Raw genomic sequence first — 144,179 nt, 5'->3', positions numbered from 1 at the left:
CAAACAAAAAAAAAAAAACCAACACCCAAAAACAAAAAAACACACAAACAACACACACAAGCACCACTCAAACAACACACACAAGCACCACTCCAAAAACACACACAAGCACCACTCAAACAACACACACAAGCACCACTCAAACAACACACACAAGCACACTCCAAAAACACACACAAGCACCACTCAAACAACACACACAAGCACCACTCAAACACACACAAGCACCACTCAAACAACACACACAAGCACCACTCCAAAAACACACACAAGCACCACTCAAACAACTCCAAACACTATAACCACTTGCAATCCCTTCCTGCACCACAAATCACTCCAACTACAACCCACAAGGGAACATTTGGCTTTGCCTTAAATAAGGCCCCAAAAAACACAATGATTGAATAATGCAGGCAAGGTGTGCATTGTACATATGCAAATAGGGATGCACGGGTAACCAATCCAGGGATGCGCCCACATCTAGCCCAATCCACGCAGTGATTACGGAATGCAGGCAAGGTGTGCATTGTACGTAGGCAAATAGGGATGCACGGGTAACCAATCCAGGGATGCGCTCACATCTAGCCCAATCCACGCAGTGATTACGGAATGCAGGCAAGGTGTGCATTGTACGTAGGCAAATATGGATGCACGGGTAACCAATCCAGGGATGCACTCACATCTAGCCCAACCCACGCAGTGATTACGGAATGCAGGCAAGGTGTGCATTGTATGCAGGCAAATATGGATGCACAGGTAACCAATCCAGGGATGCGCTCACATCTAGCCCAACCCACGCAGTGATTACGGAATGCAGGCAAGGTGTGCATTGTACGTAGGCAAATAGGGATGCACGGGTAACCAATCCAGGGATGCGCTCACATCTATAAAATAGTCTTCACAAGCACTATTCTTCATGCTCTCTCAAGTTTTGAAAATGGCAAGCGAGGAGCATGGTGGGCAGAGGCCAAATGAGGCAGGTATGTGTTAAACACATTTTGATAAAAACACAAGAACAGTTCATATTTTCCAAAATAGCATTTTTTATTTAATCTAAATTTAAAACTATTGTAGGTGCTGGGAATCCAATACCACCACTAGAGGAGGAGGAGGTGGGGCCAAGCAGGCCAAGGCCAAGAAATCTTCCATTTTCAAGGATAGAGCTTGAGACATTGGTGACCATGACAATGGATAACCTTGTCCATGCCCCAAGAAATGTGGGGGCTGGAGCCAAAGACAGGATTTGGGAGGAGATATCCAGGGCTGTTAATGCTGTGGGGACAACTCTGGTGAGGGTGGCGGTGGCCCTGGAGACCATTGCTGGGGCCATAGATCGTTGGGCCAATACCCAGGAGCAGGCAAACCCACCTGCCATGATGGAGCGAGACTCCCTTCCTCCCAGGACCACCACCTCTGGCAGCCCAACAGCCACCCCCACAAGTATGGAGAGCCCTATGCCTAGGCCTGAGGAAATCCCATCTACCTCTGGCCAGGCCAGTCAGCGTGTTACACGCCAGTCGGCTGTCCGTAGCTTACCTCTTCCTCCAAGCCGACCCAAACGACGCAAGAAGCCCTGGATATCTCCTCCCTCACCTCTTGTCCAGTCCCCATATTTCTTGTCACCAATGTCTCAAGCTCTTTTTTTTTAAAATAATTTATTTTTAGAATTGTGTTTTTTATTTTATATTTTTATTTATATGCAAATGTTGCCCTAACAATTGTAAGTAAAATTGTGATTAAAGGCTAATTTCCTAAATATAAAAATTTTTTATTACAAAATGTCTAAATTTAACTATATCAATGTATACATGGTTTAAAAAGTATGGTATCTGAAAAAGCAAAAACAATGCTAGATGTTTTAAAAAATGTTAGAACAAAATAAGTTTAAAAAGTACAAATAAACATTTGTGTTACGAATTCTCTAATGCACACGCAAGTGAAATCATTTACAAGGTAATTAGCAGTGTTAATAGTTACAATGCACCAATCTTAGCTGCTTGGTTTGTGTGGTTCCAATTAGAAACATCACAAGTAACATCGGATTAACGATTGTACTGTGGCTTACGGACGCTTCTTGCCTACCTTAGCCTGGACGATCATCCTGTTCGTAGAGTGACGTTGTCATGCATCCGCAATTCATGGTCGTACGAAGCCGATAATTTATGCACTCCCCTAAAATGCCTGGAAACGCTGAAAAACGCCTCCGTTTGCAGACCACCACCCCCGTATACACCCACAAACGGACTTTCCTGTCAATCAACTTTCGCAATCCACTTCCGTTTCGGAAGCCTTACGACCGACAGTATTTTGCATCGGTACAGCTCGTACGCACATGCGCACAGCTAGCCGTGCGCAGGTGCAGAAAGAAAAACATCAGATGCATACGACCGTGCGGCCGCTACGACCGACTGAATGAGGTCCTCATTCTTGTGGAGGTAAAGGCAGTATGTGACATTGTAGCCAGCCTTTTATCCAACTACAGGCATTTTGTATAGACGTAGATAAAAAGTTCCCCAAACAGCTTGGGACTGAGGACCTGATTCAGAGCCGGACGCTATTTGCGCTCGCTCATTCAGAAAAAGGGGCCAGCTATTTAAATTGAGCGCTCGCTCTTTGCGGTCTGTTGATGCCTCTATGTCTGAGAGAGCGAACGAAACATGCGCTCGCTATTTTGTAAAGACACCCCCTGGCTGCTCGCATCATACGTCATCTCCGCTATTTATGCTCGCATCATACGTCATCTCCGCTATTTATTAGATTAATCGAGTACATCGAAAGGCGTCTGAACTGCTCGCAGTGCTTGTGGTTGGATTTTCCTACCGCAATCATGCGAACAGTTCAGGCTAAGAAACAACCAAGTGACGTGGTCGATGACGATGCTTTGTTAATTATGCACACCCTTAAAACGCCCGGTTTGACTGTTTGGCACGCCTGCGTTCGGATCTCCACTCCCCGTTTTCAAGCACCTTCCCCTGTTACCACCCACAAATGCCTCATCCTGTCACTCAAATTAGCAGGCACTCGCTATTTTGCGAGCACACGATTTCCGACCGCACTGACTGGTTGACGCCTCCATCTGGGCAGCCACGCCCACAGCACACCCACTAAAGGGGGCGTGCTGTCAATCACCATTGACAGCACGCCCCCTTTGGTGCGAGACCCATAACGACGGCTTGGCCGTCGTTATTCGGGTCTCGCGCATCCGCACGATGGAGCCGGCTCCCTCGTGCGCATGCGCACTTGGGCAACATCGACCCGCTTGCGAGCGCTCGCAAGCGGGTCTGAATCAGGCGCAGTGTCTCAAACTCGGTCCTCAGGACCCTAAACAGTGCATGTTTTCCAGGTCTCCTAACAGAATCGCAAGTGAAATCATTAGCTCCACCTGTGGATCTTTTAAAATGTGTCAGTGAGTAATGAATGCACCTGTGCAACTGCTAGGTGACCTGCAAAATGTGACTTGTGGTGGGGTCCTGAGGACCGAGTTTGAGAACCACTGGTATATCATATACCATCTTTATTTGAGTTTAAAATAAATGATTATTCCCTCGTACTGTGCATAAACCATCTATGCACAGTACAAGGGAATTATCATTTCTTTTTAACAAGTAATTATAGTCAAAATAGTGAGTGTAGATCTAATATAAGAAGGAGACTAGAGTATACGTAAATAAAGTTGTTGCGTGGGCATGCATAAATTAGCCCCTGCAATTGCATACACAGCCTGAGTACTCACTGCGTGCGACGAGACTTGCAATTTCTGCGACAGGTCAGACCTGCTGTAAATGTGCATGACGGGGCAATGTGCTTTGATGGTACCGATGTATACGCAGGACTGCATGGTATTCTGGATGTGAAAAAGCAGCAGTGGGTGTCTCTATGCTGGCTGAGTGGTGGCAGGCATTAGCATATGTTCACAGCTGCATTGCATGCGATTATGCAGCTGCGATCGCAATTGCGATCCATGCTGAATCAGGCCCAAAAATTGCAGGTGTGATGTGAAATGAAAACACCAGGTGGCAGTATTGCAGCATACAAGAATGAAGTATAACTAATAAATCCGTGCAGAGGCCCTGATTCAGAGCCGGACGCTCTGACAGAGCGCTCGCTCTGTTCAGGGCCATCCTTCCTGATTTTAGAGCGGCCTCCTGGCCGCTCGCATAGCTGTGGGTGACCACCCACAGCTATAGCGAGCGGCCAATAAGATGGTCGCGATGGTCAAGACCATCGCGACCATCGGGCTTGCGACAAGACCCTTGTGGTAGGGTCTCGTTGCCGCAAGCCCTGGAGTGCTTTTGGCTCTATCAGAGCCAAAAGCACTCCCACTGACATCACTAGTGATATCAGTGGGGCCGGCCCCAGACAGTAGGCGTTCCCATGGGAACGCCTCCGTCTGGCCAGCCACGCCCCCAGCACGCCCAGCAAAGGGGGCATGCTGTCACTCACCATCGACAGCACGCCCCCTTTGTAGCGAGACCCATAGCGAAGGCTTGCCCGTCACTATCCGGGTCTCGCGCATGCGCACGACGGAGGCGGGTCCGTCGTGCGCATGCACACTGGCCCAACATCGACCCGTTTGCGAGTGCTCAGCACTTGCGAGCAGGTCTGAATCAGGCCCAGAATTCACAGAGCTCCGTACATACTGAGGGGTCTATTCATTATCACTACAGTTCATGGCAGAGCTACAGTAAGTACACATTGCTCTGAAAAGAGCAGTGAAAAGATTCAGAGAGACAGCTGATTTTTGGATCAGCTGTCTCTGTGCAAGAGCAATGTTTTTAACCCACTGCACCACCAATGTTACCCACTATAATAACACCAATGTTATTAACCCACTGCACCACCAATGTTATTAACCTACTGTACCACCAATGTTACCCACTATACCACCAATGTTATTAACCCACTGTACCACCAATGTTACCCACTATACCACCAATGTTATTAACCCACTGTACCACCAATGGTACTCACTCTACCACCAATGTTATTAAGCCACTGCACCACCAATGTTACCAACAATGTTATTAACCCACAATGTTACCTACTATACCACCAATGTTACCCACTGCACCACCAATGTTACTCACTATACCACAAATTTTATTAACCCACTGCACCACCAATGTTACCCACTATACCACCAATGTTATTAACCCACTGCACCACTAATGTTACCCACTATACCACCAATGTTATTAACCCACAATGTTACCTACTATACCACCAATGTTACCCACTATACCACCAATGTTATTAACCCACTGCACCACCAATGTTACTCACTATACCACAAATTGTATTAACCCACTGCACCACCAATGTTACTCACTATAATACCAATGTTACTAACCCACTGCACCACCAATGTTACCTACAATACCACCAATGTTATTAACCCCCTGTACCACCAGTGTTACCTACCCACCATACCACCAATGTTATTAACTGCACCACCAATGGTATTTTTCCCCATAGCTACTCTATGCTATACGGTGGTGATGACGCTGATTGGACATGGTCACTAAACACATGGCATAAGGACAGATTGTTGGAAGCCGGGGCCACAATCTCTATTTGCGCCATGTGTTGCTTGGCTTATTCAATCTGGCATCTGACCCACCTTATACCATAGTAACAATTTAAGCCATGTTGATAGCCACATTTCAAATATGCAGCCACAAAGGTTGCCATGTTGAAAATATACAGCCATGTTGGTTGGGTTTTTTTACATTTTGGTAAAAAAAAAAACATTTTGTTTCAAAAGATAAACATGTGTAGTGTTTTTATTCACCTTAAAGTATCAGGATAACCAATCAGCTTCTAACTAATTTACAGACTGTGCTAGAAAAATGACAGGAGCTGATTGGTTGGTACTTTGGTGTCTATTTACTAAGCCTTGAATGGAGATAAAGTGAACGGAGGTAAAGTACCAACCAGGGGTGTACTAAGAGAGCAGGGGGCCCGCGTGCATTTCCCGGTCGTTTGTACAATGACCTGGTGGCTGGCAGCAGACTGTCGCCGCACCATTTTCCAGGCAATTCCTTCACTGCGCATGTGCAAAACGCTGGGAAAATGGCCACTGCGGCCATTTTCAGGCATTTTGTGCAGGGCTGAGACACCCGACACAAGACCTTGGAGAGGTAAGTATTAGATAAAATGGGTGCAGGGCAGTGGCGTAACGTGGGGGGGCTGAGCAGGGCACGTGCGGTCCAGGGCGCTACATATTAAAACAAACACGGCGGCAGCAGTGGTGTGTTTGTTTTAGCATTGCAGCCAATAAGAGTCAGACTGACTCTTACTGACTGCTGCACCCAGGGCCAGATTCGGGCTGGAGCTCACTCACAAGCGCCGCCTTCCGGCTCCTGCACTTGGTGAAGGGAGAGACTTCATGACATCACTCCCATAGTGCCGAGTGGGACGGGAGCAGCGGACAGCGGCGGGCACAGGAGCGGGGCTTCCGGTAAGAATAATATTGTGTGTGTGTTTGTGTCTGCGTGTTTTATGTCAAAGGCACTGCTACTGGGAGCGCTGTATAAGGGGCACTACTGGGGACACTGCAAAATGGGCATTACTGGAGGCACTATATTTTGGGCACTGCATAGGGGGCACTATATAAGGGGCACTTCTGGGGGCACGCTATAAAGGGCACTACTGGGGGCATTATATAAGGGGCACTATATAGGGGGCACTGCATAAGGGGCACTACTGGGGGCACTAAATAAAGGGCACTACTGGGGGTACTCTATATTGGGCACTTCATGGGGGCACTACTGGGTGCACTGCATAAGGGGTATTACTGGGGGCACCAAATAAGTGGAACTACTGGGGGCACTGTATATTGGACACTGCATAAGGGGCACTACTTGGTGCACTATATATTGGGCACTGCTTTAGGGACACTTTATATTTGGCACTATTGGGGGCACTATATATTGGGTACTACTAGGGGCACTACGTAAGGGGCACTACTGGAGGATTGCTGCTCAATCAATCTAGCAGCACTAATCAGGTGCATGAAAGGGAGGGGTCATACTAAGTAGAAAAAGGAGGGGGGTTTAACCCCCTATTGTTCCTCAGCACACTGAATAGTACCTGCAACAATATATGAAAACTATATGGTCATAGAAAGCAGAGATATTAGTTGCATGCATTTGCAAATACATGGTAAGCTGCTAGGCCACGTCACGGCTTCTCTGTCACTAGCAGTCCCTAACACTAAGGGGTTCACATCTGGGGCGCAGTGCACCCCAAAAAACGTCCAGCCCAGGACCCCCCCAGGGCATCACACGAAAAATGGAAAAAGAGTGACAGTGCAGTGTAAAGTATAGATGTGTAAGACTAATTAATGAGTGTTGGAAAAAGGGTTTAAAATATATGTGAATTATTACATGAAAAAAATACAAACATAATATGTGATGTAAAAAGCAACTATGTGTATTAAGTGGTGATGCCATGAGGGGGCCCAGCCAGACCAGCCCCGGGGGCCTTACGCCCAAACGCTCACCCCAAATATAAAATATACCACTGTACTGTCACTTTTTCCATTTTTCGTGTGATGCCCTGGGGGGTCCTGGGCTGCACGTTTTTCGGGGTGCACTGCGCCCCGGATGTGAACCCCTTAGTGTTAGGGACTGCTAGTGACAGAGAAGCCGTGACGTGGCCTAGCAGCTTCCCATGTATTTGCAAATGCATGCAACTAATATCTCTGATTTCTATGACCATATAGTTTTCATATATTGTTGCAGGTACTATTCAGTGTGCTGAGGAACAATAGGGGGTTAAACCCCCTTCCTTTTTCTACTTAGTATGACCCCTCCCTTTCATGCACCTGATTAGTGCTGCTAGATTGATTGAGCAGCTGCCATTTTTTGTTTGTTTGGTATGAGTGGCATGAAGGAGCCAGCATTAGTAGGGCATGCTGGTTCTAATAGTGCTAGTTGGAGTTCCCAGGGGTGACTCCCAGGTAAGCTGGCTCTCAATGTGGATGCATATATGTATGTGCCTTTATCAGGAGGCCTTACATTTGACAAAATGTATATGTGCCTTTATTATGAGGCCTTATAATTGGCATATTTTACATTTGGGGTGAGCATATGGGCGTAAGGCCCCCGTGGCTGGTCTGGCTGGGCCCCCTCATGGCATCACCACTTAATACACATAGTTGCTTTTTACATCACATATTATGTTTGTATTTTTTTCATGTAATAATTCACATATATTTTAACCCCTTTTTCCAACACTCATTAATTAATCTTACACATCTATACACTGCACTGTCACTCTTTTTCCATTTTTCGTGTGATGCCCTGGGGGGTCCTGGCCTGCATGTTTTTCAGGGTGCACTGCGCCCCGGATGTGAACCCCTTAGTGTTAGGGACTGCTAGTGACAGAGAAGCCGTGACGTGGTCTAGCAGCTTCCCATGTATTTGCAAATGCATGCAACTAATATCTCTGATTTCTATGACCATATAGTTTTCATATATTGTTGCAGGTACTATTCAGTGTGCTGAGGAACAATAGGGGGTTAACCCCCCTCCTTTTTCTACTTAGTATGACCCCTCCCTTTCATGCACCTGATTAGTGCTGCTAGATTGATTGAGCAGCTGCCATTTTTTGTTAAAAGTCAATTATAACAAATAGGTTGTAGAGAGCAGATAGGCTCAAAGCAATGATTTTGCAATAAAAGTTCTGATACCATAATCTTATAGTACAAAACAGTCTGCAGTGTGACAAGCGCCGAATCCTACAGGCATCTGTGTTTATTATACAATCTGAAATTAAGTAGTATAATGATTATCAATAAAATGAAATGCCAGTGTGTTTCTTTTTTATTAAACCTTCTATCGGATGAGGTATGTCATGCATGCAAAGGTGATGATACTGTCCCCCATTAGGTTGGTACAGCCAACTACCAGTCAACGAAGGGAGCGCACCTCAACTAAATAATTGCACCCAGTCCGGTGACCTGCCGTTCTTTCCCGCCACAGCAAGGTTCTGCTTATAGAACTACCGCACCGCCACCATACAAAGGACTACCCCAGTAACACCAACTCCCTAAATAGACCCTCAACAAACAATGACAAACCCTCCTATGTTAAATGGACCCCATCAGCTCTATATAGATAACTGAAAAGAAATTGAATACCCATATGGGGAATGACATGGCCATCATTGGCCACCACAAATTTAGCTACTGCAATATTACGTTTTTTCCGAGCCTCATCTGTAGCAGGAAAATTCCTAAGCCCACGCCAAACTTGGCAAGGTACAATGAAAGACCAAATGAGTTTACACGAGGGTCAGGCCGACAGCACCCTCGCCAAATCATTGATTATATTTACTCGCAATTCTAAAGTAGACCTCTGCCCCAAGTCGTTGCCTCCTAAATGGGCCACCAAAATATGTGGTACACCAAAATGTTTTGGATACTGCAACAGTCTAGGACAAAAGGAATGCCACCTCATACCTCTGAAACCTATCCAACGGACCCTAGCTGAATGCTCCAAGACCGGTGCTCGATCTGAAGCCATAAACCTAAAAGCCCAGAAAATATATGAGTGGCCTATTACCCAAATGTCCTGTACATCAAAGAGCAACCCTAAAAGTGGAGGAAAAGCAATAAAGAAAAACATTAGTAAATGTCATAAAAACAATAAAATTTATGGTGAATTAGCGAGGATCTGATATTAAATAAGTGAGTATCTGCCAAAAAAGAAAAATTTACTATTGGTTGCCAACTTTACTAATTAAAGTGGCTAAGACAAACAAACAGACATGAAAGGAAAGAATGGGTGGGGTGGGAATTGGGAAAAAACAGGTGAACTCGGCAAGAGGTACAATAAAAACCTGCTGAGGGATAGACTAGCACCTAATTAATTGATTGAAGATAGCCGAATTAGTCCGTCAGTTCAGGCAAAAATGGTAAAATCCCTCAAGACTCCCATTGCCAGCAATGGCGAGTAGCTAATCCGAAGTAGGATGGACAAGGGTGACAGACAAGACAAGACATGAGACATGACAGGACAAGACATGACATAAGACAAAAATTGCACAGGGGACCACGAACATGACCATAAACATAACGATGTCATACTGCAACATAACCTTTAAACAAGTGCCCTTTAATGACTGGGCCTAATGTAACTTTTGTAGCTATCCGATTTTCATCATCCCAGGGACTTAATTTCCGATGCCGAGAAGCCTGCAGCTGTTGCTGAAGTTGCAGCGCCGTTCCTAAAAGAGTGCGTTCCATAGTCCTGAGGCAAGAGCCCTAAACCTGCCACACACCGCTTCAAAAACCAACCAAACTGGTACTTTGTACAGTAAGCGGAGTCCTGTCCATATGCATGAGCCATGAACCAGAAACATCCGGCTGCAATAAAGCGTAACGCGTAGCTAGCGCCACAAGGCAGATCCGTTCATCCCTAGACGGACCCAATGAGATCCACCTACCCTTACCAGCTTGGTCGGTCTTCGACCGCCGTATCCTACAGAGAACAGACCTCTCACCCACAAGGATATCCGAGCGGAGCATGGTGGCATCAACACGTTTGGAAGATGCCACCAGCTCTGAAACCCACAAGGCGCCGAAAAATGCCACTGCAAACGCCACTTGGATCAGAAGCAACTCGTACGCAGTAAAAGCCACCCCTTGAACTGCCTCTAATACTGCTGGAAGCAGATGTGCATCCACAGGTCTCATACGGTCACCTACTGGCTGGGAGACCCGTGCCCAACCCTTTAAAGCCTTCATAATCAGAAAACTTTTAGTAAAGTCAGGGAGGCTCTTCAATTTACAATAAAATGCAATGCCTGCCAAAGAGCGTGCAACAGAAGCCCTGGATCTGCCAGCCAAACGGAGACTCCAAATAAAAGAAAGCATCGCACAATGCCGACTCTTACCTGCCTGGCTGTTGCTATGGGAATAATCTTCCCATTCATTCCATGCCTGATGGTATGCTCGCAGCGTGATGGGGACTAGAGACTGTTCTGCTAAGCCCTCCATGCCGGCTCGATCACCTGCCAAACATAAGAGGGGCAAAGCACAGCGTCAGCACCAGGAGCCAAAGATCGAAATCTAGCCCACTGGAAACGTGATAACGCATCGCTATCTCGGCACGTGTCTTGCCTTAAACATGATGTTAAAGCGCAAACATGTCAACACCAGCTGCGCTAGCATGCGCAAAACCAGCAGGGAAGCAGCACGTTGTCGATTGATCGCATGCACCATGCCCAGGTTGTCATACCTGATCACAATGCTGCGATTGCGCAACAGTTCCCCCCAGATTTCTAGGGAAACCATTATGGGAAAAAGTTTGAGAAGGAGCAAATCCTTAGTCAAACCCCTCCCCATCCATTCCTCCGGCCAACGCCCAACACACCAGGTGCCATTGAGGTAGCACCCAAACCCCGTGGCGCCTAATGCATCACTAAACGGCTGTGGTTGAAAATTGTCAGCGGCTGGAGACATCCACAACCGAACGCCATTACAATCCTGTAGAAATGAGACCCAAACAGACAGGTCCCGCTTAATCTCTGAGTATAAATGTAGCAAATGTCTCGGCTTAGTGACTCCAGCCGTGGCCCTTTCCAACTTACGCGAAAAAACTCTGCCCATTGGTCTGACCTTACAGGCAAAGTTTAAAAGACCCAAGAGGGATTGAGCCTGCCGCAGGGTAATTTTACTAGAAGCCGTGCATTCCGCTATGGCATTGTGCAACTTGTCCACCTTATCGAGCAAAAGGTGACAAGAACCCGCAGAGGTATCAATCTCAATACCAAGGAATGACAAGCAAGAGGAAGGGCCCTTGGTTTTATCCGCAGCAACAAGAACTCCAAAATGAAAAAACAGCGCTTGCAATGAAAACAAAAGATAACTGCATCTGTCTGAACCGGAAGGGCCACCACACAGAAAGTCATTGAGACAGTGACCACCGCAAGAAAATTCCATGCACCAGTGTCGGAAGGTGCTAAATCGCTCAAAAAATGCACAGGATCCAGAACACCCCATAGGCAAACATTTATCTATGTAATATCCATTGTCCAGGCGAAAACCCATAAACCGGAATGATTCCGGGTGCAATGGGAGTAGACGAAATGCTGACTCAACATCTATCTTAGCCATCAGAGCGCCTGGACCATAAAACCTAATCACGTCCAAAGCATCGTCTAAAGATTGGTACACCACTGAGGCATCCTCAACTGGAATGGTATCATTTACTGACAAGCCTGACGGATAAGACAGATGCTGAATGAGCCTGTATTTTCTGGGAATTTTCTTGGGAATCACTCCCACCGGGGAAATAACAAGATCCTTAATGGGGGGTTCAGCAAAAGGCCCAGCAATGCGCCCGACACCAACCTCACCATCCACTTTATCCCTCACAATGTGAGGCAACTCAAACGCAGACAAGGTGAACCTGTGTCGACTGGTAAACGAAAGCCAAAACTGAAACCATCCAACAAAAATTTAGCATCCTGCAAATTCGGGTACCAACTCAACCATTTTGCCATTGCCTCAACACGGACAGGGGATGGAGCTTTACTTAGCACTTGTGCCTTTTGCTGGTTGTGCAGGCTGCACCCAGCTTGAAACACTTGGCAACTGGGTGGTTGCCACTACATCGCAAGCAGACGTGACGAAAATGAAATTTTTGTCCCTGCGTACAGGAAGCATTATTGGATGCGAAACATTTGCCCCCCGACACCTGCTGCGGGCCCTGGCGAACCGTACTAGGTGCTTTGCTCGCGTTGAGCACGTCATAGCCCGGACGCGAAGGCTGCGTAACCTCCAGCCACACCTCCACGTCCTTCCACCCTAGGTCCATTACCTGCCATATTGCTTGCGACTAAATTCTTTGTCGTAAGCTCACCAAGCCATGCCCCTGGAGGATAGCTGCATGCTGTGAATTAAATGCAGATACCTGATGATGTTCAGGTGCTCCTCTGGATACATCTCCAAGTAACAAGCGGAGAAAATGCAAAAACCAGCTAACTAGTTATTGTATGATTTGAACGCTTCCAAACCAATACCTCCTTTCGCCCTAGCCGCTTTAAAAGCCTTCTTTGCTTTCTCCGTCAGGGTAAAAATATCAACATAATCCCCTTTTTGGATCTTAGTGTGACAAGTCACCCTTAAGCCGTGCAATACAGCCGTATTGTCACAATGCATACCCGCCGAACCTTCCTTCCCTTTCTGAACTGATTTGCGCCTGTGATCGCTATGCCTCCTTCTAGAGCGCCTCAAGTTTAGCATATTTTGCAGCTCGCTTGCGCGCTCTGCCAGCACTATCTGCATTGGACACAGAGGAAGAAAAAGAAGATGTCAATGAACTAGAGTCAGAGCTAGACCCACCTGATGCACCCGATGTATCATTGCCAGAAGCGACCCTGGATGGCCCTTCCCCAGCGTCCTCATCGTCCAGTGCACTGTCCTCGGCATCATGATCTGAAAAAGACGGAAAGACATCTGGCGCCGCATCCGCAGCATTAGCTAGCGTTCGCAGAAATGGCTGAGGCACCATCAATGCCCCGCTGTATCAGGCTAGGAGCTAAGATTCTCAATGCCTGCCCCAACTGAGCCTTCCTGCCCCCCCTATTCCTCCACCGGCAGAAGGCACCAGAAAAACAGGGACCGCAGGAGCTGCTAGGGCTTGTGACTGTATTATTAGACCCCCAGCTTAAGAAGGGGACCCTGTCCCTGCTGACCTCCTATCAGAAACCATTGCAGGTGCAGGAAAAGGGCCCCCCTGCCCAACATTATCAAATTGCAGGGTGCACCCTGCAAGATGGCGGCTAAGCCCCGCCCCCTCCCCTTAACATGGCGGGCGGCCGGCTGGGATGGGGGTATAGCCTGCTCATTGTTTCCTGAAGCTCCATGCGCCCAGGAAGGTGCTCTATGTCCCCGGTGGGACCTCCGTCATTGGGCCCGGATTCACCACAGCTGGGCGCCGTCGCAGACACTCCACCCTGTGGCCTGCTGACTCCGTTGCTGAAGCCCCGCTGTTAAGGAAGCGGGCGGGTGGTCCGACAGAGCGGCGGGGACGAGGCATGGCCGGCAATGTACAAGGCCAGTGACCTCTCCCAAGTAAGACTTAGGAAAGGTTAAAGATGTGAGGGGGGAAAAGAGTGACAGGGGAACAGTAAGAGGAAAGAGGGATTCAGTTAGAGGAAGGAGGGGCAGGAAGAGTAAAGGGTTACATTTAGAAGGAAGATGACCAACAATAAAAGAAAAGCTAGTAAATGCAGTGATAGGAAAGGAAAGTACAGTATACAGGGAAAGCACAAAATCACAATTCAATATAGACAACTTAGCTCAGTAGCTCCGTTTCTGGAAAAATCTGGAAACAAAGAGGCTTTGGCCCACACTTCTAGCCCCTTATATAATATCCCTATTAAAAACCCGCCCCTGCTTGCCATAGGCTATTACAACCAGTGATTTGCATACATGCCACCCCCATCCTGGAGATTTAAAACACCTCTTTTCTTATGCAATCGTTCAGTTTCTCTTATTTTTATATTCATAGGCATTACTTATGTTAAGAGAGTCATAAGGATGTTGGATGTTGGGCTGCATGGCGGTACAGTGATTAGCAATGTTGCCTCAGAGACTGATATGAATGACAATTAATGAGTTTATTTGAGATTTTTGCAAATTTAATTAAAAAAAAACTAAGAAATCACATGTACATAAGTATTCACAGCCTTTGCTCAATACTTTGTTGATGCAGCTTTGGCAGCAATTACAGCCTCAAGTCTTTTGAATATGATGCCACAAGCTTGGCACACCTATCTTTAGGCTCCATCAGGTTGGATGGGAAGCGTCAGTGCACAACCATTTTCAGATCTCTCCAGAGATGTTCAATCGGATTCAAGTCTGGGCTCTGGCTGGGCCACTCAAGGCCCTTCACAGAGTTGTCCTGAAGCCACTCCTTTGATATCTTGGCTGTGTGCTTAGGGTCATTGTCCTGCTGAAAGATGAACCGTCACCCCAGTCTGTGGTCAAGAGAGCTCTGGAGCAGGTTTTCATCCAGGATGTCTCTGTACATTGCTGCATTCATCTTTCCCTCTACCCCGACTAGTCTCCCAGTTCCTGTCGCTGAAAAACATCCCTACAGCATGATGCTGCCACCACCGTGCTTCACTGTAGGAATGGTATTGGACTAGTGATGAGTGGTGCCCGGTTTCCTACAAACATAACGCATGGCATTCACGCCAAAGAGTTCAATCTTTGTCTCATCAGAATTTTGTTTCTCATGGTCTGAGAGTCCTTAAGGTGCATTTTGGCAAATTCCAGGTGGGCTGCCATGTGCTTTTTATTAAGGAGTGGCTTCCATCTGGCCACTCTACCATACATGCCTGATTTGTGGATTGCTGCAGAGATGTTGTCCTTCTGGAAGGTTCTCCTCCACAGAGGAATGCTGTATCTCTGACAGAGTGACCATCAGGTTCTTGGTCACCTCCCTGACTAGAGACCTTCTCCCATGATCGCTCAGTTTAGATGGCCTGTCAACTATAGGAAGAGTCCTGGTGGTTTCCGAAATTCTTCCATTTACGGATGATGGAGGCCACTGTGCTCATTGGGACCTTCAAAGCAGCAGATATTTTTCTGTACCCTTCCCCAGATTTGTGCCTTGAGACAATCCTGTCTCGGAGGTCTACAGTCAATTCCTTGGATGTCATGCTTGGTTTGTGCTCTGACATGCACTGTCAAGTGTGGGACCTTATATAGACAGGTGTGTGCTTTTCAAAATCATGTCCAAACAACTGAATTTACCACAGGTAGACTCCAATTAAGCTGTAGGAACATCTCAAGGATGATCAGTGGAAACAGGATGCACCTGTGCTCAATTTTGAGCTTCATGGCAAAGGTTGTGAATACTTATGTATATGTGATTTCTTAGTGTTTTTGTTTTTTTTTAATTAAATTTGCAAAAATCTAAAAAAAAAAGCTTTTTACACACTGTCATTATGGGGTATTGTGTGTAGAATTTCGAGGACAAAAATGAATTTATTCCATTTTGGAATAAGACTATAACATAACAAAATGTGGAAAAAGTGAAGCGTTGTGAATACTTTCCGGATGCACTGTAATTGCTTATGGCTTTGTTAAACAGTCTACCCAATGAGATGTTTAGCTATAATACTAGTTTGGGATTGGCAGGGTTTTACCAGTAATGGGTCTGAAAGTGGGTACCATGAATTAAAGAGTTGCAGGTGGCGCAAATACAACACCTAAATATATACGTTTCTGTATCACACACACACACTGCACTGCAGTCCCCTAGGCAAGTGGCCGGACAGATCTACACCATGTAGTTGTCAGTGATGTGGGGTGAGGTAAATGGCTGGGGAGGCTCTGGCTTCTATCAGAGCCAGATTTACAGATATATATATATGAAAGTGAGGGTACATGTGGGCATTATACAAAGGTGAAGCAGTATAAAGTGCAGGAAATTTGGTGTGATTTGATCAGGGATGTGCGGAAAAGGTAGACAGGGGAGGCACTGCCTCACCTGCCATACTCTTCTTACTTTAGAGTTTTCACTATAAAAATGATTAGAATAATACAAAGAAGATATATTATTTATAATATTTTCTTTATATTTTTCTTATAATTTTTAGCGTCAAAACTCCTGAGTATACCTAAGTATGACAGGAAAGGCTCTGCCTCACCTGTCTCACCTCACTGGCAGTCGTGAATAAAAATTTAATTCCCTATTCTGCTAAGAAGACTGACTGCAGCCATCTGATATAGATAGTGTCACCTCTTTCCTGAAATTTATATTATTTATGTATTATAATTGAGGCCTCTTTACCTGATATACATGGGATTATCCACTTCATATTCATCTGTTATTACAGGCATCAGCTGCAGCTACACTTCATGCAGTTTGTAACTTGAAGATAGAGTCCTGGGACAGAAGCATCCTCTGTAGCTGCCTGAATAATTCACACAGGGTGTCAGTTGCTGTCAGTCATCTCTTATTAGTAATAGACCGGTTTGCCGTCATGCTGACTCCGGCCGGTCTCTGCGCAGGCAGAATATTTTTGCTGTACAATTAATCCAAGTTTTGGGGTTTTTTTGTCTTCTTTTAAAACATGTAGGAACCTCAGTATCTGCCGACCCGCAATGTTTATTTTTGCAAATAAAAGCAACACAAAGCACAGTCCTGTGCCCAGCCGGTATTCGGCAAGAAATACCCTGAACAATCTGTATGGTGTCATTATGCCGACACCAGAATGTCATCAATCAGAATGCTAACAGTGAAAATGCCGACATTGACATCATAATGTTGACATGGCCATTTTGTTGACAGTCACAATGGCAACAGTACATGTCAGGGTTAGGGTTCTAGCACTGTAAAAACCCTATGTTGACATGCCGACTACTGACATGCACATGACATCCTGAATGTAATAATACAGGCCATGCCGACACTCTGGCATCGACATTCTGAATGACATTATATACCACACCCGAACGACCAGTTTCTCCGATCACAAGAAGCAAACTTGTGCATTGCGTTCAGTCATTGCGTCTTCATGCACTCATCCGGGGTAGGCCATGTGCGGCATTTCTGCTACTGCGGAACTATAAATTCCAGCATGCTCTGCCACAGTTTTGCTATTATGGCATACTAAAACTGTGGCAGGTAGCAACCTACCCTAGCGCTAATCTATGCACTTACATTCACATAATATTAAGTGCAAGAGATGAAAAATTAGCATTTGTGCTACAATGCCACTACATACTGTATACAGTAGATGGTTTATCCACATGGTATATCCATCTGCACAATACTTACTGGCATGTCCCAGCAAAGAGAGGTCACCATGCTTCCTGCTAATAACCCTATCCGTTCGCTTCCCTGTCCTTTTTTTTTTGGCACCTCTGCAAAGACCTTTTCGAAGGTCCAAATGCTTCTCTTACAAAACTCAAATAACATGAAGTCCAAACATATAGGGGCATATTCAATTGTGTACGAGAATAGCAAAAAACCCGCACCTGAGAGGTTTTTCCTGCAGGTGCGGGTTTTTTGCTATTCTATTAGGTGCATGGTTTTTTCAAAAACACGCACCGGCAGTTTTGTTTTTCACTCACCTCCTGAGCAAGCGTGATTTTTCCTAAAATCGATGATTTAAGGGAAAATCAACGGGACTTGCTCGGACACCCCCGTGGCAGCCCCCCGAGGACTAATTAAGCAATTTGAAGTATCCAATTAGCTTAATTAGTCCTTAATTACTGATATTCCGAAGCGCTGTCTTCTGTATCTTCTTCTGCATCTAGCGTCGGGAGCCGGCTCTTCTGCAGCAGGGTGAGTATGTCAATGTGTGTGGTGTATGTAAGTGTGTATGAGTGAGTGAGTGTGTGCGTGTATGGCCCCCCCCAGAATGGGCGCTGGGAGAACTACATCTCCCAGCAGCCCTTGCTCCTCCCATCAGCCCCCGGGACTCCCAGCAGCCCCCTCTCCAGTAAGAAGAGAGAGGGAAAGCCACTGGTAGCTGCGGAGACCCCTTGCCAGGTAGGTGTTTTTTTTTCTTTTTACGAGCTGAAAACCCCGCGACCACTATTTTTTAAAATTGAATACCGTGGGTAGCGGGAGCGTGCATACCCGCGGTATTCTGGAATTGGGCGCGAGGTGCGCAAGGTTTTTAACTCGCTAAACCTAGCGCCAAATTGTATATGCCCCATAGGCTGCTTCAGCAACAATGCTTAGTTCAAAGTGTTATTAGAATTTTTAAATGGAAGTCGGAGTTAAGTAAAAGGACAACAATCCTTTGCTGGCAAAAAAAATTCCTTCACTGCGTCTTACCTTAGCTTGTTGGTATGTCCATGGCCCACTTGCTGGTAGTCGGTGGATCACTGCTCTGCATACTTGCCGACATCCAACTACAGGATTCCGGGAGGGGACAGCCAGTCTTCTTCGGGAGGGAGTAGGGGGGGGGTGCGATAAAAGGTGGCGTGATGGGGAGATGTTGCAAAGGGGGTGGGGCAGGGGTGTATCCACGCACTTGCATCATTGTGGCCCCATCCCCTTTTCACAATGCCAAGATTAAGCAGGGGGCGGGTCCACGATGATGTGATTCAACACAAATTGCATCATCGTCCCCTCCCACTGTGGGATGCGTGTGGGGCGGGGCGATGCGGGGGTATACAAGGGGGTGGCGGCCGACCAGGAGATCTACCTACTTTTCCAGGGCGGTCGGGAGTCTTCCGCCTGTCCCAGGAGAGTAGGCATGTATGCTGTGGCCTGATCGTCAGACTCTTCTGTATTACCACACATAAGTGTAACTTGCAGAGGTGAGTTACCAGGAAAGGTGTCCCAGAGATGGATCTGCTGCTTTTCTTTCGCAAAGTGTCATCATATATCATATTTTGGGGATAAACGTCCTCCACCAATATCCGCCATTCCCTCTGTCCTCAATGATGTCCCACATTGTAAACAGCCCAAATATGCCTCCTCAACTTCTGCCTACTTATCATAATACACAATCTTCTCACCCTCACCTACTCACCCCAGGCACTTTCTCTTCCCATCTAGGGATTGTGATGCTGTTCTTGCAGCTTCCTCTCTATGTGCAAGTGCCTCAGTATCTGCACTGGTGGTCAGAGCTTTTTCTGCTTGGCATAGCATTGCCCTTAGAAGGTATCAGCCAGGGTATGATAAATAACCTGTATGTGTTCAGTGTCCCTCCACTCACTGCCCTCTTCCAGAACGATGGCCTTGCAGCCCAGATGAGGAAAGCACTGGATTGGGCAGACCACGGCAGCAGATACCACGTCCTAATTATCACTTTGCAGATTTACCATTAATGAGGGGCAATGCTCCTTAACTAGTCTGGTGATGGGACTAAATGGAAACACTCTGCATCACTGAACTAGCTCCCCAAAAAGCTTAGCTGCATGGCGTTGGAGGATTATTTAGATATCTTGCAGTGTAACTGAGGATTTTATTATATGTGTACCAAGTTTTCTCTTCATGCATTTGAACTATGGTCACTAAAACTTTCAGGATGATGGGAAGCAAGGTCGGATCTTCTTTCTTCATCTCCCGTAGAAGTGCCTTTATAAATGCATCCCTGAATTTCATAGCCGTGTTTGGTAAGGCTCTTGTGAAATGTTCAATGCACTCTATAACCTTTAGGCAAGTATTGATATTGATAGATCAGAACCAATCTATTGTAATTACTCACCAGCCCAAGTTCATTATTGTATGTCAGACCCTTGCATTACTGAGATCTCAGGAGACGGAATCACTACAAACATCATTCTCGGTGTCAAGATTCCTTCTGGCTATATTTAGGTGTCGTACAATAATATAAAGCACAGCGTTCTTACTTTGCAACATATCAGAATATTCACACATTATATGTCACTATAGCAGTCATTGTTAGCATTCATTACATTATTATCTGTACACGTGGGAGTGTTAGGGGGGTAAGTATACACAGTCATATTCATAACACTAATGTATAGAGAGGTGTTGAGCACTAATATCCAGCGAAACGCGTTAAGCCATTTCTGATCATTACTTTATGGACATTGGGACATTTTTTCATTCTGGATCCAGAGAACACTCTGTACATTTAAAATTTATGGTTCTACCCTCATTGTTTGAGGAGACAGCTGCCATCACCACCGCACACTATTGCAGTAACCTGCCAATCGAACTATCATCCTGAGGGAATTTCCTGTGGACTGATGATTTAATTCCAGTCTCCTGTACCACCGATATTGCTTCTGCAGTGATCTGCTAATTGGACTGCTATCCCCAAGGATTTTCAATTGGTAAGTATCTACTGTTTTTGAAACTATATCCTACTTTACATTGACTTTCTACCTGGACACCACTAATATTTCATCGATTTCCCATTAAGGATCTCCATAGAACTATCATATGACTCATCATTTATGCTCCTACAGAGTAATTGTTATCAATTAATGTTGTATGTATTTATTGATTAATAAATGTATATTGTGTTTTTAGACATCCGCTTCTCAGCAATATATTATTTTTATTAGATTTTCATATTTTAAAGGTAATATCAGCCATCAAGCACCATTCTTTTTACTCTTTTATTCATAACACTATCTGCTCAGCAGAAATCAGTCTTTGTAATATTACACATTTAAAGCTATGAATACTTAAAGGCACACACCATCTTGTGATAAGATGGAGTCTTATGTGGATAGCTTAATAACAGATTTATAATTTTCCCATCTTTTATTCATAACTTTATATTATATACAGTACCTAAGAGGAACACGATCTTGCTATACTAAGTATAGGTACATTTATATATAAGTTCCATCTACAGGAACCCATACATAGGATTAAACATTGATTCATTCCCCATAAAGCAAGTCCACGGCCCTCGGTCTCTAATTGTCTTATATCTTATCCATCGTGCCATGAATATTCAGGGAAATAATGATAGTCTTGCATTGTCCACATGTTTGCTTGTCATCCTCAATGAGGCTGGTTCCACAAATGGTACAACTTGGAATGTTGTCTTAGGCACAGATGCTATCATAGACTTGAGTCATCATCAAGGCCTTTAGTGTATTTTCCTTGGAGAAACAACAGTCAAGTGTAAGTAACTTCTTAATCAGAAAAATAGCTAATTTTATAGCAATCTAAATGATTACAAACAAAGCTAAACTTTTATCAATATTTGAAAAAATACCTGATATCCATCTATTTAATTCATTAAACCATTTAACTGGGTTTAATTAGGAAAACCATTCATTATCATCAAGATCATACTCTGGATTACCATGTGTTTTCCTAAATTGGTCTTTCCGTTCCTTGATTTTCTTCACGTGTCCATGTATCAGGTCAGACAAGTTATCAGCTATATACATTACAGCAGGCTAGTCTCACTATAAGACACATACCTTATAAAGCAGTTGTTAGGTACTCAAGGATCAGTTTAAACTGTCTTATAACCTTTAATTTAAATTGCAGTTCATTTTAAGCACATCAAATATTTAATTTGTAACACTATCAAACAATTTGGCTAAAGCTTCTATATGGTGAACATACAGTACTATACACTGAGTCTAGATATTCTTACTGCTTCATCTCTTCATATAAGACTATGTATGCAGTTACTCAGCTTAATACTTGTGATAACAACTCAAAGTTTTAAAGCTAAAATTAAACTTATAACAAAGCAAAGCAAAATATACATTTCCACAAGCCTTTGTCAGGCTTGAGGCCTAGGAACATGTATCTAGTATTCACAATATCAAATTACTCCAACTCCCCTCGAATGAAGACTTTGCAATAGAAGGCATATATTCATGTGTCCTTCCCATGCAGTTTCATTGAAATAAGTGTACTCATCAGGATTTGGAATAAACTTTCAAATCTGGGCTCAATAGCCTTCCTGGTATATTTCCAAATTGTCATCCAATCACCTGGTTGTAAACAGTGGGTACCTGTATCAAGATAAAAGACTGGAATAGAAGAAAACACCTAACTATGTATTTTAGTTAATTGTTTCTGTAAGATTGATACATAGTATACCATATCTGCAGATGACCTTAATCATGGTTTTCTTAATACACTGGAGTAAATAATTTTCTTAAGTACCTTGGCCATTGTCTTTGCATCTGCCCTACAACACGCCTACCCTCCGGGCTAGTGATTGATGAGGCTCGTACAAGAGGACATCACATTTGGAACATTTGGGCAGTGGTATAAAATTAATTAGTATCCTCTGTAAGGAACACTGAGCTGGGGAGTACTTTTCAAAGGGGTTGGGACAGTCTTACCCAGATTATTCAATGCACATATTAGGCATCCTGTTATAAAGGCTTGTGCTGTCTGTGCATAACCCGGAGCTATCCAATTATGGTTCGTGATAGCCACCTTTTAATCCTTCCCCAAGTACACCTCACCATGTATTATTGGGGTCATAACTGGGCAAAGTGTTTTTGGTAGACCTAAACGTTGACCTTCCCCCCACTCACCATTTATCTTTAGCTCCTAGCTTTGTTTTTCTCAGCCTCTGGAGCTTGTACCTGGAGCTTTGTGACGGTACTTAAGTCAATCTTTGGGGTGGGATCTACCACATAAGTGGGTTGCCCTTGCAAGTAGTGACTTATGGCAGCAGCATGTGTGGCCTGGTCTACCAGTCTATTGTCTTCAGCTTCGGGTGTAGTCTCTTAAGTGTACCCTCATTTTTTAACACTACAAACCTTTGGGATAACTGGAATGCAGTAGACAGTGCTCTGACGTAGCCAACATATATTGTGTATGGAACTCCATCTTCAAAAGAAACATTTGAAAAGTGAAATAAGGACAATGATTCCTGCTTCATTAGGTCAATACAATCATGATCAGGAAAATAAAAAGTTTGTATATTTTCAGCGTCCTACTTGACACTGTCACTATTTACTTTTACATAGTTCACTATACTCTCCCATCTTTTGAAACCTGCAAAAGCAGTATTCAACCATTATTATAAGGGTTAAGGAGTATTTCAACATTATGTCCGCACTTTACAGGGTCTAGGTGACAAGAGTTTCCATTTGATTGTTTAAGGACCCCCTGAACATGTGAGTTAGACTCATGACTAAACAGTATAAACGACTTACTATAATTAGGTAAAACCAATGCTGATACATTAATAATATCTAGTTTTACAACATAATAAACTTCAATTTATTTATATGTTAACGTAAGGGGATCCTGTTGTATCAATCCCTTCTTTGCATTATACAAAAGTTAAAATTTATTTACATAAATAAGCTCAAAAAGGCTTTAGACTATTTTGACATCTGCTTTCTGAATCATCATACTAAGCTAAAACTTACAAAGAAAGACAGTGTGATATACGATGTCCTAAAAAATAATTTTTTGTCTGTCTGGATTGCAATTTATCTATAAATACTTTATAATTTTGTTTTACTTGTGCAGATTATTCAATAATACTATTGTTTTATGCAAACAATTCTGCTTGAATCAACACTAAACCAGATTAGGTACTGTTAGTGTATTAAACCTGTAACCTTCTACCTATTTGGTTACTTGATCTTATCTGAAAGGGTATTGTTGAACTGGCCACATATGTTAGCTTTAAATGTAATTTAAATGGGCAGTAGCCTTATATCTATTTTACCTTGTGCCCATAACATATCAGGGACTTTAGCAAACATCTAATTTCAGTATAGACTTTCAGTGTTATCAACATTATTGATTTAAAGTAACTTCCCCATCTTTGTATGTTATTGTAGCATTTAATGCTGACCAGAAATCTGCCTCGAAAATATTAAGTGGGCAGTCATCTGAGACTATTACACCATCATTTACAATAATCTGCAATGGATATGTCTTTTGCAAATACTGTATTTGACCATACAGGCCAGTGACCAGGACTACAGAGTAGGTCAAATGTTATGGTGAGATTAATGTGAACTGAATATCATTTTTAGCAGCCCCAGATGGATACAACATATTGCAGGACTCTATGACTGGTCATATTGAGAGGTAGATGATTCTGAGGGCTATCTTCCTATGATTGTTTATCTTATGAATGTTACCTTCACAATAATTGTTACATTTTAACACTTGTAAACACTTAAATGTTACAAACCAACTTACTCATTATGGGTAACATATATGTAAGTAACAATATCTTAATAAATCCTTGTACAGGATTAAGGAAAAGGTGGACAGCATTACTTACACTGTCTCCATAATACCATAACCATACAACACTCATACATATTTATGTAGTATCACTAAAACAAAGGTCAATAGAAACACTTTTGCAACAAAACAAAGGCTCATACTAATAATAAGTAAAAACTATTTTGATTTGCTCGCTGACCTGTGGAATGTCACTTCTCTCTTTACGGAGAAAAATATCAGTAAGACAAAACTCAGCATACATGGAGATTTTTCACTGAGCCTTTTGTGAACAATTATGTCATACTTTCAAATATTTTAATATCTCATTAACATCATATTTAAATGTCATTGAATATACAGCTTAATTTATGTATCTTCTATGTTAACTACTTCTTAAGCTCACTAATTCTTATTTATGGATTTTAACATTTTGTTAACTTTTTGGCAAATCATCAGACATTTTCATCACACAATCACTTCTCTGGTCAAACACATTTTTGTAGTGTTGCTTAATTTCAGTATGAAAGTCCTACCAACAAACAAAATGTACTTCTTAGTCTATTCACTCTGGAAGTATAAAGATCACAAGATATATCAAGGCATAATACATATTCTAATCAGGGAAACAAATTATCAGACTGTTAAACACAATAACACATTTGTTCATATTCAAATCTATAAGGATTATAATCCGTATACATTTTTAAAGATTCATTGGACATGTCATTTCATAAAATTCCTTCTGGCTATATTTGCATGTCATACAATAATATAAAGCACAGCGTTCTTACTTTGCAACATATCAGAATATTCACACATTATATGTCACTATAGCAGTCATTGCTAGCATTCATTACATTATTATCTGTACACGTGGGAGAGTTAGGGGGTAAGGATACACAGTCTTATTCATAACACTATCTGCATGTTTATACATTCCAAGGTTATTCAGCTCAAAGCTCAGCAGAAATCAGTCTTTGTAATATTACACATTTAAAGCTATGAATACTTAAAGGCACACACCATCTTGTGACAAGATGGAGTCTTATGTGGATAGCTTAATAACAGATTTATCAAGGTCATCCATCATGGGCAATTTGTTGCTAACAACTGCATTAGATAGGTCTCCAGAGACACAATCAGGATATGCCATAAGAGCCGCACAAATTGTAACTTCAGTAACTTTGTTTTGTACATCATGTGAGTTATATAGTGGCCTAAGAAGACCAAGTATTTTTCTCCAGTCTACGGTCTGGACAATATTTTCAACAAAATTGTCAGCACACTCATATTCATTACACAACTTGCCAGTTGGAATGGTCTTATATATCGCTCCAGGGCCAAATGGAATTAGTTGTTTTGGTGTTACCTTAGGTTCCTGGTCTGCGCTGTTCACATTACTTCTACAGGGTATAAGGCTGCTGCGATGGCCAGCCAGTAAGGAATTCACTTGGTGTATGGTGGTAATGATGATCTGTTTATCCCCAGTACTGGTACCGCGTTGTATTTTCCAGCTGGCGAGTATAGCGCAGGCTTTTGTAAATAATAGCTTATTATTGGGCTATTGCATAGCAGGACTTCCAAAGGCCACAGCAGCATTATTAATGAAAATTGAAAGCACTGTCTGGGTGCAGGTGTGAGTTAGTCTCCATATGTGGATATATCAGAGATAACAAATACACAGTGGCACAGTGGTGTAAGACATTACAGTAGCCAGCGTGGTAAATGCAGACAGTGGAGGGTAGCACCCACGTAGCTGAATAGTAGTTACAAGCTCAGCAATGGTGATCTCCATGTAGTCCCTGGCTAGGTAGAAAAGCTCTTTGCTAGCTGTTAGCCAAATGCATTCAGTGTTACCCTGCTCTGCCTCTATCATTGCCTTTATATATACACAGGGATCATATTTTTAAATAAGCCGCTTATATCCATCCTAATCTCTAAGACATAGCACAGAACATCAAAGATCATGTGCTTCCCAGTAATGGCCAGCTGCCCCTTTGTGAGGACATCATTGATCATGTTAACCCTATGCACAAGGTATACCAATGGCATATCGGCAGTCATCTTATTTATATGGTCCATCTCAATAATGGCCAACTTCTCCTTCCTCTTTGTGAGGACATCACTGATCATGTTAACCCTATGCACAAGGTATACCAATGGCATATCGGCAGTCATCTTCTTTATATTGTGGACAATAATGGCCAACTTCTCCTTTGTGAGAACATAATTGATCATGTTAATCATTCGCACAAGGTTTCCAGTGGCATAGTGGCAATGATCTCAGGCAAACACCTCTTTATCACCGGAGAGTAGAGGAGCTTCATGTCATGGAGGATCACCTTGGTGTTATCAGGTTGCTCCCTGGGGGACAGCATGGCTGGTTATTTCTTATTATTCTCCCCTCCCTTCTGCAGCATCACATCAGATGAATAATTTTCCATTGTGTAAAAATCAAAAACTGCAGATACCAGGGAAGGAGGTGTGTAAAGGGGTGAGTGTGATAGTGTTATCTGCTCCTTACCAGAAGATGTTCTTCAGTCTTTTTCAAGTCCTTATTGGATATGTCAATCAGGTCCCTTTTAGTAGACGTTAATTAGGTCCTTATCGGAAGATGTTTATCAGGACCTTTTTGGACGATGTTAATCCAAGGTCCTTATCAATAATCATTTTCAAAAGTCGCCTAACTAAAATAAGCAGGAATTATTCAGTGTAGGGCACAGAACTACATCACCAGTGTTGGATTTGCCTGTGTTGGGGTCAGGCTGAAACAAATGACGTGCAACAGGCATAATGTGAACTGGGGGAAGATCAGCTCTGTGCCCTACCTGCCACATTTATGCAGCATCAGGACATGTTTGTGTGACCCCATCAGTAGCTGCACAGATAGGACATTCAACAAGGATAAAGCTGATGGCCTCTGATAACAACACACTGTCACCTCATTGTTATAAATAAGCGGCAATAATACTACTTTCCTTCTTTAAGTATCAGGAGTTTCACAAATCTCTAAGACCAGTGGTTTCCAAACTTTTTTGAATCCCGGCGCCCTAGAGTATCAGCATTGTTTTCGCGGCACCCCTAAGCCAAAAGTTTATTATTGAGAAATTCAGAAAAAAGTTTGTAAAGTAGTAAAGTGAAGTAAATTGTACTTACCTGTCATCCTTAGGGTCAGTTATAACAGGTTTGTACTTCTTTTTGTCCACATATTTACATTACATTGACCAAAAATAATTTGATTTGGTGCTGGACAACCAACCTGAGGCACCCCAGGGAACAACTGTCTTAGACTGTAAGCTCAATGGGGCAGGGCCAGCTTTACCTTTTGTTTCCTGTCACTGTACACCATTTGTTTATGTCATGATCCCATAAGCACCGTGTAGGATGTCAGCACATTATATATGAGGGATGATTGAAAAGTAATGAGACTGTCTCTGTTTTTCTGTCCCATAGGTAGACGTGGCAATGCTATGCTGGTAATTGTGAAGCTCATACATCTGAAACTGCGGTTGGACTGCCGTAGTCTTTTTTGTTTGGTCACAGCTAGAGTAAGATCTTCATACGTTTCATCATGGTGGATGAGTAAGCCGTGTCTGTGAGATTACATCAGAGATGTGTGATTGGATTTTGTGTTAAACTTGGAAAAACGTGTTTCTTCAGACAGGCCGGGCTGTGGTACTGTGTTTCACAACAATAATGGTCAGTAGGTGCTGTGTCACCGCGTTAATTGTAGTACTGTGACTCGCGGTTTTGTGGTCATTTGTTAAAATAGAAAGAAAAATAACTTTTTTTTTTTTAAACTTGTGTGTGTTCAAAACTTCAGCCAGGCACTGTCAATGGTACTGTGTATAATAACTATAACCATCAGTAGGTGCTGTCCCATTGATTAATATCAGCACTGTGAGGCGCAGTTTTGTGGTCATTTGTTAAAAAAATAGAAAGAAAAAAAAAACACACTGATATGGTAACAATTCATAGAACGGTGGAGGATTATTTTAATTACAGTGTACAAATAAGCATGTCAGACAGTCTCTGGCTACTGGGAGGGAAAAAAAGGCAATTTGGAGGCCCTGGTACAAACTCGCTCAGTGTCGGACTGGAGCATGAAGGGCCCACTGGGGGAATGCAGTGATAGGGGCCCATACTTAGGGGTTTGGCCAGCCTCCAAAGGGGGTCTGGGCCCCTTTAAATATATATATATATATATATATATAGTAAATACTGCTAGTGAATGCATGATAATGTACCAGATTAATAGCAGCAGTGCTTTGAAGAAAATACACAATAATACTGTGCAGTAAAATTCAAGTGCACTGTCTGGAACCTGATCCCTAGAGGAGGGGGTGGGCCCTCAGGCAGTGGGGCCCACCGGGGGTTTCCTCTGTACCTCTGTGGGCCAGTCCGACCTGAACTCGCTATGGTTTACTGAAGCTGCCCACCCTCCAGTGTGTACACGGAAAGAGTTTTCCACAAACCTGGAAACCTTGTGAGCAATCACCGTAGGAGGCTATGTCCTCAGATGTGAAAAAGATGATCTTCATAAAAATGAACTACAAGTTCCATGAGGAAGACCTTTCATGCTATTACGTCAAAGTACAGAGACTTCTGTAATGGTGGATGAGTTAACATTGTGTGATGGTGATGCTAACATTGATGAGGATGAGGATAATGATGTCATATTGTCACAGTAGAGATCATTAACAACACTGTTAGCTGGCCAAACAAACCAACCACTTCAGCCACAAAAGTGTTAGTCCCTGTTGCTGAAGTGGTTGGTTTGTTAAACTGTGCATGTCCTTTTTAATATACAGCATAAAGGTGGGGTGTGGGGGCCAAGGGCAATTCCATCTTGCACCTGTTTTCTTTGCATTATGTGCTGTTGGTGACTGTCTTTTTGCATAGGATTACAACATTATTATAGTTTATTAAATTGCCATCTTGTCTGCCACTGCTGTGTGGTAATGTTTCATAGATGTCCTATATTCTTTTATACTGTTGTGCATTTGTGCTGCTGCTCTGTCGCTTAGTTTAGCCAGCCAGCTTGCCTATATTGGTGAAAACAATAGTGTGAGCTGTGAGGTAGGGATGTGCGCCGAATTTGGTTTTGGCAAAACAGTCCTTGGGAGTTTTAGTTTTGGATCTGTATTTTTTTCTAAAAAAATCCTAGAAACTGCTAAAATCACATAATTTGGGTCAGTTTTTGTTCTCACAGTATTACTAACCTCAATAACATTCATTTCCACTAATTTCCAGTCAATTATGACCACCTCACAGCTCACAATATTGTTTTCATTCAGTTTAGGCCCATAATTTGCACCAAACTAAGTGGCAGCAGTGGGCGGCACAAACACGTGGCAGTTCAACTTCAAACATGGAACATAAGGAAACATATGTTTACATTAACCAAGAGGCCTAAGAGAGATGGAGTATGTATGTGTCACAACCCGCCGCACTCCTAATGCTGTGCAAAGCGAATGCCGGGCCAGCGTTCGTTGAAACTCCGCCTACCTCCTGTCCATCATTCTGGGATCGACCTGGATTGGCTCCTGCATCCATGTCCTTCTGCTGTGAATGCTGCCGGTGATAGCGTTTCACGTGTTTCCGGTTCTGGCATTGTCTCCTGTATCCAGTCGTGTATCCAGTCCTCCTGTTTATCTTGTATACCTGCCGATTGTGTCATCTGGATGGCATGGTTCGCTTACTATCTACCTGCCATTTGTGTCATCCAGGCGGCACAGCCCGCACTCCAGCATCCTCAGTACGCAAGCCAGCATACTCGCGCTTGTGTCAACATGGCGGCACAGGCCGCACTCCAGCATTCTCCATACACAAAGCAGTGTACTGTGCTATTGTCAACCCGGCGGCACAGGCCGCACTCTAGCATCAGTTGCTTGTGTCAACCCGGTGGCACAGGCCACACTCCAGCGTCCTCAGTACACAAACCAATGTACTCGTGCTTGTGTCAACTCAGTGGCACAAGCCGAACTTCAGCACCGGCGGCTTGTGTCAACTCGGCGGCACAAGTTGCAATCCAGCGTCCTTTGTACGCTGGCTAGCGTACTTCCTGCAGTCTTCTGTTACAGCAGCCAGCCAAGAACTTCCAGCCCTCAAGGCTGCTACTAGCCCAGAGGCCACATCTCATCTTCTGGCCCACAGACCATAGTCAGCCAAGGCACCTCCAGCCCTCAAGGCTGATACCAGCCCAGAGGCCGCATCTCATCTTCAGGCCCACAGGCCACAGCCAGCCAAGTCACTTAGAGCCCTCAAGGCTACTGCACAGCCCGAAGGCCACACCACATCCTACAGGCTCGCAGGTTTCAGCCACTCTAATCTTATCAGCTGTTAAGCTGCTACACGGCCGCATCTAGCCAAGGTCTTCCCTCAACCAGTCTGGCCTTACAGGCAGTTGAGTCATTTTTTGCTGCATTAGGGTTGCTCTCACTTCCAGCCCTCAAGGTTACTATCGGCCTAGAGGCCACATCTCATCTTCAGGCCCATAGGCCACAGCCATCCAAGGCACTTCCAGCCCTCAAGGCTGCTACTGGCCCAAAGGCCGCATCTCATCTTATTGGCCCGCAGGCCACAGCCAGCCAAGTCACTTCCAGCCCTCAAGGCTACTGCACAGCCCGAAGGCCACACCACATCCTATAGGCTCACAGGTTTCAGCCACTCTAATCTTATCAGCTGTTAAGCTGCTACATGGCCGCATCTAGCCAAGGTCTTCCCTCAACCAGTCTGGCCTTACAGGCAGTCGAGTCATTTTTTGCTGCATTATGGTTGCTCTACGATGACCTGGATAAAGTGGCCATGGTGGAGGCAAGACATAGGTCACTGAAGCAGGAGCTTTGCAAAGCCAGTTCCGTTGGGGTTTATCGGACGAAATCAAGAATATCCTGGCCCAGTATCCTGCTCCGAGTTCCCTGGACAACCTCATGAACTTGGCTGTTCATGTCAATCGACGGCTCCGGGAACGCCGAGTAGAGAAGAAGTTGCCTTCTCAACCCCCTCGATCACCATTGTGGACGGCTCCATCCGAGTCTGAAGAACCTATGCAGCTGGGAACATTTTGTCTTCCGGCCGAAAAGAAACGTGGGAGACTCTTGTTGGGTTTATGTCTTTACTGCGGTGGAAGAGGTCATGTTGCCCAGCTTTGTCCTCTAAAGTTGGGAAAGGGCAAGGTCTAGGTGAACTATGGGAGGTACATCTAGGCCTTGCATCCATCTCCCCAGAAAATTCTGTCCTATAACCCCAGTTATCCATCTATCCAACACGCAAGTCTCCGTTTCTGCATTTGTCGATAGTGGTGCAGCGGATAATTTAATGGACATGTCCTTCTTCCAAACTTTGTGTCTGATCCCGCTGCCATTATCCACTACTGTTTTGGTGATTAGACTGGATGGAACCAGTCTTTCTGAGGCCCCAGTGCTCTTCCGGACTCCTCCTTTGCAGCTGTCGACTGGTGTCCTACGTAGAAAGGAATTGTTGTTTCTTCTCCTGCAGTGGTTTTGGGATTACCCTGGCTGAAGAAACATAAACCCGTGATCCAGTGACAGACTGGTGAAATTCTAGAATGGGGTTAATCTTGCTGCTCTCACTGTCTGTCCCGACCTATTCGTCTAGCTGCTGCTGTCGCCTCATCAGTTCTGGCTCCATATTGTGACCTAGCCAAAGTTTTGTCTTTGAAAAATGCCGATGTCCTGCCGCCTCACCGCCCCTTCGACTGTGCCATCAATTTGTTAGCCGGTGCTAGGTTTCCCAAGGGCAGATTATATGCTTTGTCCATTCCGGAGGATAAAGCCATGCAGGACTACATTCAGGAGGTTCTGGATGAAAGGGTTCATTTGACCGTCCAGAATCTCCAGTGGGAGCGGGATTCTTCTTTGTCACTTACAGTGTCGATTGGGAAAAAGGAGCTTTGGTGCCCGCACAGGATAAAGACAAAGAAAGAGAAACACCGTACCTAGTAATTATTTTTACAAAATGGGTGGTGGAGTAGTATTTTAGTATTACCAACTTAAATAAAAATCAGTGTACACAATATTGATAAATATTCTGGAGTTGGCGGTGCTCCCCTGAGTCAGAAAAATACAGAGTCTTACGGGTCTTCTCTTCTCTTTTCTCTTCTCTCTTCTCTTCTCTTTTCTCTACCCGTAATACTCACTTACAGTGTCACAAGATTTTTTATGAGTAAAACACTGCACTACCATTGACAGTGTCACAATATTTTTTATGAATAAGAAAATAATAACACACTGCGCTACCACTTACAGTGTCACAAGATGAGTAAAACACTTTGTTGGTTGCTATGGGCAGATCGGTCAATACATTCCTCAAGTATGCTTGCAAATATACAATAAATATATATATATGGGAAACAGTCAGGAAGGTTCCCGACTGTATAATCCCGGCAAGGGTTAAGTGACAATCGTCAAAATCCCGACACCTGTCATTTTCCCTACGCTGGGAGCCTGACAACCGGCTTTCCAATTGAAGGTAAGCCAGGTGATGGGCGCGGAGGGAGGGGGAGGGTTAGGTTTAGGGTTCCCGGGGGGGACTTAGGGTTAGGTACCCCCCCCCGGGAAGTTAGGTTTAGGCTAGGGGATGGGGGGGTTAGGGTTAGGCATCCCCGGGGGAGGTTAAGGTTAGGCACCCCCCAGGGGACAGGTTTATGCGGCAGGGAAGGGGGGGTAAGGTTTAGGCACTTAGAGGGGGGATTAGGGTTAGGCACTTAGGGGGGAGGTTAGGGTTAGGCACTCCTAAGGAGGGTTAGGGGGTAGAGTAGGTTAGAGAACAATTACCTGGGGACGATCGGGATTTTCAGTGCTGCCGGGATGGCGCTGTCGGGATTGGTAAATCATACTGAATCCATATATATATATATTTATGCTTTCTCTCAGCATGCTGGACGCTTGTATGGGACAACCTGTCTTGATAATGACCCTCAGGGGTCGAAACGTTGACTATTTTTATGGTGATACACTACTGCCTTATTAAAACCGATTGATTTATCATTATCTTGCAAGTGCGGTGAGTGCCCTCATTTGGCTATTTGTTTAGCCTTTTCTGGATATCTATTGGAGTACCTGTGTGGTTTTTTCTCCTTAGTGGAGCACCCTACTGAATAACATTATTAAGGGATGTGAGTGCTGTATTTCCAGTACTATCTATCTATAAATATATATAAATATATATATATATATATATATATATATATATAGTCTACAGAAACTAACATACTCAATCAAATGATGCTAAATGGTTCATGCCTAACAAATATTTAATGGTAATAATTATTTACCTATACTAAGTAACTCCTTTTTTTTAACAAAGCATTTTGAACACCTAGTTAGCATAATGAAATTGTATGGAAACCAAGTAATGAATACTATTGATAGCACCTAGACTGAAAGAGTTGCAGTGGACGGTGCACACACAGCAGTATTGAGTGACAACACAATTGACAGCGTATCTAGAGCGTACAGATCCTGTGGGTGACTTTCACAAGCTCTCAGTGTCCGCATCTTGTCTTACACACACATCAGCACCTCTCTGGGGGTACAAAAGCTCTGACCTCCTGACCCGCCTCATACAGATGTAGTCTCCAGCTAGACACAGAGACACGCAGTGCCCCTCCAGATGAAGGTAAGTTCTCCTATTCTGCAATACACATAAACCTACATAGCACAACTAGCACTCTCTTCTATGCAAAGAAACAATTTACAGTGCGTTGTCTTCTTATGGCAAGGATAAAGCGCTTACCAAAGCTGGTGGTGTAAAGAGTGCGTCCCATTTCTATTTGTGAATACACATTTGTATACAGACAGATTATAGGCTAGTAGTAAAAGGGTCGAATTATAGAGGCATAAATGTGTTTGGCAATATATGCCACATCATTAGACTTAGTGACAGCAATGTGAGGGACACCAGTGTATGGAGTCAGAGACCATTATCATTGTTTGGTAGAACATATAAAGGAGTCTACAGTATATATTTAAACAATCTGTGTGTCGTCCAGGATCTTAGTGAGCTTTATTGTCAAACTCATTTATATATGTCATATAATCTGCACAGTGGTGAAACTTGTGAGTGGTGGGCCCAGGTGCACATTTGCTTTGGGTCCCCCCCTCCGTCCTACTCCAAGTACAAAGTGCAGTGGGTGACAGGGAGAGGTAGAGGGTGACAGGGAGAGATAATAGGCAGTGGGTGACAGGGAGAGATAATAGGCAGTGGGTGACAGGGAGAAGCAGTGGGTGACAGAGTGGGGGAGAGGGAGACAGGGAGAAGCAGAGGGTGACAGCGAGAAGCAGTGGGTGACAGGGAGAGATAATAGGCAGTGGGTGACAGGGAGAGATAATAGGCAGTGGGTGACAGGGAGAAGCAGTGGGTGACAGAGAGGGGGAGAGGGTGACAGGGATAGTTGACAGGCAATGGGTGAAAGGGAGCGAGAGATAGGTAGAGGTGACAGGCAGTAGTGACATGGAAAAGCAGTGGGGGGGAGGGTGACAGGGAGAGGGAGAGGGTGACAGGCAGTGTGTGACAGGGAGAGGGTGACAGGCAGTGGGTGACAGGGAGATGCAGTAGGTGCCCGACACATTCTACCACACTGTGGTATCCCACACATAATGGGGTCTATTTATTAAGCAGTGTTATGAGACAGAGTGAAAAGTGATAAGTGATAAGAAAGTGATAAGGTGCCAGCCAATCAGCTCCCAACTATCATCTCACAGGCTGTGTTTGAACAATGACAGTTGGGAGCTGATTGGCTGGCACCTTATCACTTTCTTATCAATTTTCACTCTGTCTCCTAACACTGCTTAGTAAATAGACCCCTTTAGTCAGACTGTAGTGCCCCACACTTTATGCTACATTGTAGTACCCCCCACATTATGCTACACTGTAGTGCCCACACTCAATGCCACCTCTAGGGCCCACATAATATGCTACACTGTAGTGCCCACATTATGCCACCTGTAGTGCCCCCACAGTGTACTCACCAGCAGCCTCCTCAGGCAGCCGGCAGAGCAGCAGTCACAGCCTCACAATGAGTCCCACCCATGAGGCTGCGCTGCTGCAGGGTCAGAGGAGCATGTGATGGGCTCATCCAATCAGAGCTCAGCACATGCTCCTCTGACCCCTCTGCATAGACTACTGGGATTTATTATCCGGTAGTACACTGCAGTGCTGAGCCTGACTGCACTGTGCTCCAGTCCACAGCGTGTAGCTGGCCGCAGACTGCACATGCATTGAAAAGTGCAAATGTGGTCTGCACGAGTCGCACAATGTATCCGCAATAGCAAAGAGGTCGCTGCTAGCGGACATAGCCTAATGTGAAATGGCCATTCCTGGGCAGCAATGGGGCAGTGACCATGCGGGCGCAAGGAACAGATGCGTCTTGTAGGCATGTCGTAGGTGTGTTGCTCCGCTTACGAGCTTGTTTCACGTGTCCAGACGCAGATGTGACGCTTGTTTTAGATCTATCTTTTGCCCCCAAAAGTGGCGATAGTAATGATAACAGGGGCGGCTGTGGATGGGAAAATAATGCGTGGAACGACTCACACGCATGTAGACACGCGGATACTCACATAGATGGGCTGATACTCACGTGACATAGATTAGTAGGGAGGCTGCAGCAGCCAGATGCAGGCACTAATGCATTCAATTCAGAACCAGCCCCAATATATACATTGTACATGTGAGTTACACTGTGTCATTGTCATTGCAGGATCAGGATGCATCTACCTTCCCTGATGATGCCATCACCAGCACCTCTCATCTTACCATGGCTGTGGTCCTACCTGATATTAGTCTTGCCCACTCTTTCAGCTCTCTCCTCCAGCTCGCTTTGCCCATCTCTCTGCCTTTGTGACTCCAAGTCCCTCTTTATTAATTGCTCAGGGACGAACCTGTCCGCCATCCTAATCTTTCCCCCTCTGGTAACTGAGTTCCTGGACCTCTCCAGCTGCTCCTTGTTTGCTCTACCTCCTCTTCATAACCTCTGGAGGCTGCGCACCATGTTCCTGGCACAAAATGCCATCTTGGAAGTGGGAGCCGGATCCTGGAGGGGACTGCAGAGCCTGCAAATCCTGGACCTGAAAGGGAACACAATAGGAAATCTAAGCAGCAGTTTCTCTTTAGGCCTTGACTCCCTCACTCATCTCTCTCTAGCTTATAATCTGTTGCATAATATTCCAAAACACAGCTTCCAGCACTTGCACAGTCTGGAGCAGTTGGACCTGCAAGGAAACCTCATTTCCACGTTACAATCTGGAGCTTTCAGGTCCCTCACCCAGCTCCGCCGTCTACAGCTGCAGAACAACTTGCTGCATAGCCTGAGGAGCGATGACTTTTCTGTGATGCAAAGACTTGAATTCCTGGACTTGTCGGGAAACCAGATCCAAGATCTGCCTTCCGGAGTGCTCGCACCTCTCTATTCTCTCATCTTCCTCAATCTGCAGCACAACAGACTGCGCCACCTGCGCTTCCAGACTCTGAGCGGCCTGCCAGCGCCCGGGACCCTACTGTTGCTGTCCTTCAATCCTTGGGAATGTGACTGTGATTTGCAGCGTGTGTTTGGAAAGTTGGGCAGTTTGCAGAGAATCAGTCTGCAAGATAGCATAGACCTGCGTTGTGCAGACCCCCCTGCACTGAAGGGTAAGCCCCTTACCTCATTGGACACCCGGCTCTGCGTGGCAGAAACAGTCACCGTGTTGGTGATCACACTGACTGTCACCATCACCGTAGTTGGAGCTGTAGTGACAAGTCGCAAAAAGGGACCCAGGAGTCAAGGAAGTGAATTGTGCTCCCAAAATTAATGGTATAGTTAGCGGCAGCACTGAGAGCAGAGACTCTGCTATACCATTTCCATTTATTAAGCCTGTGACATGACAGTTAGGAGCTGATTGGTTGGCACTTTATCCCTCTCCCCTTTATCTCTCTCAAGGCTTAGAGCATCTCTCAGGGTATTCATGTAAGCTTGGAGAGAGATAAAATTGTTTATTATTTATCCTGAAGATAACAGCTAGAATCTGATTGGTTGCTATGGGCAACATCTCTACTTCTAAAAACCAGCACTTTAGTAAATATACCCCTTTATATTTGAATCACTTTTTTACTATTTAAATATCTCTCATGTGATAATACTGCAAATTATTTGTGTACATTGTGTCTACTGACCAAAACAATAATAATGATATATATATATATATATTTTTCCTAAACTTACTAAGGCTACGTGCACACCGGCCTTTGCAATGCATTTTGTGATTGCATTATAAAAAGCAAATAAAAACACATATAAGCCGCTTTGTGTTACCTATACATCCGATGTTTATTTATATACATTTATAAATGCGTTCGATCTGCATTGTGACTGTGACACAACAGGTAATTCATTCAGCCAAATGCACATGACACTTCTTATCTGCAGCACCCCGTGGCAAGGTGTCCCCTGGGAGATGAATGGAAGTTTTCATGGCATTGATGCACTGAGATGGAACATTGAAACAAACACCAGTTTATACCGGTTATTTATCATTACTGACGCATCCAACCTGTAACAGTGATCGGCCTCCTCTAATTTCCATTCTGGTCATTTTCTCTAGCTGAGACCAGCAGAACGAGCAAAGTTCCTGCTTGGTGGGTGTCAGAACTGAACAGCGATTTTGTCTTTCTTCTTATTTTAAATTTGTTTAACCAGTAATTGTAGGTAAGTAAATCTGTCTCTTTCTGCTTCCTGTCAAATGTAATAGGATAAGAGTTTAGAATATGTGACAGTTTAGCAGTAAATTCTCACATTCGTTAAGTTTTATCTTCAAAATGGAAAAACATCTGGATGAGAGTTTAAATCTAAAATTTTTTTAGTCTAAAAACCTGCTCTCGCACTTTATTACATTGGACGAGTTTAAAAAGTGTGAAATCTTACTTCTAAACTCTCACCCTATTACATTTGACCCTTAGGGGCGGACTCAATTAGTCGCGAAAAGCCGAGATCGGCGAAAAGCGTGATGTTTTATCGCCTCATTCGCATTTTTTGAGGCGAAGTTTTCACCTGCTTACTCAATGCGCGCACCCGCTTTTCGCCCTACTCAATTGTAATACAGGCGATAACGCATATGGGCGAATGTAGCTAACAGCGAAACTGGCGAAGAGGTCAGTTTTTTTTTGGGGGGGGGGGGGTAAACAGTCTGTACCCACAATAAAGCCTAACTCACCCGGAGAATCAATACAGAATAGTATTATTAGCCATAATATAAGTAATTAGGGATCTTATTTTGAGTCAAAGGGTTGTTATATGCATATTTGCATAAGTGTGGAACAATTATATTAAGCAATGTCTTTTATGAAAAATAATTCCTGTAGTTAAAATGGGGGTACATGTAAATGGGTACTAGTATATATTGGGGTTTGTAACGTGCAGAATAATAAAAAAAAAAAAAAATACACCAGCTGCTGCCTCCTGCAATCCTAAAAACACCTGTCCCATCCATACAGCACCCAAAAATACCTGTCCCATCCATACAGCACCCAAAAATACCTGTCCCATCCATACAGCACCCAAAAATACCTGTCCCATCCATACAGCACCCAAAAATACCTGTCCCATCCATACAGCACCCAAAAATACCTGTCCCATCCATACAGCACCCAAAAATACCTGTCCCATCCATACAGCACCCAAAAATACCTGTCCCAGTACTTTAACCCCAACACTTTTTAAATTTTTGCCCCAAAAATTACACGTCATTTTTTGGAGCGAGTTAAGAGAATTTTTTTTTTGCCTAATTAGTCATTAGGGGGGGAGGGTGTGTCAAAAGGGTTCTGAACCAAGCCCCCCCCCCCCATTTTTACCCCAAAATATGGATTTTTCTCTTTTGGTGGTGAAACTTTTATGCCTGTTTTTACCTATGGAGTTTTCACGTAGGCAAAAAACGTTCTGGAATTGAATAGGGCAATACTTCAGAAACAGCCGAAAACTGCGCATCGGCAAAATCTTTTCACCGATCGCGGCTTTTTGCCTCTAATTGAATATGGCCCTTAGTGTTAATATTTCCTGACTGTAATACCGAACCAGAGTTTAAAGGGTAAATTTATGAAGCTGCGCTTTTTACAGCTGCGGCATCTTCGGCAGGTCTGGCTGATAGATTTTGGGCTCTACTCATCATCACTAAATTTCGACAAAAGCCGGTGAAAATTTTAATTATCTACAATTGTAGAAATTAAGTGTTTTGGCCATTCATCAAGAAGGTAAAGCAGGAGATATCACAGATATCATCTACTTACCTTCCTCTCGGGGAATGGCCCGCTGTCCCCATACACTAGTATCACAGATATCTCCTGCTTACCTTTCTCTCCCAGAATGGCCCGCTGTCCCCATACACTAGTATCACGGATATCTCCTACTAACCTTCGTCTAGCGGAATGGCCCGCTGTCCCCATACACTAGTATCACAGATATCTCCTGCTTACCTTCCTCTCAGGGAATGGCCCGCTGTCCCCATACACTAGTATCACAGATATCTCCTACTTACCTTCCTCTAGCGGAATGGCCTGCTGTCCCCATACACTAGTATCACAGATATCTCCAGCTTACCTTTCTCTCCCGGAATGGCCCGCTGTGCCCATACACTAGTATCACAGATATCTCCTACTTACCTTCCTCTAGCGGAATGGCCCGCTGTCCCAATACACTAGTATCACAGATATCTCCCACTTACCTTCCTCTCCCGGAATGGACTGTTGTCCCCATACACTAGTATCACAGATATCTTCTGCTTACCTTTCTCTCCCGGAATGGCCAGCTGTCCCCATACACTAGTATCACAGATATCTCCTACTTACCTTCCTCTGGCAGAATGGCCCGCTGTCCCCATACACTAGTATCACAGATATCTCCTGCTTACCTTCCTCTGGCGGAATGGCCCGCTGTCCCTATACACTAGTATCACAGACATCTCCTGCTTACCTTCCTCTCCCGGAATGGCCCGCTGTCCCAATACACTAGTATCACAGATATCTCCCACTTACCTTCCTCTCCCGGAATGGACTGTTGTCCCCATACACTAGTATCACAGATATCTTCTGCTTACCTTTCTCTCCCGGAATGGCCGCTGTCCCCATACACTAGTATCACAGATATCTCCTGCTTACCTTCCTCTGGCGGAATGGCCCGCTGTCCCCTTACACTAGTATCACAGATATCTCCTGCTTACCTTCCTCTCCCGGAATGGCCGCTGTCCCCATACACTAGTATCACAGATATCTCCTGCTTACCTTCCTCTCCCGGAATGGCCGCTATCCCCATACACTAATATCACAGATATCTCCTGCTTACCTTCCTCTGGTGGAATGGCCCGCTGTCCCCATACACTAGTATCACAGATATCTCCTGCTTACCTTCCTCTGGCGGAATGGCCCGCTGTCCCCATACACTAGTATCACAGATATCTCCTGCTTACCTTCCTCTCCCGGAATGGCCGCTGTCCCCATACACTAGTATCACAGATATCTCCTGCTTACCTTTCTCTGGCGGAATGGCCCGCTGTCCCCATACACTAGTATCACAGATATCTCCTGCTTACCTTCCTCTGGCGGAATGGCCCACTGTCCCCTTACACTAGTATCACAGATATCTCCTGCTTACCTTCCTCTGGCGGAATGGCCCACTGTCCCCTTACACTAGTATCACAGATATCTCCTGCTTACCTTCCTCTTGGGGAATGGCCCGCTGTCCCCATACACTAATATCACAAATATCTCCTACTTACCTTCCTCTCCCAGAATGGCCTGCTGTCCCCATACACTAGTATCACAGATAAAATTAGTAGGGTTCTCCCGTATTATCCACAACCAACACCAGACTCTTTGTAGCTCGGATGTAATGCCACAGCCGCTTCACGAGGTCCCCAGGCCAAAGCATTATCACCTCACGACAGTCAGCCCAGACCGGGGATCCCTGGGAAGGTGGTGAACCCCCCCCCCCAATAAATGGGATCCTCCTCTCCAGGGCACCCCAATTCACCTGCAAAAGAAATATTAAAAAAAGACAGGACACAGACACCAAAGGTTTTATTACACATGCACTCACTCATTCACTCACACACTACATACTTGTCCCTAGCACCGGTCTGTCACCTTCTCCAATAGAATCCAAGATGGGGACTTGTAAAAAAAAATAAAAATCCATACTCACCTACCCCGTGTCATGTCCTCTTCTTTCCATGTAGGCTTCCACCGTCTATTGAAAATAACAAACTGCAAAAAATGGGACCCACGGACATAAGCACCATCCTCTAAGGTCAGTACTTCGCGAATGACGGCTCAGCCGCGGTATTTCACATAGAAATGCACTGGCTGAACGTTCATTGGTTGAGAGGGCCGAACCTAGCAGTTCCCAGATCTCCCTGATCTGTGCATGCCTCTGTGTAACTCACACCTAGTAATGAAAGTCGCAAAGGTGTGAGTTTACCCACATTTTTAACTTGCATGCACTCGAGAGACCCAATTGCTCGCACACTATAATATTTGTGAGTTGCGGGACAAACTCGCACCCTATTACATTTGGCCCCTCGTGTCCCAAAAAAACCCATCGGGCCTGATTTTATTGTATGTTGGCAGAGTGCCAACATACTGTATGCGAGACCCTACCACATTTGCTTCCTTATGCTAGTGCAGTTATCCGTCCGTCTATGCAAGTATCTGCGCGGCTATATGCGTATGCATTGCCCATCATTAATATTCACACTTGCACTCACCCATCCCGGGGGCAAAAGATGCATCTGAAAGAGCTGACACTTCTCCAACCATAGGCCTCTAACCAGCATGGGGGTCTGTCTACACGTCCGTGATGCTTCCATGACACTCCCATAAGACAGATTAGCTCTGTGCGTCCGCACATTAAACCGCCCAGAAACTCCTACTTCACGGACAGAGCAATCATTCTCGCATGGAGCAAATTGTCCACTCACGTTTCCGCCATGAAGGTGTGTATGCGTGGTGCAGCAGATGCGCAGTCTGATAATAATGGGGACTGCGGTCTGCAGCGCTAATGAGCCTTCTGCTTTCTGTGAAATCTCCCGAATTAGGCTGTTAGTACATAGTGGGAAGAACACCGTAAATTCAGCAGAAACTGCTGTTCTTGCATAATTTTATGAAGAATGGGCTTGATACATAGGCTCCTTGTTCTGGTTATCACTCGTCTTTCCCTTCTCAACAGATGCTGACTATGTAACCGGATGGACTGCACCAACCTTTCATTAAATAGACTAAAGCTGGCCACACATCTAAAGATTATCTGTCCAACCAGTTGATTGGTTGGAATGAAAATCTGGTAACGTATGGCAGTAAATGATGATCAGCAATTTGCTCCTAGATGCCAGAAAACAGATGAAAAAGGCCGTCAGACAAGTTTGTTAAATGTTTGATCTAAACAATTTGTTCAAACAACAGTTTATGTCCATTTTCCAGCGTTTGGGAGTAAATTACTGATTGTCAGTTACTCCCATACATTACCAGATTTTCATTCCAACCAATCAACTAGTTGGCTGGTTGGATAGAAAATCTTTAGATGTGTGGTCATCTTAAGGGCTCTATTCATTATGTTACTTATCGGGGTCTGAATGAACTACTCGCTACGAGCAGCGCCGGATTAAGGGAGGGGCGACAGGGGCGGTCGTCCCTGGGCCCCCACACACAGAGGGCCCCCACACTACTGCATGCAGCAGCGCAGTCAGTGCTGCTGCATCAGCTTGGGGCAGGGTGGTAGTGCGGATGGCACATAAGTGCCGTCCGCACTACACAGCACAAACACACAGCCGCTGGTGCCGGCAGCTGTGTGTTTGTTTTAGCAGCCGATGAGAGTCACACAGACTCTCATCGGCTGCTGCGCTGCGGCCCACTGCCGGAGCCTCCGTCTTCCGGCTCCCGCAGTGGCTGATGGGATGACGTCTCTCCCATCATGCAGAGCGGGCTGGCCTGGGAGGACGCCGGACGGGAGAGCAGATGCCCGAGCGGGGCTTAAGGTAAGTGGAGAATTTTTTTTTTTTTCAGTGTGTGTGTCTGGGTGTGGGGACAACTACTCCTAAGGGCACTGCTGCATTTGGACTACTACTAGGGGCACTGCTGTGGTGGGGTGGGGGGGGGAGTACTACTAGGGGCACTGCTGTGGGGGGGGAAGTACTACTAGGGGCACTGCTGTGGGGGAGGGAAGTACTACTAGGGGCACTGCTGTGGGGGGGGGAAGTACTACTAGGGGCACTGCTGTGGGGGGGGGAAGTACTACTAGGGGCACTGCTGTGGGGGGGGGGAAGTACTACTAGGGGCACTGCTGTGGGGGAGGGAAGTACTACTAGGGGCACTGCTGTGGGGGGGGGGAAGGACGACTACTACTAGGGGCACTGCTGTGGGGGGGGAAAGGATGACTACTACTAGGGGCACTGCTGTGTGGGGGGGGAAAGGACTACTACTAGGGACTTATGGCGGTACTACTAGGGGCACTGCTGGGGGAGGGAAGGACTACTACTAGGGACTTCTGGGGGTACTACTAGGGGCACTGCTGGGGGGAAAGGACTACTACTAGGGGCACTGCTGGGGGGGGGAGGACTACTACTAGGGACTTCTGGGGGTACTACTAGGGGCACTGCTGGGGGGGGATTGGACTATTACTAGGGACACTGCTGGGGGTACTACTAGGGGCACTGCTGGGGATAATACTGGGGGCAATGCACACTGTTGCGACCACTACTGGGGGACACAGCATAGAGGGTGATTACTACTAGGGGTACTCCTGGGGGGACTACTGTTGAGGGGGGACTGCTACTGGGTGGCATGGCTGGGCTCAGCTCTGTGTGGTTTGGAGGGGGCCCCCGCAACTTAGTTACCCTGGGGCCCCCACAAGCCTTAATCCGGACCTGGCTACGAGCACCGGAGCAATCCATCATTGTTCCGGCGCGGAGACAGCTGACCTGTAAATCAGCTGTCTCCAGGAGTTTTTCCTTTCTGAGCAGTGAGCCAAATGCGCATGCGTGCGCTACAGGTCACGCATGCGCAGAAGAGCCCCGACGTCCAGCAGAAGTAGCCGGACAGGTGCAGAGGGATCTGATAGGGGTCCTGAAGAGGGCGAATGCCCCGCAGTCAAGCTAATAAAATATTGTATTTTTTTAGCTTGATTAATTCTGCCTCCATACTAGTGTATGGGGACAGTGGGCCATTCTGCCATGGGAAGGTAGGCATCTCCTGCTTTACCTTTTTGATGAATTCCCTGAATACTTATGACCCTATTAAACAACGATGCATAACTCCTTTAACCACTCTTTCTGGATTTAACAAAACAGCTGTAATCTAAGATTACTGCTGCTTGTCACAGCATTAGATGGCGAGAGCGATGTGCTCCCCATTGCCGGAAATGGAGACCTAGCGGTGCCTTTCCGGCTTCAGCGAAGCCTTCCAGGCACTGCCGAGTCCCCGTGTCACACACATGCGCAGACGGACCGTCGCGCATGCACATAACACCGGAGCCCCGTGGCTGGCAGCATTCGGCGGCCAGCAGCCCAGCAGAGGACCTCGCCGGAGGGGTAAGTATTGGTAAATCACAGTGATACTAAATGAAAAATTCCACCGGTACTTGCCTTGGTTGTTAAATGGGGGCCTTCATTTCTACAATTGCAGATGAAACTGTGCATTCTCACCTGCTTTTGTAGAAATTAAGTGACGATGAATAGAGCCCTAAATGATCATCTACGTATTAATAGGAGGTTTATGTGTAGCTGGTACGGTCCTTTCCCCCCTTTTCATGTTGTACCAAGGAATAGATCACAGGTCACGTTTTCCAGGTCACCCAGCAGGTGTACAGGTGTAGTCATTACTCACTGACACATTTTAAAAGATCCACATGTGGAACTAATTATCTCACTTGTCATTCTGTGAGGACTAGGACTGGGAAACCTGGAAAACATTCACTGTTTGGGGGTCCTGAGGACCGAGTCTGAGAGCCTGTGGGCTAGATACTGCATAAAGGAAAATGCAGTAGGTTATCGCCTGTAGTCCTTTTGAGTGGCCACTAGATGTCAGTGTTATTGAAGTTTTGTGCAGTCTGTGTAAGAACTATTCATAACCATCTCTGTTAAGCTATGGCTCTGCAAGCAACTTGTCTGTCTCACCAGCCGCCTCCAGTTGAACTACAAATACCAACATGCCCTGTATTGTAATCATCATGTGACTTGTTGTTTTGCATGAGACACAAGTTTTCTACCTTTAGAAGTTCAGTTATACTGCAATACTGAACGTGCAAGTACAACTAGTTATAAGAACCCCGGTCTTGTACACCCATGGTCCATGGCTATAAGAAACATTCTGTATTAGGCTTCTTCCCTGCTGCCATTAGAGACATCAGAATCATCACACTGACACTACACGCAGACGCAATCCATTCCCTACCGCCGGGAGCCCCTATAAACTTTGGAGTGGACACAGCCCCTATGGACAACTGACTGCACAACACAGCCCAGCCAGCCCCTATAACAGCAGCATAATACAGCCCAGCCAGCCCCTATGGACAACAACAGCACAACACAGCCCAGTCAGCCCCTATGGACTGAGTGGTCACAGCCCCTATGGACAACAGCAGCCCAGCCAGCCCTAGCTCCCACCCGCCCTCTTCACTGTCCACAGCCGGAATGAGAAATGGCACCGACACGAGGACCTTTTATAGAATCCAAAACCCGTGAGATCCGGAAGGCGGGATGATGACATTTTGCCTCGATTTCAAATCCGAGTCAGGCAGGAAAAGTCGAGCCTGACTCGGATACGACTCAGATCGGGGGGGCTCGGATTTCAGAAATCCGAACCCGCTCATCCCTAATATATATACAATCAGTTAATTTGGAGTTGAGCACCTGTATTTCTTTTTGTGTATATATATATCAATTGTTTCCACAGGTAGCACCTCCAATTAAATATATATATATGTTCAAGGTGTGCAGTCTGAGGTCCATTTCCTATATGAACCCCCTAAAAGATGCAATAACATTGGGGATCAATGTACATGCTCCTGAATAGCCCTAATAAAGCTATTTGGGGTACTTAAGGTGTGTCAATTTCTTCTAATTAGCATTATTGCACCAGTGGTGAAGAATAGCATTAAGCCATTTTTGTGGTGTAAAAGAATAGTCCAGTCAAATTTGAGGTACTTGAAAATGGGTGCAAGCATGGTTTAAAGTCGCTAAAGTTTTAAAAAACGTGAAAAACGCACCTGAGGCAAGAACCTGCAATAAAAAAAACACTTCACCCATACTTGCAGACCCCCCCAAAAGTCTATTTCGCTAGTTTTTAAGTTTGTACCCCCACTTTGCACTTTTTTGCCCCCATTTTCAAAGTGCTTTTTTGGGGTGTTCCACAATTTTTTTTAGGGGTATTTTGATGCAGTTATCCTTTGGGGGCTGTCCCAAGGGTGCCAAGTGGTTTCCCTACCTTTGCACCCCAAAATAATCGATTTTGCACTTTTTTCTCCACCGATTCAGAGGCGAATCTTTTTTACCTATTGCATTGCGTTTTCACGTACGCAAAAAGTGTTTGCAATTGAATATGGAGATGTCTCCACCTGGTGAAGTTGCAATCGGCGATACTTTTTCGCTTCTAATTGAATACGGGCCTATACTGGAATCCGTCCTCCTAGCGCGTGATCTCTGGCTGATGGAGGATGGGGTGATGTGGCCCAGCACCAGTGTCGGACCGGTGCATTAAGGGCCCACCGTGTGAATGCAGTAGTAGGGGCCCATGCTTAAGGGGTGTGGCCAGCCACCACAGACACTTGGTTAACCATTAGGCTAATATTGGCATAATTTCTATAGAAGGGAACCAAGCCCCCTTGTTGATCAGTTGGTTCTGCTCCACTTCCACTGTCTAATAGAGTAACAATCTATAATTTGAGGTCTGAAACCTGACATCTAGGAGCAGGGGAATGGGCCCACAGGCACTGAGGCCCACCGGGATTTCCCCTGTACCCCTGTGGGCCAGTCCAACCCTGCCCAGCACTGCCTGTATTCACATGGTGCCATGCAGCGCCCATAAGGAATATACCTCCATAGTTCTCTTCAGGGACACACCCTATGAGCTGGACTTCATATTAAAGTTAGTATTATCATACTGACCACATGGTTCACTCGCCCTCCTTCTTTGTATGTAAATTGGTAAATTGATAAAATGTACTGATAATAGCAGAAATTGGTCCGGATTCCGAGTCACCAGCAGTGCCAATGATCACGGAGTTTAGTGATTGTGCGCTATTGAGCATACGTGAAAAGTGCTAAGTGCTCCCATGGTGTGTGCGCACAGAGGAACTTTTGTGATTGAGGCGCTCGGTATCGGAACGGTCTGGGATTTACTGGTAGGTGGCTAAACCAAGGCACGGTGATGGTCCGTATTATGGGAGTGTCACTGAAGTGGTGGCGTAAACAAACGCCACATCACCCACATAGGAAGCCATAGTCAGGCGGTAAATCTGAACCTACCATAGGGCTGGGGCAAGTTTCGATGGTGCGACCGTTGGCGGCATCTAAAGACATACCAGGCAGTATTACGGGATGTAGTCAAATGATCGACAATGCTGGGGAGTTTGACTGGGGCGGTACGCCTGTCAAGCCATAACGCAGGGTCCTAAGGCAAGCTCAGGGAGGTCAGAAACCGCCCGTGGAGCAGAGGGCTAAAGCTTGGCTCAAGGGTATGATGTTGACATTGTGAAAATGACGACACGTTGCCTGTTGATATTTTAACAATGTTGACGAGTGAACTGTCAACATTGTCAGAATGTCGTCATGAGAGTTAGGATTAGGCTGCTGGGGGGAGATTAGGGTTAGTCTGTGTGAGTGGAGAGGGGTGGGTTAGGCCCTAAAGGGAGGGTTAGGGTTTAGGGTATGGGGAGAATTACTCACCAGAATTCTGGATGATCACAGCTCTGACCCAGAAGCCAGTTACATGACCGCCGGGACCCAGTGGCTGCGCTGGACTCACTGCAGCTGTCGGGAGCAGGTCAGTCCCCGCTGGGCCCCCAGGGACATTCTAACATGTCGACATGCTTCATTGACAAATCTTGACATTATGACCATATTCGACCTTGTATTACAGCGTCTACAGACGCTCAAAGCAGGCGCCTCAGTCCTTGCACATTGATACACACGGATGTAACGGCATTTGCATAAAGCCGCAGACGGCCGACCGCCAAAAGACGTGGCCACGTCTGTGAACCAGGCCCATTGCATAAACATATACTGTAACTGTACAAACCTCCAAGGCTTGGTCCGCAGTTTGCCTTTGAATTTCCAAAACATTTGTAAATGTAGACTATACATTATAATACTATTATAATAATGCAAAGGGAAACGAGGAAGGTGATCTAGTACTTACATAACTATATAAGTACAGATGCTACTCTCGGGCAGCGGATAACCAGCAATTTCTTTCCACACAGTGACAATGCTCAGTAACGGCTGACGATGGTCTTCTGATCTCTCCTCCACCACAGGCCTGTGGCTGTAAAAGAGTTACAGTCCAAACCAAAACCAGACCATGTGCTGCAACCAGACGACTTTCTGTCTCAGCCCTGTGACTTGCTGAGTGTGGATATGAGGACGCTGAAGACTGCAGAACTAGAGATGACAAGCTCTTCTTCCATTATTTTTATTAAAGAATCAAAGGTTGGAGGTTAAGATTTAAAACGGCACCCGCAGTCAGTGTAATGCACCCCGGGCTTTTGACTGTGGGTGCAGTTTTAAAATTTCACCTGTAACCCGCTGGGAAGCAGCAGTTAACAAAAACCGCTGCTTTGTAAATAAAGCCCTATTTTTTCATTGACACTTATTGTGCATCTCCCCTCTAGAGAATGTTCGGTGATTTCCAATTTCCTGTAGAGCATGACGGCTCCTTTCATGGATTTACAGCTTGGTTCAGCGTTCAGGACCTGATTCAGACCCACGTTTGCTCGTAGCTGCCGAAGATTCACATTGTGCACATGCATACACATTGCAGTGCGTGAACCAGTGCAAGAGATCTGGAAGCGTTCGCTCACTTCGCATATACTGACCAGCAGAGTGAGTGACAGGAGAAGCCGTTTGTGGGTGGTGACAGGGGCTGGCAGCTAGGAACGCAGGCGTGCCTAAGCATCTCAACGCCGTTTCAGAGGCGTGCATAAGAGGCAGCGTCATAGTAGACGTCACCTGGCTGGATTTTACATTGAACTGGTCACAGTGCTTGCGGTAGGGTATGGTCAACCATAAGCGCTGCGTTCACTTCCGATGGTTGCATACACTTCCTGGAGATAACGTGCCCAAGTCGGCTTCCTAAGACAGGCTGGCGGGCGTCTGCATACACTATGCGATTGTACGCCAAGACATAGTGGGCATGCTAATGCCTTGCCGTGTGATCGCCTGCCTTGCTTAATTTGCATACGCATTGAGCGAGCGAACGCATCTAGTGAGTGGGTCTGAATCAGGTCCTCAGTTCCAAAATATTGACGACCAGGGACAGGTGGAATTGAATACTGGACCCTTCAGCCCGTTAGATGATATCTGAACCCCTCCCCATAAAACATTTCCTCTCTTTTGTGTATCGATTACTTTCTCTTTCTAACCTTATTTCTGCCATTATTGTAATGTCTTCTTTTGGGGTTGTCCGCAATAAGCAGGGAAAATATTGGAAGATTAAAATTATGCAGGCCATACATCTAAACGCAGATTTGTCGTTTTGACGATCCACCGGTCTGGCGAATTCCGATGATCGGCAATTTGTCGGGGGATTGGCAAAAATCATATGAACAGTCCCCAACTCACTGATTCTGACCATTTTTGAGTTGGAATGAGGGAAATCAACATTGTCCATTACCAACATTTCCCTGATAGTGGCTAGATGTATGGGCCTTATTACTAGTGACAGGACATATGGCATATGGACAGCAGTACAGCCTGCTGGGGGAATTTTACTTGGTGTTCAAGGGGGTGTGATATGTATTACCGCCGGTTCAATTCCCGACAGCGGCTGCCCGACAAAGGAGGAAATCCTGATCGTCCTAAAGGTATCAACTAACCTAACCCCCCCTAACCCTCCTTAGTGGTGCCTAAAACTAACCCCCCCTTCCCCGCTGCCTAAACCTAAGTCCGCCAGGGTGCCTAACCCTAAGTCCCCCCCCCCGGGAGCTCTAAACCTAACTCTCCCCTCCCTCGCGGCTGTCCGCTGCGGCGCCTGGCATCCGCTCGATCGGGATGCCGGGCACCGGTCTCCCGACGTCGGGCAAATTACAGGCATCTACATTTAGACACCTGTCATTCGTCCCTAGTCGAGATAAAGTAGTCTGGAAGCCGGCGGTCGGCATTTAGACCGTCGGGTTCCAGACTACATCCCGTTCCAGGGCCCGATTCAGCAATGAACGCTATCCTGCTTATACGCACGCAACAGTTGCTAATATCAGTGGTGATATGCAAATGATTGCATTCTCATTGCGATCGCAGCCTAACATAAGGACAAACACTTCCCCTTACACACATCCGTACACTAGGACAACATAACAAAACAATCGGTAACATCGGACCCATACGCACAGCTAAGGCAGGTCAGAGCTCACTCGGGAGTTGCTTACTTCTGCGCACAGGAGCAAAGTGGCAAGGGTCAACTATTTATTAATAGAACCCACAAATTTCAAAATAGTTTGGGCCACCTTATTATTATACCCCTTCATCACTGCTCTCATACCTAATCACCATTATCTATTTAAGCTTATGTTCATCCTTTTACAGTGTTACTAGTTTATATCCCTACACTTAAGGATAATTTACATTGTGCCCTTTAATCATAACTACAGCGCTCACCTATTATACAGTGCATCCGGAAAGTATTCACAGCGCTTCACTTTTTCCACATTTTGTTATGTTACAGCCTTATTCCAAAATGGAATAAATTCATTTTTGTCCTCAAAATTCTACACACAATACCCCATAATGACAACGTGTAAAAAGTTTTTTTGAGATTTTTGCAAATTAAAAAAAACAAAAACGAAGAAATAACATGTACATAAGTATTCACAGCCTTTGCCATGAGCTCAAAATTTAGCGCCGATGCATCCTGTTTCCACTGATCTTCCTTGAGATGTTCCTACAGCTTAATTGGAGTCTACGTATGGTAGATTCAGTTGTTTGGACATGATTTTGAGAGGCATACCCCTGTCGTTCCACACTTCACAGTGCATGTCAGAGCACAATCCAAGCATGAAGTCCAAGGAATTGTCTGTACACCTCTGAGACAGGATTGTCTCGAGGCACAAATCTGGGGAAGGGAAAAGAAAAATATCTGCTGCTTTGAAGGTCCCAATAAGCACAGTGGCCTCCATCATCCGTAATTGGAGGAAATTCTGAACCACCAGGACTCTTCCTAGAGTTGGCCGGCAGTCTAAACTGAGCAGATCGTGGGAGAAGGGCCCTAGTCACGGAGGTGACCAAGAACCAATGGTCACTCTGTCAGAGCTACAGCATTCCTCTGTGGAGAGGGGAGAACCTTCCAGAAGGACAACCATCTCTCCAGCAATCCACCAATCAGGCCTGTATGGTAGAGAGGCCAGATGAAAGCCACTCCTTAGGAAAAAGCACATGGCCGCCCGCCTGGAATTTGCCAAAATGCACCTGAAGGACTCTCAGACCATGAGAAACAAAATTCTCTGGTCTGATGAGACAAAAATTTAACTCTTTGGCGTCAATGCCAGGTGTTATGTTTGGAGGAAACCAGGCATCGCTCATCACCAGGCCAATACCATCCCTACAGTGAAGCATGGTGGTGGCAGTTTCATGCTGTGGGCACGTTTTTCAGCGGCAGGAACTGGGAGACTAGTCAGGATAGCGGGAAAGATGAATGCAGCAATGTACAGAGACAACCTGGATGAAAACCTGCTCCAGAGCACTCTTGACCTCAGACTGGGGCGACGGTTCAGCTTTCAGCAGGACAACGACCCTATGCACACAGCCAAGATATCAAAGGAGTGGCTTCAGGACAACTCTGTGAATGTCCTTGAGTGGCCCAGCCAGAGCCCAGACTTGAATCTGATTGAACATCTCTGTAGAGATCTGAAAAAGGCTGTGCACCGACACTTCCCATCCAACCTGATGGAGCTTGAGAGGTGCTGCAAAGAGGAATGGGCGAAACTGCCCAAAGATAGGTGTGCCAAGCTTGTGGCATCATATTCAAAAAGACTTGAGGCTGTAATTGCTGCCAAAGGTGCATCAACAAAGTATTGAGCAAAGGCTGCGAGTACTTATGTACATGTGATTTCTTAGTTGTTTTTTTTTTATTAAATTTGCAAAAATTTCAAAAAAACTTTTTACACATTGTCATGATGGCGTATTGTGTTTAGAATTTTGAGGACAAAAATGAATTTATTCCATTTTGGAATAAGGCTGTAACATAACAAAATGTGGAAAAAAGTCAAGCGCTGTGAATACTTTCCGGATGCACTGTACCTCCTTACTCATTATTGTCTTGTTTTATCATAAGTTATTGCCTAACCTCATTCTTTGCGTATCCTATCCCTTAGGGATAGCTTTTAGGATATTGCCATTGTATCCAGTGTCCCCCAATTGGATGCTAGAGAAAAATGAGAACTGTCTACTAAATGTTAAATTATTTTATTGTAGTGCATTTGGGGACATCCACAAGATGTAGGGAGCAGGCCTCTTGAATAAGAGCCTCTAACCTTCCCATAAGGTAAAAAATACTAAAAACTAGAAGGTCTAGGCATTGGGACATTTGTCATGAGAAAATAGCTCTTAAAATAGGTATTCATACAGGATAATAAAGCAATTCCAACTTGGTCAGAACATTTTTCTAACGCTATTAAGGCCAGTACCCTTCGGGTTAAGGCTTGGGAGGCTGACCTGGAATATAAGAGATCTCTTAGAGACCGGGTCAGTCTCCCAAGCTTTTAGGCAAATGGGTACATCTTCAGTCTGTCAGCCTTAGTAGCGTTAGACAATTATTCTGACCCAAGTCAGAATTGCTTTATTGTACAATGGGTCAAAGACCGAGGTTCCCAAAGTCCGCCATTACAGTCCACGTTTTAGGGATATCCAAGCTTGAGTCCAGATGGTTAAATCAAATGGATTGAGGTACTAATTAAGTCACCTGTGCTCAAGCTTGGAAATCCCTAAAACGTGGACTGTAATGGCAGACTTTGGGAACCTCTGGTCTAAGAGATGCTCCTGCTGGTACATAGATTGATTTATGGATGACTTTGGTGTTCCTCTCTGAACTATTCTTCAAAGAAGCAGCATTCGAGATGAGGCTTTCTAACACTATAACGGTGACATATTATAGGGGAACCACTCTTTGGTGGGAGAATTGCATTTATCTGGATCATCAAGAGTGAAGGGGTAACAACATAATTGGTGGGAAGTTTTGCATTATTTAGCATGTTTTCTTTCCAAGCCTCTGCTAATACTATTATACAGGGAAAAAAAAGTAAATGCAAGAATTCGGATGCTATTGATGCAATATAAAATTAATATATCCGTTAATTATACTGATGAACTCCTTAGATCTTGAGATCCTACTAAGTGATTCTGTAATCCACGAAGCAAATTAACTCTAATTACTGAAGCAGATGTTACAATAGTATAGTATATAGAAATATACTAAACAAAGTGCTATAACAATAATGTAATAAAATATATATTTTTATTTTAACACATACAGTATGCAACAGTAGTCATATTAAAATGCTAATTGTTTTTATCGGATAGGTTTTTTTTTATATGAATACTGTTGCATTTCTGTTCAATTACATATATATTTTATTACATTTTTTATAGTAATAGTGCTCTTTATAAGTATATTACTATACTATTGTAATAGTATACTGATAGGTGGGTGGAAAAGAGACATCCCTTCAATTCTTTCTTTTGAACAGAAAAACTTCAGGAGACTTTGGTTCCCATGTGAGCCGAAACGCAAGTGTCTGACACACAGCGCTTACCCAGGGGAATATTGTTCATTCTATTCCTTTATATCCGATTGGTCAGGAGCTTCCCTTTCCTCCTGAGAGTAAATACCAGGTTTGGTGTGTTCCCTATTCTGGATACCGGCAGAGCCGTGACTCTTGTCCATTCTCACATAGCAGTCTAATGCTGGATACACTACTAGACAAGATGTTGTCTGTCCTGGCATATCAGAGCGCATATCTGGCACATCGTCTAGTGACTATGCGTGCTCCTGTGCATCATCAGCGACATCCCTGCATGCAGGGCCGACGGAAGATATCATTAGCGAGGGCCATGCAGCCGATATTGGCAAGGGTTTATGCACTTGCCGATGCCGGGTCCTGCCGCTGACGAGGTCAGGCACCCTAGACATCCTCTAATGTGTACCCGGCTTAAGAACCATTCAAAAGAGGAGGAAACTCCAGAAGGCTGCTTAAAACTTCCTATTGGTCCGGCTAGAGAACCATGGTAATTAGAAGGCGAGAATTTTTTTTTTTTTTCCCGGGTAGAGCTGTCGGGCAACTAATCGACTAAACAATTTAAGCAGCCGCCCTGGCTCTCAGTCAGTCACTACCTGCAGCAATTCTCCTCTGAGGTCTGGAAAAGGAATGGCAACAGAGGCTGGTAGAGGTGCCACATACCCTGTTCATAACTAAACTAAAACTCAGGGGCGTATTTACCCTTGACCAGGAGGGGGCGCCGCAGGGGGGAACCACCTGCGTGCCAGGGGGTAGATACACACCTGACTGTAAATGAAGTGCTCCCTGCTCACACAGTGCATGCCCGGCTGTTGAATTTTTAACAGTGGCCGCGGCATTTGAGGACAGCAGTGGCGCCCGCCAAAGGTCAGTGATCCACAGCAGAAGCCAGCAGTAGGGATGGACATCGATGGTCGATGTTTGCCGACCATCAATGTTTTTCTTGTGATGGTAGTATTTTTACCATTTGATGGCCGCAAACCGATGTTTGCCGCCATCAAATGGTAATGATTCGATGGTGTTGTGATGGGGGGTTTTTTATGCTGAGAGCTTCACTGTCCAAGCCTGCAACTTTCAGCATCGAGCATCCCGCCCCCAGTCTCGTCCCCTGCCAGCCCTGAAATAGGGCTATTGCGCATGAAGAATCTTTTGACGCATGCGAACATCAAATGAATCTAATACTTTTGATACGATGGTTACTTACCATCGTATCTAAAGTTTTGATGGTGGAAGCCCAGCCATCACTGGTTGGTGGGCTTCCGATATCCATCCCTAGCCAGCCGTCCTTAGCGGCCTGTAATTGAGCAAGACAGACATTGGCACCATGCTGCTCCTTCCCTCAAAGACAACCACACAGTGACTCCGCCCCCAGACCTTTGTGGGGGCTTTAGCCAGGAACAGCCAAGCACCCCCTGCTGACATCATGATGGCACTGCGTAAAGCTCAAACAGGATCAAAGAAGGTACGTGTGGAGGGGATGGGGAGAGGAAACCTATTAATGTAATGGGGCTGGTCTATTCATTTATTAGTGTAGTAGGGGGTGAACAATTTAATGTAATAGGGGAGGGGACTGAGCTATTAATATTATAATATTGTGGTTTAGTAATTTAATCCAATTGGATGGAGGATTTGGCTATTTATTAGTGTGGTGAGGGTTAATAATTTAATGCAATGGGGGTGGGGGCTGGGCTATTTATTTATGTGGTGGGGTAAATCATTTAACAGTGGGTGGGAACTATTCGTTTAAAATGGCATCTTGACGATGTCTATTAATATAAGGTGGGGAGAAGGGTTATTTATTATATATTATTGCTTATTATGGGCTTTATGGGATGGAATGTTTATTTACTTATTGGGGATTGGGTACATGGGATCAACAGTGACTATGTACTAATCCTCGGAGAGAGATAAAGTACCAGCCAATCAGCTCCTGTCATGTCACAGACTGTGTTTGAAAAATGACAGTTAGGATCTGATTGGTTGGCACTTTCTCTATCTCCAAGGCTTAGCACATAGACCCCTATGTTAATCCCAGAAGGGGAGATGTGAAATGACTGAGCAGCGAATGCGCTGCACACCGCGATCACACGCATCGCCAGGGACTCTAAGCTGGCTGTCTCAAGCTCTGACAATGCGCCTGAGCTGCTGCCCAGTGTGTAACTTCCAGTATCCCCACACAACTGCACGCCAGAAAACGCCCTGTATCCCCGCTTGTCTCTAGAATGTGTTATTTATTAATAGCGATTTGAAGGCACTATTTTCCCTTGTGAGCAATATGACACTTTATACATTATATTGTAATGTAACTGAGGGGGACTGGCGCTAGTCCCTTATTTTGCCAGGGGCGCTCAGACTCCTAAATACACCCTTGCTAAAGCTGCTTGGCAGCCAGTGGATGTCAGAACCTTGGCAGCAGTGCTGGCATTAGTATGACTAAAGCTGGGTACACGCCTCAGGACAGTGCGACGCAGCAAGCGATGGAACGGTACAACGGCGCAACATATTGCATTTAACTATATTGCGACGTTCGTTAATCACCCCATTGGACTTGCAGCACATACAATGGGACGATTAAAGGAAAACAGGAGATATGGTAAGAACTTACCTTTGTTATCTCTGTTTCTACGAAGTCCTTAGGGTCCACAGGGATACCTTGGGGTATAGGGCTTGGCTCCAGCCATGGGCACCACAGAGTTAAAAATTCTCTCCCAGGATGCACCGGGCCCCCTCCTATACCCCGCCCCCAGGCCAAGGCACCTCAGTTTTAGTATCAAGCCATAGGCCAGGAGAGAGGAAAAAAGGAAGAAGAAAGTCTGGAACACACAAGAGTCACATTCTCTTAGAAAAGGGAGACAGAAACTGGTGACCAGAACAACACCCTACGGAAGCACAGGGCGTCAGGGCGGGCGCCCTGTGGACCCTAAGGACTTTGTAGAAACGGAGATAACAAAAGGTAAGTTCTTACCATATCTCCTGTTTTCTACCTCAGGGTCCTTAGGGATCCACAGGGATACCTTGGGGATGTCCCAAAGCAGTATCCTTCAAGGGAGGGGACGCTCCTGTGCAGAGAGGAGAATCCGCCGCCCGAAGGAAGCATCCTGAGAAGCAAATGTGTCAAAGGCGTAATGCTTGACGAAAGTATGGACAGAGGACCACGTGGCCGCCTTACATAGCTGAAGAGCTGAGGCGCCATGTCGAGTTGCCCACGAAGGTCCCACAGATCTTGTAGAATGAGCTTTCACCGAGGGTGGCACTGGAAGTCCCTCGTGAGTGTATGCCTCAGAGATCACCATGCAGATCCAGCGTGCCAAAGTCTGTTTATTGGCAGGCCAACCCCTCTTATGAAATCCATATAGGACGAACAAAGAGTCCGATTTTCTCTAAGAACTGGTACGGTCCACGTAAATCCGCAGAGCCCGTACCACATCCAAAGAAGCCTCACCAGCTGAGAGATCAGATGAATTACAGGCTGGGACCACAATTTCCTCGTTAATGTGGAAACTAGACACTACTTTAGGAAGGAATTCGGGACGGGTACGAAGTACCGCCCTATCCGAATGAAAAATTAGAAATGGGGGACGACACGAAAGAGCCCCCAAATCCGACACCCTTCTGGCTGAAGCAATAGCCAAAAGGAACACTGTTTTTGCTGTAAGCCATTTTAGATCCACAGAACCCAAAGGTTCAAATGGAGGATCCTGTAGCGCCTTCAGAACCACAGCCAGATCCCATGGAGCTACCGGATGGACATAGGGAGGCTGGATGCGAAGGACACCCTGCATAAAGGTACGGATATCAGTCCTTCGTTGAAACAAAACCGACAGGGCAGAAACATGCACCCTCAGTGAAGCAAGGCGTAGACCTAAATCCAAGCCTGCCTGAAGGAAAGCCAACACTCTCGATATTCTAAACTCGTGAGGATCGTACGCTTTAGGGCGACACCACTCAAAATAGGTATGCCATACCCTGTGGTAAATTCTAGCTGAAACCGGCTTAGGAGCATGTAACATAGTATTGACCACTGCTCTAGAGAAACCCTTGGACCTCAAGAGGGAAGTCTCAAGAGCCACGCCGTCAAAGAAAGCCGACTCAAGTCCGGGTAGAGACAAGGACCCTGAGACAATAAGTCCGGCCTCTGAGGTAACAGCCAAGGAGTGTCGATGGATAGACACTGGAGATCCGAGTACCAACTCCTTCTGGGCCGCGCAGGGGCCACCAGCAGGATCTTGCCTCCTGCCTGCCTGAACTTTCGAATTACTCGAGGCAGCAGGGAGAATGGAGGCAACAGGTACGCGAATTGGAAGTTCCATCGTGCCGACAGAGCATCCACCAGGAGAGCTCCTGCGTCTCTTGTTCGGGATCCGTACGCCCACAGCTTGCGGTTGTGTCTGGAGGCCATGAGGTCTATTTCGGGAAGACCCCACTTGTCCACCAGGAGTTGGAACACCTCCTGGTGAAGAGACCATTCCCCCGGGTGTACATCGTGGCGGCTGAGGAAGTCCGCCTCCCAGTTCAGCACACCCGGAATGAAGACGGCCGAAATGGCCGGCAGATTGCCTTCTGCCCAAGTCAGAATGCGGGACACCTCCCTTAGAGCCACTTGGCTTTGAGTCCCTCCCTGACGATTTAGGTAAGCCACCGTGGTGGCGTTGTCTGACTGAACCTGCACAGGTTTCCCCAGCAGGAACGGTCTGGCATGCTGCAGCGCCCTGAACACTGCTCGAATTTCCAATATATTGATTGGCAGGTTCGATTCCTCCGACGACCACTGGCTCTGGAAGACGTGTGGGCCTGTCGCAGCGCCCCAGCCCCAAAGGCAAGCACCAGTTGTTAGAAGGACCCAATCCGAAATCCAAAACGGACGTCCCCTGCTGAGATGAAACTTTTGTAACCACCACGTCAAAGACAGGCGCACTTCCGGAGTGAGCCTGATCATCTGCGTCTTTATTCGACGGGGATTTCTGTCCCATCTGGACAGGATCAACATTTGTAGAGGCCTGGAGTGGAACTGGGCATACTCCACCATGTCGAACGTTGACACCATGGATCCCAGTAACTTCATCGCCGAGAGAAGAGACACTCGGCGACTGCTTAGAACATTGCGTATCTTGGACTGCAACAGGGCTATCTTTTCCTCCGTCAAGAAGATCCTCTGTTGCTGAGAGTCCAACAATGCCCCGAGATGGACCATTCTCTGAGAAGGAATTAGAGAGGACCTTCCAATTCACTATCCAGCCGTGAGCCTGCAATACCGATATTGTCAGTTGTAGATGGCTGCAAAGGACTTGTGGCGACCCTGCCAACAACAGAAGGTTGTCCAAGTAAGGTAACAGGCGAACTCCCTGCAACCGCAGGTGTGCCGCCATGACCGCCATTACTTTTGTGAACACCCGAGGAGCCGTGGAAAGGCCAAACGGTAGGGCCTGAAACTGGTAATGGAGGTCCAACAATTTAAATCTGAGGTAACGCTGATGAACCCTGGCAATGGGGATATGCAGGTAAGCATCCTGAATATCCAGGGACACCATAAAATCCCCAGGCTGCATAGCTAAAACAATAGAACGCAGAGTCTCCATTCGGAACCGAGGGACCCTTAAAAACTTGTTCAGGGACTTGAGGTTGAGTATAGGTCGGTATGATCCATTTGGTTTTTGAACCAGAAAAAGGTTGGAGTAATATCGGGTCCCTCTCAGGGATAACGGAACAGGTTCCTATTACTCCCATTTGAAGCATAGAACGCACAGACTCTTGGATCGCTAGAGCCTTCATTGGATCTGAAGGACCTGCTGTTACAAAGAACTGATGAGGAGGCCTTCTGCAGAAGGAGAGGGCATATCCTTGAGATACCACCTCCCGTACACCCAAGTGTCTGTGGTGGTTTTGAACCAACACTGGGCGAATTGCAGAAGTCGGCCTCCCACCCTGGGATCCCCCAAGGGGAGGCCCAACCCGTCAGGCTGAGGGTTTGTCGTCCGGCTTGGCAGCTGGACGTCTGGTACTCCAAGCTTGCTTCTTGGTCTTAGCAGTCTTTTTGGGACCTGAAGGTCTCGGAAAGGACTGAACCCTAAGTTTTCCCGGAGGGCGATAGGGCCGAAAGGATGGATTTTTAGACCCAGACGGAGTCGGGGCTGAGGGTAGACACGCAGATTTGGCAGCCGCCAATGTGTCTACTATTTTGTCCAAGGCTGGTCCAAACAGGACCTGTCCATTGTAGGGTAAGCATTCCAAGCCTTTCTTGGATTCAGTGTCCGCCCTCCACGAACGTAACCACAAGGAGCGTCGAGCGGCCACAGCCGCCGCAGAAATCCTAGAAGCAGGCTCAAATCCAAAACTGCTTCGTTAATGTACGTAGCGGAATCCCGAAGGTTACCCACTAACATAACCTGTTCGCTGGTACCCTCAGAAGCAAATGATGCTTCCAAAACGTCCGCCCACCTTTCCATAGCCTGGGCTACCCAGCAGACAGCCATAGCTGGTCTAGATGCTCCTCCAGCAAGGGAATAGATGGACTTAAGGCACACCTCCACCTTACGGTCTGTAGTATCCGTCAGAGAAGACATAGACGGCATAGGCAAAGTTGCGCTCTTTACTAAGCGCGTAACGTGAGAATCCACCTGAGGAGGAGACTCCCATTCAGTGAAGTAATCTTTCGCAAAGGGATAAGTACGTGCCAGACGCTTGTGAGGTTGAAATCTTTTTCCTGGAGATTTCCAGGCCTCCTCCATGTGATCAACTAGCTGACCAGATAGAGGGAAAACTGCTGCAGCTCCTTTAACCTCTTTAAAATAAGCATGAGTAGGCGCTGCAGGTAAGTTGTCGTCAGTAATTACCATGGCCGCACGGACTGCCCGTATGAGGCCTAGAATGTAAATACTAGACTTAGCCTCTGCTTGAGGAGTGTCAGGGTCCGAAAAATCTACAATTTCGCCCTCATCAGACGACCTGTCATCCTCATCATCCTGAGCGGATGGATATGACAATAACGGTCTTTTAGCAGGTCTAGATTGATCCTGCTGAGTGCTCCGCACCCCAGAATCAGACAAACCTGGGTCAGCCTGACTAAGGACCTGTTGCGGGGGGGCACTGCATTACTATCGGTCCTGGAACTCCCAGAACAGGAGGCAGGACTACCGCCTGCTGTGCAAACCCCAACTGTGGAAACGTAGGAGGGGCTGCAAGCCTATTTACAAGAACAGTCAGGGCTTGTGCAAAACAAGCCCAAGGTGGTTCCTGAGAGGTGCTGGGTACAGCAGAGGTACCAGGGATGGCCAAACATGCAGCACATAACCCATCCTGGAGTACCGCCCCCTCCCCCACACCTGCTTTACATCTGGAGCAGGAAAATAGGAGAGGTGCTCCTCTAACAGAATCCTCACTGGACATAGTGGTATGTGACACTCCTCTCACAGAAATATCTAAAACTGTGAGGTAAATTTCTACCCTGCCCGTACTGGCACTGAGAGGGCTGGTCAGGAGGAAGAGATAGGAATAGTAAAATGGCTGACAGGAGAAAGATCAGGCACACAGCGCTAGCATAAAGTCACATACCATGCAGAAAACCCTGCACTAACTGCACTATCACATAACACAGGCTTACAGCCTGGCAGTGATAGCGCTACATACGCTGACCTTTACTGGAGGAGAGGTATGTAAGGGGCACCCCAGGCTCCGCACCCTGTCACCACAGCGTCTTGTCACATAAAATGGCCGCTGGAGGATGAAGGGAGGTGGGCTTGGGGAGGATCACTGCCTCAGCCCGCCAAAAGCCTTAATGTAAGGCGCCGACAGCAGTGATGGGGAGGAGCCTCCTGTGCGCTACAGGGAAGGCGTCCTCCCCTGGCAGGCCATTAACCCCCCGGGATGCTGGAGTGTGTTCCGCAACGCTCCAGCCCCGTATCCCTGGTGGTCTAGTGGAGAGCGCAGGCATCCGCCTGGCTCCACTATACTGTCGTCCCCAGACAGCCCCCAGCCCTGGGGACGCCAGACTGTGATTCAGCGGGCGCCTACCGCAGACGCCCGCTGCTTACCTTTGCTGCCCCCCGTACATCCGGCCACAGCCCAAGGCCCCCCGGGGGTTCCGCTAGCTGTAACCCCCAAGAGCCCGCCGAGCTCCCCGGATCACTACCGGTGGTCGGCACGGTAGCATGGACGTCCGCTGGGCAGTCCTATGCTAGAACATTAACTTACTCCGATCCTATTCTTAGTAAAATGTCCCTCTGCCTAGTATCCCAACTTATATCAGTCACTCTTGCCACTGTCTCTTCCAATGACCTCACTCTGTCAATCATTATACCTATCCATCTCTGGGCCGTATTCAATTTGAGGCGAAAACCCATCATTTTCGCCTGTTTCAATTATCCCCATATTCAATTTCAAAGACTTTTCGCCGGTGTGAAAAGTCTTTGTAAAAAAACGGGGAAACGTTTTCTCCACACAAAAGGTGGCGGAAAAAAAGTGCAGAATTGGGGTTTAGGGGTGCACGACACGCTGAAGATCCACAGGGTGGCTAAGATGTGTCCTCAAATAGACCCTCTGGGCGCGCCAGCTCCTGGGCGACTCGGCCATGCCAAGCGTCACTCTCGCTCAAATGGTTCATCTTATTGGCACAAATAAAACTGGAAGCTACAAAACTACTTTGCCGCATTACACTGAGCAATTTGATGTGCGAAATTTGTACATCTGTGTACAAAGTGCTACATTGCTGGCGGACATGGTTTTTTCTGACGCCAAGTTCCACTGCGCCTCAACTGCGACTTCTTTACAACTAATTCCTGTGCAGTTAGTCGCAGCCCGGCCTCTCTAGTACGCTGAGTAGTGTTTCGCTACATCTGCGATGCGAGTAAGATGCAAAATTTTAAGAAAAATAAGTTTCGCTGCACCTCTCAGTCGCTCTGTATGGTGTATAGACGCTAATTGTATGAGGACACATCTATAGGCGCCTTTCATGATAATATAGCATATGACACAAGGCTAAAGATTGTCAGCGCAACCAAACGCACCAAAGACATTTTTAAAATGTTTAATGTGCTTTTTATCCTTTTGTAATATCACAGGTAACTGTCAGGCTTTGTAGTGCTTAATGGAGTCCTTTTTTTTTTTTTTTTTATATATGTTTTGCTATAAAAACTACAGTGTTAAAATTGAAGTGGTTCTGTCCCTCTTGTTTCGGCAACCAATGAGGGCGTCCTGTGGGCTGATGCACTTAATAAATTACACAGTCTCTGTACATAATTACATTCAGTTCATTGATGAGGAGAAGTGAAGTAGCAGCTCACTAGGGGCTGGTGAACATTCACACTTTGGACAGGTCCGTCAGAGGGTTGCAATGACCTCCTTTAGCTATATAGAAAAAATAATAATAATAATAAATCTGTGTGCTCAGATGATTCAGTAGATCCAGAGGTTCACATTATTGCATGATTTTGGGCTCTGTAAGGAGGCAGGATGTACGCCTCACAGAAGAAAAACAAAAGTCACTTGGAGTGGGTGTCGGGGAAGCTACATCCAGTGTCACAGTAAGAGGTTAGAGTTCTCTAGTCACATTCTGCTCTACAACATTCTTGGCAACTAGACGGTCTTCTTCCGTCTGTGACTAGAAGCACAACTGGGCGGTGGGAAGACTCATCACCTGAGAAGAAGACAGCAGCAATCCAGCACCTTGATGAATGGAAGTAATATGTAGTCTCCTCCCCACAGCCGCCATCCATTTCCCAGGTGCTCCCCGCCCCGATGCATGATCGTGTAAGGCAATAAAGCAGATTGTCCTAATTTCACATATTATATGCAACATATATAGGATCCAGCTGATCGGCAAGAAATCCGTCTCGTAGGTGCATTCGTTGCTTCTCTCCCCGAGAGTTAATGGGAATGACTCCTGGGTCCACGATGACCACGACTCCCACAATCAGATAATGTTCTTCCAGGACTACGTTCGTCACTAGAGCTACAAGGTCCAGGGCCTCCTGCTCCGGCCCATCTAACTCCAAGACAACCACCAGAAGGTTTGTCCAGGTGAAGACCGCACTGAGGAGGGGGGGACAGAGAAAATGCATTATAGGAACAGAACCAACGCATTTTCTCCTACTCGTGTAACCACCCCAAGCCCTGAACTTACCATTCAGCAATGTTCTTGTGAGATCGAATCACTGAAGTCTCTATGTCGATGGGATGGTATCTCATGCCCCGTAATTCCAAGGTCTCGTCAAGGGATCCCACCACATACAGAGCATCGTGCCTCTCTGTGAAAGGTTTCATTGTTAATGGCAAGGAGGACGTTTGACCGTTCAGAGGAAGACCTAAAGACAGACTCTCCACTCGCAACAATCTCTTACCTCCACTGGCGTCAGTCAGCTCAGTTCTGCGGAGAAAGCCCAGGTATCCCGTACGCGACCAAACAGTCTGCGTATCTCCAAAGCTGAGCCGTGCATTGAAGTGGTCGGCGTGCAGAGCCTCTTCCCCGTACACGGTGTAGTAGCCGTTTGCATTGTGTGGACTGCTAACCCAAACCTGGTGAACACATGTCCCAGGAAAACGCATGAGTGTCTTATGGTCATACAATCCATAGGTAAAGAGACAACAGTCCTGCTTACTTACCTCTCCCAAATGAGAGTCGCCAAGGGGTCCTTTGGTCTCTGTGTGCGCGATAATGACTTTCACACCGGGAAGAATCTAAGAGGATGAAAATAAATAAATAAAGACTTTGGACCCAGAAACACGGCTCCAAAGAGCGCAGGCAAGACGATGCGCCGACTCAGAACTTAGGGCCCGATTCAGAGATGGACGGATTTGTAGAGCCACACACAAGCGGCTGTGCAAATCCGTCCATCTCCGATGCAAATGAGGAAGGAGGGGTCAGACGCCTCCTTGCTGCATTTGTGATCCCAGCACTGTGTCCGACGTCGCAGGCTGGGATCACTATCGCGACCGATGGTTGCTCTTTAGGTCAGGCTGCGGGGAGCTGAAGCTCACCGGGTGCTGGCAACGCAAGAGGCCAGGAATCTGCGTCCGCTGACACGGACTTTGTCCCTCCCGGAAAAAGTGTTCGACGCGCCCTCCCATTTCTGGGAATGGTGACCAACCACGCCTCCACTTTGCCCCCCAAACGCTTGACATGCTGTAAGCTTGGGTGGCGGGGGGGGGGGGGGGGGTCTGCGAGCGAGAACGCAGAACGGATCCTGCGCAGGCGCATACCCCTAGCTATCGGAGATGTGCGGTCATCGTCGGATAAACATACATCCCCTCCATAATAACATCTGCAGTATTACAATACAATTTAGTCATACTAAAAATGATCTCACCTTTCCAGACTCCATCAGAGGCAGACTGTGCGGGGAACCCCTCTCCACCAGGCGCACTCTTAAGAGATCAGATATTGTTAGAGAAAGGGGGTACAAAAAAAGAGTATCTCATAGAACAGGTGTGTCTGGGGAGGGGGGGGTCAGTCTATACCTGTCGTGGCGCAGAGCTCGCATGTCTACAAAGACGGTGGTTGGGTCAGGACCGGCTGTGCCCTGTAAGGTAACAGATACAATCTATTCTTTTCAGCTGATAGAGAAACAGATGAGCAGGACTGGGAGCAGGAGCTGCCGCCATGCAGGTGAGAAGCACAGTACAGACACACTCTATAAAGCACATGGTGTATAGTGCTCATGTACATCCAGCCTTTGCCTGCTAACCTGACCCTCCCCTTACATACAGGTACTTATTCACACTAAAAGCCCCAGCACAGTTGGCGCAGCAGCACTGAGGTCTTGGGTTTGACTCCCACCAAGGCCCTATTCTGTGTGGAGTTTGTATGCCCTCCCCGTGTTTGCGTGAGTTTCCTCCCGAGTGCTCTGGGTTGTTTACCACAATCCAAAAAAAAAAAACCATACTGGTAGGTTAATTGGATTCTGCCAAAATAAATAAATAACCCTAGTGTGTGTGTATCCATGTGGTAGGGAAGAGAGTAAGCACCACTGGCCTAGGGACCGATGTGAATGATCTCTATAAAGCAATACGGAATAGGTCTACGCTATGTAATAACTGGTGATACATTTCGTCACCCAGTTGTCTTGACATGACCCCCCCCCCCCGGCCTCCTGCCGCTTCCGTGCTGCCACACACCTATATTGCACAGCCCAGCGGAGCCCAGAGCAAAGCACGCTTCAGTTAGCAGGTCAGCGCACATACATGCAGACACCATACCTGATCAGCAAGCTTGCCCAGTCTGTTGGGCTGAAAGAGGAACCACAAAGAAAAGTGAGAGACGGAACGGTAAGACAGCGATAGCGGGAGCAATAGGAGTAATCAGAGGCGAGAGACTCATCGGAACACACAAATGTCAACATGACCAGCTCCAAAGTGCCTTGAAAACATGTAGTAAGATGATCAAGCTCCACACAGGCCTCACCACATTCAGCAGAATGGCACACACACAGTCCCCGGCAGGACGCCCTCTCACCTGTAAACAGATGGCCACGTTAACGCGACAGCCGAACGTGGTGCTAACCGCTCTGGTGGACAGTCCCAGGTCCTTGAACAACTTTGAGAAGGACTGAGTCAGTGAGATGCGTGGCCTCTCCTCTGCTACCACCATGCACGTGCGGACACAGGACAGATTGACACCTCGTGACTGGTGAGGGGAATGAATGGGATCAGGGAGTGAATACAGGGAACAGAGCACATGACACAGGTAGAAAGCAAAACACAAGAGAGAGGGAGGGATGGTGGTTGGGGGAGAATATAAAACACAGGTTTAGGAATGAAACGAGGGAACAACAACCAGAAGTGGCTAAACAATAGACAAAAAGCAAGGTAACACAATAACAAGATGATACCTTAAGGGTTCCCGTCTGTGTGCCCAGGCCTCTGGTACACATCTCCATGACCGAATAGGAGCAAAATGTGACGCGTACTTTGTATTGGCTGACGGCACTCAGCCACAGAGACGCATTCGTCTCCAGCTCCAGTGGGGGCACCAGGATGGATTGGTGTCCAGAGTAAATACTGTGCAAATAAGAGGACACTGTTAGTAAGGACAAAATAAATAAATAAAGTAAAAATGTAAAACAAAATTAATCCCCTCTGTCACATTGCAATGCCAGGGCGCACCCGTGATTTTGTTAACAGGTCCATCCCAGGTGCGACCCAGCTGAGACCCCTTTCAGACTGGCGGGGCCCGACCCGGCTTTACTGCCATCATGTGGTGAGCCAGCACTTGGAGACGAGATCATCTCTTCCTATGCTGTGAACAGGTTTGGTATGAAACACCGACGGCTCAATCCCGACTAGAGCATCATGAGGACTGAAGATCCCGACAGGGGCGGTAAGTACACTAACCATCCCCCTCTAACCCCCCCTTAGTAGTGCCTAACCCTAACCTCCCCCCGGTGGTGACTAACTCCCCCTACCCGCACCCTAACCTCCTCCCAGTGGTGTCTAAACCCCCCCTTCCCGCACCTTATCCTCCCCCCCGGGGTGCCTATCCCTAACCACTCCTCCCAGTAGCCTAACCCTCGCCGTGGGGTGCCTAACCCTAAAACCCCCTATCCCCGGGGACAGCGATACTTACCCGGCGTCCGAGATTCCGGCGTCCGGGATGCCGACGCAGCTATCCTGATCTCATTCAGTATAATGGCGCTGGCATTTTTACGGTGGCCGGGATTCCGGTGTTCACATTGAATTGCGAGCCAGGTTGAACCCGTGTTCAACATTGTTCATTAACAGGGGTGAAATGCTGGGCTAATTTCAACCTGGCCCTTTCACACTGCGCAGTAACCCGGGTTATAAGTGTGAAAGGGGTATAAATGGAGGTTACTTAATAAATATAAAACAATTCATAAACCTGATCTGAGTCAAATCTACTTGCAAAAATAAAATGTAGGGAACATTTGCATCTGACTGCTCCCTGAAGTCCGATTCTATACATTAGCTTTATAAAATCAGACATCTTCACAGTTTCATACATACTCTTGAGATATTCTGTACCGTTCCTATGATCATACATAAACGGCCCCTCACTAGCCTCTCCGTCCGCTCTGAAAGGATTTATAAGCGCACTATATTCACAGGAGGGATTTCCAAATAAACACCCATTGCAATATTGTCTGGAAAAGCTGCCAGAGCAGCTCACAGCTAAATTCTGGTTGCTATGGTGGTCGTGTATATGACACAAACACACACAGCCATTTTGTAGCTGAACCAAAGAAATTTAAATTGGTTCAGCTGACAAAATGGATGCCTCCAGTGCATTTAGGCAACAAGTACAATTTATCAGGTTCCTTTGTAAGATAGAAGGAAAAGGACTTTTTACCTGCACAAGCACCAAAGGGCAAAGCCTAGGCCACAGTACGGGTCTAGGCAGATGGCAATCTGACGCGATGGGTACAACTCGCATTGAAGCTTAATGGACCGACATAAGGCACTGCAGGCTGAATGAGACATCTGAAGGGAAAAGGGAAGAATTCAACATTCACTATACATTCTATGTGTCAGTAACATGTCCTGTGAAATGGAGGAGGGTAGACGAATGCATAAAGGGTCTGTGAGCATGCAGGCCCAAATATATACACCCCGATATTCCACCCAACAAACAGAGTTTATGACATGGAGAAGTTCTCATCTCACCTTTACCCCAGCTAAGATCCCGGTTGTAGACACACTGAAATCCAAATAGGCCAGAGTGTCCGGTGACGTCGGCCTAAACACACATGCTATCTTCTTCTTGGGCATGTCTTCTGCAGAGAGTAAAGCAACAACAGGTATTATATCTAACCCGTATTGTCTCTGAATACAACAGTAATTTGTGTTCTAGCATCAGGCTGCCACGGAACAGACTAAAAAAAAAAAAAAAAAGGTTACAAGCTAAAAAAATAAATAATTACTTGCGGATTTACACAAGGCTAGGTACGAGCTTCTTACCGGTGTCTAGAATGGTCGGCCATGTTTTGATGTCTACAGCAGCAGCGGCTTCTTTTGACTTGAGCAAACGCATTATTGCTTGTGTAGTGAGGATACAAGCCGATTTGCTGACCTATACAGAGGAATAATAAATAGTGACTGAGCATAAAGTCATTTCAGTGTAATCTGCTCATGTACACAAAATGGTAACAGAATACGGGTTATGGTATAGCCTTGCCTAGCCACTGTACCCAAACACTTCCAGCGAGATGTACAGATGACCCTTGTACTAATATCACAGCGCTCATATACTGGGCGATCTAATTTCAGTAGGGACAGTTACTATGCGAGATATCACTACGACGAAAGAAAAATGAAAAGTCGCTACCAAGCCTATGAAGACAACCAAAGTAAATAAGATAGAGATATATATATATATATATACACATATATACACACACAACGTTTACTAAATTAGGCATTTCACATCTCCTATATTGCATTTAGCCATGTATAAAAATGCTGGGCAGGCACAGGTGCCCGATATTTTGGCTACAATGGCAAGAGGAAGGAAACTGGGTGACTGTGGGGGCGCATTTGGTAGAGTCTACAGAATACTTTTCAACTTGGTGATGGTTCATAGCATGATGCTGAAAATCTGCCTGGACGATAGCAGGTGACGCAGCGTGGTCTGTAGTCCACGGGTGACTTTGGGCAAGAGATTCTCTCTGCGGCCAGTAAGAATTATCCTCTAATAATGCTATTTCTTGTGGGAGAATAAGTCATGTAACCAGCAGACACAAAGAGCCTTCCGGTTATATAAAGGAGTTCTCCATTTAGTCTCCAATTCACAACCTCATCCCCTTATTTTCTCACCTTTCTGGTACCCCTTACTATAATAACACAGACATCCCTAGTAATGAGTAGCTAGTGAGGACTGTCATCATTGCAGGCGTAATCCTGTCAACAGTGACTAACATGAGTTTTATCATTGCCGGCACTTATGAAATGTCAACATGATCAGAATGTCGACAAGACGTCCCTGGTGGTCTGGACTTACCTGGTCCAGCAGTAAGGTCAGGGTGACTTCCGGTGGATCATGCGCGTCTTCCGGCGGTAAGTATGACTAATCCTAACCACGAAAAATCTCTATTGCATAAACCTAACCTCTCCTCCTGTAGCGTAACCCTAACTCTCACTCTAGTGCCTAACCCAAACCCTAGTACCTAACCCTAACCTCCTCTCCCCTATTGCATAACCCTAACTCTCACCCTAGTGCCTAACCCAAACCCTAGTACCTAACCCTAACCTCCTCTCCCCTATCGCATAACCCTAACTCTCACCATAGTGCCTAACCCAAACCCTAGTACCTAACCTCCTTTCCCCTATCACATAACCTTAACCTCCCCTCTTGTAGTGTAACCCTCATTCTATGCCGTAGCTTATTCCTAACACCTCACCATAGTGCCAAACCTCCTCTCTCGTAGCCTATTTCTAACCTTCCCTCCCATAGCCTAACCCTCCACTCCCTGTCTGTGCAGACGTCGGCATTCTGCACATGCTCAATGACTAGGATGTGCTATTAAATTGCTTTAGAAAGAAAGTTGAGACTTTAAAAAAAAAAAAAAAGGTAAAGAACATAATTTACTTGTAGACTTTATGCCAGCATTTTCTTTATCTTGGTAGTTACTTCCAACTTACATATAGAAATAGGTCCCCTTAATGTACATACTATGTGGTCAATCGTACTAGTCACATCATCACTGTTCTCAGCGTAAAACCATCAGGCAGAGAAAACCAGCAGAAATACCCCCATTTTACACTCACCTCTACAATCATCTTGACAGTGGGAAGAGTAGTAGTAAGGTTTTGCGGATGAGGAGGACGCACGGTGATGGGAATACAGCCGGCATAGAGGCAGCCAAAAAATGTGGCAATGAGGTCAATCCCTAAGCATAGAAAATAAAAATACATGTATAGAAAACATTTTAAAACCCGCAGTCCATATCAGCTGGTACATAAGGATCTTGGTAAACACCCCGATTAACAACTACTGGTTGCAGTCATGAATCTCACCTGGAGGATAAACAAGAGCTACATGATCCCCAACACTGAGCCGAGCTTTCTCCACCAATCCAGCAGCCACGCGTTCCGCTCGCTTGTGCAACTGCAAACAGGAGGTGGAGCTGGACACTGTGCCCTGCAGAGAGTACAGCAATAGGTGTTACTGTTCTACAGCACAGAGGAAAGTGACGAGCTATGCAGCCGAGAGTAAACCGCCACAGATCACAGTTGCAGCCTCACCATACACAGTCACTATTTCTAAAGTACATGTAAACCTTAGAGGAAAATGCAAATGTACATAATAAAATTACTTCACCTACTTTAAAGTCATTATTAAAGAACAAAGGGACGTAATACGCTTTAAACTTGCTCATACAGTTTACCTGGAACAAAAACGCATAGTGAACAGTACTGTCATTCCATTAAGTGCACCAAAAGCACTATTTAAATCATTCAGAATTTGCTCACCACATACTACTATATTTCTCTAAATGTCCATCACATACACTACCGTTCAAAAGTTTGGGATCACCCAGAAAATTTTGTGTTTTAAATAATAAAATGACTTATTTATCAAATGAGTTGCAAAATGAACAGAACATATAGTCAAGACATTGGCAAAGTTAGAAATAATGATTTTTATTTGAAATAACAATTTTATCCTTCAAACTTTGCTTTCGTCAAAGAATGCTCCTTTTGCAGCAATTACAGTATTGCAGACCTTCGGCATTCTAGCTGTTAATTTGTTGAGGTCATCTGAAGAAATTTCACCCACACTTCCTGAAGCACCTCCCATGAGTTGGATTGACTTGGACATTTCTTGCGTACCATACGGTCAAGCTGCTCCCACAACACGCTGTATTGGGAGGAGGATGCCTTACTTTATTCAGCAGTTCACTTAACTTTGTACCTTGCCTGTCTGTGCCCTGGGCTGGATCTGGTTTCTTGTTACCGTGATTCCTACACTGTACTCGCACAGGAGTTCCTCTGCGCCTGCCCTGGGATACTTGGAGGTGGGCGAAAGCATTGAGGAGTTGAAATGTGTTGGTGACAGGGACCCAGCACCAGAGGACTTCCATCTTGGCGAGATACACACCTAGGAGCCACAATTCCAGGTTCTTCCCGGGAAACTTTGGGATTGATTTATTCAAATGTGAATAGGTGTGCATTATACACCGCCATCTCTGGTACGCTTCCCATATGTTGGTGAAGGATTTATGATTTTAAATGTGATTAAATTGTATTACGCTATATTGCAATTTTTTTCTCTCTTTTTTTACATGTGACCTACGAGGGATTTAGCAGTTGGATTTTGGTGTTTGAAAACTGAAGGAGGACATTTTTTTCCATTTTAGTGACCTTGAATTTTGAGTGAACTTGTCCATTTCACCATAGATCCCACCTGACCCTATCTGGTCCTGTTATTTTAGAAGGTTGCGCCAGAGTCCACATTATCATTTGTTTACTGCTGTATGACCACCTCAGTGGATTGAAGTGCAGCATCCATTCATTGAGGCTCAGGTTCCAATCTGTTATTTTTATTTTGCTCCCACAACAGCTCAATGGAGTTGAGATCTGGTGACTATGCTGGCCACTCCATTACAGACAGAATACCAGCTGCCTGCTTCTTCCCTAAATAGTTCTTGTATAATTTGGAGGTGTGCTTTGGGTCATTGTCCTGTTGGAGAAGGAAATTGGCTCCAATCAAGCGAGGTCCACAGGGTATGGCATGGCGTTGAAAAATGGAGTGATAGCCTTCCTTATTCAAAATCCCTTTTACCTTGTACAAAGTTCCCACTTTAGCAGCACCAGAGCAGCCCCAGACCATCACATTACCTCCACCATGCTTGACAGATGGCGTTAGGCACTCTTCCAGCATGTCTTCACTTGTTCTGCGTCTCACAAATGTTCTTCTGTGTGATCCAAACACCTCAAACTTCAATTCGTCTGTCCATAACTTTTTTCTAATCTTCCTCTGTCCAATGTCTGTGTTCTTTTGCTCATATTAATCTTTTCCTTTTATTGGCCAGTCTCAGATATGGCTTTTTCTTTTCCACTCTGCCTAGAAGGCCAGTATCCCGGAGTCACATCTTCACTGTAGAAGTTGACACTGGTGTTTTGCGGGTACCATTTAATGAAGCTGCCAGTTGAGGACTTGTGAGGCATCTATTTCTCAAACTATAGACTCTAATGTACTTTTGTACAGTTGTGCACCGGGGCCTCCCATTTCTCTTTCTACTCTGGTTAGAGCCTGTTGTGCTGTTCTCTGAAGGGAGTAGTACACACCGTTGTAGGAAATGATCAGTTTCTTGGCAATTTCTCGCATGGAATAGCCTTCATTTCTAAGAAGAAGAATAGACTGTCGAGTTTCACATGAAAGTTCTCTTTTTCTGGCCATTTGGAGAGTATAATCAAACCCACAAATGTGATGCTCCAGATACCAAACTAGCTCAAAGGAAGGACAGTTTTATAGCTTCTCTAATGAGCAAACCCAATTCAGCTGTGCTAACATAATTGCAAAAGGGTTTTCAATGGTTTTCTAATCATCTGTTAGTCTTCTAATGCGCTTAGCAAACACAATGTACCTTTATAACACTGGAGTGATGGTTGCTGGAAATGGGCCTCTATACACCTATGTAGATATTCCTTTAAAAACCAGACGTTTGCAGCTAGTATAGTCATTTACCACATTAACAATGTATAAAGTGTATTTCTGATTCATTTAATGTTATTTAATGAAAAAAACAGTGCTTTTCTTTAAAAAATAAAGACATTTGGGAGTGACCCCAAACTTTTGAACGGTAGTTTATACCAAACACGAAGCTTAGGTCAATACTCCTTTCTGCCAGATTAAAATCTTCACTTTATCCTATGTGACCATGGTATTAGTTTACAGTGTTCATCCAGGACAGCTCGGGAAAGATTCTGACCCACAGCTCATTGAATGCAGGTTTACCGTAATGACCGGATAAGAGTTATAAGGAAACAAGTGTAAGTGTGTAGTATTACCTGCCCACAAATTCTAAGTTTCTATGTTACTACTATAAAAAGTGGCTGTGCAATTAAGTAGGCGGCTTTAACATTTAACTTTACAATATGAACAGGTGCCTCTAATCTAGTTCTCAGTGCAGTTATAGCGCAGAGTAAGTCATACTGACATCATCATTCTCACCTTGGAATTCAGTAGGAGAAGCAGGAGATGGTCTGGGGTAGTCTGTGCCCTCCACTGCAGAACATCGGCCAAGTACAAGAACTGGAAGTAGAAGCACCGCAGGGGAACAGTGAGCGATTATTTATAGAAGATTAAAAAAAGTTATGATTAAGTCATACAAACGGATTTACCTTCCTTGCCTGGTCATTGTCTTCCAGCTGGCTGACATCTCTCCCACAAGCCTGTGCAATTCTTTTTCCAGCCACTAGGTTTCCCACAATCATAGAAGCTGGGCCGACATCTTTCAAAAAAAATAATAAGCCAATTGTAGTTTTGTTTTTTATTTTTTTTACTGATCCATCAGCTGAATAAGCACCAGCCAAATTAAACAAACACCTTACACTGTATTGCAGCAGTACGAGTATACATTCTATACCAGCCAGAGACACTTTGCAAATATACAGAACAACTACAACTTCAGGGTGCTAAATGTAGAAAGCTTGCCAGGGGATATAGTTTTTTACACTAAGGGAGGGTTTTGGGGAGAGTTAGGGTACTTACTGCCCCTGTCGGGATTTTCTTCATCCATCGGGATTTGAACCGACGGCTATTAAGCCACCGGTATTTCATATAAAACCCCTTGCCAGAGATTGATAATTTAGCAGCTAGATTTAAAGTGACAATTTTTTAATAGGCTGGTTGCTTTTGGCTTTTTCAAAATGCAGTTATAAATCAGGCGGCTAAATCGCTGACATCTCGGGGCTGCCTGCAGCTCACGGGCTATTACATAAACCCCTCCATCTACAGATTCAAACAATAGATAGGGAACAGGAAATAATTTCGGGCCGGAGACGTGTCACTCACCTGGCTGTTTCTGTCGTGGTTTAGGCAGATTGGTGACGCAGGTGTGTGGGCACATGAGAACATTACACGGATGTAGAGAACCCTCCAAGAAGTGTTGCTTGGTTTCCGAGATGTGGATCCCACCGAGAGGTGCCTTGGGGAGAGTGTTGGCAGGTACTAGTGCCAGGCAGTACACTCCCACCTGGTGAATGCTGTCTATTGCCTGTGAGAATAGGAGGGAGATAAATAACAGACACTGGTGTTCTTAGGAAATGACTTAACTTCCATTGTTTCAGTAGGAGGAGTCTGGGAGCCTCAGCCCTGGGAGAATTACCTGTAGGACTCTGCTCATCCACTGGAAGCTGTCTTCTTCTGAGGAGTCTGGACGCTGCTCCGCTACCAGCACGATCCTCTCGTCATGTAACACGTTTACTGAAAACACGGCTATCCTAACAGAGAGCAGAGCATCCAAAACAGATCAGTATCTCCTTCCTGCATGCTAAGACTACTTCTCAGTGACTGCCAACCCCAAGTCTCAGCACAATCCCTCCAGAGTGAGCATACTCTCAGAGTGAGCATAGATAAGAATCTAGGACATACCAAACAAACCTGTCTGTTCAGCTGGATATCATCTCAAGTTCTGTCAGATTATAAAGATACTTGAGCAACTCATAACACACATTCATTGTATTACTGTCTTACCTCCCTCTGTACACGAACTTCATTGGTTCCACAGCCAGGGCTGTTGCCACCACGTCGTCGCAGCTGTGTCTTCGCCCGCTTACAATCATCTGGCCATCCACCTTCCCCACAACAAACACCAACCGTTCCTGTAAGAGGAGGAACCCGGATTCAAACCAAATACAGATGGAGCTAGAGGAACACACATCCAAGGCGGCCGATACCAAACATTTGTGTGTTGACCCTTTTGACTAGGGATGATTATACTCGGTTACACTAAAGAAATGGAACGGGACACAGGTACATAACAAGTAACTATGGGAACAGATATCGTTGGGTACAATCTTAGTAATATTGTGACCAGCCCAAAATGAAAAAACGTTGATCTTAGTCGTGTATACTCACTTGTCCAATGAAGCCCAACAGCCCAGTTCTGGTGAAGGGCTGGCTAGAGACAGGGTCTCCGCTGGCATTTAGTGGAATAGTCTGAACAGAGAAATATAAGAAAGAATCAAGTTTTGCTCATAGCTGACACAGACTCCCCGCAAGTCGGCACCTCCCTTTTCTCCTCCCCAGAGGTCATGTGATTCGGTACAAAACAAGCAGGATGAGACCAGAGGAAGGAGGGGGGGGGGGTCGAGGGGAGAAATCTCTGCACAATAGTTACCAACCCGGTGGATGACGTGTCCAAAATAATAAGTTACCTATAGTCACACACATTATCCACATAGCTCACCTCAAAGATATTCTTGGTAATCCCGTGTAGACCGTAGTATGCAGTCCCTGTGGAGCTGGAGGACACACACAGCTCTCCAATTTCATCTGTCTTGCATAAATATGGGGCCCCCTCCGCCTTCACCACGCACATGGTCGCTAGGTAGAGCCAAATAAGAGATGCTAAGACCCACAACATGTACGATAACGGAGTTTCTCAGCACACAATAAATGCTCTATCTACTGCATGGAGGCCGACCTCCATCATCAGCCATTCCTCTCTTACCTCCGGGCATAACTTGTCCCACATCCTGCACGGTGAGAACAGATAGTTTCTCCTCCGTGTCTGCTCGAATGACGCCATAACTCAGGCCATTCATTGACAACACCACTTTCCCAGGAGGAACTCCACCCAGATCTGGAGGCCTAAGTAAGCCAATAGGAGGATAAGGATAGGAAGACGATGAAAGGGCAAAGGATCATAAAGATGGTGCAGAAAGTGAAATCAGCTCAGAAAACAGACAGGCGACAGATGGCGAATAAATAAACTGACCGGCGCATGGATACGGTGAGAGCTTCATACGAGGTGGCACATGGGGAGATGACTTCAGGTCTCAGACCTCTAGACTGGAAGACGTTGAGGAAGGCATCGCAAGAAGAGATAGACCCTGCAAATAAAGATCAGTTTTCATTGTGCCCAGTTTCCATAAACACAGTAGTGACAAAGGATTAATACAGTGTCCCTATCGTTCTCCCTTACATGGATTAGCGCCATCTGCCACAATCAGCATCCGCAGAGAACTCAGACTCACGTCCCGCTGGTCTCTCTGTGCCAGGAGAGACCAGTGCATGTCCCTGGATTTCACCAGCGCTACACGGGCTGCGGAAAGAGGCAACATGACTGGTGAAGAAATCTGGTTTCACACGTTATCCAGAATAAACTGAGTGATTCATTATCAAAAGATAAATAGCTTACAATGTATAATCCTGCACGCCTATTTGACAAAGACGTGGGAACCTTAAACTGTTTACACACTGAGGTCACACATTTGACTAAAAGACGTCAGACTGCAGTCACTCACATCTCCTCTATATTACAGCACTATTACAACTGTACTTTAATGTATTCTGGTTTCCTATGCTTTACCTTTTAGACACTCCTCCGCCGCTGACAATCCATAAAATTTTATACTGTATCGCCTCTTTATTAAATTGTCCAATTAGTATGTTAAACACCACGCTGAACGCATAAAGCAACAAGGAGAAATAGAAATAACCCATGGTAACAAAAGCAGGAATACGTGTGACAAGCACTTGCACAAAGACCAATTGTATTCACAACCATATTCCTTCCTATGGGCACAGTTGGCACAGAGGCACCACACTCACCTTTGTAAACATTGACCTTCTGGATCCAGGAGAGTGGGTTCACTTTCATCAGAGCGTATGGAATGCTGACCACATGCATGCGGTTCATGATACTCTGTGAGACAGGAAATGTGCGTTAGTGGGTAGCATCCGTTAGTACAGCTACTGTACATTATGGGGCCTGTATGTTTCCTATAAAGCCACTCACAGTCAGCACTCCATGCCACAGGCCAGCATCCCTCTTGAAGTCCAATACATTAATTAATGTTTCCGCTACAGAACAAGAATAGAAGCTCTGTAAGGATTACTTGCACTCTTCATTGCTACGTGAACAATATGAAATTAAAATAACAAAATGAGCATGCACTGCATACAAATGAATGAGAACTTAAATGTATTCTGATTTTATTTTGGATCATTGTGAGCATATTTTGTTCCCCTATCTCCTTCATATATATGGTTATCCGCTTCCTCTCTTGGCAGACGGCTCAATAGGGGAGTGACTGATCACTTCTCAGTCCTTCACTGCGGTGACACCCCAGGGCTGGTGGGGAGAACTTCAACAAACAGATCTATTTATCATTATATCCATTTAGGAGAGGGAGGAGCTGTCCTAGCGAGAGAATACAGTGCGGCATTAGATATAAGGTGTAGAACTGTGGTAGGCTGACTCACAGCAAGACCTGGTGCACAGTGAGACAGCAAAGCTGGATATACACAGGCTTTTCGTGGATCCATCTATATATGTATGTATCTATTCCACGGCCGTTCTTGAGACGATGAAAAGCAGCATTGCAATGCTAGCAGTAATGTATGCTCCCAAACTAAGGGGGGGGGGATTTTATGGCATGGGAACTCCACTTTTGCTGGATGGGATGGAATTAGGTTAGGACAGATTTTCCCAAACGCACTCATCAAGGCTCCACAACGGTTCATGTTTTAGATATCTCCATGTTTGAGCACAGGGGGGCTTAATTAGTACCTCACTAAAATTTGATGTAACCACCTGTGCTATACCATGGATATCTCCAACACATGAACTGTTGGGGAGCCTCGAGGACCGCGTTTGGGAACCTCTGGGTTAGAGATCATCTAAATCAGTGTTTACCAAACTCTGCCTTCAAAGCCCCCAACATTGCAGGTTTTAAAGGAAATCCATGCTTGATCACAGATGGCTTATTTAGTGCCTAAGTCATTTTGATTTGAGCAACCGTGCTGAAAGTATGGATATCCTAAAAAAAACTATACTGTTAGGGTGCTAGGAGGAGAGAGTTCAGGAAACACTGATCTAAATAAATCATGAAAGTAAGGGGACACCGACTGTCTTTAGATTGTGTCATTTTGTACAAATAAATGTCCTACATGGTTGTTTGCGTTGTTATTTGTGCACCTAGAAATGCGCTGTCTCTACAGAGTACCCTGACAAAGCAATCAGGGAAAGTATCGTCATCGCAGAGGAAGCGTAGCACGCACATAATCGCCACTTGTGATCAGACTGGCACTATGTTACATGCACTCAATACACTTAAAGTGACAAACAGGTGGAGAACCACTATTAACTAATTAGTTGTTGTATTAGGATATTCCCACGCATTAAATTGGCTAGCTTTGTAGTTACTATACTCACAAGTTTCTTAAATCAGACTTGAAAACACTGGAAATCATGTCTTATACTAGATGTTGTTAAAGACGGACATGAAATCCCCCTTTGAACTCATCCACTCACACTGACCTTCAGAATAGCCGCAAGCTTGTGTCAGCGCGTGACAATGAGCTAACATATCGCACTCAGACACGGTCACCCCCATGGTACTGCCCTCTTTGCTGGTTTTGTACTGTAGTTAAATAGAAAAAAAAATTATGATAAATGTTTGAATGTTCTGAAGAAAATGTCAGATCTTTTATTACATTATTTTAGGATTAATCATTCAATCATCTCTTCAAGCAGATGCGTTCTTGACCGTAACGCAGTGACGGGATCTGAATGCCGATGCAAGCTTAGCGGTGCCACAAAACGTTTGTAAGCAAGTCATAAATAAGCGGCCACTAGGTCCTCTCGCGTTAGTCTACAACTTTGTGTACTATGTACTAAATCCAGAAATATAATAAACTTACAAAAACAACAAAACAAAAACATGAAACAAAGATAAAATAAGAGAAAAATTTAAATAAATAACACACACAACAATGAAAAGCAATACAAAAAAAACAACAACAAAGAAACCAAAAAACAAAAACTCTCATGTCAGTCTTCCTCCAGAACACACAGCAGTAGAGCTTTGACATCTAGAGAAAGCCGGGCCGGGTGTGACCATAGTTCAGTCTGACAACATAGGCGTAAAAATCTGGTTGTTGGACTACAGTGGTTGGTTCCCAGTCCATCTTACTTTTCTGGTCAAATCTGTATTCCTGTGTTACTGGAGGAAGCCTGCAAGTTCTAGCATAAACCAATGGATAACACGCTGCCTCCAATGAGAGCTTACTCTATGCAGTAAATTACACTAGAGGAGCCGGTAATCGGCCCACTTAGCAGCTTCTCTGCGGCAAACTAAAACTTTTCTGGAACAAAGTTAAAAAACACATACACAACAGTAATTTGACTGCCTGCCAAACCCTATTGTTGAAAATGCAAAAAAGAAAGGGACTCTTTCTAATGTTACCGGAAACGTCTCAGCTGAAATCCCCAGATCACAAGCAGATAGCTTATGCATGCACACCTTGAAGAGATACAACAATACACTGGTTCTAAATAGTATTACAATAGCACTAATGAATTCCAGATGCTGTCAGGCTTATGGCTCTCCCAGCACAGCTATATTGCACTTCGCTTCACATGGAAAACCTTGCATCGACCAGCAACACATCATTTGTGTCTGGATTACAAAAGATGGGGATCGGCATGGGATGCAGGGGCCTAAATTTAGCCGTTCCTCCCCGCAGCTTAAACCTAACCCCCCCTCCCCCCCGCAGCATAACCCTAATCCTCTCCCTAAGTGCCTACCCCTAACCCCAATACATATTGTAGGGATGGCGGCGCTGGGATTCTGACAGGTGTCTAAGCGCAAGGATCCCTGTGGCCAGACTATAAACTAGATCCCCCTCTAGCACACTCTGACCCCCTGCAAAGATACATATCTGTTTTCATCTCCACTGCAGTAAAACCAGGACTGATCAGCGCTGCAGACTTGTGACCACCACACTGGATCCTAAAATAGGGGGGATCTAGCCTCTCTGGTCATTTGTCTTCAATTCGAGAGCTGCTTAGAGGATTCACATTTGCAATCAATGGTTGGTTTCTATAGCTTGTACTTCTGAAAAGTTATGCCAATGTATAAGTGAAGTATTCGTGGACATTTTTTTTTTGTTGTTTGACTCCTCTAAAAAAAAAATTGGAATTTACATGTATTATTTATCAAACATAAGACAGGAAGAAAGTTAATAGTAAGTCGTAAAAATGTGATAAAATTTATACAATGTGTCAGTATTAGGGATGTTAGGGACCCACCTGATGAGGTCACCGTGAAGTGGTAGGTGGGCTACCATCTTTGGCCAAACATGTACTAAGGACCTCTATATAACACCATTTTAATTGATAGTTTATTATATATTTTTTATATTTATTATTCTTAGTACTTAAGAGTGTGCATCAGCTTCCCCCCTTTTTTCTGCAATAGAACTACAGGTCTCAGCATGGTAGCACCTCTGATAATGTTGTAACTAGGTTGTGCAGCCCCTCCCCCCCCCCCCTTTTTTTCAAAAATGAATCCGGTAATGTCTGAGAAGGGTAAACAGAAATAGGTAGCTCCTAATACAACAAAACATCATTAAAAGGAATATACGCCGACAGTGCCTGATAAACCAACAGTCATGTCTTTATGCAGAATAATCATGTTTACACATCTCCTCTTCTGAAGCCACTGGGGACATACACTGTAAGGCTGATTGTAAACCCCAGTAAAGGGCTTGTTTACAATCTGACAAAACTGTAATACTGCACAGGCCCGCCAAGAGCCGTGGCGGGCCCCGGTAATAGGGGTGGGCGTGGCCTAATAGCGGGAGGCGTGGCCACGCCCCCTTGCCGATAGAAAAAAAATATTTGCGCGCTGGGGAGGGGGGGGGGGCGCTCTGAGCCCCCTCAGCCCGGTGCAAAGCCAGGGGGTCGCGATCAGTGTGATCGCTCCCCCGCACAGGCATAGGAGACTGCTGTGGCTGCTCCTCAGCAGCCATGAGCAGTCTCCAACTGCAGCTCAGCACACGCAGTGTGCTGGGCTGCAGTGAGGGGGGGGGGGGGGGGGCGGCGCCGGACCCGGGCCCCCCAAAAAGCCCGGGCAATCTGTACCCGCTCCCCCCCCCCTCTCGGCGCCCCTGATACTGCACAATCCATGTTACTATTTCCTGCGCCAGTGACTGAGGGAGAGCCATAAATAAAAGTGCAATTTTAGGGATACAATCAAAATATTCTACTGCTCCTATTTAAATGGTTTACCTCAATATAAGCTGGGTCATTGCTGGCATCTCGGATATGCGGATGCCAATCTTTGGGAGGCTTCATTAAGTGCTTTCCATCTATAACAAACCATGCTAGACGAGGCCAACCTAAAAAAAGAAGAGGACGCGTCCAACTTCACATAACAGTCATATATGTTGACACTGAGGGGTAAATTTACTAAGATGGGAGTTCTATTAAGAAGTGATGTTGCCCATAGCAACCAATGAGATTCTACTTCTCATTTATCTAGCACCTTCTAGAAGATAATACCTGGAATCTGATTGGTTGCTATGGGGCAACATCACTTCTTAATAGAACTCCTGAGTGTTTCAAAGCATGCTAGAACTTCACCACCACTTTGTGCATAACCTGGTTTCTTGGTATAGGCCTAAAAAAAAAAAATGGGCATAAATCCAACCTCTAAAAAACTAAACTAAAACTGGTAGGTTTGGTGTCTCATTGGAATTTATGGCCTGTGGCGGTGAAGCCAAGTTTGCAGTGTCCAAACGCCTATGCTCTGTGATAACTGTATCTGCCATGAAACGTATGATAGAGTAAAATAATCCATAACTTGATGTTAGTATATGTATAGACTCCAGTAAATTAGATCTGTACAAGTTCTGATGCCACTTATTGCAAATATACAGAGTGCTGGATTTCAGTGGCTGATATAAAAGGCACTCGGTGACTTCTAATGCCCATTATTAGAGTACCAGCATACTGGACCTGGGTTGAGGGATCTCTTCTCTCGGTATGCAGTCGGGAACCCGGCGGACCTAAACCCGACAGCCTGCTTCCCGACTGCTTAATCTCGGCGAGGGTTAAATGACAGGCGTCTAAATCTAGAAGCCTGTTATATTACCGATGGCGGGAGAGCGGCCCCCGGCATCCCGATCGAATATCGAATAGCCACGGGGGGGGGGGGGGGGGGGGAGAGGGTTAGGTTTAGGGTTCCCGTGGGGGACTTAGGGTTAGGCACCACCCCCGGGAGGTTAGGTTTAGGCCAGAGAAAAGGGGGGGGGTTAGGGATAGGCACCCCCGGGTTGGATATAGGGTTAGGCACCCCCCGGGGGACATAGGGTTAGGTGGTGGGGAAAGGGGGGGTTAGGTTTAGGCACAGAGGGGGGATGGTTAGTGTTGGGCACCCCTAAGGGAGGGTTAGGGTGGAAATTAGGTTAGTCAATACGATCAGGATTTTCACCCATGTCGGGCAGCCGCTGTCGGGATTCCAACCACCGGACGCAATCAAACCGATTCCCTCCTCTCTCCCCCCTTAAACTTACTCATGCCGCAATATCCTTTAGCTAGCTCATGTGCTCACTGCATCTCACCCCTTCACTGTTGTCCACAATAAGTGCTGTTGGCAGGGAGGAGGAACATGTCTGACTAGGGACTGACCCTACGGATTATTGTACAGATGACTGTATAATTATTTCCCTTTACCCGGACTGTCCTCACAAAACAGGCAAAGGATTATTTTCCTGTCGAGGTGAGGAGTTGATATTCACCTTTGAATGTCACCACTTCTCCTGTCTGAGCTTTAGGCAGTCCTTTTTGGCAGGCGTCTGTTGTAAGTGCCAGTGATACCCCACAACTGCCCAGGAGGAAGCCGATCTGCTGACTGCCCGCGTCCTGCGGAAGAGCAAAGCATGAAAAACTGGCTATACGCATCGAATTACACTGATGCCAAACACTTGGCAGTGTAGCTTACCTTTCTGGTTAGGGGCACTTCAATGGGCACAGGAATAAGGTCTGAAAGGAGGCAGCCATAAAATGCTACCATGAACATCACAGGGTCATTATTGGGGAATACAAGAGCCACCTGCAAATATAATGGTTGGTAGATGAAATTGACATTCATGAAAAATGAAACGCTAAGAACATATTTTAATATTGTACGTAAGAAACCTCCCTGTCGCTGGACATATCTTTTAGTCCTTGGACGAATAACACACAATATATTAGTCCTAATTAATCATCTCTAGTAAAATCCTGGGAAAGATTACAGCTAAAGATATCCTTGTTTATAGATAACCTGAACTGTAAAAAACAAGGCTTTTAGTATTGTCAAAATAAATCATGCCACTTTTTAAATTAGAAAATAATACATGTAATTTTTATTTTGTAAGTAAGGCTATGGGGGGAGATGTATTAAGCCTTCTCAAAAGTGGGGGAGTGGAGCAGTTGCCCATAGCGACCAATCAGCTTTGAGGTAGCATTAATCAAGCACATTCTATAAAATGACAGGTACAAGCTGACTGGTTGCTGTGGGCTTGATACATCAGCCCATGTGTTCTATGAACTCTTTAAAGTCAGGTAATCTCATTTGCTTTACTCATGAGATTTGCAGTCCTTAAAGGGCAACTTAAACTAAAAGTACTATTTGCCTCATATAAAAGCAATTAATAACCCAGAAGTTGTGAGTATGGTCATACATGGTGGGGGAACTGGGAGGTGGAGGTTATTTGCTATATTTTGTGTCCATGTATTGGGGACACTGGTCAGTGTATTTTAGCTCATCTGTACTGACCTGATATTTGTTTGATACACGCATGACTTACAGTGTTCAGTCTGGTGTTAGGGTATAGACGCCTTCGGGTACCCGCTACACTACTTCTAGAATGTATGGGGTTTTAGTACATGTAGGTTTTATGTATTATGCCAGATGCTACTCGCCTGCTTTCATTTCCTTGAGGCATAATTACCCCAGTTCCCTTTTTCCCTTAATGTTCCGTCTACTGAGCTACCCAACAGATATGCTGTGTATTTAGTCCCCCATGAGTATGTTCTGTTTATTTCCGGTCTGTCACATTTATTATCCCCATATGTATCCACTATGTGTTTATCCTTCTATTCCTGTACACTGGTCATGTATTCTACTTATATTGCCTTTGTGGGTGTGAACTTCAAAAGCTTATAAATAAACACAATGTAATAACTTTCACTGATTTCTATATGAAAGTTTCTGTATCTGTAGAAAACATGATGCATCACACATCAATTATAATTACTGTGCAGATGAGCACAAGATACTGTCCTCTATTGTCAGTGATTTTCTGGCTAAGAACAACTCCTTCAGTGTCTCCTTCAACAGATCTGGCCAGGAAACACAGTTTAGCTGCATAATATAATGTGACAACCCGGGCACAGAACCAGCAGACCCTCCAACATGAACCCCTCTGCCAGGTACCAAATGCTCTGCTCATTCAATTTCCCGCTCACTTTACGATTGCAGTCACCTGTGTTGAACTAATTGATGAGAATAAGTGGTTGCAATCATAAATTAAGAGGGAGGTCCAGGAACAGTGCATCTTGTGCCTGGTGGAAGAGGTCATGGACTAAGTGTGAACTAATCATGACATGGTCCCACACTCAATGTTCCACCCTCTTAAGCTGGCTACACACGTTTCAATGTAACGGGCGATATAACTACAGTGCATCGCCGGGTGTGTACAGCAGATATGCCTGTGGATGACGTCGTTCACAGACATAGCCGATCTACTGTGCAGTACAGCAGATGGCCGATCGCCCATACACATACTGCAGGGACCCGGCAATGATTGACAGCTCTACTGGGTGGGCAATTTAAATGCCCGCCCAGTTCAGCTGTCAAGCCCAGCACATTGGGCAGACGATTAGCAAGTGTGTGTACAACCATCAATCGTCAGATAGGTCGGATGATCGGCCAACTCGACCTAGTGTGTACCTAGCTTTACGCTTCAAGAACCTGCTGCATTAAATGCTGTAAGATAAGGCAATTTGACTCATCCCCCTAACCGCCTCAGGGGGTGATCTAAACCCTTTGAAATACCCTTAATGTACCGGTCAGGCACCTTCATGGCGCCTGAATATTACCCACCCTGGCTCCTGGTTTAAGAAGTGACTCATTCTTGCTGGTCAGCTTGCTTAAGAGGGTGTAGGCTAGTTTAACACTCCGACTCCATAATTTGCCTAATAGAGAAAAAAAAAAAAAGGCAAAAAATAAAAATTGGTCTTCTCCAAATGAAAATCATAATAGTCAACTTAATAAACATATGCAAAAGTTATAGAGCCTTTAAGCTAGTGACGCTGATGTGACTTGTGGCAGGAAAGCGAATGCCTGCTACAGGTAAGGCAGATCTGCAATGTTTATTTTTTCCCATTGCTTAACAGTTGCCACCTCTCATTACACATAATAGCAAAGGGGACAAACAAAACAGAAATAACTAGAACAAGATAGCCTTTCTGGAACAAATAGCTAGCACATTATATACCCAATTTCATGCTGCAGGGGACATCTCCATTTTCAGAGACAGTGTGGTTGGTGGGCATATAATAAAAACTTTCATAAAGCGCGGATTATGTTTTCTAGCATTAAAAAAAAAAAAAAAACACAACTTATTTGCAGGTGTTTAAGGTCTATGAATCCCAGTAATAACATCTGGGAAATGGCATATAGGCCAATAAACAATAAAGATAATGGTAATAATTAACTATATAATAATTTCCTAAGGTCTGTCCCATCTCCAAAATGCAGATGCCAGGCTTTCTTTCCATATTCTAGCTGATAATTGAACCATCTATCTAAAATGATACAGCTCTGCACAGAACCCTAATCTACAAATTAAAATTACAGCACAACAGGGCTTAAGATAGTCAAATATCTCACATTTGGTGCCTGCATGTGATAACCACATTATAAGAAACTAAATCCTGGTGATTTTGGCAAAGCCCAAACCTAGCGAACACAACAAAACCAATTTATAGTCATCTGTGCAAATTCAAAAACAGCCAGAGAGAGAGAGAAAAAAAAAAGTGAGCTATATATACCATAGGTGAGCGTGTACAATGCTTTCCCAGTGGTGTCCAAGGAAGTAAGACACGGGGCTTTGGGTTGAGTAGTCCCCCAACGATGTAGAGCAGTCAACAATGAAGGAGGCCAGTTAGATACAACTCCAAGGGGTTCTCCTTTGAGCAATGCCACCTCTGTGCCTTCAGGTTTTGGCTGGTTGGGATCTGGCTGCTGGACTAAACAATGTGACAGGGGAGTCGTTAAGTATGAGGAGCAATTACTCATTCCCAAAAACAGAACAGCACGCCAAATAAAGAGACCAACGTCTTCCACTATTACCTTCCAGAAGCTCTTCAAAATCATCCAGAAAGAACTCTCGGAGTGGAGGACGCTTTGGCCTTTTCAGGGTATTGAGAAGCTGCTGGATTTTGGAAGAGACTCTGCTGTTCACTGGCACACCTATCCAGGAGGAACGAGGAGCGTTAAGACCACTGTGTACATTTTGTTTTTAGCATTTCTACTCAAAGCATTTAATAATACTGACGCACCATCGGCTGTTTCTAATATACTGCTGTTGAACCCCCGTGGCACTCCACGCACAGATGCCATCTGCGGACGCTCATGGTGAGAGTTTCCTAGAAGTCCGGTAGTCACGTCAGGTGGTGCAGAAAGACTCTCTGGTTATCAGGATGAAGAAATGACACATGGTACTGATCATAGTCTGAAACCTTATGAAAGTCACCCAATTATGAAACGCCTCTGTCTTTGTCACTGCCATGATATATTAAGTCTGCTCGTTAATGCTATCAATGACTTCTATAAAAGGCTGTACGCCTTCCAATACAAGATGCCTTTGAAATCAAAAATGTCCAATGTCAACAACCTTTGTGTATGCCAGAATCCTTAACATTCTGCCAGGTTATTTACCAGCAGCTATTGTGGCATTCTGCCATTAGTCTTCCTGGCCAATATTGCAGTGCTACTCTATCCATTAGGAATTGGCAGCACATGCCCTGATACTGACCTATCTGGGCATGTGCCATCAGGTCTGCCAGCATGGTGGCAGCTGCGATGGCGGGGCAACTGTTGGAGGCAGCAGGCTTGGCTCCTGGGTGGGATGAGGTGGAGGATGCTGATGATGAGGTGGAGGAGCCCTGGGTTACTCTGCTAATCCAGGGCTCTACGCTGGAATGACCTTGAAGCGGCGTGGATGTGATGCGTCCCTGACGGAGCAATGAGCCCTCATCCTCCGAAGCTGACGAGGTGTCTGTGAGCAAAATAACCATGACAGCTAAATAATGCTTGCTGTACAATGTAGAATACATTCAGGACCACAAGGAAAATCAAACAGTCCGTTTAGGCAATGGGGAAATAAGGGCATTATTGTACGAGGGAGACTTAACATCACCGGTAACGCAACAAACGGAGACAGGACACATCAGTAAGCAGACAATGTGCTGGGTTATTCTTCCTCCAGTCAGTGCTATGCTTACCTGGTGGGGTGTAGGTCTCTACAGAAGACTGGACGACAGCAGATCGTCTTTTGGAAGGCATGGGCATTTTCCTCTCCTTGTATTTGGCCAACGCTGCTTGTACAGCCTCTGTGTGAACATCTGCACATGAGACAAGAAGTTGGTCTAGGGATGGAGACAATTGAGAATGGCGAGTACATAGTAACAGTAGCTGGAATCTAGAGCAGAGGCGAGGCAGAATGAATATGCGTAGGGAAAAGCAATCTGCAAAGTGCTGCAATTTATGATGTACATCAGCGGTTCACAATCTCAGTCCTCAAGGTACCTTAACAGTCCAGGGGGTTTTATTTACTTTCGTGTTCATGCCCGATATTTAAAAGGGCAGTACTTTTACTATCCGTGCCTTGTTAATAAAAGCAATGCCCTTTTAAATACTGGCATGAACACAAACAAAAGTGTCGGCATTTAGTAAATAAAACCCCGGGGTTTTAAGAAAATTCATGCTTGAGCAGATATGGTTAAATCAAAAGGACTGAGGTGCTAATAAGCACCTGTGCTCAAGCATGGATAGCCTTAAAACCTGGACTGTTAAGAGTGCATTTAGAACAAAGTTTGCGAAACACTTATGACCATGATTCCATCTGCTAATTAGGCATCTAAAAGCAGGTATTAATAAGCAAATAAACCCATATGTGTGTTTTTTAGCCTGTGTGATGCCCAGCTAAGTACTACCCCAGTAATAACTGGTGTGTATACACTTAAGATATACGGTTTGTTTTACATGTTAGATAATGCAGACATCATCAAGGAGAGGCCCACTCAGAAGCCAGTGTTTGTATGAATGGCTCACGAGCCTCCTACAGTAAGTAACAGATATGATCTCTACAGATTGCAGATTGTTTGATTGAGACACAGGGGTAGACAGTGATGTATGATACAGCTAGCACAACATGCTATGTACTGTGTGGGCACCAGCTTTTAGCCCTATAGGAGAATCAGTTCAGACAGATTACAAGAGGCTTGTCAAAAAGTTTATTTTCTTCCACTTGTGTCACAACGGCCAATTCTAAAGATCCGGTGGGAAGTCAGGGTAAGACTGAACCATGTGCTTTGTGATTCATATATAAAACTTTTCAAATTTTGGGGTTTAGAGGTCTTTAAGCTTCCGAAGCAATAAGCATGCATGAGGTCCCACATCTTCTGTGTGAGAGCACTAACCAGATCGAAATCTCTCATCCCGTGAGCTGGTGGAACGAGACCTTTGCTGTTTATTTGTGGTTGTTGTCACTTGTGACAAGCCCGTGAGTTTGCTCTCTGTTTGCAGTGAAGGATCTACCCCTGGGAGGAAATAACAGGTTTCAAATATAAAATGAATGTATTCCTCATAACGAACCATAATGTTCTAAACAAAAGGCTTTACTTAATAAGAGAATCCTAATGTTTGTTCAGTGGATATCTTGTATCACCCAGAATATATAAGCACAATTAGCAACAAATTATGCACATGCACCTAATGTTCATTAACCATTTTCACACCACTGTTACAAACTTTGAGAAGTATAAGCTTCTCTCATCTGGCAGGACATAAAGAAAGGACGGGGGATGAGAATTCTGTTTCGTATGCCTATGATGCCAGGACACAGCGCTCAGCTGAGATCACTCACTCAGCAACTCGATGCCCAGAACTGCCTGGGAAACAAAACAGACCAAGAAACAGTAGACAAAAGCCAAACGCAAGCTTCATTCTAACCTATCCGGCAAGTGATCAAAATTATTTACAGCGCCCCCCCCCCCCACTCTAGATAAGGTTAGCTTAAAGTGCAGCCCAATACTGGCGCTCCAGAGAGGGCAGCTTTATATGGACGGTGATCGGTAATGGGACACATTATAAAACACTTTTGTGCTGAGACTTTAGATCAGGGATGGGGAACCTCGGAATCATTTGGTCTGGCCCTCTGAGCTTTCTTCTGCTAGCCTCATCTGGCACCTAGAATGGCACCCTGCAGCCAGAATCTATGCAGCAGTGCCACCTGGAGCGTCCTTAGGAAACTTCAGACAGTCACACCACTAGACAGTCACACCGCTGCCCTTCCCCGGAGCATCCTGAGGATGCTCCGGGCATAGCTGTAATCACCGGTGATTGTGGCCTGCCTCTGTGTGACATCACTTGTAGGAGGCGTGGCCTGCACCAGGGCCGCAAATAATGTTATATATATCAAAATGGCCCTCGGCAGAAAAAAGGTTCCCCACCCCTGCTTTAGATGGAGGTTATTAAGGGGTGATATAAAGATGGACACTGTACTATCACTGTCCCACAGTTGGGTACGGGATGCTGACAGCAGCACCCCGACAGTCAGAATCCCGACCCAGTTAGGTAAGTGTCCTAACACTCCCCCTAATCCACCTTTCCTACAGTTCCCCTCCTCCCCTGCAGCCTAACACTAACCCTCCCCCCAAAGCAGTCTAACCCTAACCTACTCCTTAGGCACCGGGGAGGGAGTGTTAGGGGTAGGGAGAGGGGAAGGGTTAGGATACCGATCAACAGGTGTCTGTATCCTAACCCTGCTGGCAACCTGTACCCAGCCCATAAAATATATATTATATATATATATATATGTCCTTTAGAAAGGTGAAAAAAGACCACACCATGCTCAGCACTGAAGTATACTGAATACAAATGTATTTAAACAGATTTCATTTCTTTTCTGGACCACGTAGTGTCCACACATACTTACACACACACACACACACACACACACACACGTCACCCCATTTCTCTGTAAATGACTGATAGTGTTGGACCTGCACAGAAATGGGGTCCCGTGATGTGGGCTGCAGGCTTAAATGCATTGATCAATCCATGAACTAAAACCCAATTATTTATGTATTATGGCGAGTGATTTTATGATGGCGAGTACACACACACACGTATTTATTCCGCCACCTAGAACCGGAGTGTGCCTCTGTAGTAAAAGTAAAACAAGTACAGAGCCAGCATATAGTGGCAGCTACTGCATAGGGGAGCCCCAGGCACAGCCCCACTCGCACACAGCTTTATCTTATGGTGGAATCGCCTCCGTGCACAGCTTATTTTTCCCTTTGGAGCAGACTTTCACAGACAAGTAAACACAAGCTGGGATAAGCATGGGCCACGTGTACTATGTATAGCAATGCAGTCACACTAACCCCTTCTCTCACACATGTGCATTAGTAAGGTACCTTGTATGAGCGGAATGTAGCGAGCCAGCAGCTTGGCCCTCTTCTTCTCATATCCCTTCTGAGTTATGTCTCCTGGAAAACACAAGGACGGATGTGAGGAAATGATCATACAACATAAAACTAATAAAAGGACAAAAACATAAAATGAATTAAAAAAAAAAAAAATGAATTTATATACAGATGTGTCCTCATACATTCTAGCCCGAATACGCCACATGCCTGTGATGCACCAGGAGACTGTGCTGATGAATGTGTATGTCTGTGTGTACCCGAGTCTGTATATGAAGCACAACGGACCTTGGCGTAGAATAAAGCTACAGCCGCTACATTGTAGCACTTCCTATACAGAACCAGAGACTCAGATGTACAAGTGTCACAGAACAAATGAATCAGTGCAGTCTCCTGGTGCGACCTGGTCGTATCGCATTGCGACTAAGGCCCGTATCCAATTTGAGGGGCGAAAAGCCGATTCGCCGATGACGTAATTTCGCCAGGCGGAAAAGTATCACCGTATTCAATTTGAAAGACTTTCCACCTAGGCAGAAAGTCAATGCAATGTAATAGGCGGAAAAGTTTCACCTCTGAATAGCAGGTGGAAAAAAGTGCAGATTTGGGGTTTTGGGGTGCAACGTAGTGGGAACTTCCGTGCATACAGTCCCCCAAAGGTAAACTGCGTAGAAAAAAAAAAACACTTAAGGACACCCCAAAGAATCACTTTGAATTTGGGGGCGAAACAAAAAATGTTGGGGGACAAAGTTAAAAACTAGCGACCTTGACTCTGGGGGGGTCCCCAAGTATGCCCCAGGTGTTTTTTTGATTGCAGGTGTTTGCGGCAGGTGGATTTTTCACTATTTATTTAACTTCACTTTAGCAACTTTAAAATATGCTGACCCCCATTTTCAAGTACCCCAAATTTGCTGGGATAAGTTATTTTCTGCAAAAAATACTCCTGAATACTATTCTGCATCACTTATACAAAAACGCTATTTAGCAGCTATTGAGCCCGTTCAAAAACACCAAATACCTTCAGCAAGCCAAATCGGGGGTACCATAGGGAACCCCCATGTCAGAGCATCTTTTGGGGGGTGTCAGGCGGATTTCCCCAAATCTGACAGTACCTTCCGCCTGTTCAAGTTTCGCCGGGTCCCGTTTTCGCGTACTTTCAAATTGAATACGGGAATACGCGGGCACGCGTGTGATACTTTTCCGCCTACAAAACACGCGATGTAGGCGAAAAGTCCAGGAGGCGGAAAAGTATCGCGGGTCCGCTCAAATTGAATACGGCTCTAAGATGCATTTTCAGGCGAAAAAACAATCAGTGTTAGCAGAGTCACACAGGACCCGGCGCGCCAAGAGTCCTGTGTTTGACTCGACTGCAGCAAGAATGTATGAGGACACGTTTTGAAATTTGAACGCTTATAAAAACTGTTTCACTTCAGGCAATGCAATGATTCATATATCAAATGAAAGGAAATTTAATGCTGAATTCAACACAATAAACAGAGGTCAAATATTTGCATTACAAGGGAAGATGCTACTTTCAGTCAGACAAAGAAGCACAGATGCATTAGATTCAAGAAGCGGATTGTAGTCAACAGCTACTACCAGCCAATCGGAATCATCGTTCTGAGGACCAATCAGCTGTCGTTTATGAGCAGGATTTGGATGTTTCATTTTGCAGAATAAAGTTAGTTACTGAAGTGCAATTACGGGTGGATGTTTGTGTGTATTGTTTTGTGTTATTGACGGTGTAAAAAATAAATACAACAATGTCGTCCAGGCAAAGTGGTGACTGATCACCCAGGAAGAGATCCAGGATTGTGGTGTTACGTGAAACTGGTCTTTCGTATGCAGCATTGCGAGAGAAGTTGGTGGGAATGTGACAACGTCAGGAATATGAAAGTTTCGGTTACGCTATCAGGAAACACAATCTATACAAAACAAAGAAGGAAAAGGCCGGAAAAGTGCACAACAGCTGTTGATGATAGGAGAATAAAACAAATTTGCGTCAGGGACAGATGGATGTCATCTGCGGCCATTAGCAGTGACCTGAGTGCAACTGGTGTTTTTGTCAGTGCAAGAACGGTACGGAGAAGACGAACGGAGATCGGCCTAACAGGTAGGATTCTCCCAAAAAATCCATTGCTGAATAAAACACAGAGGCAGAAACGAATACAGTGGGCAAAAGAACACATTGCATGGACAGAAGGTCAGTGGAATCAAGTGATATGGAGTGACGAAACTAAGATATCGATATTTGGTAGTGATGGGAGAAAATATGTGAGACGTTGCATCGGGGAAGAGGTACATCCATATTGCATTCAAGCGACAACAAATAATCCCACAAGTGTTATGATCTGGGCATGTATGACAGCAGATGCTGTAGGCCGCCTTTATGTCATAGATGGCACACTGAACAGCAGAAAGTACATTGACCCCATCCTACAACCAAAACTTCTACCTTCTATCAGGGATCTTTTTCCAGATAATGCCCCATTTTTTTTCCAGCAGGATTCAGCTCCCTGCCACACTGCACGGACATGCAAACAGTGGTTCACGGAGAATGACATACAGGTGCTGGGATGGCCAGGAAACAGCCCAGATCTGAACCCCATAGAACATTTGAGGTTCCGTTTGAAAAAACTGGTTTATCTGAGGCGTCCATCCAATAAAAGACAATTAATTGAGGCTATAATTGTCTCATGGCACCACATAATAAAGAAGGAAGAGCTCCAAACATTGGTTGGCTCAATGACACGTCGCTGTGCTGCTGTCTTGAAAAATAAAGGATACCCAACGAAATACTGATAGGACAGTAACATCATAAGTACACAGGGATTTTCACCCTAAGTGTTGTTTTCACTGCATAACGTCCCTTGTAATGCAAATATTTGACATATGTTTATTGTGTTAAATTCAGCATTACATTTCCTTTCATTTGATATAAGAATCATTGAACTGCATGAAGTATAGCAGTTTTTATAAGCATTCGAAGTTGAAAAACATTAAAATTTCAAAAAGTGTCCGCAATTTTGGCCGTGTGCGTGTGTGTGTGTGTGTGTGTGTGTGTGTGTGTGTGTGTGTGTGTGCATGTATGTGTGTGTGTGTGTGTGTGTGTTCTTTGCATCACTTCCATTGGATACTACTTATATAAAATGTATTTATGTGATTTTAAATGGCTCAGGAGGGGTCAGGGTGCTGCTGTAACAGATCACAGTAAGGATTACACTAGACTAGCTGGAAAGATTGTGGAAAAAAAAAAAATCCCATCAATGTGCCAGGAGCCCATCTCAGCGTGTGAGACAATAACTAGAAGCACAACACAGTCTGACAGCAACAGACCGACCTCATGGGAGGTAAATTTAATGCACTGAAAATCTCTTTATTACAAGGCGGCTTATCTCCTGAGAGCCTGCATAGGGGTGAGCAGGCGGCATAAACCCCAAAGTAAGCCCTGTAATAAGATTCAAAGACTGGGATTCAAACGCAAGATAAGCAGCTGTCCCTGGACCAAAAAGTCCTGTGGATATATAGAACATGCCCAGAGGTAAGAACTGTGTCATTACAGCTCTCTCCACACTGTGCCAGTGTAAACATACGCCAGTCAGCAGAATAGGCAGACACCCAATCTGCACCCTGCCAGCGCTCACGTTAAATGCTAGAGAAAGGATTGAGCAGTACTATTCAACCCCAGGCTGGCACACATCTCCGCAGACGCATTGGCACATGATCATTGTCTGTATTTTTAAACTGAAACAGTTTGCCTAATGCAGATCAACATTTGTATTATTAATCAAAACGGAACACTTTGTTAGTTGAGCATATTACGCAGTCTCTCGTTTTACTTTATTGCGTATTATAGCCCTTCAAGGACATTTAAAAAAAGGATTGTATCATCACAAGCGTTCTACACTTAGCACAGGGGAATGTACATACATTAAATATTGGGTGGGGTGGGTGAAGGATATCTTAAGCACTAAGTTAACAGTCATTATCCACAATAAAATGCTTATCATTTCAACACTCTTCTTCTTTGTGACCTACATACAGTTGGGTCCATATATATTTGGACACTGACAATTTTCGCCACCACAACGGATTTGAAATGAAACCATAGAGAAGCAATTGAAGTGCAGACTTATGGTACATACACGGACAGATTTCTCTGGGTCGATTTGAACGATAACGATATCAATCATATCATTATCGTTCAAATCGACCAAACGATGGTCAATGCGCGGGCACGGATGGTCGATATCGACCATCGCTCATGCATGCAGGCCAACCTGGTCGATATTGATCATTAATCACGGGTCGTTATCGAACATCCAGCACATGTAGGACGATCAGAACAATCGCTATCGTTATCTGATCAACCAGAAGTCTGACCGTGTGTATGCACCATTACAGCTTTAATTCAAGGGGTTCAACAAAAATATTGTATGAAACATTTAGGAACTACAACCAATTTTATGCACAATCCCCTATTTTCATGGGCTGAAATGTAATTGGACAAATTAAACATAAATAAAGTATTATTTTTTTTAATAAGCCTGGAACCCATGGACATCACCAAATGCTGGTTTCCTCCTGTGTTATGCTTTTTCAGGGCTTTACTGCAGCTGTCTTCAGTTGTTGTTGTTTGTTCATGGGTCTTTCCTCCTTTAGTTTAATCTTCAGCAAGCGAAATAAATGCTCCATGGGGTTGAGTTGAGGCGACTGACTCGGCCATTGCAGAATATTCCACTTAAACTCCTGGGTTGCTCTTGCAGTACGTTTTGGGTCATTGTCCATCTGTACTGGGAAGCTCCGTCAACTTTGCTGAATGTGGCTGAATCTAAGCAGACAGTATCACCCTATACACTTTAAAATTCATCTGTCTGCTTCTGTCACACCACCAATAAGCACTAGTGATCCAGTGCCATTGAAAGCCATGTATGCCCATGCCATCACACTGCCTCCACCGTGTGTTACAGATGATGTGGTACGCTTCAGACCATGAGCCATTTCCAGCCTACTCCATACGTTTTTTTTTCTCCTCAATCATTCTGGTACAGGTTGATCTTTAGTTTCATCTGCCCAAAGTATGCAGCTCCAGAACTGGGCTGGCTTTTTTTTTTTCCAGCAAACTCTAATCTGGCCTTTCTATTCTTGGGGTTTATTAATGGTTTGCACCTTGTGGATTACACTCTGTATTTGCTCTCCTAAAGTAGTCTATTAATGGTAGTCTTGGATAATATTATGCCTGCCACCTGGAGAGGGTTCTTCACTTGGCTGGATGTTGTGAAGGGGTTTTTCTTTACCATGGAAAGGATTCTGGGTCATCCACCACTGTTATCTTCTGTGGACCTCCAAACCTTCTTGTATTGCAGAGTTCACCAATGCGTTCCTGTTGATCTGGCCACTCCTAAGGTTCCCGCTATCTCTCTAGGATTTCTGTTACTTTTGCAGTCGAAGGATGGCCTGTGTCACTTACATAGAGAGATCCTTGATGACATGCTGTGGCTTCACAGCAACAGCCACCAAATACCACACTCCTAAATCCTTCCTCCAATTTGGATGTGAATATCCTTACATTAAGGCTGATAGTCTGCATTTTTAAAACCACACTCATTATATAACGTCAATATGTTTTGATAAACCGCTAAAACAACAAACATTGCATCAGTGTCCAAATATATATGGCCCTAAAGCAGGACATACATCAGACCAACATGATCAGTGGTTTCAAATAACTACAAACGACCACACAAAAAGTTTGAGTAGAAATCCGTACAAAATGTCAACGACATTTTCTGAATGCTGACATGGATGTCATGTCGACATGCATAATGTAATGCTAATATTGTGACTGTCAACATTCAATGTCAACATTATGACCATTTTGACATGGTAAAAGTCGACATGTTCACGGTTGACAAACGTCCAACATAATGGCGGATATATTATGAAAGACGACATAATAATACATAAGTGTAACTTCAAGCACCATCATTTATATAGCACCAGCAAATTAGTGCTTTAAAACTGGGAGGATATTGGTGGCTATTTCTGGGTAGTGACTGTGGGTGTGACAGTAAGTATAGAGAATCCCCAGTGTATAGGGTGCACCCATGTCACTATTCCTCAGCAGTGACTGTGGGTGTGACAGTAAGTAGAGTCCCCCAGCGTATAGGGTGCACTCATGTCACTATTCCTCAGCAGTGACTGTGGGTGTGACAGTAAGTATAGAGAGTCCCCAGTGTATAGGGTGCACCCATGTCACTATTCCTCAGCAGGGACTGTGGGTGTGACAGTAAGTAGAGTCCCCCAGCGTATAGGGTGCACTCATGTCACTATTCCTCAGCAGGGACTGTGGGTGTGACAGTAAGTATAGAGAGTCCCCAGTGTATAGGGTGCACTCATGTCACTATTTCTCAGCAGGGACTGTGGGTGTGACAGTAAGTATAGAGAGTCCCCAGTGTATAGGGTGCACTCATGTCACTATTTCTCAGCAGTGACTGTGGGTGTGACAGTAGGTACAGAGAGTACCAAGTGTATAAGGTGCACTCATGTCACTATTCCTCAGCAGTGACTGTGGGTGTGACAGTAGGTACAGAGAGTCCCCAGTGTATACCCATGGCCTAAAGTTTTGAGAATGACACAAGTATTGGTTTTCACAAAGTTTGCCACTTCAGTGTTTTTAAACTTTTTTGTCAAATGTTACTATGGTATACTGAAGTAAAATTACAAGCATTTCATAAGTGCCAAAGGCTTTTATTGACAATCACATTAAGTTTATGCAAAGAGTCAGGACAAAGACTTTTCCAGGATGGTCTGGTGTCAAGAAGGGCAACAAAGAGGCCACTTCTCTCCAGGAAAAACATAAGGGACAGACTGATATTCTGCAAAAGGTACACGGATTGGATTGTTGAGTACTGGGGTAAATTTATTCTCTCTGAATAATCCCTTTTCAGATTGTTTGGGGCATCTGGAAAAACACTTGTCCGGAGAAGGAAAGATGAGCGCTACCATCAGTCCTGTGTCATGCCAACAGTAAAGCATCCTGAGACCATTCATGTGTGGGGTTGCTTCTCAGCCAAGGGAGTGGTCTCACTCACAATTTTGCCTAAGAACGCAGCCATGAATAAAGAATGGTACCAATACATCCTCCAAGAGCAACTTCTCCCAACCATCCAAGAACAGTTTGGTGATGAACAATGCCTTTTCCAGCATGATGGAGCACCTTGCCATAAGGCAAAAGTGATAACTAAGTGGCTCGGGGAACAAAACATTGAAATTTTGAGTCCATGGCCAGGAAACTCCCCAGATCTTAATCCCATTGAGAACTTGAGGTCAATCCTCAAGAGGCGGATAGGCAAACAAAAAGCCACAAATTCTGACACTCCAAGCATTGATTAGGCAAGAATGGGCGGCCAGTCAGTATGTGGCCCAGAAGTTGATTGACAGCATGCCAGGGCGAAATGCAGAGGTCTTGAAAAAGAAGGGTCAACACTGCAAATATTGACTCTTTGCATAAACTTAATATAATCGTAAATAAAAGCTAGCGTTCCCGCTAGGCTGTTTTAGCAGGGCGCGGCGCCCTGCCCTCCTTCTGGAGGGCAAAAAGCACCCTGCCCTCCAGGAGGAGGGCAGAAAGCGCCCTGCCCTCACAGCCTGCGGGTGCCGTTCTCAATCGCGGGGCGCGGCATCTATTCTCCCTTCCTGCAGCGCTTGGGGGCTGCCCGGCATGTCCGTAAGCGCCGGGCACGCCCCCAAGTATGACGAAAACGGGAAGCGTCTTATAGACACGCCCCCTTTTCATGACCATGCCCCCTTTTCAGGTGCGCGCGCGCCTTCGGCGCGCTCATAACATTGCCCTCTCTAGCTCCGGCGCCCTGCCTGCCGCCGGAGCTAGAGTTAACACTAAAAGCCTTGCAAACTTTGTGAAAAAAAAAAATATTTGTGTCATTCTCATAACTTTTGGCCATGGCTATATAGGGTACACATTTCACTATTACTGTGGGTCTGACAGTTACATGAGTGCACCCTATACATTGGTACTCTCTCTGTGCTAACTATTACTGTGCGTCTGACAGTAAGCACAGAGAGTACCAGTGTATAGGATGTGCTCATGTCACTATTACTGTGGGTGTGACAGTAAGCACAGAGAGTACCAGTGTATAGGATGTGCTCATGTCACTATTACTGTGGGTGTGACAGTAAGCACAGAGAGTACCAGTGTATAGGATGTGCTCATGTCACTATTACTGTGGGTGTGACAGTAAGTACAGAGAGTACCAGTGTATAGGGTGCACTCATGTCATTATTACTGTGAGTGTGACAGTAAAGTACCAGTGTATAGGATGTGCTCATGTCACTATTACAGAGGGTGTGACAGTAAGTACAGAGAGTACCAGTGTATAGGGTGCACTCATGTCACTATTACTGTGGGTCTGTCAGTAAGTACAGAGAGTACCAGTGTATAGGGTGCGCTCATGTCACTTACTGTGGGTGTGACAGTAAGTACAGTGAGTACCAGTGTATAGGGTGCGCTCATGTCACTATTACTGTGGGTCTGTCAGTAAGTACAGAGTGCATCAGTGTATAGGGTGCGCTCATGTCACTATTACTGTGGGTGTCACATTAAGTACCAGTGTACACTCATGTCACTATTACTGTGGGTGTGACAGTAAGTACAGAGAGTACCAGTGTATAGGGTGCGCTCATGTCACTATTACTGTGGGTGTGACCGTAAGTACAGAGTGTACCAGTGTATAGGGTGCACTCATGTCACTATTACTGTGGGTCTGTCAGTAAGTACAGCGAGTACCAGTGTATAGGGTGCGCTCATGTCACTATTACTGTGGGTGTGATTTTAAGTACCAGTGTATAGGGTGCGCTCATGTCACTATTACTGTGGGTGTGACAGTAAGCACAGAGAGTACCAGTGTATAGGATGTGCTCATGTCACTATTACTGTGGGTGTGACAGTAAGTACAGAGAGTACCAGTGTATAGGGTGCACTCATGTCATTATTACTGTGAGTGTGACAGTAAAGTACCAGTGTATAGGATGTGCTCATGTCACTATTACAGAGGGTGTGACAGTAAGTACAGAGAGTACCAGTGTATAGGGTGCACTCATGTCACTATTACTGTGGGTCTGTCAGTAAGTACAGAGAGTACCAGTGTATAGGGTGCGCTCATGTCACTTACTGTGGGTGTGACAGTAAGTACAGTGAGTACCAGTGTATAGGGTGCGCTCATGTCACTATTACTGTGGGTCTGTCAGTAAGTACAGAGTGCATCAGTGTATAGGGTGCGCTCATGTCACTATTACTGTGGGTGTCACATTAAGTACCAGTGTACACTCATGTCACTATTACTGTGGGTGTGACAGTAAGTACAGAGAGTACCAGTGTACAGGGTGCGCTCATGTCACTATTACTGTGGGTGTGATTTTAAGTACCAGTGTATAGGGTGCGCTCATGTCACTATTACTGTGGGTGTGACAGTAAGTACAGAGAGTACCAGTGTACAGGGTGCGCTCATGTCACTATTACTGTGGGTGTGACAGTAAGTACAGAGAGTACCAGTGTATAGGGTGCGCTCATGTCACTATTACTGTGGGTGTGACCGTAAGTACAGAGTGTACCAGTGTATAGGGTGCACTCATGTCACTATTACTGTGGGTCTGTCAGTAAGTACAGCGAGTACCAGTGTATAGGGTGCGCTCATGTCACTATTACTGTGGGTGTGATTTTAAGTACCAGTGTATAGGGTGCGCTCATGTCACTATTACTGTGGGTGTGACAGTAAGTACAGAGAGTACCAGTGTATAGGGTGCGCTCATGTCACTATTACTGTGGGTGTGACAGTAAGTACAGAGAGTACCAGTGTATAGGGTGCGCTCATGTCACTATTACTGTGGGTGTGACAGTAAAGTACCAGTGTATAGGGTGCGCTCATGTCACTATTACTGTGGGTGTGACAGTAAAGTACCAGTGTATAGGGTGCGCTCATGTCACTATTACTGTGCGTCTGTCAGTAAGTACAGCGAGTACCCGTGTATAGGGTGCGCTCATGTCACTATTACTGTGGGTGTGATTTTAAGTACAGAGAGTACCAGTGTATAAGGTGCACTCATGTCACTTACGTGGGTCTGTCAGTAAGTACAGAGAGTACCAGTGTATAGGGTGCGCTCATGTCACTTACTGTGGGTGTGACAGTAAGTACAGTGAGTACCAGTGTATAGGGTGCGCTCATGTCACTGTTACTGTGGGTCTGTCAGTAAGTACAGAGAGTACCAGTGTATAGGGTGCGCTCATGTCACTATTACTGTGGGTGTGACAGTAAGTACAGAGAGTACCAGTGTATAGGGTGCGCTCATGTCACTATTACTGTGGGTGTGACAGTAAGTACAGAGAGTACCAGTGTATAAGGTGCACACATGTCACTATTACGGTGGGTGTGATTTTAAGTACCAGTGTATAGGGTGCGCTCATGTCACTATTACTGTGGGTGCGACACTAAGTACAGAGAGTACCAGTGTATAAGGTGCACACATGTCACTATTACTGTGGGTCTGTCAGTAAGTACAGAGAGTACCAGTGTACAGGGTGCGCTCATGTCACTATTACTGTGGGTGTGATTTTAAGTACAGCGAGTACCAGTGTATAGGGTGCGCTCATGTCACTATTACTGTGGGTCTGTCAGTAAGTACAAAGTGTATCAGTCTATAGGGTGCGCTCATGTCACTATTACTGTGGGTATGACAGTAAGTACAGAGAGTACCAGTGTACAGGGTGCGCTCATGTCACTATTACTGTGAGTGTGGCAGTAAAGTACCAGTGTATAGGGTGCGCTCATGTCACTATTACTGTGGGTGTGATTTTAAGTACAGAGAGTACCAGTGTATAAGGTGCACACATGTCACTATTATGGTGGGTGCGACACTAAGTACAGAGAGTACCAATGTACAGGGTGCGCTCATGTCACTATTACTGTGCGTCTGTCAGTAAGTACAGCGAGTACCAGTGTATAGGGTGCGCTCATGTCACTATTACTGTGGGTCTGTCAGTAAGTACAGAGTGTATCAGTGTATAAGGTCCGCTCATGTCACTATTACTGTGGGTGTGACAGTAAGTACAGAGAGTACCAGTGTATAGGGTGCGCTCATGTCACTATTACTGTGGGTGTGACAGTAAGTACAGAGAGTACCAGTGTATAGGGTGCGCTCATGTCACTATTACTGTGGGTGTGACAGTAAGTACAGAGAGTACCAGTGTATAGGGTGCACTCATGTCACTATTACTGTGGGTCTGTCAGTAAGTACAGAGTGTATCAGTGTATAAGGTCCGCTCATGTCACTATTACTGTGGGTGTGACAGTAAGTACAGAGAGTACCAGTGTATAGGGTGCGCTCATGTCACTATTACTGTGGGTGTGACAGTAAGTACAGAGAGTACCAGTGTATAGGGTGCGCTCATGTCACTATTACTGTGGGTGTGCCAGTAAGTACAGAGAGTACCAGTGTAAAGGGTGCGCTCATGTCACTATTACTGTGGGTGTGACAGTAAGTACAGAGAGTACCAGTGTAAAGGGTGCGCTCATGTCACTACTCCTCAGTAAGCATAGCATGAATAGGGTGCATCCTGCCCAGACCTATGCATTTATCCTCACAGCATGAGCATAGGATGGGATGAGCATCAGCTGATGGCGGTAAGAACTGGAGGTTTGCGCGTAAGATAAAGGGAGTGGGTGTTTCCTTACCAAGACTGAATGGAGGGAAAGCATGTGACTTTATGGTAAATCAGATGAATATTATAGTGTAAAACATATTTATTATGAACGGATATTTGCTGCGCACACACAAGGACCAGTGTTTCATTGTGCAGACGTAGAGGCTTTTGAGTGTTACAGGGGAAAATGCATCAGTGATTCATATACATTTTTAGACTAAAAATAAAATGTAAGAATCCTTAAACAACAAAATACCAAACATAATGAGAAAACATAACACTAAATATTATTTAAAAAAAAAACAAAACAAAACAATAATTCCAAAAGTTCACAACTATTAATACACACGCAGAGAAAAAGAATATGGTTATGAGCGCTGTACTCCATAAGTCGCTACATAACAGTTATTCTAATGAATACAAAACACGAACATCAAGTACGAGTTCAAACACTAATCCCCTGCCCTAGTTCTCCAATTTATATCTGGTAAGTGTTGTGCAGGAGGAATATTGTACTATTGTGGTTTAGCTGACACTATTCAGTCTCCAGTCTTTTGTCTGTGCCTCCGAGTCGGCAAACAATCAATGACTTAACAGAGGCCAACACCTAAATTATGGCTTTTCTTTTGTTTGATTTTTTTTTATAGGGTCAGGAGCTAGATTCCTATAGTAACAAATGTATCCAGAGTAGCAGATGACCGTATCACACACACGCGCACACACACACACACACACACACACACATATATATTGATGACCGTATCACACAAATATAATTTTCTTATTTCAGGGACATGCTGCAGCACATTACAAAGAAATAAATACACCTCCTTTAATCAGTCTAATCTACAAACCACTGTAATACAGAAGACTCTACCGACTGAATATATCTACACATTATCTCTAATCAACGTTAGTATGATCAGTTACAGGAACGGTGGCTTAAGGCCCGACAAGGGATTTCCTGTAATGTGTCGGAAGGCTTATGCGAGCCAGTTACTTGTATGTTTCCATGTCAAGCAGACTAAGTGACAGCTGCGGCCAGGAGATAAATGCCCTGGAAATAACGAGGCCTGCTAAGGCTTGTGCGGCCATCAGCCATCTAAGTCAGGCTATAGGTCCTTGTATATGTCCGTACTTACCTCCAGTGTGCTCTTGGAGATGTTACTTGCTTCTGAGCTTGCAAAACCTCGCAAACTCCAAATGTGTGACCGGGAGCCAATACTCCAGACCTGGGAAGGATGCCCAACGCATCAGGCTCAATTCTGAACATCAACCAGTCAGGAAGGGACCAGATTCCGAATGATCAGCAAAGCGGCAAGCTCTGGATGCTGTCCTCTTTGCAGAGATCACATCCCTTTGTTCTTCTGTGAATAGAATAGCAAGGGAACATCTCTCCACCCCATGGAGGGAGATTAACCCATCATTTGCATTACCCTGGTTCCTCCAGTCTCTTAACTGTCCCACAAGCACATAGAGACTGCAGGGAAACAGCTGCTCTCCCCGAACACAGACAGACAGCAGAGACTCTCTTGGGAAGCTACGAGATCATAGAAAAAAAAAAAAGCAGACTATGGCATCAGCACAGACAGAACGCAAATTAACATAATTACCGCCACGTATCTACATTTAAAGATAGCACAGGGGAGAGTGAACCGTGCTGAGAGATAGAATTCTATGGCAATGGCCAAGATGACTGTAAGGAGGATCATAAGTGCAGCATGGGGAAGTCACAGGCTGCAAACCCACATCAATGACTTCTCCTGGGGACATGACTAACCCCTGTCGCACAATGACTACAGCTAGTGCTATCTATTCATGCACAGTCACCCCCATTCATAGAAAGCAGCCGCCGTTCCCAGCACACGAGATATCACAGTCATTCATGGGAAAAGGGCACTATCCATCCGTCTTCCCAGGCGTTCAACTGGCCTGAAATACAAAGAGCTAGAGCTGTGGTCAGGGCTCGCAACCTCCCCCCATTTGGTGCCCAGAGGTGCAGTGTTACACAAAAGCTCAAAAGGTCCAAACAACTGGCAGAGGCCTGCTGCAAATCTCTGGCCGATACTTAACCAGTCACTTGGATACACAGAGAGCTGTGGACTCCTGTGTGCGACCTCCATTCCTACCCTAAATGATCAATGGAAAACTTTAATAAAACATCCCAGCATGGTTCCCTAACTTTTAATTAGGGAAAAAGTAACTCTGGATAATACCAGTTGCATAATTAACTTCTAGTCGGTCTAAAGAATGGCGCGTGTGGCCGGTGGTCAGAGCCGTTGGCGGCTGCAGTGTATACAAAACTAATCTGCAGGTCATAGCTCAGAAGCCATGAAGCCAGGTTGCCATTGCAACTGGTAAACGGTTACTGGCGCTAGCAGTATCGGAATGATGATATGGACTTGTATTGCTTTATAATATGGAATATATATAATATGCAATGCAAGTCAGTGCAGTAGCGCAGATGTGTTTACCAATCACAATGCAGATCACACACAATCGTTGGCCTTAGTGATGACAAAGTGAAAAAGGGCGGTAATGTGGCTATAATATGGTTTCAAATAAAAAATGGTTTTAGTTGCCAAAATGCATGCATTGCACCTCAATGACTGGTTGTTACGAGGGGTGTGATATGTATTACCGCCGGCGGTTCAAATCCCGACAGCGGCTGCCCGACAAAGGAGGAAATCACGATCGTCCTAAAGGTAAGTACTAACTAATCTAATTCTACCCACTAACCCTAACCTCCCCCCCTGTGCCTAACCCTAACCTCCCCCCTGTGCCTAACCCTAACCCCCCTCCCCCGCTGCCTAAATCTAAGTCCCGGGGGGGGGGGGGGGTGCCTAACCCTAAGTCCCCCCCGGGGGTGACTAAGCCTAACCCTCCCTCCACCTAGCCTAACCGTAACCCTCCCGGGGGAGTGCCTAACCCTAAGTCCCCCCCGGGAAGCCTAAACCTAACCCCCCCCCCCGCGGCTGTCCGCTGTGGCGCCAGTCATTCGTCCCTAGTCGGGATTACAGTGTCTGGAAGCCGGCAGTCTGCATTTAGACCGTCGGCTTCCGGCCTACATCCCGTTACGAGACAAGCATCACTTGTTATTGAGCTTTAGTTAAACAAATTTGTGACTTGAAAAACCACCAGAACTCATGTGTCCTTAAACACAGTGAAGGCAGCCATTTTGTGGGGGAAAAACCTGTGACATCCCTTACACACAGAATGGCTTCCATCCTGGCTTCAATAAATTTTTAAAGTGTTTATTGTTGAGTGCTTGTTGTCTGGTGGTCACCTATTGTACTATATATATATAAAACTAGTAAGGGGACCCGGCATAACCCAGATACCCCTCAGCCTGTCCCCACTCCGCTCCCATGGTTACTTTGATCCCATGTCGGCCCAGCAGGCCCTCCTTCTCTCCAGCTAAGTCTGTCCCATTTTCCTAGCAGAGGTAGACACCCAAGACAGAACAGACCATGCCAGATTATTATAAAGATACGTATCTACAGATTCAAATAGACGTTGGGCACCTGTAACGTGATGCGACTTTTCTCACAATAAAAAAAACTTTTAGTTCCTTCCTAAAGGATTTCTGCCAGAGTGGGGGGAGTGCGAGAGCTCTATATATCTGGATGAAGTCAAACTGGACAAAATGCGTTTAGACTACATCCTCCAGCAGATTCCATGAACTCCCCATGTTCATTGAACAATACCCCTGGACCTTGGATACCACTGTGGACTAACCTATACCTTATACAGTACAATCAGGGAGTTTTGTGGAACAGGTAAACACAATTGTACTTGTGTTTCTGCCGTTGTTGTAATAAATTATGTAGATAGCAGCCCACTATGCACAATCTCTTTCATATGGGCTGATGTGAGCAATCCCTAGGAAGGGCCTTACAACTTAAAGACATTACAGAAACTCATAACTTATATATATATATTTTAGGTATGCAGTTTAAGCACTTTCTTATCTTGTACAACATGTGGAGTAAGCACAGGCCCGTCTTATGTGGCAATACAAATATGCCGATTTCTTCCGCCACATAATATCAGATGCCAGGGAATCCTTGATTCCCACTCCCACAGTGGGCAATTAGACAAAAGCAAGGTACAAAACGTAAAGGGGATTTGTATTTTAAATCTAATATATACAAAAAAGCAACATTTATTTGTTGAGCACTAGTGGGTAACTAGCCTAAGAGGATTTTTAGAAAGAAAACAATGTAATACAGTATTAGGGATACGCTCATAGGGCAAAAGGTTCTAAACCTGGCGTTTTGGTGGCGGTTTGACGGTGGGTTCTAAATGACACCAAAACCGCAACCTAGTCATTTTAGACCTAGCCCTGTTCTATTCGAAAATGTGCCTTGACGACGGTTTTGGCCTTAATGGATCTGCGGATAGCAAAACCGCCGCCAAACCACCAGTGTTTAGAACCTGCCACTTAGTAAATTTTGCCCATAAAGAGAATTAGAATGTTTGGTATTAAGCGCCTAGTTTGTGTACATTTCTATGAGGATTGGAAAGTTTAAATGGGGGTATAGCACATAAAATAACATTCTCAGGGTTACAGATAAGGACAAAACAAACAGGCAGCTACTTTTGTTGCAAGGACTTCTCATTACAGTATCAATGTAGCATAGGACAGGAATAGCAACCACTACCCAATCCAATGCATTACAAGCAGGCCGGCTCAAAATCAACAATCCTTCGCCGCTAATTAATAAAAAATAAAAATAAAATAGTTTGTATAACAGTGAGCAGACATAGGAAAAAATGCAATCCACAACATGGTAGATTTGCTAGACATTGCAGGTTTACATGCATCATTAATGTTGCTTGATGCACTATGCCACATCGTTGACATTTATTTGACATATACAAATGGCAATAACTTGCAACAGAATAGAAATAAGACAACAAAAACAAAGTTCACAGATTACAATGAAATGCAAAATGCTGAATTTGCATGTAACTACGCACATGCATCGGGTACACACTGGAGCGACAGCAATCCTTCAGACTTTCCCGACGATGTTCCTTGAGCCCAGAACAAGCGATATTGAGCGTACACACTCTGCAACGGCCGAATAATATACCCTGTTAAATTAGGTACACTTGACAACTGTGCGAGGAACTGGATTGAGACGAGCAGACTGTACGATTGTGCTTAATCGTTCTGGAGCTACTCTTCGGGCACAATCGTGATAGACAATTAGACAGTCTTTAATTAACATTACAATAATCATGAGCCTGACCTAACTCCATAAACTGCTCAACGATAAAAAGCAGAAGCATTCACAAGTAACATACCCAGCAAATTACATTACACTGCAAATGCAATCAAATTCCAAATATAACTGATTTACCTTCAAACTGTCTGTCTGATATTGGATGTGACCTTGTAAAATTGTTACCAAACATTTTCAGACAGAATTGTTGGGCCCGAGCCCTCGGAATCCAATTTACCACACGTGGGGCTCAATTAGTGCAGCACTCTATAAGTAGCCCCCTACGGCGTACAGCAGACTATAGGCGTTACTACTCAGCCAAAGGAGACTGCCTGGTGTGCATACAGCAATTCCATTCAATGACAATTTAGTGACGTTACAGGCCGATCCTTTAGGATTTTAACAGAATACTTTTATTTAAATGGACTTCAGTTTTTTCTGATTCTTTTACAATTGTGATTTGCTGCGAGGTTGTATAAAGAAACAAATATATGTATGATTTTTTAATATTTGCTCAGTAAAACAGGGACTTGGTGGGAGCTACCGTACGGAGTTTAAACCAGACCCAAAAAGGTGAAAAAACATTGACACTGATAGCAACAGCTCCGTTTTAAAGTTGGGGAACAAGTACAATTATAATAACATAATAACTATTATTATTATATTATAATAAGATATATAAGATAAATTAGATACTTGTGCCGCTACTGTTTGTGTGCAGTTATCAACAACACTACCAATTGTGGGTAGCACGGATGGTGTAGTGCAGTGGTTCTCAAACTCAGTCCTCAGGACCCCACACAGGTCACGTTTTGCAGGTGCACAGGTGTATTCATTACTCACTGACACATTTTAAAAGATCCACAGGTGGAGCTAATTATTTCACTGATTCTGTGAGGAGACCTGGAAAACATGCACTGTTTGGGGTCCTGAGGACAGAGTTTGAGAACCTGTGGTGTAGAGGTTAGCATAACTGAGAACTGAGGTCTTGGGTTAACTTGTCATTTTAATATATTTTACACTAAAAAGTCTAGTTACGGCTCTGAATGGATGCACGGGCTACATACATGTCTGTAGCATTAATACTGAAGCTAACTACACCCTTAATAAAACAGAGGTACAATGCTCCTGGACAAACCCCACCCTAGAGAGCATGCAGGTTCTCCAGACAAAAAGCCACAGTGGGAAAAAAGGGATTTATCTTATAAGGCACAGTTACATTACAGCATCCTTCCCAGTCACACATTTGTTCTGTACTAATCCCATAAATCACCCCATATTATTCCGGTCTTCTGAACTCTACGTAGAATCCTGGCCAGGCCAAACCTTACAGGAATGTGACAGATACACTAGGAATACACTTCTTAATCTCTCTTCTAGATTTGAGACAAAATGTTTATGTCCGGAGTTATTTTCACACAGTCCGTGCAAACTTCTCAGTGTAGACAAAGCTTCGCTGTAACAGAACGTTGATTGACTTGTCTCACAAATCCCCTCTACAGCAATGTACTTACTGCGTGTCCCACAGCACTCCTTGGATTTCACAGGGCATTAACATTTCTGACACTGCAGTTATGTTTACATCGGCACAAAGAAAGTGTATGTGTAGTATAGGTCTATTCATTTTTGGACTAATCAGCATCAAAACATGTTTATAAGGCTTCAAGAAAGTGCATTCATTGTTTATAATGAATGTGTTTGTGTAAGAAGCCTAATAATGAATACCTGTAGATGCTTTAAGGGGTCTATGTACTAATAATCGCGGACCAGCCGCGATCATCTGTCCATATCGCAGGGGATATTTATTTTTAAATTAAAATATCCCCGCTCTGTACAAATGGGGTACTCGCAGGGACAGCGGTTGCGGTAACCGCTGTCCCTGCGATTTATATTCCCGGGATTACGTAGAAGTCTTTCAAAGAAGCGAAAGACCACTCCGGGGGAAGCTGACACCGCGCATCCGCACAGTGGCAGCTTTCGGAGCTGCGAGAGAGAGATCGAAAGATCTCTCCCCTGCTCCCGGAGCATCCATAGGCTTACATTATCTGAAGATGGTGTAAACTTATGGGGCTAAACTCCAAAAAGCTTCGCTTATCCCCAATGATAATAATGCAGACTGCAATCTGAAGAGCTATTTAGCACTTTGTCAGAGATTTCTGTAAAATCTCCTGCATTGTGCCATTAGTACATAGGAACAATAAATGCAATTATGCAGAATCTGCAGTTTCTGCATAATTTTATGTAAAAAAAACCAAAAAACAGTTTGATACATAGGCCCCTAATAGCATACGTTATCATGCAATAACAAGCTTAGATATAAGCTTATGATAGAGCCTTATTAAATGGTCACACATGCCCTGACACTTGGGTCAACATAGGAGAAAGTATTTATAAGACCCAAAAGGAGGACAACGTTTTCTTGAGGGTGCTGATATGGCACCAGAACAATTATGTTGGTGGCTGTGAGAGAGATAGATCCCGATTCTGTGTAGCAGAGGAGAATTTGTGCCTGTACTCCATATTCGGTCTGATCTGATGGATCCCTGTCTCCTGCTATATAGCTGTTATTACATCAGCAACAAACCTTTATGGTCAATGTTCCTGGAAAGCGCAGCCATAATGACAAAGCCACAAACTGTATATCAGATTAGAACTGTTCTTATGAAGCGGCCGGGGAGACATACAAGGGTTGGTCAGAGGAGCTGGATGCCAGAAGGCCCACGGATAGATATCGGGGATAGATAATCAGGGTGATGCAAGATCACATAACTGCAAGGACAGCTCACAAAAATATGCTAAGTAAAACAGACTTTCCGTCTGTTAAAGTTTCATCGGGTGCAGTTTTCGCCTACTTTCAAATTGAATACGGGGAATCGCAGGGACGTGTGCGAAAAGTTTCCGCACCCTATACACACGATATAGGTGAAAAGTCCGCCAGGCGAAAAAATATTGCGGGTATGAATCAAATTGAATATGGGCCTATGTATCAGGCTTTTTATGTATCATGCATTAGAACCTTTTAAATCTGGGGTTTGTGCAGTTAGGCCACATGAAAACCTGATCCAAAATAAAATAAAGTTTAATGTAATAGGTCCATCCCAGTATGTGACAGAACTCCCAGAGACAGCGGAGTTACTGGCTGCTGGGCGCCAGCTGTCAAGGGGGGCACCATGGAGCAGACCCAGTGACAGAGGGCACACAGATAACCGCTGCCTGCACTCTGATGAGCAATGCACCGGGGCAGGTGGCAGTTATAAAAGAATCTATCTGTGGGGTCCAGGGAGCTGATGTCTCTTGTCGCTGGCGGCTGGTGCAATTAAGTTTTTTTAAAAAAGTTAGTGGACCAAACCCTGGCTGTGCCTGAAGAATTGTAATGCGGTGCACGTGACATTATGACATCACGCCGCGCCGCTGAAAGGCAGAGGAGCGAGCCACGGCACGAAGAGCAGTGCAGACAAAAGGTGGTGTCTGTTGGCTGGGGTCGGAGGGATACAGGAGCTGGAGGCTGGCTGAAACAACACTGTGGTGTTGTAGAGACAGTAGGGGGCTGGTTAGAGCTGGAGAGAAACTGGGGGCGGGAGAGAGAAGGGGGCTGGTTGGAGTTGGAGATATAGATGGGGGCTGGCTAGAGCAGGAGACACACTGGGGGGCAGGAGAGAGAAGGGGGGACACCACTGTCTGTTTTGCCTCCGGGCATCTGGCATGAACTTATGCCCCTGTACTTGCAGTCGCATGGAACATTTTTAGTTTTGCGAAAGCACTGAGGATTAGATTGTCCAGTGCTATCCAGACATTCATCTTCGTTGCAAGTAAATTATTACACGCTCCACTACAGAAAGCTGAAGCTCCTGCCACATATTTAGGAGAGTGTCCAGAATGTCATTTAGATCACAAACTCCGATTTTGCATTTCTTTTACTGTGTTATGACAGGAACAACTGAGCTTTCAATCTAAAAGGCCTCCATACACTGTGCGATATGCACCTTGCGATGCGACTTGCGATCTGACGGCTGACATATGGCGGTCCACACACACGGAGCGATCGGGCACCCCCTCCCCCACAGCGCTGCATGGGATCGCACATCGCATCCCCAGATCAAGTGAACATGCAGTAAGATCTGTAGGTGCGATGTATGGCCCCACGGGACCGCGCACTGGCTGATATCATGCCTACACACGATATCGTACCAATCCGTCGAATTGACTGCTATGTCTCGCCGTATATGGGGGCCTTAAGAGGCGTGGGGAAAATAAGATACAGAAGACAGTGCGATAACAACTGGCGGGAAAATTGTGAGTGGCTAATGTTATGGTACATACACACGGAGCGATCAGACGGCGATAACGATATCGCCGTCTGATCGTCCAGCACCCTCCTGGTGTGCTGGATGATCGATATCAATCATCCAGTACACCACCTACTCACCAACTACTATAGCGACCTGCGATCATCGATCATCGATCGCGGGTTCCTATAGTAACCTGGTCGATACAAAAAAAATGCACGATATGAACTATATCATTATTTTTAATATCGTGCATTTAAAATCGCTCCGTGTGTACGCACCATAGGTCCGAAGGCTAATCAGCTTCTAATAATAATGCAGACAATGGTGAAGGGCATTTCTCTGAGGTAATTCGGTTGGAACGGGGTGACACGGCAGAAGGCAGGGACATGAACCAATCACTTTAAACATCTTAAACTAGTGATAAAACTGCCTTTACCAGAGGTTCGTCCTTCCTCTGCCGATTCAAGGAGGACGATACTGCTTTCAGTTTAATCTCACTGGGCCCTAGGAGCTGAACAGAGAAGGCATTCCAATACATCCGCCAAACAAGCCGGCCTTAGGTGTGATGAGGCACCTGGGCACACAATAATCAGTACTCATAGATTTTAAGGATATTTTTAAGATATTTAATATTTTTGGGAAGATGATTATATGAGAGGTACGGCGGAGAGCTGGTCTACAGTACAGACATCTCCCAACGGCCATCGGCAATGCTGCGAGACCACTCATATGGTTAGATAAAGATGTCCAGGCTGGCTGATACATCTGCAGGGAAACAGCCTGGTGCCATATCGCTAACTATTCCGCTCACTGCTATTTATACAGGAAGAATTTCTGTAATCACATTCTTCTCTTTACAATGCATAACAGGTTAGGTTCAAAAGGAAATAACAAAAAAAAAAAAAAGTTTATTGGCTCTTCCTGCTTTGGTAAAAGTATTTGCAGTGTTACATTTTTTCCTTTAAATGTTAAGTGCATTTTTTTGTTCATTTTCATCTGTTACGCGGCGGCTGTCCAACAACATAGCATCTCCAGCGAAGTTTGTGGCGCTGCACAATCCCTGCTTTAGGTGTGTTGTCTAAGACTGTAGAACTCCTGCACTTAATGTGGAAATACATCACCAGTTCATCGGAGGCTGGCATGAGTTTCGGTCTCACTGTGGGTGGCACCGAGATGTTAACACAGAAAATTTAATGTAGCCAGGCAAAGAGGGTAACAATTATAAATTATATTTTGCCCTCTACACTTAGAACAAACTCTTTCCTCTGGCTCTTCCAACGCTCAAGGTCACTGACACCCAAAGAAAGAAAAGATATCAGTGACATGCGGTGAAGTTAATTGCTGGGGAGGCACACATGGAGATGGGTCTGAGTGCTGGGAGCCTGTCTCACCCCCTACTCACTGTAACTCTCCCCTCACTACACTAAGCTTCAGTGTCCATTGATTCTCCTACCTGCATCACTGCGCCTTCTCTTGAAGCTGTTGACTGAGCTCTGATCTCTAAACACTGCAGTACACTTCATGGTCACATGACACATCCAAGGTGTCCATTAGTGCTCAGGCACACCCCCCCATACTTAGAGGCATGCCTCTATTAGCTCTCTTCTGTGCAGCTTACTGCCCGTGGTCTGGCCCCACCCCCAGTTCTGCAAGCAATGTCTGACTATACAGAAGTGAGGCTGAGCTGTTGCGGTCTCATCTCTTGTCTCCCTGCAGTCCCAGGGAGCTCCAAAAGGCTGGTGATTGTTAACTATAAAAATTATTACAATAAACAAAGATGATGTTTAGGAGTTATACATATCTTCTTTGTATCATTCATATAATTATTATATCAAATCTCAGGAGTATGACAGGGGAGTCTATAATAACGTGCAGTCCCTGCAAGTTATTATAGTTCAGCAACCTGGACATACATACAATTAATTTCAGGAACAAAATTGTAATTGTGGCAGGAATGTGGCTTTTTTAAAATGGGACATCGTTATGTTAAATCATGACATTGCAATTTTCACTATAAATAATTTAACTAGCAAAGCGCAATGGAATATGCTGGTGCTATGTAAGCAAATGTAAATAAATATATAACCACTTAACGGCCTCATTTAACGACCTACCTGTTTAGCGACTGCTCGGACTTGCGTCCCGCGCTTCGACTAGCTAACTGGCGCTTGTACTGCAGCTCCAAAATAGTTGCAGGATACAGAAAACATAAAAAGGACAGAACCTGCAGCGAGAGGGGGGCATGGCTGTGATGTGGGACACACGGAAGAACTTGCCTGCCATGAGGGAGAAGGCGTGACATTGGCGCGGAAAGGACGGAAGGGGATGCAGCGCGCTCTTCAAGGAGGTGGGGCACAAACAGGTGGACGTCACCCTCTGCCCGGGTCCTGCTGCTTCCCGGGCCACACTATTACCTGCAGCTCCTCGCTTAGCAACAGATTTGTTTAGCGACCTAGTCGTAGGGACGGAACTCGGTCGTTAAGTGAGGAGCATCCGTATATATATATTTTTGACCAGTAATTCGTCGGGTCGCCAGCTAATGAGCCGATGCTGCGGTGCCTTATTTTCCCTATCATCACTCAGCCCCTATAGAGCCCTCACCAATGGGCACAGACTGACATCGGATTTCCTTGCAATCTCATCTTGTGATTCAGTCTGAACACCGACTAGACTGCTCATGGCAAGGTGACGTGAATTATTTGAACGAGGAATGACAGTGGGTGCCCGACGTATGGGACATTCCATTTCCGAAGTAGTGCCGACATTCAAGTATCAAATACAGAAGCCAAGGGCAATTCTGGCCAGACCAGCGGCATCCGTGCTCTGCCTCTTCGCTGTCCACGGTGGGTGGTAACACCTTCATGGTACACGTGACACCTTAGATCAGGGGTGGTCAACCCGCGGCTCTCGAGCTGCATGCGGCTCTTTTGTTTTTCCTAGCTGTCACAAGGCCACGCCCCATTTTTGTGCGCACGCCTTTGGTATGACATTTGCAGGAGAATGACCTTGTCACACCCCCACTTTTAGTCACGCTGGGGGCGAGCCAAGCACATTGAAAATACACAATTGACATAAACTTCTCAATATAATGTCATCATTGTTGAAGTGAAAGAAAAAGCCAGAGCAACATAAAAACCACATCCACTTAAAATACACAGAAACAAGCCAGATCCACATAATAATATACATATTGAAATCCAGAACCACATATAATACATTGAGAAAGTCAGATCCACATAATACACACTTCAGCTCCTCCATGTGTCACTCCAGCCCCCTCCCTCGCCATACCAGCCCACATTCATGTATCATTGCAGCCCCCCCCCCCATGCCACTACAACTTCCCCTTGTGTGTCACTTCAGCCTCCAGGAGTTAACTCAACAGCCCAACTCTACCCCCATAAGCATGAAAGCAGGCATCATCCACCAGCTGTCGGGCTGCCGCCACCCCCCCCCCCATATAGGCTCTCAGACAGTAGTGCCCATTATGCTGTGCCCCCTGTAGTTATGCCCCATATGCAGTGCTCCCCTGTAGTTGTGGCCCTTATGCAATGTCCCCTGTATCTGTGCCCATTATGCAACTGGATCCAGCAGGAGCGCGGGTTCCTCACATCGCGGGTGAACGCTGGCCTCTGAAGCGATCAGTACCAGTGGGGGTCTGCCGAGCCGCATCGGAAAAACAAAAGAGCCGCATGCAGCTCGAGAGCCACGGGTTGACCACCCCTGATCTAAGGTGTCACATGTGTACCAGGAAGGTGTTACCACCCATCGTGGACAGCGAAGAGGCAGAGCACGGATGCCACTGGTCTGGCCAGAATTGCCCCTGGTAACAGACAAGTTCTGTATTTGATACTTGTTTGTGCTGCACAGAGAACAAAGAGCTGTCACATCACCCTCCCATCAGGCTGCTGAAAGCGAACTCAAGTTGAGGCAGGCAGGTTTTCAGCCCGATGACAGTTACACGGAGCAGCAGGCGCCCGTCTCTGGGTTCTATACACAAAGCTGGAGAATTTGCAAAGTTTGAAGAGAGATCAATAAAATAAAATAAGTGGAGAGAGAGAAAATACCAACCAATCAGCTCCTGTCAGTTTACAGGCTGTATTTGAAAAGTAACAGGTAGGAGTTGATTGACTGGTACTTTATATCTATCCAAGCTTTGATAAATCTCCCACAAAGTGCTCAAACCTCTTTACAGACACTTAGACTGGGTACACACTGGACGATGTGTATAGGGGACGATATGCCGGTCCAACATATCGTACCGCGGGTACACATCCGAGCGATGTCATGAACAACGGAACGATCACTCGTTCAGTCTTTCATTAACATGAAAGGGGCCCGCTAGCGAAATCCTCGGGTTTGATGTGCAGCACGTCAAACCTACTGTTGCATGCGACTGTGGGAACGCGCTTATGGTGCATACACACTGCACGTTATGTCATTATATGGCCAAATCGTAACAACATCATTCCAGAAGGTTAATGTTGCAACTTGCAGACAGGAGGATCCCAAATATATATGGAAGTGGCCAGAATGGTGGGAATATTCCCGGCGGGTCCAGAGGCGGGCTCTAATGACGCGATTCTATGAGGCGGGCTTAATGATGCAAATTGTCTGCCCCCACCCCCAACACCGCCCACCTGCTTCTCCTCCCCAGGCTTCTCCCAGGAAGGAAAATATAGAAGTCAGTAAGTATGCTCGATAGAACCTTGGTTATATTACAATGGTGCCTACCAAGGCAGGGGAACGTATACGTATATCAATCTCTAATATATAGTAATTCACACAGTTTATCTGCTTCTAGATTAATATCCATAATGTGGTCTATCCATTTGTGGTTTTCGTACATGAAAGATTGGCTGGTATTCGGAAACATCGGTCGTAGTCGTGGAGTTACAGTGTACATCCATATCCCTCCATTTGCAAATCTACGGTATGCTAGCAATGTAAATACTAATTATTTGGGTTTCATTACATGTATGTAGTAGTTTGAAAATTCCTATTCATTGTCACTTTTGTATTCACTACTACACTTACTTGATAAGCAACAATTATAAAGAATTATTCAGACATAATTTAGTTTCTAATCAATAAAGATGGTGCTACGATTGGATTAGGTCTTGGAGATGATCTTGTAAATCAGGATCACAAGGCGAGAAAGTGGTAGAAATGAAAGTATTCTGCTTAAGGAATAAAACTAGCAGCATATTTCAGAGAATGTTCCAGAGCAAGGTCATGCTGGAGGTGAATCTGCAATCCAATAATCCATCTTGTCACTGTACTCTGCACGTAGCGATTCATCTTAAAACTGCAGTCGACATATACTGGTAAATATAGAACCACACAGCATTCTTCTAATACATCCTCACATATATATATCACACCAAAAGCATACCACCCCCACCACACTGACATGTACCGTGAACTGCACACCCACCCCCACACGCATGTACCGTGAACTGCACGCCTCCCAAAAACAGGATTTTGGTACCTACCGATAAATCCCTTTCTCTGATTCCACAGGGGACACTGGAGGCCAAGCTCCACTCAGCACCGTCTATACCCCACTATCATGATGCCCCTACAGTGTCCCCTAGTGGATGAAGTAGAAATAGTGTAACGGTGCACTGTATGCTCCTCTCCCCCATGGACGAGTACTGTGCACAGCACGCCCCTCACCAAAAGTGTGTAACCGCGCACTGCACAACTCACCCCCACCCCACAGACTCGTACTGTGCAATGCATGCACCCCCCCACTGGCATGTACCGTGCACTGCGTGTGAGACCCCACAGAGGCGTACCATACAGTCATTTTCCCCTGTGTTACTGGACCAGGTCACATTGATTCCTGATGGAAGCCCCCCACATACTTCATAGCAAAACTAACTAAGAATTCAACTCTACGCAATTCTAGAGCAGTGGTTCTCAAACTTTATTGAATCATGGCGCCCTGGAGTATCAGCATCTTTTTCACGACACACCTGGGATGAAAACTTCTTATGGAGAAACTCTCCAAAAATGTATAAATAAAGTAAATTGTGCTTACTGGTCATCCTTAGGTTCAGTTATGTGATGGTGGACAGGATTGCGCTTCTGTTTGCCAAAATATTTTATAATGGGCGGCCACTATTACTGGTTTTGCCCATCACCATAAATAATTTGATTCGGTCCTGGACCATCAACCCAGGAGACACCACTGCAAGTGCCCCACAAATTAATTATTCCCCCCCCCCCATCCTATGCATCAGTATTTAGACTATGCTCAACTGGACCAGGAAAATGTGCCTCTAAGATTAAGGCACAGCTCTATTACCTGTTCATGCCATATAAAGCAGCAATGATAATATTCCTGTAATGACACAGGCACATTCTAGAAATCCTTCTTTGCTATTCTTCCCTGAGTACTACAAACACAGCTACTGGGAGGCTCACAAAGCACTTCCCCAGTTCAACAATATTTGATCATAAACAGCTTACTCACTTTCCCCAATGCTTATATTATTACACTCCGAAGGATGTGAGGAAAATCCCATGTGCAATAACCGCAAATATTTCTTTTGATACGGAGACTAGGTCAGCAGGCACACCCCTTCCTTCATTCCAATGACATACTGTGCGTTCTCCCAGCACTCACCAAACCCATCGACGTCTGACAAGGCACCGGTACAGTGTTACCGTCGCAGACACTTCATTCTGCACTATAGGATGGATCTGCTGAGAAGGACACACCTTTCATTCACGCCATTAGTACCTGTGCATCCCGTGGCCTGTATCAGTTCTGGGCAATATGGACATTTTAATGGGCTTTCTTAGGGAAGGTTGCACATATATCCAGGATTAAAGCAAAACACTACTAAGTTCACAATGTACCACAGTTTTCCCCGCCCTCACATTAAGTCGGCCATAAATATAAATTTCACAAATGGTGACAACACTATCAAAGGAGAGTACTGAGGGCCTGATTCAGAGCCGGACGCTCTGACCAGAAAATTGGAGCGGCCTCTTGGACGCTCGCATAGCTGTGGGTTACCACCCACAGCTTATGCGAGCGGCCATGATGATGGTCGCGATGGTCAAGACCATCGCGACCATCGGGCTTGCGACGAGACCCTTGCGGTAGGGTTTCGTTGCCACAAGCCCTGGAGTGATTTTGGCTCTATCAGAGCCAAAATCACTCCCACTGACATCACTAGTGATGTCAGTGGGGCCGGACCCAGACGGTAGGCGTTCCCATGGGAACGCCTCCGTCTGGGCAGCCACGCCCCCGGCACGCCCACCAAAGGAGGCGTGCTGTCAATCACCATCGACAGCTCGCCCCCTTTGGTGCGAGACCCCGAGCGACGGCTTCCCAGTCACTCGCCGGTTCTCGCGCATGCGCACGACGGCTCCGTCGTGCGCATGCGCACTTGGGCACCATCGACCCGCTTGCGAGCGTACAGCGCTCGCGAGCGGGTCTGAATGAGACCCTGAGTTCAACGTTATGTGTTGCTGGGCATCGCCACAAAACACCTATCAGCCACATAGGGTAAGGCCGACATCGCAACCTCTATGGGGTGCAAGGTAAAACTTGCAATACCAGCTGGCGTGATGTGCCATTCCAGAACGCACATCACTCTGAATTTCATTTCCCCCAAAAAATGAACTATAAGGGAGTTGTAATAAGTATTTGTGATAAAACACGGGTAAAATAATCTATATTCAAATTGATTAAGGTGCGTATCCATTACTTGACCCAGGAAAGACCGTACGATTACGACATCGTAATCGTACCATCGTTCCCCATCCCCTGCAGTGCCTACACTGAACGATCAGTCATTCAGTGTAGGCACCCTCCATCATCCACGAACATGGTCAATCTGTCGTTATCGGCAGACTGACTGGCATGTTCGGGCGATGATTGATGTCGGAAACTACCAGCGGGAGCGCGCATCGCTGGTCGTTTCTGACATTCTAGTGCCCGACTAATGGAGGACTGAACGATAAAGATGTCGTTATCGTTCAGTCGTCTATTAATATCTGCTAGTGGATGTGCGCCTTAACACTTACAGGTCCTGGATGGTCCCTGAGGGTGACTGCTTTTCCCAATCTTCTGATCATTTAGCCAGTACAGTTATGTAAATGCTTAATTACCTTGTACACCTTAGGCTAATGGAACAATGGTGGATTGTTGCAGCCATAGTGATACAAGCTCACACAAAGAAAAAACTGATATAATGGTGAAAAATGCAACTACTCCTGTGTGCCTTAAGCCGGCTGTACATCAGCAATCACTAAAAAAACTAAACTAGGTTATTTTTTTTATATTTTTTTTTACAGATTTAACGATTTTCCAATCCATCAAAATGCGCCCATACACTGGCAACAATTTACAGTAATTTGCAGATCTTTTTCATCGAAAGAACGGATCTGCAAATCATGAATGTGCCCATACTGTACATCATCCCAAAGGGTCATAATTTCATTGGTCACATGTAAAGAAAATTGTTCTATCAGCAAGAAGACTGATCGTTATCATACACTGGCAATCTACAACCCTAACTTGTCTGCAAAATCCAACATGTTGGACAACCCGATTCCCAGATTCTGAAAATTTTTTGCTCGGAATCGGCGATCTGTGAACCCCATACATTGATGTTTTTTGTTTTTTACTAAATCATCTGCAAAACGCAGATTTGGCCCAACTGATTGCTGATGTACGGACCCCCATTTAATTAAGATTTTTCAATAGAATAGGCAGCTTTTCCATCATAGCAATTAATGTAAACAACAGCTGCTACTACTACCACCACTTCTTTAAAAGTAGAAATGACCATCTTTTTTATTTCTGTAAGCTTAATACACACTACTAAATATAAATATATTTTACTACTTACTACAGCGATAAATTTCTTTTCAGTTGAATTTAATGGACTGAATTGCCCATTGAAGTGGAAGTTACACTCATGTTCAGAAATCAATCGTAATCAAGATTAGGTAACCTGTAATTTAGTTGGTGTGGAACTACAATTCCCAGAATGCCTCCAAGGTCATAGCAATCGCTTCTCAGCGCCACAGGAGAGGAGGAGGAGCTGAGGCCTTTTCTCACACTTAGATGGTCAAAGCTCCTGCCCAATCAGGTGCTGCGTTTAGTACACACCTCCTGTAGAAGATGGTTTGAATATCACACTCACTCCCAATCATCAACAAGGAAAAGTCTAGCTCCACCTCAGGCGCAGAAAGGAGGGTACCATTACAAAACAGTCATAATGCCAGGGGAGACAACCGCAAGGACAACCCCTTTAAATGCATACAGGTTGAGTCTCCCATATCCAAAATGCTTGGGACCAGGGGTATTTTGGATAACGGAATATTCCGTATTTTGGAATAATTGCATACCATAATTAAATATCTTGGGAATAGGACCCAATTATACACACAGAATGCATTTGTGTGTTATATACACCTTATACACACAGCCTGAAGGTAATTTTATACAATATGTTTAAGAATTTGTGCCTTAGAAAAAGTTTGTAGACATTGAACCATCAAAAATCAACGATTCCATTATCTCAGTCATGCCAAAAAAATCCTGTATTTCGGAATATTTCGTATTTCGGAATATTTGGATATGGGAAACTCAACCTGTATTAATATTAAGGGATACTAGCTGTCTGTATGTAGAAATAAAAGGGAATTAAAGAAAATGACAAAATAAGCAAAAGTGGTCAAAGCAAACGAAAAAAAAAAAAGATACCCTGTAATTTATATCAGCATTTTGGTTGGTTTATCAAATGTTAATCTGGTTAAACATATTTGCACTTGGCGCACACAGCGTCCACAAAAGGGAACTTACATGTGTGCCCCATGGAAGCTAGGATCGGTCCTCTCAGGCATGTATAAGCTCTGAGTACTATATCCTCGGGCTGGAAGTGAGACATGAGGGGTCTGACACACACAGAAAGGAATCAATAGTGCAGAGAGGGGTCACCGTGACTGCGCTCACAATGAGCACTCTAACATCTGGGTCCTTTTCCTCCTTTTCTTCCTGTAACAACAATAAGCCGGACAGAGAGCAATATCCAGTCCATTCTCTCATGTGGACGTGTTTAACCGTTTCACTGACCATGCTGTAAACAAAAACCATTTTTAGGTCATCATCCATCAAAAAGTTTTTTTTTTATTTTTTTTATTTTTCAAGTAAACTGTCACTTGATAACCACAGAACGTTGACACCTTCATATCCTGAATGCAGGACAAAAGTCCTATACCTCGTACGCTGGGTACACACTAGGCGACGTGCAAACAACCCGATTGTCGTCCCGCTTTCCCTTGAACCCCACAACAAACGATATAGTGTATAAACACTGTGCAATCCCTCAAATGACCGAACGATCTATATCTTGCATTGTTTGGTCATTAGATCGTTAACTATATAATGTTAACATATCGCCTGGGCGTCCGGTAGGGCCTACACACTGGGCGATCTGCACAAAATCGTTAGCAATATCTTCAGATCTGCCTGCACATGCGAACGCGGCACAGGAGAACGCAACAATGCGTACACCCTGGACGACGTCGACAAAATGCATAAATGAAAACAATGAAGCTTTTGTGTCCTTACACATGTTAAAAAAAAACACACACACACACACACCCCCCCCCCCCTATACATAGAGTAACTTTCAGGTACAGTTCCAGGCTTTGAAGTTTTGTCCCTTAGTATATTGCAAGGCTGACCGAACAGCAGTTGGTGTATTTGCTGCAGGTCTTACAGAAGTTATATTTATATGATATACTAAAAATATATCTATATAAATCTGTTAGGGGTATTCAATATGGAGCGAAAACTCAGTTTCTGCGATGTTTACGCTCGGATGACGTCATTTTCGCCGGTTTGACTTTTACACCGTATTCAATTTGAAAACTTTTCGCCGGTGCGAGAAGTATATTGCATTCAACCATGCGGAAAAGTTTCAACAAGGAATGGGTGGCGAAAAAAAGTGCAGAATTGGGGTTTTGGGGTGCAACATTTGGGAAACCACCCAGCAACCTTCAGACAGTCCCACAAAGGTAAACTGTGTCAACATTTAAAAAAAAAAAATACCTCAGAGGACCCCAAAAAAGGCACTTTCATTTTGGGGGTGAAAAAAATAATTGGGGGGGTACAAAGTTAAAAACTAGCGAACTACAAACCAAGGGGGGTTTTTTTCATCGCAGGCGTTTGCGGCATGTGGATTTTTCACGTTTTTTAAAACTTCACTTTAGCAATTTTTAAATATGCTCACCCCCATTTTCAAGTACCCAAAATTTGCTGGGACTACTTATTTTCACCCAAAAAACTTCTAAATACTATTCATTACCACTGGGTATCCAGAGTGAACCCCCATGTCAGAGCATCTTTTTGGGGGCGTTAGGGTCATTTCCCCTAAAATCAGCAAAGTTTTCACTGATTTCACATTCGTCGGGTGCCGTTTTCGACGATTTCATATTGAATACGGGTATAATCGGGGGCGCGCCCGATACTTTTTCGACGGCAAAAGCTCCGATGTGCGGCAAAAACTTCGACCCGCATAGACGGTGAGGTTTACGTTTCATATTGAATACCCCTGTATATCGATCTGTATATAAAAAACAACAAGAAGGCGCTCATAATAGTAATTGTGGGCATACCGGGAGTATTGCGCGTGCTTTTATCTAAAGATGTGTAAAAGGCCTCTACACACTACACGATATTAATGACAATTTGGGCAATTCCGATGCATCAGAAACGACAAGTCGTTAATATCGTGCAGTGTGTAGTTACTACATCATGTAGTGAACTCTCCCGTGGGGTTGTCAGCCCATTCAGCCCATATGGCCGACGATCCCATGCAGTGCCATATAGGGCAGTCGGGCACCAGATCGCCCAGTGTGTATAGGACCGCCCTGTATGTCGGCCCGTCAGCGCTGGGGTCATGTGTCGGATCGCTGGGTACACACTCCGTTAAGTGTGTACTCAGTTTAAGCTGGTCTCAATATCAATCCACTTGGAGTAATGGTACACTCAGATGAAGATTAGGGCACTTTCCCATCCACTTTTAATAATCTCCAAATAAAATAAAATCTCAACAATCAGCATATAAATACAATTCACCAAAATCATGGAAGGAGAGGAGACTGCACTCAGGTAAGTGGGGGCTCCCAATTGCAGTGGTCCTTCCTGGGTAAAGGTTTATTTGGAAGAAGAGCAGGAACCATCATCTACTTTCGTTTATCACAAACTTATCTATCCATCACCCACTTGCAGATGTACGGAGCGTTTTGTGTCAGTAGTATTCGATTGGAAGGCTGTCCTACCCACCCAATCAGCAGCTTGTGAAAAGTTCTCTGAAACTGCTAAAGTTCAAAGCTGTTCTGCCACCAGCTGCAGAACTGACCATTATCAATGGATCCTAGTGATGTAAAGCAAACAAGTGAACACAGAAAAGACAGATCAAGTGAGGTTATTAAGTACTCAATACCCCTTTTTCCACTGACCTGAAAATCCCGGGTTATTGCACAAGAACGCGCATCAACCCGGGGGGATTTTTGTCAGTGGAAACGTCTCCGCCTAGGTCCAGTCACCTGGGAATCTTTCCTGTGTACCTAGCAGGGTTTTACACGGAAAGGACCCGGGTTAGCTGCAGTGGAACCTGGTAACCTGGGTCATCTGACCAGGGTCCAATTTACAGTACTAGGGAGAGCCTCATTACGGCAAAAGGAGATGATGTCATCTCCAAGTGTTTGCACTGCACCCATGTGCAGTGTGAACGGTGCTGATCAGGGAATAACGCAGATTGGCACCGCAGTGGAAAGGGGTTTGTCCTGGGTTTGGAATGGTGTTCCAAATCCTGAGTCAGACCTGGGACTTAGGTGGAAAAGGGGTATAGATAGGTTTTCAGCAACACACAAGTAAAAACGATTATACATTATAAAGACAGGTTGTCATAAAGACAGAGATCATATAATCATACAGCGCTAAAAAGGACTTGGACTACAATAAAGCCTTCCTAACATAAGACGGATATAATTAGTTATTATAAAAGTACTTCTTCCAGTATGATGGTCACACAGACCTATAAAGATTTTCAGCTAACAATTGCATAAGACGCTTTTCAATCATACAGACACAGATGAAAGCACCCTGACGACCTATAGGTTTTACAGCCACTTCTATAGGATACTTGTAGGAGGAAGAGGAACAGTTTTCAATTCAGATAAAAATAACTATTCTTCAATTCAAAATTGTTACAGTTGGGGCAGTTTTATATCACGCACAACCAAAACGTGTTTAGGAAGTTTTGATGGGATGAATATTACTCATGCATAACAAAACACAACATAAGAGAGTAACCAACTTCTTTACTGAATGATATGAAATGCACTTAAGTCAATACAAATTGTCACATGAGAATAGGAATGGTTTCCAGAGTGAAGAATAGAAGGATAATAACACTCACACACAAATTATCGGTGATACACACAGGTCGGCATGTTGGTGCAGGCGGCAGTACACTAGTGTGGGTGTTTAAATACAGACTGCGAAACAAAAACCTAAATTACACTCAGCGAAGCCGTCAGATAATGGAAGTGGGTCATTCATCTGACAGCAGAAATAAAGGCTTGTTGCTTAGAGTCTGCGTTACTACGCTCACAGATATCATGCCTGTAGTTTCCCTCTACTGTGTGTCAAAACTATACAAGACATTTAGGAGCACTGTGCAGGATCATTAGTTAAAGGCCCCCATTCATCTGCCGACCGTTTCCCCAATGAGACCCCAACCGCCGGTCGGAAAAGGAGATCTGCGGCAATCGATGGTCGCCAATCCGTCGGGGATCAGATTCTTTGTGTTAAAAATCCCCGATTCGCTCATCCCAATCATATTTTGGTCGGGATCTGCAAATCAGGGAAATCCAACATTTTGGATTTCACAGATGCCCCCACCCCGACGTCTGGGGATCGGAGAATTGGCCCAATACACTGCAGATGTATGGGGGCCTTTAGATCAATTCTAATTACAATACTGTGACCCAATTTTACAGAAAAACAAAGAATTGTCAATCCAAAATGTTGCATCCAAATTAGTGATTCTGATTAAAGCCCCTTGCAACATCTCTCTGCAAAATCTGCAGTGTGTGCAGAAACTAAAACAAGATCGGTATTCAATGTGATATATAGGTTACGACTATCAGACATTAAAGATCCAGCAAATGCACTAACAATTACGCTGATAAATGATCCCCAGCAAATCATAAATTTAGAAATACATTAATTTAGAGCAAAGAACCTCTGAGTTGGCCCACGCACATAGGGTGAAATGAGTATAAAAAAATGACGCAAGTATGAAAAACGGAATTATAACACTCCGGATTGGTAGCTACTAGCAATAACATTTATATGTAGCGTCCCCACTAGGTTTTTTTTAGCAAGGCGCCCGCACCCTGCATGATTTTGAACACTAAAATGCGCCTTGCCCTTATGGTGGTGCCCCTCTGAAACAGCCGGCCGGCTGCTGTCCCCACCCGCATGTGCTGGCGCCTGTTTTCACGCCAGACGCCCTGGCATGAGCAATTTTATATGTCCCATATTAGTTTTTGTTAGGAACAGGCAAAGTAATGACTTGGATTCTCGTCTCCCTGACGTTCTCATTTGATCAATGGCTGCGGAAATCTTCAGTTATTGTTAATGCTAGCTCACTAATTGGCTGAAATCAATGGTATGGACAGCAAACCTGCCAGCTACACATTTAATCTGTGAAATGGAAAAAAAAATATAACAGAATAGAGGGTTACTTTTGGTAGAGTATTTGTGATTGAGTCATTAATAAAAATTAACAACTCTTATTTAAAATACCAAAATTTGTAGACTACATTACCTTTCATTTAAAAGACGCAATGCTGGGTGCATGCCATGATGGCAGCAGGAGTCCTGTAAACTGCGCAATCTACGTTACGGTCCATATAAAACAAGCGCAAATATTTTACAGGCAATGGAATATTAGACAGTGAAATGACTAAAATGGGTTCCCATATTCCAAAAAGTTACTTTATTGCTTAAATAATAATAAAAAATAAAAAAGTAGTAAATTTGAATAGTTTACTATAAAAACCTATTTTCCCGGACGTCCGCCTTTCTCTAAGCATACGAGGTTTCCTAACGTCTTCCACGGTCCACCAATGGCCTCCTGTTGGTAATTCTAAATCCCTTTTTTCAATAGAGTTCGGTATATCAGTTCAACATTCATCTCGTCAACATGAGACTGTGGACATGGTCATTACATCACCATTGAACATGACAGCGTTGAGCCCATTGACACCGATGTAATGTCGGCAGGGTTGACAATGTGGTTTTCAGGTGAGTCGATCCCTAACACTCAGCCGAACGCCAATGTTGACATTCTGTCCAGTCAACATTTCTCCAGGTGTCATTATTAATGAGGTCAACAGAATCAATGTCGACCTTCTGCTGTCGACATGTTAAACTATGACATTGTGAATGTTGACAAGCTGACCGCATACCTTATGCAGCAGTGTTCCTCCCCAATCACCATTCAATTTGCTTAGTTGGAAAGTTCTCATAGTTAGCAACAGTATTGTCTCATTGAAACAGGTAAACAGAGTTATAACATATGGTCCAGGGATGAGCAATAAGCAGCCCTACAGCTGTTGTTGAACTCCACATCCCAGCATGCATTGCAACAGTTTTGGCATGGTCAAATAGCAAAACTGTGGCAGGGCATGCTGGGCTGTGTAGTTCCACAACAGCTCAGGGACCGCTTATTGCCCACTCGTAAAACTGCCAATAGTCTTAAATAACTTGTGATACCAAAGAAATATTGGCAGATGTCACCAGATCTCTGGTATCACTAGTTCTTTAAGAATATTGGTGATTTTCGGTTGCACTGTACCTATTTACAGCATGTTAAGTCCTTATTTGCCAAGTGTTGTGGTGATTCTGGGGTGATTCTGAGTATGTTCACTTATTTTAGCTAAGTAGTGTTAGCCTATAGAAGAATGACACTAGATCATGACAATTCAGGGAATAGAGGAACCTCTGTAATAAATGGAGTTTAATTATAACATACCAAATACTCTGTAGTACATTTTTAACTACTTTAGTAAATTGTGTGAAAACTCAGAATTGTTTTATTGGAAATGTACAGTTTATAATAATTTTTACTTATGGTTCTTTGAAGGGGGGGGGATTCAATTGTTTGTTTTTTCATGGCCACAGCTCGAATCTAAACTGACGGGAGCTACTTAATTGTTCGTACTGCTGGGTGCGAGTCCCGCGGGCATCCATCACTTGTGTCGTGCCCAAAATGCAGCGGATTAGCCAAAAAACTGAATAGCACCCATCGGTTTAGACTGGAACTGCAGCCACAAAAAAAGAAAAAAATAAATATTTGAATTCCCCCCTCGGATTCTTTAGTATTTTAATTACCAGGTCTTATAATTTGCAGATGTTGCTGTCCCTGTGTTTAACCTGTGATTAAAACACACAGTGTCACTCTGCAAAAACTAATGATCAAATAGTTACATTCTTCCTGCATTGATTGTCAAGTATGAAACTGATGTTACTAGTCTTCTCTAAACAATACGTCATTGGCTCACATACCATGAAAGATCCAGAGATACAGGTTATGTGATGCTATGCAGTCAAATGTCAACATGTCGCGAATGTAGCCATTCAACTATGGGCGGAATTCAATTCTCTCCAGCCCCTATCGCGCCCGACGGAGCTATTCTATTCTTGCTCCTGTCGGGCGCGATCAGCTGCCAAGCGCTACACTTCAGCTCGCAGCCCCTGGGGGATGAGAGCTGAAATGTGCGAAAAGTGACATGTTTGGGTGCCCAAACATCACTTTTTCACGATCGGTCGGGTTTAGCTGCTTTACGCGGCTAAACCTGACCTCTATGGGCGCGATCAGCGTGAAATTCTGGCACAATTGAATAGCGGCCCGCGATCTCCTGACACTTTAGACGGGAGATGCGGGCCGCAAAATCAATTGAATTCCGCCCATAATGTCAATAGTGGATTTTAGAGTTAGGTTTGGACTAGTAGGGTTTAGGCTGCAATTAGGGTTAAATAAGGGTTAGGATCACATGACAAGTGAATGGGAAAATTGCAATGTTGCCATTCAGCAGTATCTATGGCTAGAGAAGCCACCATACAGGACATCACTAGCTATGAGAGCTGTCGCCCTCAGCCAAGACAATGTGATCCTTTACAAAACTCGCTAGACTTTACATAAAAATGTTAAATGACTTCCTTTCGCAATGAAGACAGCAGCATAAAGCAGTGAATTGTTCTGTCCATGTGGGGTACCCATCAAACGATGCATTCTGTAACTACTAGGCAGACAATTTCCATTGTATCCCAGGTTGTCCAGATGCAAAATGTAAGTCAGTTTGTGGGTTACAGCGTATAATTGTTTCCTGCTAATTCCACATAAACATATGTAGCTGATGCCGTTTGGATTGGAGATCACTCTCCTTATATACAGACAACTGCAAAATCTTAAAGCTGAATATGAAGATTTCTTTTTTTTTTTTTTTTTTTAAATGCCTTGAAATGGTCTAAACTGGCAAATATTCATTATTTTCTAGTGTGCAAAGTGCAGATGCTTTAGCACCTTACAAAGGAAAATTAAAACTTCACAAAAATTATTGGAACTGTATTCACTACAGAACAGCATCCAATGCATACTTTGCTCCAATATGCTCCCTTCTTCTAAAGGCATAGTGGGAATCTAACATGTATAGATCAGGATGCGGTTAAAATACAGACGGAGGCGATTCCGGCAGTCAGAACGCCAGCGCCGGTATCCTTCCCCCCGGAATACTGAAGGTAAATAGCGGGGTTAGGGGGAGGGTTAGGCACTAGGGTGAGTATTAGGTTAAGAGTGCAGGGGGGGGTTAGGTTTAGGCACTAGGGGGGAGGTTAGTGTTAGGCACCGGGGAGGGAGGGTTAGGGTAGGGAGGATTAGGATACTGATCAACAAAGTGTCGGTATTCTAACCCTGTCAGGATGCTGGCGTCAGGATTCTGACCGCCAGGATCCCAAAAGCTGGCATCCTGTACAGATCTACCCTCAGAGGCCTAGTAAGGCAGTGTTGCTCTGACACGGGTAGCGCAGCAAACATTACACTAAATACTGTGTCTTAATTGCTTCACTACTGCATACAAGCCAGCTCACAGTGTACCAGAGGCAATAGATTGCAAATATGTCAAACAAATTACCGTATATACTTGAGTATAAGCCGAGTTTTTCAGCACAAAAAATGTGCTGAAAAAGTACCCCCTCGGCTTATACTCGAGTCAAGTGTAGCGCTGACCGGACGGAGTTCGGTCAGCGCTACACACTGCCAAACACACAGCCGCCGGAGCCGGCAGCTGCGTGTTTGGTGTAATCAGCAGCCGCTGAGAGTCTGTCAAGACTCTCAGCGGCTGCTGCTGCTCCCACTGCGGATCTTCCGGCTCCCGCAGTGGGTGATGGGAGACACGTCGTCATGACGACGTCTCTCCCATGCAAAGCGGCCAGCGGCGGGAGCGGAGGAGCGGACAGCGGCGGGAGTTTAAGGTAAGTGTTTATTTTTTTTTTTATTCTTTTCACGTCTCTCTCTACTGGGGGGGGGGGGGACTACAGGGGGCACTACCAGGGGGTGATGACTACAGGGGGCACTACCAGGGGGCGATGACTACAGGGGGCACTACCAGGGGGCATTATCAGGGGCCACTACCAGGGGGCGATGACTACAGGGGGCACTACCAAGGGGCATTATCAGGGGGCACTAAAAGGGGGGATTACCACTGGGGGAACTACAAGGGGGGATTACTACAGGGGGCACTATCAGGGGGGGATTACTACAGGGGGGGATTACTACAGGGGGCACTAAAAGGGGGGAACTACCAGGGGAGGATTACTACAGGGGGCACTACCAGTGGGGGATTACTACAGGGGGCATTACTACTGGGGGTACTACCAGGGGGGGATTACTTCTGGAGGCACTGAAAGGGGGGATTACCACTGGGGGCACTACCAGGAGGGATTACTACTGGGGGCACAACCAGGGGGAATTACTACTGGGGGCACAACCAGGGGGAATTACTACTGGGGGCACAACCAGCTGCTGCCATTTCCCACACTAGGCTTATACTCGAGTCAGTAAGTTTTCCCAGTTTTTTTGGGTAAAAGTAGGTACCTCGGCTTATATTCGGGTCGACTTATACTCGAGTATATACGGTAGTACAAAGTTATAGACTCAGCATAAGGGAACGTGGATGGAGGAATAGCTGTGGCTACTCGTATCGGAACCCTTTTTACACAGATTTATAACTCAAGCTGGGTACACACTAGACAATATGTTGCTCAATTCCGCAGATCGGGCCGACATATCATCCATTTTGGCCAGTGTGTAACCACTATGCGCAACCATGCGCGCTCCCACAGCTCCTCCGATGGAACGACCCAAATGCCAGACGCCAGCATAGTGAAAGGAGCCGGTGCCCAACATATCGAGCAGGCGATGACCACATTGTGAAGTGTACTGCTCGCCCAATATATTGTGTGGTCAGATGTCGCATAGATGGGCACACACAATGGCAAGTGTGTACCCAGCTTTAGTTGCACATAGATGTACAAGCACCGTCAGCCTCAGTGGTCAGTGTACGCTTCTTTAGCGGTGCAAATAAACATTAAAAAGAAGGAAGCTTGCCGCAGCTAAAGGCCCCCATACATGGTGCCATTTGCATACGATCCAATCTCGTATGCGATTTCCCTTGAATTCCTGAACTCTCCCGGTCATACGATATTGTGCCCACACACGGAACCATTGTACAAACGACTAAACGATATAGATGGGTCGTAAACGACTGCAGATCGTAAACGATTTATCGTTTGCAGCAAACAACCTCATAATGCTGAAATTTGAATAATGGGAGGAAAAGTGTCAACATATCGTCCATCGCATGCACACAAATGGTATGATGTGTGTCCAATCGCGTACGATAGGTTAAAATCTTCCTTCAGGTTCAATTGATCAGCGATAACGATGTACGACAGCGAGGGCAAGCATCACCATCGTGATCATCCCAACACACGGCACTTTTTACACGATTGGTAGTTCCGATCGTTCAAAAATGGGCAAACTGTGTAAAAAAAAAAAAAGCGAGCGCTCTCTCTGAATCAGGGCGGGCGGTTGTTTTTTAACAAGCTTATGCGAGCGGCCAGGTCATGGTCAAGACCATCGCGACCATCAGGCTTGCGACGAGACCCTTACGGTAGGGTCTCGTGGCCGCAAGCCCCAGTAGTCTTCCTGCTCTAATAGAGCAGGAAGTCCACCTACTGACATCACGAATGATGTCAGTAGGGCCGCCCACAAATGGCAGGCGTTCCTGCAGGAACGCCTCCGTTTTCCCAGCCCCCCCCCTGCCCGCCTACAAAACGGGGCGAGTTGTCGATCAACATCGACAGCCGCCCCGTTTGTTGTGAGTGCTTTTTGCGCTCGCGCGTGCGCACTGGCCCACCATCGACCCGCTTGCGAGTGGATCTGAATCAGGCCCAGTGTACGGGGGCCTTAAGTCGCAAGAGCACCGGCGCGCCTAGAACCACGTTGTCTGAGGACACATCTGTATGATGTATGTGCGGGACTGTGATAAGAGTAAAAGTAATGCCTGTCCCTTTTGAAGGTTAGAGGGCCACACAATGTGGTCTCTGAAGCATATAAAAGTTGCCTATCACTGGCGCTGACTGATGTTGCTGAATGCAATTCCCTACTTGCACATTGTTGCAGGATAAGTGGGCCCTGTCCAAAAATAATAACCTAGCAGTCACATCCAACCCATTCACCACCAGTCTCCTAATCATCATTACTACTACAGTATAACATCGCTGCCCCCCTCCCTCCCCCCCATACTTCCTTGCTCTCCGCATAATTCCCTATGACAATGTACCTTTGATGACACTGCCCCCATCTCCCCTTCATCATTATAGTTAACTCCCAAACCGGTCATTAAATAAACTCTGTATTGATCACTAACTCTCCCTCATAAACCTACTATACTGGCATTAAAGCCCTCATCCTTTACTATTAACCCCTCAGTCACTGCTGCATCTACATATTTACCAATATGCCACATCAGTTCCCCCCCAGATCACTTCCAAGCTATTGCGGAGCATTAGGCTGCCTGATCAGAGAGTACGTTTAAATTTGGCACTCCAGAATGCCAGGCCGTGCCCTCAGCATTCTGGGCATCAATCAGACGCCAGTGTCGGCGGGTATAGCACAGAGCGCTCATAACAGAGCTCTCTGCCGCCACGTACAAGCAACATGACACAGCAGCGTTCGGAGGAAAACAAGTATCCCGATTCACACAGGGCTCCCCCTGATCCACTTCTTAAGTCACACCCAGGATTTGTTGAGCTCTGCAGAGGGGAGAGGAGGACCAAATAACAGCTGATGGAAGAGGCAGAGGTATGTGATCTATCACCTGGGATGACGTGGTATTTAACAGCATGTGCATTTTCACAGGGAAACAGATCAGGACAGCACTGTTCATGGAATAGCACAGAGATAACTGTATTAGTCATTTTCTCTTTCTTCATTTGCTCTTTAACCAGAACCAATACATGCCAGAAAAAAAATGAAGGGATTTAAGTGTTGCAATGTGCAGGAGCATTTGTGGTACCCAGTTTCTAGCACAGACTGTGGCCCTGATTCAGAGCCGGACGCTCTGACAGAGCGCTCGCTCTGAATCAGGGCCGTACTTATCTTTTTTAAGAGCGGCCTCCTGGCCGCTGGCATAGCTGTGGGTGACCACCCACAGCTATAGCGAGCGGCCAAAATGATGGTCGCGATGGTCAAGACCATCGGGCTTGCGACGGGACCCTTGTGGTAGGGTCTCGTTGCCGCAGGCCCTGGAGTGCTTTTGGCTCTATCAGAGCCAAAAGCACTCCCACTGACATCACTTGTGATGTCAGTGGGGCCGGCCCCAGACGGTGGGTGTTCCCATGGGAACACCTCAGTCTGGGCAGCCACGCCCCTGGAACGCCCACCAAAGGGGGCGTGCTGTCAATCACCATCGACAGCACGCCCCCTTTGGTGCGAGACCCATAACGACGGCTTGGCCGTCGTTATTCTGGTCTCGCGCATGCGCACGACGGAGCCGCCTCCGTCGTGTGCATGCGCACTTGGCCAAAATCGACCCGCTTGCGAGCGCTCAGCGCTCGCGAGCGGGTCTGAATTAGGCCCTGTATTCATTAAAAGCACCTAGTGTGGCACCAACGTGTGTTTTGAACAACTCTGGGGGTGATTCAGCAAGGATCACACCTGTACAGCTGCACGCAGGCAGCTTTGCAATTACATCCTTGCTATTATGCAAATTCAGCAGGAGCTGTATAACACTCCCTGCTGCATTTGCGATCCCAGCACTGCGACGAGGTTGCAGGTTGAGGCGACCATCTGTAGTCGATGGTTCGCAATGGTGGATGGCGCCAGGCCGCCAGCCAGCTGAGTAAGGCTCAGCTCACAGGCTGGCTGGCTTGCCAGCCCAGGACACTCCCCGCACCGCCCCTTAAATGCCTCTGCCTGCCAATCTGGCAGAGGCATAGAAGGGTCTGCGTGCGATTACGCAGGACCCATTCTGCACACTCGCAAAAGGGGTCCTGCACAGATTCCCGATAATCGGGTATCTGCGATCAGCAGTGCACGCAATCAGGCCCTCTGTATTTTATTTGCTACCATGTAACTAGCACTTGATTCATTAAGAGCCTCATAGGTGCACACTGACTGCACGCATTGCCGATATTCATGTCGTTGGCCGATGTTGGAAGTAGTGCGCATGTGTCCGGGACGCACTGGCCAAGCATCCTGACGGTTACTGCCAGCAGATGCAGAATTAATTTGAACGCAACAGCAATGGAGTAGTGTTAATTCTAGCACCCTGCACCTGTTGCAACCCGTGCAGTTCCTCTTTCTTGCCTGGGGTGTCGCTTTCTGCTCTGGTGCTTCTAGCACACTCTGGTCTGTATCTCAGCAGTATGTTGCATTGAGGAACCAGAGCAGAGAGCGACACCTCAGGCAGGAAAGAGGAACTGCACGGGTTGTGACAGGTACAGGGTGCTAGAATTAACTCTAATGGGACTGGTTAGGCAGACCAGGTGAGCCGCTGACAGCTATTGCATCTAAAGACGCAGTTACTCAGACACAGGACACCATGTTCAGATGGAGAAATTGCACCTGCCATACAGCTGGCGCAAATTTCGATGGTGCATCTAAAGACGCACCAAGACGTATCAGTGACCGCGCTGAGCGAAAAAAATTGTGTGTCCCGAACACCTCTGACTTTAAAAGATTGGGGTCCTACTCCAGTTTATCTGGGTCCCATCACATATTAATGGAGGCAAGTGCAGGGAGCAGTTGGGACAGTGCTGGGGGCAGGGAGCAGTTGGGGTAGAGGGCGTTAAGGGCAAGCAGAAGTTGAGATAGAGCTGGGGGTATGGGCAGGGAGAAGTTGGGATAGAGGGGAGTAAGGGCAGGCAGTGCCACGGGTAGGGAGAGGTAACTGAAGACAGTAGCTGGGGCAGTACTGGGAAAGGGGGGAAAGCGGTTTCCGGTCGGTGGCAGTTGGATGAGTAATGCACAGGGGGCGTGATGCCTCCTGCTGCTTTACCATATCTGCAAGGATCGCAATTAAAAAGCTGCCTGCGTGCACTACACACTACAGTATATGCCTGCATGCAGCTTTGCAATTAGGATCCTTACAGAATCAGGCCCTGAGCCTGGGACACACCGGTCTAAAGGGATAAATAATCTCCAACCTCCAGAGTTTCAACAGAAGTTTATTTGCATATTGTCTAGATCCATGTTGCCTATCCTAAACAATGGGACCTGTCAGACTTTCCCAGAGTAAGTAAACCATCTTTCCTACAGTCTCTTACATGTGCCACTGCCTGGGACAAGAAATGAGAAACTGAAAACCGGTCATCATCCCGAGCCCTAAAGGTAAAAGAGACACAGAGGCGCTATATCTGTGAATAAGGAGAATTACACCAAGACAAAATGTAAAAAATTAGATTAAAAAAACAACCATACAGGAGCAGAAGCACAGAAACATACTAGTGATCATTAGCTCACATGTATGAGATCTGATGTCTAGTAGCGATAGAGCGCTCATTCATCACAGTCATCACCAGCGACACAGTGACAGCAGCCCAGTGTCTGTACATCAGCTGACGGTGCGAGACTCATCCTATCACATAGCGGCCTGATCTGCCAGCAGCCATTGCCATGTCACACAAGCACTGCTGCAACCATCCTGTCTACATCACTGGGGGAAGGGTCGTGGCCTCTAAAAATCTACCAGTTCTGACAAAACGAAACATTATTATACAAACATTGTCATGGGCAGCGTACAGTTTACGCCAAACAGGTACCAAGGCAGCGGCGCTGTCTGGAACGCCAACTTCATCCCACGCTAGTGGGACAGCAGCAGGGGGGTGTATACATATGTTAATAATGTAAACTTAACACAACATATAAAACAAAAAAAGGGGGGGGGGGGGGTAAAACCCCCTTTAAGTGTAAGTGTGTGTGTGGGCATGTGGTAAGGAATATAGAATGTAAGCTCCACTGGGGCAGGGACTAATGTGTATGGCCAAGTATTCTCTGTAAAGCTGCGGAATATGTGTGCGCTATATAAATAACTGGTAATAATAATAAATAGTGCAGCATGATTCAAGGTTAGAATGCCAGTAGTCAGTGTAACATACATAAAGAGAAATGGATACATTAAAGCAAAGTTTGGCATATGCAGCCTCATACACTGACTGCAAGGTGAGCCAGTGTTACATGGGGGGTATGACAGCTGTCACAGAGGGGCCAGGACTGGGCACTGCAACTATGGAGAGGAGGATTTATAGCACAGATAGAATTATATATGATGGGGGGTCTGCGGGATGTCCCCTAGATTCCTTCTCATGTCTGTACATTGGTGCATCACGTCTGATATATGGTCACATTACACGCAGGGATCCTATGCCAGTGTCAGAGCTACAAGTTCCAGCATTACCTGCAAGCCAGGGGCTGTCACAGCACGCTGGGACTTGTAGTGGCACAGACACGCTTGAATAATATATGTATATTAAAGCATGAGAGCCAGGCAGCACCTTCCTCCGCCTACCTTCAGACAACTCCAGCTCCAGCTCCGCCAGACTCTCCCGGATTTCCACGGGCAGAGCCTCCAGGATCGCATATCCGCCTCTCTCCGCCATCCCGGTGCCCTAACAGCGGCAGCAGCAGCCGGCTCTCCCCCAGCGCTCCCCGAACACTCCCAGCATACCCCCTGCTGTACCCGGCAGTCCCCCCGTGTGCTGTGTCAGTGGCCAGCCGCTCCTCCTGTATGTGCTGCTGCCTCCTGCACTCAGCCCGGAGCCGCTCAGGCCTCTCCTCCTCCTCCTCCTCCTCTCTCTGCTGCCTCCGCTCCCATCCCCACAGGACCGGCCGGCCGCGGGAGCGCGCTTGGGAGCGGCCCGGGAGCGCGCAGGAGAGAGACGGGTGTATTTAAGAATGTGTGTATGTGCGTGAAGGGAGCTGGGAATCTGCCTAGTAACAGGACGGAGTGCGGCATCGCGCACGTCGCTCATTCAGTAATGCAGACAGACACGCCCACTAAGCGCGCCCTCGCCTACAGGAGGGCGACTTTTTAGGCACGCCCCCCTGCCGGCTAATTGGTTACAACATAAGTCGCTGAGCTCTCATTGAGCGGACGAAGACTTGCCCTCCCCACGTGCTGGGCACAAGTGCGCGCAGCGCGCAACCCGAACTGGAGATGTGTATGTGACTGACAGACAGTTCTTCCCAATAGCACTGCTGCGCCTCCTGCTGTAGTAGGTTGTCACAGACAGTGAACTTGCACTCACACAGCTGCTGCAGTGGAGCTACAAGTCTTGCAGGCTTTAAGGATATAGGCCCGTATTCAATTAGAGGCAAAAAGTTGGAAAGGTTTCGCCTGTCCGACTTTCCGCCTCATCTGCATGTTGCAGAGGCGAAAACTTTACACACGTCCCCGCTTTTCTCCCTATTCAATTACTAAACAGGCGAAAACGGAAAGCGGGGAATGCGGAACAGGCGGAAAGTACTGTCAGAAGTGGGGAAAACAGTCTGTACCCCCCAAAAAAGGATGAACTAACATAGGGAATCAATGTAGATGTGTTCTAAATTCTAATAGCCCTAATAAAAGTGTTTGGGGTACTTTAAGTAGTTTAAATTGCTTGTTATTAGCATTGTTGCAAAAGTGGTGAAGAATAGCATAAAGCAGTATTTTTTGGTGAAAATAAGTAGTCCAGTCAAATTTGGGGTACTTGAAAATGGGTGCTAGCATATTTTAAATGTTTCTAGAGTTAACTTTTGAAAAATGTCAAAAACGCACCTGCGGCATGCACCTGTAATCCCAAAAACACCTGACCCATCCTTCCAGCCCCTCAAGGAGTCTATTTTGCTAGTTTTTATGCTTGTCCCCCAACTTTTTAAATTTTGGCCCCAAAAAATGAAAGTACTTTTTTGGGGTGTTCTTAGTTTTATTTTTTTTCCAGATTTGTCCTTTGGGGGACTGTACCAAGGGTTCTGGGTCGTTTCCCCACGTTTGCACCCCAAAATAAAGATTTTGCACTTCTTTTCACCTGCTATTCTTATGGAGCGTACACACGGTCAGATTTGTCAGACTTGTCAGATTTGTCAGATGAACGACTGAACGACTAAACGATTTGAACGATTTGAACGATTTGACCAAAGTTTTGAACGATTTGGACGATTTGAACGATTGAACGATTTTTGACTGCATTAAAATGAATGGAATCGTCCAAGTCTGACTGCAAACACATCAGATGTCAGATATCGTTATCTGACAAACGGGAACGCGCATCGTTGATCGTCCATCGTTCAGGCATGTCAGATATGAACGATTTTCCATCAGATATGAACGACTGAACGATTTTTAAATCGTTATCGTCCATATCTGAAGAAAAAATCTGATCGTGTGTATGCACCATTATGGTGCATACACACGATCAGATTTTTTCTTCAGATATGGACGATAACGATTTAAAAATCGTTCAGTCGTTCATATCTGATGTCGTTCATATCTGACATGCCTGAACGATGGACGATCAACGATGCGCGTTCCCGTTTGTCAGATAACGATATCTGACATCTGATGGGTTTGCAGTCAGACTTGGACGATTCCATTCATTTTAATGCAGTCAAAAATCGTTCAATCGTTCAAATCGTTCAAAACTTTGGTCAAATCGTCCAAATCGTTCAAATCGTTTAATCGTTCAGTCGTTCATCTGACAAATCTGACAAGTCTGACAAATCTGACCGTGTGTACGCACCATTAGGAGAAACTTTTTCTCCTATTATATTGCATTGAGTTTCCGTTTAGGCGAATTCCAGCTGGAATTGAATTTGGAGATAAGTTCCGACCAGGCGAAAAGCGGCAATAGGCGAAACTTTTTCACAGATTACGAATACAGCACCATAGGGGTCAATCTATAAGCTGTCCCTTATTTTGGCCTTTTTTTTTTTTTTTTTACAAAAAAAAAATGATGGTATTTACTGGGGTCAATTCAAATAGGTGCAAGTTTGCAAGTGTGAGTTTGTTTCGTGAAACTTTCACACCTCACACTAGTGCGCGCACCTGAGAAAAGCGCAACCCATTTAGAAATGGCAATTCACCTACTTGCGGCGAGGGTGTGCAAATTGTGTACAAAAAGGGACCTGGGAGAAGAGCATGAAAAAGTGGGGGGACCATCCTGGAACCCAAAAAGTGACAACTGAGGACCTTATAGAAGGCTGTTAGTGGCCATAAGGAAAGTATTGAGGCTCTTAAATTGTGCTAACGTCTGATTTGTGCATTTTTATTAATGGTTGAAAAATGCTAGGTAGCAAGTGTTTTTCATCAAATTCAAGTCTTTCTAGCATTTTGGGGTTCTTGAAAATGCTTGTACAGTGATTTTGCAGTGTTTTATACAAGTTTGTAAAAAGTTGAAATAAACGCTTTTAACTTCCATCTGCAGGTTCAAACCCCCTCTACCATCAATACTACACCTCTACATACCTGTCCCATCTCATTTACATCTCCAAGTCCCTGTCCCATCTCATTTACACCTCCACATACCTGTTCCACCTCATTTACACTTCCACATACCTATCCCACATCCTTTACACCTCCATGTACATGCCCCACATCATTTACACCTCCACGCACCTGCCCCACATCATTTACACCTCCACATACCTGTCCCACCTCATTTACACCTCTACATACCTGTCCCACCTCATTTACATCTCCACGTCCCTGTCCCACTTCATTTACACCTCCACATACCTGTCCCACCTCATTTACACCTCCACATACCTGTCCCACATCCTTTACACCTCCATGTACATGCCACACATCATATACACCTCCATGCACCTGTCCCACCTCATTTACACCTCCATATACCTGTCCCACCTCATTTACACCTCCATATACCTGTCCAACCTCATTTACACCTCCACATACCTGTCCAACCTCATTTACACCTCTACATACCTGTCCCACCTCATTTACATCTCCACGTCCCTGTCCCACTTCATTTACACCTCCACATACCTGTCCCACTTCATTTACACCTCCATGTACCTGTCCCACCTCATTTACACCTCCATGTACCCATCACAAATCATTTACACCTCCTTGTACCCATCACACATCATTTACACCTCAGCATACCTGCCCCACATCATATACACCTCCACGCACCTGTCCCACATCATTTACACCTTCACAAACATGTCCCACCTCATTTACACCTCCACATACCTATCCCACCTCATTTACACCTCCACGTACCTGTCCCACCTCATTTACACCTCCATGTACCTGTCCCACCTCATTTACATCTCTACATACCTGTCCCACCTCATTTACATCTCTACATACCTGTCCCACCTCATTTACATCTCCACGTCCCTGTCCCACTTCATTCACACCTCCACGTACCTGTCCCACCTCATTTACACCTCCACATACCTGTCCCACTTCATTTACACCTCCATGTACCTGTCCCACCTCATTTACACCTCCATGTACCTGTCCTACCTCATTTACACCTCCACGTACCTGTCCCACCTCATTTACACCACCACGTACCCATCACAAATCATTTACACCTCCTTGTACCCATCACACATCATTTACACCTCCGCATACCTGCCCCACATCATTTACACCTCCACATACCTTTCCCACATAATCTACACCCCCACGTACCTGTCCCACATCATTCACCAGGGTTGTCTTAACAGCAGTGTGGGCCCTGGGCAAAGCAATGCACTGGGGCCCTACCCACCCATTCACGGGGAAAAAATGTAAATTGTCAATAAAATTAAACCCTCCTGCATGCCCATCAGACCTCTCACACATGCAGAGAGACTGGTCTGAAGCCGGCGGATGAAGTGAAACTGGGACTGAGGTAAGTACTCGTCACCAGTGAGGGATGTGGTGGAGGAGGTAAGATCAGAATACAGTGCACCGGCGGCCGGCTTATAAAAATATCACAAAATTACCAACTGGCCGCAGCTGCAGGGGGGCGGGTTGGCGGGCCCCTACAAGCTTCGGGCCCTTGGGCAGCTGCCCAACAAGCCCAATAGAAGAGATGGCCCTGTCATTCACACTTCCACATACCTGTCCCATGTCATTTAACCCATTACTAAACTTTTCAGTGAAATTCACCTGAAAACAGACATGTCTTTATTGGTAAAATTATGCTATTTAACCCTTCCAAGTGCACGATTATTCATTAGGAGGGGTGTACCAGAGGTTCTGCACTGTGTCCCGGCATTTTTACCTTAAACATTTTGCCGACCTTCTCACCTGCTCAGGCGGGTGCGCACAAAAAAGCATATTTCCTCTTAAAAAGCAATGCGAGTTTAAAATTGAATTGCAACTGAAATTTGCGGTGCGAGTTTCCCCGTGAGAACGGCGCATAGAATCCAACTCCCACCTAATTGAGTTCACCCCGCTAAGCGACGAAAAGCTGAACTTTTTATAGCTTGCTCACTAACACATCTGCGGATGGCGCTATGTCCTCGCACGTAATGAGCAATGAAGTCTTGCCGTTTTTTTAGATCTTGTACATGGGCGGCTGCACAGGAGCATTTCATATTGCACATGGCAGGGCACAGGGCGACTCTCTTTTTAATAAATTACATTTCTGCTCTGAGACATCTTTCATCTCTGCGATAAGTAGCAATGCAAGATGTCTCTTAGTGCTGTGAAAAGGGGCATGGCAAAACATAGAACCCGTACTTTTTTTTTTGTAATATGTCATTTGTTTTCATTGTGTCGCTGTGGAGACCTTGTGGTGCCCTTTAAATAAAATATAATAATAATAATAATAATAATAATAATAATAATACTGTGAACCGTATTCAATATGAGCCGAGCCGTGATACTTTTCCGCGGCCCGGACTTCCCGTCTACTTCGCCTGTTTTGTAGGCGGAAAAGTATCACAGCCTTCCCAGCTTTACCCTGTATTCAATATGGAAGTACGCGAAAACGGGACCCGGCGAAACTTGAACAAGCGGAAAGTACTGTCAGATTTGGGGAAATCAGCCTGAC

The 144,179-nt window shown here is 45.3% G+C and overlaps 2 protein-coding genes across 6 annotated transcripts; one reads left to right on the top strand and one right to left on the bottom strand.

Annotated features, from left to right (window-relative positions):
• The first annotated feature begins 36,373 nt into the window (after nucleotides 1-36,373).
• On the top strand, nucleotides 36,374-37,456 carry LOC148519608 (uncharacterized). Its single transcript, XM_088476414.1, has one exon. The coding sequence runs from the start codon at nucleotides 36,374-36,376 to the stop codon at nucleotides 37,454-37,456; it is 1,083 nt and encodes a 360-aa protein (XP_088332540.1).
• A 26,168-nt stretch (nucleotides 37,457-63,624) lies between these two features.
• DIP2A (DIP2 acetate--CoA ligase A) lies at nucleotides 63,625-139,132 on the bottom strand. 5 transcript variants are annotated; one of them, XM_088476404.1, is made up of 39 exons: nucleotides 138,695-139,132; nucleotides 92,274-92,345; nucleotides 90,273-90,392; nucleotides 89,076-89,195; nucleotides 88,607-88,849; nucleotides 88,131-88,259; nucleotides 87,922-88,041; nucleotides 87,621-87,818; nucleotides 86,671-86,762; nucleotides 84,523-84,633; nucleotides 84,320-84,443; nucleotides 82,809-82,918; nucleotides 80,055-80,157; nucleotides 78,531-78,595; nucleotides 78,344-78,437; nucleotides 77,715-77,834; nucleotides 77,508-77,622; nucleotides 77,241-77,380; nucleotides 76,977-77,113; nucleotides 76,646-76,726; nucleotides 76,262-76,389; nucleotides 75,894-76,008; nucleotides 75,581-75,782; nucleotides 74,908-75,017; nucleotides 74,738-74,818; nucleotides 71,578-71,701; nucleotides 71,329-71,450; nucleotides 69,523-69,634; nucleotides 69,229-69,338; nucleotides 68,915-69,045; nucleotides 67,440-67,608; nucleotides 67,064-67,234; nucleotides 66,808-66,837; nucleotides 66,070-66,131; nucleotides 65,919-65,976; nucleotides 65,215-65,289; nucleotides 64,953-65,127; nucleotides 64,736-64,859; nucleotides 63,625-64,644 (listed from the first exon to the last, which is right to left on the bottom strand). In XM_088476404.1, the coding sequence occupies exons 1-39, from the start codon at nucleotides 138,783-138,785 to the stop codon at nucleotides 64,392-64,394; spliced, it is 4,737 nt and encodes a 1,578-aa protein (XP_088332530.1). In that variant the 5' UTR covers nucleotides 138,786-139,132; the 3' UTR covers nucleotides 63,625-64,391. The 5 variants fall into 5 exon arrangements, with proteins under 5 accessions (XP_088332530.1, XP_088332531.1, XP_088332533.1 ...); XM_088476405.1 differs by lacking the exon at nucleotides 66,808-66,837; XM_088476407.1 differs by lacking the exon at nucleotides 88,607-88,849.
• Between the last annotated feature and the right edge of the window lie 5,047 nt (nucleotides 139,133-144,179).

The sequence above is a fragment of the Taudactylus pleione genome, unplaced genomic scaffold, assembly GCF_031769625.1.
Source record: "Taudactylus pleione unplaced genomic scaffold, aTauple2 ptg000188l, whole genome shotgun sequence".
In the NCBI taxonomy this organism is placed as follows: Eukaryota; Metazoa; Chordata; class Amphibia; order Anura; family Myobatrachidae; genus Taudactylus; species Taudactylus pleione.
This window is presented reverse-complemented; position numbering and strand designations above follow the sequence as displayed.

Excerpts from the sequence above, each read along its gene's own strand:
- LOC148519608 (XM_088476414.1), top strand. The coding sequence starts at position 36,374 with ATGCATCTACCTTCCCTGATGATGCCATCACCAGCACCTCTCATCTTA.
- DIP2A (XM_088476404.1), bottom strand. The coding sequence starts at position 138,785 with ATGGCGGAGAGAGGCGGATATGCGATCCTGGAGGCTCTGCCCGTGGAA. Across the intron at positions 88,260-88,606 it reads GATGGCACATGCCCAGATAG|AGAGTCTTTCTGCACCACCT; the intron begins GTCAGTATCAGG and ends CCTGATAACCAG. Across the intron at positions 77,623-77,714 it reads GGCAGATGGCGCTAATCCAT|GGTCTATCTCTTCTTGCGAT; the intron begins GTAAGGGAGAAC and ends CTTTATTTGCAG.